Raw genomic sequence first — 105,849 nt, forward strand, 5'->3', positions numbered from 1 at the left:
CAGAAGCACATCTAGGCTGTGAGTCCTGACGGGACGGGGGTGTGGGAGAGGCATGGCACCCTGAGGCACTTCTGAGCATGAGCGGAAGCAGAACTCCAGCGCAGAAACCAAGGCTGAACCCTACAGACTTCCAGGGTTCGCGGCGGGCAGGGATTTGAGGACTGAAACTTGGGTTTGTGTGGCTAAATCCTGTCCAAGTCCTTTTGTGAATCTGGGCTTTAGCTTGCCTGTGCCTCTCTTCCCCTGGCAGTGCTGTGGGGATTGCTACATTGAAGATTATGCGGTGCTCGGGGCTGTGGGAGCTATGCAAGTAACTTAGCTAGAAGGGGAACACAACCTAGTGTGACATGACTGAAACCACAGGTGTCGCCACCACTGAATGATGCAATGGATATTTGAAAAAGACAAGGCTAGACAAAAACCATGAGGATTTAACAGTAGTGAACATGTTTTACAAATTAACCTGTTTTTTTCCTAAAAACAATATAAGAAGTTTCTGTTGGTAACAGAACAACGGCCTGTTACTAACGCCTTTTAGCACATCAAACAAAGTCATTTTTCCTGGGCGAGTGTGGAAGTGCTGTGGTATTATCAACACCTTCGTTCTTGTGATTTTAAAATTAAAGCACAAACAGTGAATGCTTCCCTGCACTAGAGAGTCCTTTGTACCAGGGCGTGAATGAAACACTGTCTGTCTGTCTCATCATAAGAATTATATTTGTTTCTAGTTAAAATGTCAGGTGTATGGAGGTTTTCTACATCCATTTTACAAAGGAGCTGGTGATATTATTCCCCCAGTTGTTTGTGGGGCACCAAACTATATATTTCCTCCAGTGCTAACGTAAATTTATTTCCAAAGCATAAATTTAAGAGTAGCTGAAAGTTCAGAGAACAGAAGTTTGCACATAAATCTCTCTATTTCCCCCCAGAGTTCCTGTGCATACGATTTATGATATGTAAAGCAGTGGCTTGGCCTGGTTCTACTTATTTGATAGGGAACACACACGTGATTTAGTTCTTGCATGATTTTACTGCTTGCTTGCAGCAGAGTTGTAAACCTTTGTCCAATCCAAGATTAAGCAACACATTGCAGCAGCTGTGTGATTCTGCCCTTGAAAAACAAGGGCTATAGCAAAGAGGGGAATGGTTGAGGTACACAAACAACCTGAGGCACAAAACAGACTCCAGCAGTGTCTATTTCCTCTGATTTCCTCTGTTTCTTTTTTAGTTTTAAACAAAATACTTCGTAGAAGCAGATTTTGCTGTGTAACTGGTTTAATTAGACGTTAAGTCTTGCTGTATGAACAAGCACAGCAGACACATCAGCAGCAAAAGGTCACCCCCTGCAGGAAATTTAAAGTTACTGTAGGTATGGAGTGAACACCGTTTCATTTGTATGAGTAGGCTTTCTTGTCTTTGTAAGTTAAAACTTGCCAAGCTGAAATCCTCCGCAGAAGTCAGTAGCAAGCCCTCTGGAAGGCTGGGCCTCCAGTCAGACAAAGCTTCGACTTATCACCACGTTTATTCCTTCCTTGGGCCAGACTGAAGAGTTGCCTGCAGAGAACTGCCAGGCTGCAGATCATGTTATAATGCCTAAACAAAGGTATGAACAAAGGAGCCTGTACCAGCCCCAGGATTGCTTTTTGCCTATGAGCCTATACAGATCACCTTCCTGCTTTACACCATGTTAGGCATATACAACCATGAAACCAGGCCCTCCAGACTGCGAGATTCTTTGTGGTAGAGATACAGCTCCAGCCAAACAGCAGGTGACCATCCAACTTCAGGCTTTAAAAGCCAAAAGGGCCTCCCAGTTTGCTTTCTCTGTCCCTCCTTCCAGCAGGTGTTAACCTGAAGGTGCAGATACTGCACTCCCGTCACCCTTCACCAGGGGAGTCCCAGGCTGGAAGTTAGGGCCTGAAACAAGGGCTGGCCACTGCATGGTGCGTCTGTCACTCTGGCTAGGGACAGAAATTACACATAAACCAGTTTAAGTGATCAGAAACTAATGGTTTAAACCTGTAACAACAGAAGTTCAGGGTCCGTAAGCCAGTTTCAAAATGGCCGAAACTGGTTTGAGATACATGTGGTTGAATGTAGTATCAGACTTAACTGATTGAAGTCAAACCAGTTTATGGAACGTCTGTCCCAGCCCTCTTCCTGGTTTAAGTTAAATCAGAGTCTCCCAGCAGGCACCGTAGCCCCAACCCTTGGACTATCCTCACTCTCAAGCCTCAGCACAAAAAATCATGCAACTATGTGAGAATCTCAGCCTCAGTTCAGCAAAACAAAAGCAGCAGGGGTGGGGGCATGGCCAGGTGCTGGCCAGCATGGCCCCCTGAGGCAAAGGGGGCAGAGAGGGGGTTTGTTCCCCCTTCTGTTCCCTCTCCCCCGATGGACTGCAACTGGAGTCTGCCAGCCCTGGCCACCGCCTGCGCCGCTCGCCCCTGGCCAGGCAGACCCCAGCTGGGGTTCCCTGGGGGGAGAGGGGATGGGGAGGGAATAAATCCCCTCCCTGCCCCTTCCCCTCGGGGCCATGCTGGCCAGCATCTGGCCACACCCCCACCACTGCCAGAAATTGGACCCAGCAAGGGGAGGAGCGATCCTGCTGGGACAGCAGCTGCTGTCATGGTGTCCTGGGGGGTGCAAGCTTCTTCCTGGTGGGGAGGGCTGTGCTGTGGGCAGGAACCGGGCGCACAGAGCAGCCACAGCCTGTGCGGGGTGAGTGCCGGCAGTGGCAGGGCTCAGAGGGTGGCTATGGGAGCTAAGCCAAATTTTGGGGTGGCCATAGCCTCCCAAGCCGACTATAGTGCCACCGCTGCTTGCCCCATGCAGTCTGCAGTAGTGCGGTCCCCCACACTGGGAAGAGGCTTGCGCTCCTCGGGACACCACAACAGGGGCTCCTGCCCCATCAGGGTTACTCCTTCCTTGCTGGTCCAGCAGGTACATGGCCAGGCGCCAGCCTGGCATAGTCCCCTGAGGTGAAGGGAGCAGGGAAGGGGTTTATTCCCCCTTCCATCCCCCCTCCCCACCCAGGGAACCCTAGCTGGGGTCTTTCTGGCTAGGGGAGAGCGGTGGAGGCAGCAGCTGGGGCTGGCAGACCCCTGCTGCAGTCCCCCAGGGGGAGAGGGGACGGAGGGGGGAATAATTCCTCTCCCTGATCCCTTCACCTCAGGAGGCCATGCCTCTGTTCCTGCTGCTGGTGAGGGAGGGACCCTGACGTGGGCTGCTCCGTCCCAGTTAGTCAGACCCCGGCTTAGGTCTGTGGTGCTGGGACAGGGGATGGAGTGGGGAATTAACCCCTGCTCCATCTCCAATCACTTCAAGCTACTGCTGGGGCTGGCCATGACCCCCCCCCGCCCCTCGCTCAAGTGGTGGTGGCAGGGGTGAGAAATGCCTGACAGGGGCTGCTTTGCCCTTCCCTCTCCAAGCAGACCCTGGCTGGGGTTTCTGCAGGCCAGGGTAGGGTTTAAACCCCTCCCCAATCATACTCAGCCTGGTGAGGCCTGGCCATGCCGCCCCCTAGCACAGCGTCCCATGCAGTGGATGGGCCCACTTGAGCACCCCCCCAGCTTCTAGCCTGAGCCACTGCAGGCATGTGGCTGCATTTCTGGAATCAAAAGTGAATGTCTGTTCACTTGCAAATGGGTTCAAACTATGCAGGTTATCTGCAAAGATTGCATCAATTTAGGCTCAAGCTTTTTGAATGTCTGTACTTAGCTTGTGACTCCTTGCTGCCCACCTCGTTGATATGTGGGGGAGCCTCTAGAGCTGTAGCTCTCAGCAAGCTGTGCTGTGTGCCAGCCTCTCTAACCAGTTAAAAGTTTAGTCTCTTCCCCCTCCAGGAGAACCTTACAGCTTGTGCACACTTTTGTAACCCTGCCATCCATGACTCCCAAAGCAGGCTCACTCAGAGTGTGTTTAAGTCACCTCCATGCTGCTTGCCAGAATGGTGCTGCAAAGCATGCCCTGCCTACCTGCACGCAACAAGCGCTGAGAAAATGCCACGTAGGTGCCATTAGCCCAGTGCTCCAATGAACACACTTGAGGCTGATAGCGGCACTGGGCATGCACCAAACAGCACCTGTGTTGAGTTTCTGGGGCAGTAACATGCAGGCAACACCATGTTTCACTGAAACAGGCTCGGAGCCAGCATGTACATGCCTGCAGAGTTGATGATGCTCCCTCCCTTTGTTGTGTGTTATGTTAATTTGGCGAAATGGCTAATTGCACTTTTAGTCATCGCTGGGTAAAACACCTGTGGCAATGACCAGGGCAGATCACACCCCAGAAACCTTGTTTCAGGTTCTCTGTCACTTCAGGCAGACATTATTGCATCAGCTGCACTTTGGTCACATTTTCAAGGTTCTCTTTGCAGCTGTAACAACCGGAGATTTGCTTTTATTTATTTACTTCTTTCCTAATGGCAGTAGAGACTCTGGAGAACAATTGAGTCCTGTCTGTCCTGAGACAGCTCTTTTTGTCTCCAGTGAGATGTGCACTGCACTGTGGGAATGCTCTTATATTCCTTCCTGATGTGGATGATCAAATGTAATCTGTGGGATTTGTATCCTTCCTGGATCCCCCTCCACCTTAAGGATAAGGATGGTTATAATTTCCCCCTCTAGATGTAGCCCCTGAGCTCCTGCAAAGCTGCCAGTGCAGCCCTCAGCAGGACAAAGCCTGGGTTTACTTGCTTAAGAGCTGGTGAACTGAAAATGTTCCAGCTCCCTGATTTATCACGGCTTTCTTGAGAGCACTATTGATTAAGGAGGTATTAGATGGGGATTAACTCTGTTTTGGGGATGTTACAAAATGAGAAGTAAAAAGCTCTGTTTCACTGCTGGCTTTTTCATTCTTTTATGTGTGTCTCTCTCTTCTAAATATTATCTTTTTTGTTTCTGTTTTCTGTAGTGTTTTTTTTTTAATTGGCTTAAATGTTCAAGAGAAGGGTTAAGATTTCTATCCTCACTGCTGCTCGTGTAAAATTATCTTACTCAGGTGGTCCTATAGCTAATAAAATGATCCTTAAGATCAGTCACTCCCAAAGTCTGTCATGCACAAAACAGAGGTGGAAATGAACATCAGACGGAATAGCTTTTTCTACAATTCTATTAAGAAAATCCGCAGAACAGTTTCTCTTCTTGGACTGCGCTTTAGAATGATTAGAACTTTATATATTAAGATACGGAAAGAAACATTTACCAGGCAGTATTTCTATGGCAAACACTAAAGAGCTGGAAGCTATTAGGAAGAAATGTGGCAGGATGTCACTAGCTAATAGATGTTTGAGTTACTGGACAGGAGGCACAGTAAGTAAAATCACCTCCCACCACATCAAAATGAGCCTCAAGTGAAATAATTTAACTTGTCATTGTGGCCTGTTGCCAAATGGGCTGCAGTCCATGATACAAAACAACCACAACACTTATCAGTCATTTCCCAGAGAACATCTTGTCCTCATTCACTGATATTTCACTGGAAAGCAGTTCCCTAACTCCAGTTCTCACATTTACAAATGTGTCTCAACCCTATTCTCTGCTCCTGTGATCTGAAAATATATTTTAAGTAAGTAAATCACAAAGTTCTGAACTAAATCTGGCTTTCAAACACTCCAAAATCCTGGGTTACTTTTCTTCAGTGACTTTGATTCAATCTATTATAAAAGCAGAGGTCAGTGTGTGGCTTAGATCTGGATTTGAATTTGGATTTGAGCATCACTTCTCCAGCAAAGCCGAAGGGCTTGTTCATATTAGTAATTCTGCCTCTCGTACAACCTCAGGAGAGGAGAAAGTTAATGAGCACAAGGGAAGAGAACGCACAATGTGCTTCGTGTGTGCTACAGTAAAGCAAGTCCAAAAGAAACGACCCTTGCTCCAGCTCCCTAACACATGTATCTGTTGCCTTATTAGTATGATTGCCGGTCAAAAGCTCTAACACATTCTTGCTAAATTCGTGGCTGGAAGGAGAGTTTTGAGAGCGAAGCCCTCACAGGAGCAGAAACGAGATGTTCTCTGCAGCAGAGCTCTGTTGTGCTGCAGTGCTCTGTTCTGCTATTTTATTAATGACCTTATGATTTATATGATTGAAGGAGAAAGCAGGACCAGTTTTTCTTAAATAAAAGAAGGAATGTTTGCCATAAATAGCACAATGGCAGCAGAGCTGGTGGGGAAGGGGATGGAGCCAGAAGAGCAGGGTAGACGGACTGTCCTCTCAGTTGGACCACAGCTCTGTGCTGTATGTGGGCACAATATTTTCAGCATGTAGGAAGCTCCATCTAGGGCAGAAAGCTGTAGTGCATCTCTTCCACGGCACAGGCTACCAGAAGCAGATCAGCTTTGCCCTTGACTCTCTGTGCCGCTCTCCTGCAGAATTCTGAATCATGTTCAAGGTCTTGCTCCTTATCTTCATGGTGCTCTGGGCCTAACATGTCTTAACACTGCTTCAGGCTACAGGATGAAGACCATAGTTGAGAGCTTTGCTTCTCTAGTGCAATATAGGTCTTAGGGTAAAGCTGATCTGTGAGGAAGGCAGGACTTTTGGGGAGTGGATTGGTGGTTATAAAGTATGATGCGTAGCCTGTGGACCATCATGTGCTTCACTGCCTTGCACTCAAAATGCAAGGCACATTTCTGTGACCTTGCCTTTTCTAACTTAATTTCATAGGAATATATAGACTTTTTATTTCTTAAAAAACAAACCAACCCCAAAACCCGCACACCCTACTAAAGGCAGGCACTCTGCTGCATGTGGTTCTTTCCTTGGGCAAAGGATGACAGAACAGATAAGTTTCATACTTTCTAGGGTGAGAAGGGACCTGACCAGATCATCAAGCCCGACCCCCTGCCATGGGCAGGAAAGAGTACTGGGGTCAAACGACCCCAGCAAGGTGATTATCCAGCCTCCTTTTGAAGACCCCCAGGGTAGGAGCCAGCACCACTTCCCTTGGAAGTTGGTTCCAGATCCTAGCCACCCTGACTGTGAAGTAGCGCCTCCTGATGTCTAATCTGAACCTAGTCTCAATCAACTTGTGGCTGTTATTCGTAGATATTCCTAATAGTGCTCGAGGGAACAGGGACTCTCCCGTTCCCCACTGGTCCCCCTTGGTAAGTTTATAGACGGCCACCAGATCCCCTCTCAGCCTTCTCTGGTGGAGGCTGAACAGGTTCAGGCCCTGTAGTGTCTCATAGGGCCTGTCCTGCTGCACCCAATCATGCGAGTGGCCCTCCTCTGGACCCTCTCCATGTTGTCCACATCCCTCTTGAAGTGCGGCGCCCAGAACTGGACACAGTACGCCAGCTGCGGCCTGACCAGTGCCGCATAGAGGGGGAGGATCACCTCCTTGGACCTACTCGAGGTGCATCTGTGGATGCATGACAAGGTGCAGTTGGCCTTCCTGACTGCATCCCCACACTGCCAACCCCTGTTCATCTTGGCATCAATGATGACTCCAAGATCCTTTTCTGCCTCTGCACTGACGAGAAGGGAGTTCCCCAGCCTGTAGGTATGGTGCTGGTTCTTCCTCCCCAGGTGTAGTACCCTGCACTTGTCAGCGCTGAATCCCATCCTGTTCTCATCCACCCACCCCTGTAACCTGTCCAGATCTAGTTGTAGCCTGTCCCTCCCCTCCAGTGTGCCAACTTCTCCCCACATGTTAGTGTCAACCGTGAATTTGCACAGGGTGCTTTTTACCTCCTCGTCCAAGTCACTGAGGAAGATGTTGAACAGTGCAGGCCCGAGGACCGAGCCCAGGGGGATCGCACTGCCCACATCTCTCCAGGTCGAATAAGACCCATCCACCACCACTCTCTGGGTGCAGCCTCTCAGCCAATTTGTGCCCCATCTTATTGTGTAGTCATCGACACCACAGTCACCTAATTTTTTAATGAGAATGGGGTGAGAGTGTTGAAGGCCTTCCTAAAGTCCAGGAAGAGTATGTCCACTGCAACACCTGCGTCTAAGGATTTTGTGACCTGGTTATAGAAGGCCACCAGGTTGGTCTGACAGGACCTGCTGCTAATGAACCCATGTTGGTTGCCCCTGAGCATAATCTCCCCTGCTGGTCCCTCGCAGATGTGCTCCTGGATAATTTTCTTAAAGAGCTTCCCCAGGACCGAGGTAAGACTAACGGGCCTATAGTTACCTGGGTCCTCCTTCCTCCCTTCTTTGAAAATGGGGACCGCATTGGTCCTCTTCCAGTCCTCTGGCACCACACCAGAGCACCACGAGTGCTCGTAAAGCTGTGCCAGGGGTCCCGCAATGACCTCAGCACCCTGGGGTGGAGATCATCAGGACCTACTGATTTGAACATGTCCAGCCACACCAGAAGTTCCCTGACTAGGTCCTCCCTGACCCAAGGCCTGGTGGAGTCTCGCCTGAGTCTGTCCAGTATCCTGGTGGGGGGGGATGTCCCAGTCCCTGCTCAGAAAAATGGAGGGAAAGAATTTGTTAAAGAGGTTAGCTTTATCATCTGATACAACCACCGGATTGCCAAGTGTGTCCTGCAGGGGCCCCATGTTACCTGATGTCTTCTTTTTACTTCCTATGAATGTAAAAAAGGACTTCTTGTTATCTTTGATCCTGGTTGCTAGTCCTAGTTCCGTCTCCACCTTGGCCTTCCTAACAGCCCCCCTACAGTCTCGAGCAATGGAGGTATAATCCTCCTTGGTGCTGGCCCCTCCCTTCCATCGGGTTTATGCCTCCTTTTCAGTTTTCAGACATTCCTGAATGCCTTTGGTGAGCCATGGGGGCTTTTGAGCACTCTTGCCCCCTTTGGTTCATGTTGGGACTGTCACCCTTTGGGCTTGGAGGATTGTCTCCTTAAGGAACCCCTCCCCTCTGGGACTTCAGTGCCTCCCTGACTAATCTCCTTAACTCTTTGAAATCGGCCCTCCTGAAGTCAGGGGCTGCTGCCTTGCTGCAGGCCTTTGACACCCTGTGCTGGATGGTGACTTCCAGCAGGTGATGGTCGCTGTCGCCCAGGTGCTCGAGAACCTGCAGTCCCCTCACCAGGTCGTCGCCTGTGGCCAGGATCAGGTCCAGCAAGGCATTTCCCCTGGTGGGACTGTGCACCTCCTGGATTAGGTGGAGGTTCTGTATCTCAGCTAGGAACCTCTGTGACAGATAATAACTGTGTTGCTTAACTCATTAGAGGAAGTTGCTGGGCTGCTACGGGGATATGCAGGGTATTGGAACAAAACAGAAGGGTGTTGTCAGGGCTGGGGGAATCCCAGAAATCCTCTTGTGATCATTGATGTAACTGGAAATGGCCTTATAGCTGAAGTCACTGGCTTGATTCCTAAAGCCTCTTCTAACCAATGGATTTCAATGATTTCTTAGATGGCCATTGGTTTCTTTGCGTAATAGAATTATACTAAGAAGGACTTTGCATCAGGACTCCTGGGTTGCGTTCCCTGCTCTGTTGCTTAGCTTTCATAGATTTCATACATTTCATAGACATTAGGGCTGGAAGGGACCTCGGGAGATCATCGAGTCCAGCCCCCTGCCCAAAGGGCAGGAAGTCAGCTGGGGTCATAGGATCCCAGCAAGATAAGCATCCAATTTACTCTTGAAGGTGTTCAATGTAGGTGCTTGAACCACCTCCGCTGGCAGACTGTTCCAGACCTTGGGGGCTCGGACAGTAAAGAAATTCTTCCTTATGTCCAGCCTGAAACGGTCTTGCAGGACCGCCCCCCGGTTGACAAGCTTGTTCACTTGCACACAGAATATTATAAACGTAAGACATGTCTACACTTGAAAGAGAATTCAGCTGAGGGAGGGTGTGAATGTAAGATTCAACAGCTATGCCTGAATAGTATCAAACTCAAGCTGCCTCGCAGGAATGTTGTGAGGCTTACTTTGTTAATGCTGTGAATCACGGTGAGCTTGGATGGGAGGCACTGCAGTTTATTAAGAGAGATGGGTTTCAGAGTATTACAATGGTTGCTGTAGTGCCTGTGATCATAACGATCCTATTTCTCTCTGTGGTGTATACTGGCTCATTCACTGAAAGTCACTAGCTGTCAGGGAGAAATCAGTGGCCTCCTCTATTGAACCACAGCCAGGACAGGATTTCAAGCCTTTCTTGGCTACTTGTTTACAAATTCTGCCTTGCCCTTGAAATGGCAAAGGAAGAAACACAAATTTTTGTGTGCCCAGTTGTTTGGAGGAAATATTTATTGCACGATCCTGGCTTCTCTTGCAGGGAAACAAAGGTGGTGTGGGAGGAAAGAGCCTCTTCTGCCCATCAAGTGCATTTGTAGAAGAGCAAGTTCCGGCAAGGTGGGTGTGTGTCTGTGTGTCACAGGTCTGAGTGGGCATGATAAGCCCTTCCCTGAGAGGGAGGTAGCCACTACAAAGCGGTAGTTGTAGAGACAGGTACTCGGCTTAGTAGCAGCTATTCACTTCAACTACAGCAGCACTTGCCTGAAAATTGCACCTTGCGAACAAATGCTGAGTACTCGAGGTCTTGCTGAGTTATTGATACAGCTAGCTCCAGGTTCAAAGTGAAGTGAAGCAAAGCAGCTTTGGGAATGCCTGAAGGAAGAAACTTTACGAATTTAATCAATTATGGGAGGAACCTTAGGCTGGATGAAGTAACTGATGGGGCAACTGAGTGGAGGATCTGGATGGGGCTTGGGTTTTAGCAGCAACTTTAAATGCGTTACTTGGAGCCGAGGAGGCATGTCTTTGATTTGGTACTCTGAATCTGCTGCAGTGTTTGGAGTGGGCTGGGGGACACCATCTGCTCACAGTGCTCCTGTCTTTTCATTCAGGGAAAACATACACACAAATGACTCTTTGTTTGAAGCCTGTTGATGGAATGGCTTTTTTAAAAATTTATTAATGAATGCAACTTATCAAATAACAAATGTTACATGCAACATTTAAATATACATCCCAGCCTCTGAAATCTGGAATGGCTTCTCTTGGTAGAGAAAACTCTCTTGGCAGGGGAGCAAGTGTGCTTGAGCAGGGGCAGGGGGAAATCACAACACCCTGGTGTCTTGGTGGTGTTCTCCTATTTTGCAAGTTTGTATAAAATAAGGGAGCAGGAGCACAATCATATGGCACAGGTGACCAATGACATGGGAACCATCAGACAGCATTTTGCTCTTGGATGCTTGGGCAGTCCTGGCTCTGGGAGGGTTGGGAGTGTGGTAGCAAAGTTCTGCATCACCTTGGACCTGCCAGACAGCTGGTGCAGCACTCGGCCTGACAAAGCTCATATTCTAGCACAGGCCTATGAAATACGGCTTTAGAGCAGGGGCGGGCAAAATACGGCCCATGGGTCAGATGCAGCACTTTCATCCGGCCCGTGGGGCCCCACAACAAACTGTGCCTCGTGCAGCCCTTCTGCCCATGAGGGTGGAATGGCACATGTACACAAAGACCCAAAAATGTACCCTATTGCCTCAGGGCTGAGGCTGGCCAGCGTGCAGCTTCTGTGTAGGGCTGCTGCTGCTGCATCCCCCAGGACCTGCTCTGCTTCCCTGGTCTCTTGCTGGCTCTGGACAGCAGGTAGGGAAGTAACGGGGGTGAGGCTGCAGCTGGGAGGGAGCCCACAGCATGGGGCTGGGGCTGGTGGCAGCACAGAGCCTGCACCTAGGGGGGCTGGGGGCAGCAGCAGCGTGGAGCTGGGGTGAGCAGCATGTGGCTGTGGAGGGTATAGGGGCCCCCCACACACCGTCATGGTGCCAGCAGGCCAGCCAGCATGGAGTGCAGGGGTCCCCACATCCCACAACCTCAGTCACACCCATACCCTGCCCCCACAACCCTCCACATATACACAATCTCCAACATACCCTATGTCCCCCCACACCCCTCACACCTCCCACATCTTACCACACGCCCACATCCTCCCACACCCCACCATACACACACCCACCCGCACACATATACCACATACCACACACATCACACATCACATGCACATACCACATGCACATACCCTCCCCCTACAATATACAAAATTAAAAATTTATTTTTGAGTTATTATGCAATCACTTCTATATACACTATGCAAACACAAATCATGACAAAAATACTTTTTGTAATAAAATTAAAATATGTTATAGTAGGTGTTTGACTTTTGGCATATGATTTGGTTTTTTTCTGGTTCCAAGATGGTAAACCCGCCCCCCCGCCCCATGAGTATTTCTGGGGGGGTGGGGAGAGGAAAAGGGGAAGGACTTCTGGTGGCAAAGGTCAGGGGTTAGGAGGTGGGACACCTGGTCCCAAGATGGTGACAAGGGGTGGGGCAACTGTCAAGGGGCAGGGCTACCCATGTGACAGCTCACCAAAACTCGTTAAGCAGCCCACCACCCAGAATAATTGCCTGCCTCTGGGATAGAACCACATGCTCACCTAACAGGGGTACTGTGAGAATGAATGAATTAATGTCAATGAACTAGCAATGCCTGGCCTGGAAAAGCCCAGGAGAAAATAAAATAAATCTGTCTTCAGAGCAGAGTTTGAATAGTGGGCAGTAAATGAGGCCACATGCTGAACAGTGAAGGGAAAATAAAATATTGAATAACTGTTCAGTCAAAAGCACAATCCATCCTCTGCTCTGAACAAGGCAGGGGGCCCTGTGCCAATATTAGGATATGGTCATGGAACTGAAGCCTGTTTGACTTTGCAACCTTAAGATACACAGCAAACATATACATAAGGTGTGGGTGGTTTAGAGAGGGGGATCTGATTGGTTTTTTTTCAGGCTGCAGCCAAAAGTATGTGATTGGTCCATTATTTTTATAACTCCTTGAAAGCTCTTGATTTCAGCCTGCTCCCCCCAGAGCAATGTAAAATAAATGGGTAGAAACATCATAACAATGAACTGAAAGAATACAATCCTAAACCACAGTCAGCAGATACTCTGAGTCTCATATACAATACCTCCCGTCAGCATGAGGATGTGAATGAAACAGTAACTAATTCTGACCCACCAAAAACAATGGAGATACCAGGCAATCTTACTCCCAGTCCAACCCCAGGAAGAGCTACACAGAACATCTAATTCCTCTGAGTCTATAATTAACTTCTGTGCTCTTAGTTAGAATAGGTCAGGGCTTTACTGTCTCACCTACCCTATGGTAAATACCCCTGTGTCTGCCCTGTGCCCACAGGGGTATCACAGTTTAGTACTCTTAGCAGGCTCAGAGCCAGTTACTGCAGAACAGCAGAGGTGTGGCAAAGCCCTGCAGGCGCACACATGGTGGCAACTGTGCATAGGGCCCCCCACAAGTATTTGACTAGAAGTGGGGTCACAAACAGGGAAGGGCAGGGAACTGCTCATATAGATATGAGGTTTATTTGTGGCATTTGAATCTAGTTCTGCAAAATTCAGCCTAGGAAAGTTTCTCTGGAAATTCTAGATAAAATTTTTGCCTGTTTACTTCATTTTATTGAGTTTGACTTAAGGAATAGAGATGCCTATGGTAGGCCTGAGGTGCCCTGATGTGACTGGCAAAATCTTCATCATGCAGGAACTCAGCCAGCCACCTTCAAGGAACTGCTTTCTTGCCCCTCTAGTGTGTTCAGAGCTTGTCCTCTGCTTTCTTCAAAAGACCCTTCCAAGAATTGTCTCTAGAAGCAACACTGAGGAAAGGTCTTTGGTACAAGTCAGCATTATGGACCTCCTGTTAGTTTTAGAGGATTTATACCAATCTAGACAAATAACTAGGGAAGACTATAAGAGCATTGCTCAGGCATGCAGGAATGAAGTCAGGGAGGCCAAAGCACAATTGGAGTTGCAGCTAACAAGGGGTATGAAGGGTTTCTGCAAGTATGTCTGTAGCAAGAGGAAGATCAGTGAAACTGGAGGTTCCTTACCGAATGGGGGAGACAACCTTGTGACACAGGATGCAGAGAAGGCTCGAGCGCTCAATGCCTTTTTCACCTCAGTCTTCACAGGCAAGGTCAACTCCCAGACTACTTCACTGGGCAGCACAGTTTGGGGAGGAGGTGAACAGTCCTCTGTGATGAAAGAACAGGTTAGGGACTATTTAAAAAAACTGGATGTGTACAAGTCCACGGGGCCAGATGGGATGCACCTGAGCCTGTGGAGGGAGTTGGCCAATGTGATTGCAGAGCCATTGGCCATCATCTCTGAAAACTCATGGCGATCAGGAGAGGTCCCAGATAATTGTGAAAAAGAGCAAACATACTGCCCATATTTGAAAAAGGGAAAAAAGAGGATCCAGGGAACTATAGACCAGTCATCCTCACCTCAGTTCCTGGAAAAAATCATGGCTCAGATCCTCAAGGAATCCATTTTTACTTGGAGGAGAAAAAGGTGGTTAGGAACAGTCAGCATGGATTCACTGGGGGCAAGTCATGCCTGACCAACCCGATTGCCTTCTATAACAAGGTGACTGGCTCTGTGGATGCGGGGAAACCAGTGGATGTGGTGTATCTTGATTTTAGCAAAGCTTTTGATATGGTTTCTCAGTAGTGTTGTGCAGGTGGTACAGCCCTTGAGAGCACTGGTGACCCCCTGACATCCAGGGTTTCCCGCTTAGGTGATGGGCAGGGGGGGCAGGCGGATCTGCTGGTGCCCCCGCCCATGAGTGTGCTGACTGGGAAATGGGGTCACCAGGCGTAGCATCTCTGGCACTTCCAGGCACACTCCTGGCACTTCCAGGTTGATGCGATCGACCGTGGGGGGACCTCCTCAGGTCACTGAGTGGCTACTGGGGGGGGGCAAGTGCCCCCTGACTCAGAAGGTGCCAGTCGCCCATGCAGTCTCCCATAGCATTCTTTTAGACAAGTTATGAAAGTCTGGGCTGGATGAATGGACTGTAAGGTGGATAGAAAACTGGCTGGAGCACCGGGCTCAGAGAGTAATAATCAATGGCTTGATGTGTAGTTAGCAGCCAGTATCAAGTGGAGTGCCAAAGGGGTCAGTCCTGGGGCTGGTTTTGCTCAATGTCTTCATCAGTGACCTGGAAGATGGCATAGAGTGCACCCTCAGCAAGTCTGCAGATGACACCAAGCTGGGGGGAGTAGTAGATATGCTGGAGAGCAGGGCTAGGATTCAGAGTGACCTGGACAAATTGGAGGATTGGGCTAAAATAAATCTCATGAATTTCAACAAGGACAAGTGCAGAGTCCTGCACTTAGGACAGAACAATCCCATGCACCAGTACAGGCTGGGGGCTGACTGGCTGGGCAACAGCTCTGCAGAAAAGGACCTGGGGGTTACAGTGGACAATAAGTTGAATGTGAGCCAGCAGTGCGTCCTTGTTGCAAAGAAGGTGTGAAAGAACTCCCTCTCAGCCTCCTTACTTAGGTTTTTTTTCCTTCCATTTTCTTTGTCCTCTCACATGTCTGTCAACCTGGCTGCCCCGGATTACTGCATACACATGACCTGGCTCAGGAAAGAGGGAGTGGATCTAGTCTGTCTATTGTCTTGAGCTCTGACCTCACAGCATAGGAGCAGGGGCTTAAGCCCATGTCACTCCATTAGGTAACTGTGATATTTTTCAAATTGATTGGCCAAGTGGTGAGGTCAGGAGGGCTATTTAAGAGGGTTCCTCCAGGAAGAAGAAGGAAGGCAAACATTTGAAAAAAACACACACACATAACCTTGGACCTCTGCAGCTCGCTCTCATTCTCTGGATGCGGAAGTGAGGAACTTACCAGAAACTTAACTAGGAACCTAGTTTAATGTACTCTAGTCACACATCAAAAGGCTGACAAGCCACTCAGATTTGCTCAAGGTTGGTTTTCTTTCTATATTTTGCTATGGGTATTCCTTCCCCACCCTACCCCTCTTTGATCAATAAATCTATCTGTTTTAGCACACCTTGCTGTGTGTGCTTAAGAGGGAAGGGACCTGCTAAGATGGGCTCGGCTATTTAACTTTCCTTCTGCAAGGAGGCTGGTGGTGAATGCTTCAGGCTAATAGAATCACCCCAAAATCCCAAGGCCTACAGGGCCTATATATTCCAGGCTGCACAGGGCCCAGACAAAGACCTGAGTCCGGGTGGTGGTAACGGTACCCCAGGTTTGTAGGTGTGCTCCAGGAAGGGGGTCAGCCAGATGTGAGGAGCTCCAGGGGAGGCACTTGAAGCTTGGTTTTCGGGTCAGGTGCAATGAGACGGTTGCTTCAGCGCAGGAGTGCCCCTAACTGACCCATCACAGAAGGCTAACAACGTACTGGACTGCACTGGTAGGTGTGTAGGTCAAGAGAAGTGTTTCTTGCCCTCTATTCAGCACTGGTGAGGCCACACCTGGAGTACTGTGTTCAGTTTTGGGTCTCCTGTTACGGAAAGGACATGGACAAATTGGAGGGGGTCCAGCAGAGGGCTTCAAAAATGGTTCAGGGGCTGGGGGACATGACTTATGAGGAGAGGCTGAGGGAACTGGGCTTATTTAATCTAGAGAAGAGGAGACTGAGAGGGGACTTAATAGCAGCCTTCAACTAGCTGAAGTGGGGTTTTAAAGTGGATGGAGCTGGACTGTTCTCAGTGGTGGCAGATGACAGAACAAGGATGCTATTGTGCCCAGTTTAAGTCTTGGCTCTGAGCATCTGCTCAAAGTTGTTAAGTGTCTTTAACTCTCACTTCAACTCCCAATTTGCTCTGCACCTGGCAGTTTGGGCCCTTATTGATATCCGGCATCTAAGGGACATTGAGAAGGCTTTTTACCCTCAAACTCAATGACGAACACTGCTGCTCTTTGTCAGAAAGCGGACACTTTGTGACAGAAAATCTGTCAATGTGGGAAGCAGGAATTCTTGAAATGCTATTAGCCTACTTCCTCCAGAAGGCCCTACCTGTGATTGGCCAGCACCTTGTTCTTAATAACAGGGTAACCTTTAAATAATGAGCTTCAGCTGAGTAGCAGGCTTTGAGGGCTCCTTGTGTTGCACAGTCTGAATCTGAGCTGCCAAGCGAACAGGTTACCAGCCTGAGCTTGTGCCACATTTGGGTTCTATGTGACCTGAGTGACAAGCAGAACCAAATGTAGGTAAGATACTTTTGTGTGTGCCTGGGAGCTGGATCAGGGGTAACATCAGAGTGAAAGCCTGAGTTAAACTGTGTATTGAAGACAACTGCTCAGCACCTCAGATTTCCCAGCCAAAAAAATTTGTTTGATGGTACTTTATCTATTGTATCATCAGGGTTCTGGTATTTAGTTAAGCACTTTCTGATGCTTAGGTGAAAGGTGATACACAAGCAAAGAAATGTTACTTCCTGCTTTTATGTAAAACTCTGATGACAGTGATATACATGATTAAGCTGCCAGCAATAAGCACAGTAAAATGTTGTTATAGAAATGAGACCTTATGCAGTCCCAGGGATGCTGTTATATTCATCTAGCCATAATTTATGTTACATTTGCATTTCCAGCAATGTAAATATGTATCCCAAAATATGCCTGTTTGTCACGGGGCTTATCAGGCCAGGAGTTAGTGAAGTGACATCTGGTTTTGAACCAATTCTACTTCCAGTTTTATGATTCAGAGACATGATCAGGTCATTTGTCTTTCCTCTTTTATAAATGCCAAGTGAATTTGCTTGTGGAAATTCCAGACTGAACACACAGATTAGAACTAGATCTGCTGGACCAGATTGAGTCCTCGAATAAAATGGCAATGCTCCAATGGATTTGGATATGAATAACACCCACTTACTCCAGGGCTGAATTTTGCTCAAGCTGCGGGTAAATTTGGTCTAGTCTTAGTGAAGAAGGCCATTAATGCCCCCAAACACCATCAGTCTAGTCCAGCAACTGAATGTAAGCAGATTGCTTTGTAGCTTTGCATGATGATTTTATGTCTGATACCTACTAGGGATTAGATTTGCACTAGCTCTTTTTACTTGTGACCTAAAATCAGATTTTTAACCAAAGGCAAAATTAGAGCTTGTCCTCTTGTACGTAGTAGTATGTGCACATGTACAAACACTAGGGCTGTGTGAAATTTTACCGGCCATTTTGTTTCAATACTGTTTTGACCAATTTCAAGGTTGGAACAGCAAAATCAGAATGAAACAAAGGCCATCCAAATAGCTTCGAAACAAAACAAGGCTAGTCGAAATGTTTGGAAAATCCAAACGTTTTGACCATAGACTGGGGATGGGAAGTCAGTCCAGCTGGTTTGACCCCCCATCCCTCATGCTAGATCGCCATCCCCAGCGCTACATCGTGCCAGAGGCAGCCCAGCTGAGCTGCTTCCCCATCCCCCATGAAACATCAAAACAGCATCAAAACATCCTTTCTGTTTCGATGGAACAAAACAGAACAGCTGTTTTGACTCAGGATGAGATTCGAAATGGAGCACTGTTCTGTCAAACCTTTGAAACTGAAGGGGAAACAGAACGGTGCCATTTCGCAGAGCTCTAAAACACATTACACTTTTTATTGACTCAATACTATAGACAGACGAGCCGAAGCTCTGCAGTTTGGCTTGTTTCTGGGTCTAAACTTCCCCAAAGTTCAGTAGCGTTTAATTTGCTGAATTCCAGGGAGATGCTGGGATCTGATGCATTTGGAAGCTGGCCATAGCATTTAGAGCCAGAAACCTTTAGGACTGAGTCTACTGTCTCAGCCATGTTCTTTTCTCACACTGTTGCAAACCAGAAACAAGTCCCTTGAAATCCTTGGGTACCTTGGCTCCAGGAAAATGAGAACTGAACTTGGGGAATGGAATTATGTCTTTGGTGCATCCCTAGGGGATGCAACTTCCCTACTCCCTGTGGGAAAGCCAAATGTGGCATCAGTCTGGAGCCCCTGCTTGTCAACAGGCTTGTTTCTGGCGCCTATTTGTGAAGACTGAAAGGTTCTTCCCATCCTTGCACACTGGGGTCTGTGCACTTGTCCAGGCTCATCATAGCCCTCATCTGCAAGGTAGCTTCTGGCAACAAACTAGTTTCAGGTGTGAAGAGGCTGCTCTTCCTGGGTGCGTCCACATGAGCGCGCACGTGCCTCTTGCCCTGCCTCAAACCCCTTTGAGGCGGGGCAACAAGCAGGTGTGGGAACGAAAAAAATGTTCCCCATGCTGCAAACTTAAAAATTAGCCCCCTGGATAGATCTAGGGGTCTAAAAAAAATCAAAGCTTAAAAAAGCAGTGCAGGGCATGGTCCTGGACCATGTCCTGAGGCAACCGGACGCTGGGTCCTCCATGGAGACACTCTGGCTGCCAGAGCGTCTCTATGGTTGGCCCTCACCCTGGTGCTGAAACACTCAGCCGGCCAGGGCTCTGGTGCTGGTGAGTAAGGGGTTGAGGGGGCTGGAGGAGGGGAGAGGGGACCATGGGGGGGACCCCCAACTGCTCCACCCATTCTCCTAGCCCCCTAACCCTTGCTGTGGCTGGCCCCTCCCCCTGCCAGCCCCACCAAAACCCCCTCCCCCTGCCACAGCTGACCCCTCCCCCCGCCAGCCCCCCCTAGGCCCCGACCCCTGCCGCAGCCGGCCCCTCCACCAAGCCCCCCCAAGGCCCCGACCTCTGCTGGGGCTGGCCCCTCCCCCTGCCAGCCCCCCCAAGGCCCCCAACCCCTGCCCAGCCCCATACCCTGCCCCCTGCCCCATTACCCCATACTTTAAAAAAACAACAAACCCTGGCACTTACCAGCAGTTGGAGCTGCCGTGTGGCTGCCTGGGGCCCCGCCCGCACAGTGCGGGGCAAGGTGATGGCTCCAGCCTGAGCCTGGGCCCTCCTGCCCCTCCGCTGTCCTGTGCTGCCCCGGGGGCTCTGCCAGGAGGCCCTGGAGCCCCTCCACCCCTGCTTCTAAGGTAAGCAGAGGCTTTTTTTCCCCATTGTTTTCTGTTCTTTTTCTGGGTTTCTTTTTAAGTGATGGTGCCTGGGGTTGTGGGGGTAGCCTTGGGGGCCGGCAGGTGCATGTTGGGGGGTGGGGCTAGGTGGGGCACCCGTTGGGGAAACGGGGACTGGGGCTGGGTGGGGCAGCCATTGTTGGGGCTGCAGCAGCTTGTGGGGGATGGGGCCAGGTGGGGCAGAAATTGGGGGGCTGGGGTGGGGCATGTGGGCTTTGCAGCGGGGGTGGTTGCCCCTGCTGGGACCATTTGGCCCCCTGTTGGGGGGCCGAACCCTCTGTGTGGGGGCCGAATCCCCTGTGTAGGGGATGAGACCCCTGTTGGGGGGGCCATTGCCCTTGTGTGGGGGATGAACCCCTTGTGTGGGGGCCATAACCTGTGGGAGGGCAGCAAAATATGTATTCATGAATTCATGAAACCTGTATTTAGAGTTCACTTTATTATTATAAGAGGCTTGCTTTAAAACTGTAGATATATCAATAAAACATTATCCAACTGATCGCTGTCTCTGTCTCTGTCTCTGTCTCTCTCTCTCTCTTTATAGTGGTCTTTTGTTTTAATTGTGGAGGAACGTGGATTTTTGCAGTATTTTACAGAGTGATTTTGGGATTTTTTTTACCAGGGATTTTTCAGTTTTCCAAGAGGAAACGCCAGGATTCCTGCTAGGCCAGTGGCAGGACCCTGCCTGCTCAAAGCTGGCACCTTGGACCCTGCTGGCTGTGGCTGACCTCCTGGACAAATGGGGCCAGGAGGACATGCTTTGACAGTTCAAAGCAGGCCACCACACCTGGAACATCTTCTAGGTGATAGCTGCCCAGATGGCCATGCAGGGAGCACACATGGCAGTAGTGCTGCACAGAGGCCAACTCTGCAGCCACAGCCCGCTGGCAGCTGGCCCAGAGGGACAGATGCCTCTACTGGTCCTGCAGTCCCTATCTGGGTCTGCAGGTGTGCAGCAGGTCACAGCCAGGCAGCAGCCCCCACTGCCAGACTGCTGCAGTGGGTAGAGGGTGCAGGGAACTCTCAGGGATGCTTCAGCAGTCCAGCTTGCACAAGAGGCAGTGTCCCTAGGTACCAATTGGCTGGGCCGCAGAAGCTCCTGAGAGCTAGTAGCCCTGAGCTACTTGCCAGGGCAGCTTTTTGTACTGCTGGGGCCAGGACAAGGCAGCTTTTTATCCTGCTGGCGTAGCACAGGTGCTGGCCCTGGGCTCTAGCTCCCCCTGGCTGAAGATCTGGGAGGAGCCAGGCAGGGTTATTTTGCCCCAAGTGGCACAATTTGCTCCACAACAAAATGCATGTCTGAGCACGTGTGCTGAAGCAAAAAGCCCTGGCTCAAATTTGCACCACTTGTATTTGAGATGCTGCAAGCGCACGTGCTGGCATGAGTAGACGTGCCCCCTGTGGCCAAAGCCAGTACTGCTCTAACTCTGCAGTGAGTGCAGTATCCATGTCAGAGATATCTGGTATTAGCCTAGTGCTGGGTTTCTGTCTTTTGTGAAATGTGTGTGATGACTCAGTGTAAGCAGTTGCCTTGCTGCCTGATCAGTGGGGTTCTACCAGTTTTCGGCATCACATTCAGAAATGAGCTGCTACAGATCCAACTTTTTCTAGGAGCATGATAGCAATTAGAATTGAAAAAGACATATTAGGTTGCATGGATTCATCTCCCCTGCAAAGGTTGGGTACATCCCCCAACAGGTGACAGAGAATATATCCAACAAAAAGCTGACAGTACACTTGACTTTCACAGTATTTTTCATTTTTAATTGCTCTTCTTCCACTTCTAAAAATCCTAAAGGATTAAAAATAATAGACACTACAGAGAAATGCTATTTTCCCCGCTTGTGTCAAAATAATGAGCTTCTGTAACTTTAACACCTCCTGGGGCTAAGCAAAAGCAGACAGCAATTTAGAAGCCCCTGGTGTCCTGGCACCTGCATAAACTGCTAGAATAATGACCAGCATCCTTCACAATCTAGTGTAAGGATCCTTGCAAAAGTCTTGTCTTGCTGCTGTTTCCAGGGACAGAACATTTTGGAAGGGTCAGTTGAGACAGCAATTGCAGGAGACAACACCCCCACCCCTCACCCCAACTGGCCAAGCAAAGGTTTTGCCTGCTGCAGATTTGTTTGAACTGTTTTTAGTCTGATGTAGCACCCAGCAGTCAGGCTGAACTGTGATGGCCAAGACAGCAGGACCACACCAACACCAAGGGGTAATCTGGGCTCCCTTGCAGTGGAGTGCCAGAGGAGGAAACTTAGCACTGTGCTCAGTGGTTTACAGTGGGCTGGTTTTCATCTGAGTGCAAGTCTCCTGAAGCCAGTAGGGATGCACCTAGGAAGATGTTGATCTCAAACATTCAAAGCTGGCAGGATTAGATTCACGTTTCATTTCCAGTGATGTAAAACAGGACATCAGTTCTGAGCTACCAAAGATTTACACAAGCAAGATGCAGCCCTATGATGCAAGTATTAAGAAATTAGTTTCTCTGAAGGTCATGAAACCAACAGCTTGATTTGCCATGTGTGTAGCCGGGGGTGAGGGGGTGCACGCACTGTGATACCGTCTAAGTCTTTCATGTGCCAAATTAACAATTAAATCACATGGTACTATTTCAATCTTTAGATCTACCTTGACTTAGCAGGTGAGTGTAGAGTGAATTCTGAACGTAGCAACAGGCTGCCTACCGCTGTGCCATTCCACAGAAGTTTACATGCCAAGCTGATCACTTGAGTATTTGAAGAGCTCCATCGCTGGGGGATGGAGACCAAAGCCCTGAGGTAAGTGGAGAAGTGGGAGACCTGGAGGAAGAGCAAGCAGGAGGGGGCAACAGGGGAGGTGTTCTCATACTTCCTGAGAAATCAGGACAATTGACTAGTTACCTCAGGTGCCTGTACATGAATGCACTGAGCCTGGGAAACAAGCAGGAAAAAATGGAAATCCTTGCACAGTCATGGAGCTAAGACGTGATTGGAATAAGAGACTTGTTGGGAGCTTGTATGACTGGAGCACTGTCATGGATGGGTACGAACTGTTCAGGAAGGACAGGCAGGGAAGAAGAGGAGGAGGAAGAGTTGCACTTTATATAAAAGCCATATGATTGCTCAGAGCTCCGAAACTGGAGATAGGCCTGTTGAAAATCTCTGGATTAAGGCTAGGGAGGAGAGCAACAAGGGTGATGTTGAACTGGGTGTCTGCTATAGACCACCAGACCAGGAGGAAGTTCATGGATGAAGCTTTCTTCAAAAAACTAGTGGAAGTTTCCTGATCACAAGCCCTGGTTTTCATGGGGGACTTCAATCTGCTGGGAGGGCAAAACAGCAGTGCATGGGCAATCCAGGAAGTTCTTGGGGAGTGTTGAGGACAACTTCCTGGTGCAAGTGCTGGAGCGGCCAACTAGGGGCCGTGCTCTTCTTGACCTGCTGCTCACAAACTGGGAAGATCTGGTGGGGAACATAGTAGTGGATGGCAACTTGGACAGCAGCAAGCTATGAGATGATTGAGTTCAGGATCCTGAGGAAAGGAAGGATGGAGAGCAGCAGAGTAAGGACCCTGGACTTGAGAAAAGCAGACATCAACTCGCTCAGGAAAGTCATGGGCAGGATCCCCTGGGAAGCCAGTCTGGCAGGGAAAGGAGTCCAGGAGAGCCGGCGGTACTTCAGAAAAGCCCTACTGAGAGTGCAGGAACAAACCATCCTGATGCACCAGAAAACTAGCAAGTATGGCAGAAGACCAGCTTGGCTTAGCAGGGAACTCTTCAGTAAACTAAATCGCAAAAAGGAAGCTTATGAGAAGTGGAAACTCGGACAAATAACTAGGGAAGAATATAAGAGCATTGCTCAGGCATGCAGGGATGAAGTTAGGAAGCTGGTAGCAAAAGGAGGATCAGGGAAAGTGGGGGTCTCTTACTGAATGGGGGGGCAACCTTGTGACGGAGGATGCAGAACAGGCTGAAGTACTCAATGCCTTCTTTGCCTCAGTCTCCCTGGGAAGGGTCAGCTCCCAGACTACTGCACCGGACAGCACAGTTTGAGGAGGGGGTGAGCAGCCCTCAGTGATGAAAGAACAGGTTAGGAAATCTCATAAGGTTCAACAAGGACAAGTACCAAGGTCTTGCATTTAGGACGGAGCACACCCATGCACCAGTACAGGCTGGGGGCTGACTGGCTGGGCAGCAGCTCTACAGAAAAGGACCTGGGGTTGGACTAAATGACCTTCTGAAGTCCCTTCCAACCCTAATTTTCTATGATTCCATGAACTACCCATAATTCACTTTCAGTCTCCAATGCTAGGTTGAACCTGATGATGCTACTATCCATAGACCTATTTTGGTGACAGTATAAACATGGAAAGAACATCTATTAAAAATGGAAAGAACAAATTTTAAAAAACAGGTTTTGGAGTTGCAATTTAGCAAGTGGCCTCTTACTCCTGTAAAGGTTTCCTTCCCTAAGCCTGATGTTCTATGGAAAATATTCTCAGTGGGTGCATCTACATGTTTGTTAATGTGCTGTATGTGCATTAAGTTTAGTACTTGGATAACCAAGTACTAAATCAATGCACAGTAACTGGTCCTACTGCATCATCGCACCAGCACAAGGGTTTTTACAGACGCTAACTGCACAGTAGCCTAATACTACTGTGCAGTAGCATATTAGCATGGGTTTTACCTGGCACACTACTGCACAGTGTTACTATGTTATGGGGAGTTTAGGGTTAGGGGCTGAAGCAGTCCCTACCTGCCCCTCGCACCCTGGAACTCCTGCGGACTAGTTCTGGCGCAGCATGTTCAGATCCTCTTCCCATCTGCTGTGAGGCCCCAAGGGCACTTTCTAGTCCATACCATAGGTACAGCCTCAAGTACTGTGTCCTTGCCTGTCTGTACAGTCAGTATTACAGAGTCAGAAAACTCCTTTACTCTCCTCAGGAGAGAGAACAGGGTGGGGAATCCAGGGTATGTTACTTCTCTCAAATACAGCATGTTGCCTTGAACTGGATAACCCATCCTGCACAGAACCAATGCAGTCCCAGCCTGGCACTGAAAGAAGCTGCATGTGTTGCTGCTTTGGTTAATTGTATCATTTTGCAGTTGCCCTCCTGAGCGGCGCCCTGTGCTTTATAGTGTAATCACCAGGGATAAAAGCCCTGACAGAATACTGATGAGGTTTTATGCATGCCTGGCACATCTCTAACAGCTGCTAATGCACATGGTAATAGTGGAAGGTAGAACACATTAAAAAAAGTTGTAGCAAGGAAATCGCGCTTAAACGGTAAGAAAAGTGTAGAATAAACCCCAAGGGCTGGATTGAAATGCTAAAGGTCTTAGTTGCAAGGGGGAGGGGGGGGATGTAGAGCCATGGTCCTGGGATTGCTCTGGGAGCCAAGTGCATCCTGGAGCCCCCTGCGCACAGAAAAAGTGTTCCCCTTACTCCACCCCTTTGGAGCACAGCCATGCTGTCTCATGCATGGCCGGTTGGCTTGGATGGCCCCTATGGAGATGAGAGAGGGCCATAGTGCCAAAGGTGCTAATTTGCATCTCTAAAGACTCCTGACCTCAGGGATAACGGAGTAGTGGGTGCAGCAGGAAACATCAGCCACCCTCTGTGGCCTCTGCTTGCAGCTGCAGGAGAGTATGGCCCCTGCTTCGTGGTTTATCTGCTGGCAGAGACAGACAGATCAGCTAGCAGATTGCAATGGACCCAAAAGGTGACGCACTGCTATCTGCATGCATCACACTGTACCCATCACACATGTTCTGCAACCCGGTGTGGCCATTCAGTATCTGTGCGTTGGATGTACAGGAGCTGGTGCACCGTTTCTGGATCCCTCTGGGGGAGAGATGTGCATTGCTCGGGTTTCTCTGTGTGTGGGGAAGTACTGCTCATGAAGATACTGACTGTTCATGAGCAAATGGTACAGTTAAGTGCTCAGCTTGAAGTTGAAATGCCCCAGTCCTTGAGAGATGGATAGCAGGACAGCCCTGCCAGAGAAACCTGGAGCAGGGAGAAAGATGGCAGCACTGGGGAGTCTGGCAATGCTGAACAGTTGATTTGGAGAGCATTGTTGATAGTGGTTTTTAGAGACTGCTGTACAAGGGCTGTAAAGGTTAAAGCATGACCCTGTGATGCCACAGACTGGATGCTGTGTGCACTGCAGTTGGCTTTTGGACACTAGAGAGGAAGCATGTTTAGCCATGTCTCCTTTCCAGGGTGCAAATAGGAAGCCAGGCTCCTTCTCTTTGGTGTGAGACATCCCTTGGGAGAACCTGGCACTCCAGGAAGAAAGGGGGCCCTGGTGAAAGGGAGACAAACCTGCAAGGGCTTCATATTGCTGACCTGAAGGGCCAGGTCACTCGGGGGGATGGCAGAGTGATTTCTCTTCTCTCCTCAGGATACTACTAACCCCTACTGACTGCAGTGGAAGCTACATTTACCTAGCAGGGAGAAAATTAGGTTCAGGGCCCCCGAGTCCCATAGTATCTGAGCACACAAAAAGAGGTTTAGGATGGAGAAAGGAAGAAGCATATTTACATCATTTCAATATTTCCTAGGGGCCTGACTAGATTCTCATATAAACTAGAGCCATCTGCGAGGCTGCTCTATCTTGCATTCATCGGCAGCATTTCAGAATAGCCAAGAGCCGTGCGCTCGGACAGTACTCCCTTGTAGTCGGCATACTACGGGACCTCTCTTTTCTCCCTTAACCCAAAAGGAACTGAGGGGAGGCAAGGGACGGCTGTTTTGCTGTCTCTACGCCTCGGGTAAATTCCAGTGACATCTACTGGGGAGATCAGCTGGATTTGCACCCTATATAGCTGACGACAGCCTGCATAGAAGGGCTGTAGGAGCTGGGGTGAGGGTGTCTGTATTCCTAACCTACTCATTCCCATTGTTTTAGAAACCCAACAGTCCCTGCTGTTAGGGCGAAAAGTATATTCAGTTTGTAATTTTTTTTTTAAGTACATCTGTTTCTCTAGAACAGATCAGCGGTTCTCAGTCATTTCCTGCACACACACCTCTTCCTGTGCGAGTTCCAGGGCTCTAACTGAATTTCACCCCCTTCTCTGTGGCCTGCCAGGACTTCATTTGGGGTTGTGACCTCTTGTTTGGGAACCATTGGGACAGATGATAAGTTATCATTAATAATCACAGCAGCAAATAATAAACACTACCTTCAACCTCCATCAATTGGAATGAATAAAGGGGGAGAGAGTCACAGGACTGCTCAGTGTACCTAGTGTATGTATGTGTATAACTGAATAGTGAAACTGGATCATTCATTTTCCAGAACACAGCCCCAAACTGTTTTTTCTCACTGTTTATATCCACTGCCAATGGTAGAAAATGACTAGAGCTCTGACTATTGTATTCATGGAGTTACCAGTGTTTCCCAAATGCTTGGCTATCAAGCATAGCAAGCTGAGGGTTAAAGCCTTCCACGGTGCTTTGGGAGTCTCCCCCTCCCATCCTTCTGTTTAGGTGTATCTTCTTTCCTATCCCTTGGGGAAACAAAGAAAAAGACTTGAAGATAGATAGATAGATTTTTTTTTTTTAAATTCAGCAACCTTCTGCTTTCAGAGAACAACTCCTTGCCTCACTGATTGCTGTGAGAAAGGCATTTCATCTCTTCAGTCAGTCTGGAGAGAGCTCTCTGCACTGCTCCAGAGCTCAGCTGTATGAATGGAGTCACAAATCAAACACTAAGAATGACGGACTCCTCCCTGGAATGGATGAATTGGCAAACACCAAGTGGTTTCAGGCACTTGCACTCCCAACAAAATGCTGCCAGCTGAGTTGTCTGAGTTGGGATATACCTGCACGGCTCCAGTGGCTGTTAGGGGGCCCCTATGGCTGAAATCAGGCACAGAGTTTTCAAAGTTTAAGAATAGCAGATCCCCAAAAACTCAGGCAGGTGAGTAGTTTCAGTGTCGCAGATTCCTGAGTCTCAGGCAGGTGACTCACTTGTGTTGCAGATTGTTGAACTTTTCATGATGAGCCTCCTAATGGTTGAGGGTTTTCATAAAGCCCCGACAATGGATTCTTGCCATTAATGAAGAATTATACTTAAAAACTGAAAGCTGAGTTTCTAGTTCTTGTGATTTGGAGACAAGCTTGACAATTGGCCCATGCACACTGTAAAGGCTAAGAGAATAAACAAGACTTCAATGTCTTTTTTTAATTTCATGATTTCTAAACTAATCGCATGATATTGTGAGGCCGGGTATGCCATTATGTTAAGGTAATTAAGATGAGTTACCTTTGAAACAGATAGCAATTGAGCAATGTCCTAGGATTAGAAATTATGGAACATATTGCTCCACCACTACTACCATCGCATTCACATGTGCCCAGACCCTGTGCCCCCTTGTCTGGTGGCACAGTGCAGATAATGAGCATGTGCCTGTGAGGATGGCAAGTTCCAAGCTGTGCCCATGGAAAACTGAGTGCTAAAATTTGCTCCAAGGCAGAAGAGTACCCAATCGTTTCTCCTGAATGGTTTAATGTTGTTATTGCCATGAGAGTCCAGAGATAGGAGATAAACCTTTGATTGGCTTGTCAGCCTTCCCTTGAGGAAATTGCTGCTAACAAAGCTAATTAGCAGAGAGAACCAGCAAGACCTAGAGCCTAGATATAAAAACCCACCAGGGAACCATTGTAAAGGGAGTCAGGGGTGTTTCTTTTTTATACCAGGCCCACAACTGGCTCTAAGCTCTAGAGCAGTGGTCTCCAAAGTGGGGTGCGCAAGATGATCCATTGGGGTGTGGGAAGAAAATATTAGAACTTCTATTTATATATATATATTTATATAAATATACATATATTGGGGGTGTGTACTCATATATTTTTTACTGATAGGGGTGCATGATCAAAAAAGTTTGGAGAGCACTGATCTAGAAAGTCTGGGCTGTAGGAAGCTCACCCACTCTGGGCTGGCTGACATACGCCTCTTGTTGATGACTGAACTGTGCCTCAAGGAAATCTTTTTATGCTGACGATGAGAGGCTAAATACCTTTGCGTGTGCAGGAGGCATCACTTGTGGCTGGTGGGAATGGAGACAGGCACTGTGCATGCGCGTGCGAGGATAGCGATTGTGGTCTGTTTACCTATGGTACTCACACTGTCTTTGTCACTGCAGTATTGGATCATTTTGCAGTGTTTAATGCAGGTCTCCTCACAGCACCCCTCTGGGGAGCAGATGTGGTGCAGAAGCACAGAAAGAATAAGTGACTTGCCCAGTGTTGTACAGGATATTGGCAGGGTTTGAATTACACTTTAAGTCTTGAGGGAGTCTGCAAAAAAAATTGGGCTGCTCATCATGGTGCCCTGATAGAATTGGAGACCCCTAGGTTATGATTTTCAAATCTTACAGGGGGGCTTTTTTCTCTTATGGGGGGGTTGCCCCCGCCCAAGCTCCTTCACAGCTCAAATCCTGGATATTAGTGGTAGAACAAGTACTTGAATTTAGTCCTAGGTTAGCATCCCAGCTACTGCACTATCTTTCCTAATGTACCTGTGCAGCTGTTCCTTCCTGGAGGGTTGGGTTTTTGATGTGGAAGTTTCTTTGCCCAGGGACTGAAAATATTGGACCCATCCAAACTTCCTTGTTGTTCTAATACATCCTCCTTGAAATGCATTATCATCATGCAGTGAGTGCTGCTGCTTATACCAGACCAGGCAAGAGGCTTTCCTCCAGCACAGAGAGGTGTCTTTGTAAATTATTCACTGAAGGAAGCTGCAGTGCTCAGGAGTCTCTTGGAAGGACATCTTGCAGTATGAAGACTGAGATCAGCACGTCTGCCTGCAGCTGACCACAAGAGGCTTCTGCAAAAAGGGCCTCTGGTTGTATTAATTAGTCAGCGTTTCTGCTGTGTCAAAAAAAAAATCAAGTAAAGAGCAGGTGATGCGTGCAAAACGCTCTAAGGAACATTGATGACCATGCAGATTTTTAGTTGCTCTGAGCCAGGAGAATTGTATTTCTCTAATGTCTGAGCTTGCCACATCAGATGTACTGTTTTTAGGATAATGTGTGGCTGGGTCTCCTTCTTCCAGCAGTGGCTGAAGGTTTAGCAGCTGAAGGCTTAGCAGTAACATGTTTAATATAAGAAAATATTTTAAGAGTTCTGGAGTTTGTAACCTTTTATCTAGCCACAATATTGATCTAGATGCAACTTCCTCCTACAGTATGCCCAGACCTGTATTTCCCCTCTTTGCTGAAGCTATAATAAATTACACTGGTAACCAGTCACATAACTAGGTGTGGGCAACTGGGACACCAGCTCTGGGTGCTGAGTTAGAGGGTATGCAAGAACCATAACTGTCACCACTGCTAGCTGGGTCCTGCCACTGCTACTCAGGGCACAGAACCTGTTTAATGTGAAGTTGTTATGTCTCTGCTGGTAACTTTTAGGATGTGGCTGTTTATCCCCTGTGAACTGGGCTGACATCACCCAATCACTTTGCTTTCTCTCCCGCACACACAGCCTAGCAAAACAGATGCTAAAGGAAAAAGGTGTGAAATAGGTGACTTTGGGAACGCTGACCTTGGTGCACTACAAGTTAAGCTAAAATATATAATGATACTCTAAACCATGCATGCAATGGATCATTATTCTTAAACATAATGTTAACGCAAATTAAATGTCCTCGATAGGGGGGAAGAAAAATCTTTTCTCTTATAGAGAAGGAAATAAATGCCTTCATTTCCAATGTAATAAAATACAGTTAAGATTATGGAGCTCCCTGGCTAAATATAAATTTCACCTTGGCAATTAAGTATATTCTGGTAAACTATTTCAATAATGTATTCAAACTTCATACCAGAAAGTTACAACAGGAAACTCATTTAGAAGAGAATTGAATTTGAATAATAAACCAGTGAGTCCCTTGGGGGGAAATGTTTTTCAGCTCATCTGGATCTCTGAGGAGGCAGTATTTCCCCAAGAACTAATCTTATGACTAATGATCAAATAGAATAAGGCTCTATCAATATTTCAGGAGTTCTAACTTGGCACCAATAGAACACATATAAAATTAGTACTAATGAAAACCAGTTTTTTTGGAGATTTTCACAGAATAAAAGCCATTTAAAAACAAAATGGCTTCTAAAATAGTCTCTTCTGTTTGTGAGCCTAGTAAATGTGCTGATTATAATTATGATTATTATTAAGTTTTTGGATGGGAATACTCTACAATTCTATAGCACCTCTCATTTGGGTCTTTCACACACATAAATAAAAGCTGTCACATCTGTCCTTCAAGGGAGGCTAGAGAGATATAGGAAACTTTCCATTCATTTCAGAAGGCCAGGCTGCTACCTCCATGGTGCAGAATGGCAAATGACTAATGGGAATGCTATTGCTTTGTTCCAAAATTAGATCCTGCAAGTGGCAACACATGTCCCATTGCTAGGTTCCTAATCTGTCCATACAGACTTAGCTTAGCAAAGCATTTCACAGAATCAGAGAAAAGTTGGTTGGAGGGGATCTCAAGAGCTCACCTTGTCCAGCTTGCTACATGTATCAGGATCATCCCTATCCAAACTGTCCTGTAGAAAGTGTGTGTTTACTCTAACCTGTTCTTAAAGCTTCATGAACAGCCTTCTTGCACAACTGGGTGGCACAGGCACAATCCCCCCAAGCCCCCTGACTTGCCTCGGGTAAAGGAGGGGAATGAGGGCATGGAGGGATCTAGGAGGTGAGGTGTGGGGGATGTGGTCACACTCCCTTTGCCTGTACAGCCCATGCGTACTGAGCTCATCAGCTTGTCGGCTTGGCTCCAGGGGGTGAGCACTGCTTCTGCTCACCCCCTCCCATGCTGACTGGCAGTTCCCGCAGGAGCCATGCAGATGAGGCAGTGATCTCAGAGCCCACTGTGCATCGCCACACAGCCCAAGAGGGGGTGCCCCCGTATCCATTCCTGGACAAGAGCACTATCCATATCCTGCTGCTGCTGTTGGTTAAAATACACGAGAGATGCAAGGAAGAGGACCATGCCCCCACTGCAGATGAAAACAACCTCCCACCCCCAAGTACAGATCTGACCCTCAGGTAAAATTCCTTCCTGACAGCAAATGTGGCTTTTCATCTCAAAGCGTATATGACAGGCATTATCCCCCTTTATAGTAGGTAAAACTGAAGCACAGAGCAGTGAGGTGACTTTATTGGTTATTACTGAGCTAGCACCTACATGCCTGTTGTGGTTCAAATACAGGACAATTTAGTCCCTGTCACAAAGAATTCGCCACGTGGTATCACCAGATTACTACCTTTTGCTATTTGTTTGGATCGTGATTTTTTTCCATGGGCTATTAGATACTTCCTTTAAATCTCCAGCCCCTCCTCTCCTGTGATACGTGTGAGAACCTCAGCTTTCATTTTTAAAACAAGTGGTTCCTAGTCTTGTTTACATAGAAAAGCTTGAAAATTTGAGCTGATTGGATCAAATCTGAATGAAATAAAAATGGACTAAAAAAAAAAATATGTTCAGTTTAATTTTTTTCAGTCATCGTTTCACAGTTGGTAGAGTCAGAAGGGACCTGAGCAGATCATGAAGTCCGACCTCCTGCCTCGGGCAGGAAAGGATGCTGGGGTCAAACAACCTCGGCTAGGTGTCTATCTAGCCCCACCAGGGTAGGAGTGAGGACCGCTTCCCTTGGAAGTTGGTCCCATGATTCTGGGGGACCTCAGCTTGTGATTTTTTTTTTCTTAACACCAGCATTTGACAACACTCTTAAGGGCATGCTGCCATTCTTTGCTGACATTGTGACTTTTGTCTAGGACCACAGACAAGTTTCTCTTGACAGATAGATCCATTGCTAACCCCAGCTCCCTGGCAGGCCGGGGTCACTGTTCCAGGACTAGTTCTTGGAGCGTTCTGGTTGCATTTCTGAAGAATGTCTGGTAAATCCCAAAATGAACCACCGAGTTTGACCTTCTGGGGGAGCTGCTTCATTGTAGTTCCCATCTGACCTCTGCCTTTCCCTGTGAAGAAGTGGGAGAGGCTAATGACAAGGGTATCTGCATCAGAGGGAAAGCTGGACAGAAGCAGAGATGAAGCTCAAATTCCAAAGGTCACAGGGTTTTGGCCCTGGTATTTTGTATCTACACACTTTTATAAAAATGGAATAGACCTAGTGGTGTAGGATCTGGTTGCAGGCTCTCTACTGTAGTGTCCCTCTACTAGGCCGCACAAGCAGAGGTGCCAGGGTTAGCACGATGGGAAGAGGACTGAGCGGAGGAGCCTGGAGGTGCATGACGAGGGGGAAGCTGAGAAGCAGAGGAAAGGAGCAGCTGCACTAAAGCTGTGTTAGTTTTTGAATGGTTCGTCAGTGCCTAAAAATCTTTGCAAGCAGCTTGCTCCTGGGGCTTTACGGCTAAGGGCAAGGCAAACTCAGGGGCATGCGAACAGGGCCTGTCAGTAGGATGCTCATCAAAGGTTTTGGAAACATTTGAAACCCCAGACAGTGGTGAAGGATGTTTGCCAGTAGTAGGGCCACTTATGGTTCTGGACTTTCAGATTTGGAATTTGTTTTGGCTAATTTGGCTTGGAATATGGAAGTTAAAAATCCTTGTAAGCGTTGCCATTGAGTGCCATGTGGCATTGATCAGTATTGTGGTTCATGCACTGGGTGGAAGTTATCCATTCCCTAGAGCTTTAGTTACCTTCACTGTCTCCTCTCTCTGGCTCATTTCCCAAATGTTAGGATGGAGGAAGGTAGAAATTGTTCTTTCCATCCCCTACATAAACTGTTTGCAGAGGAGAATATCTCTTTCACTCTCTGTCCTCTTATTTCTGAATGTTACAGTCAACCCTTCACCATGTGACAGCTGATATTAAGACAGCCTTCGAGAATCAAGAAAAGGTTGGAGCTGTTTGAGTAGACCTAACAGTAGCCTGCAACACAGTCTGGCAGCCAGGCCTTCAGTATAAGCTACTTACCACACTACCAGACAGAAGTCTAGTTAAATTTATCATGGAAATGATCTTGAATCAGTCCTTTGCTTCGAGTACATCATGCAAAAAGACAAGTCGTCACAAGAGACTCAGGAATGGAGTACCACAAGGCTCCTTCCTAGCTCCCACCCTGTTCAACATCTATGTCTCTAGTGGGTTATGGAGTAGAGAAAGATCCCACACAATTTACTGATTCATTTGATACACCTGGCTGGGGGAGTATTTGGTTGACTGCACGATTTCACAACAATTGCACACTTAATTCATACAATACAATTTCATTTTAAAATTCCTTGCTATGCATATAACACTGCTTAGCTGTAAGAAAAATCATAAACATTAAAAACACAATAACTACATATATTAGAAACAATGCTCCAAATGCACTTTCTTCCCAAACAATGCTATAAGAATTAGTATTACAAAAACAACTACAATTACAAGTAAAGGTTAAATTGGAATCACTAGTATTATTTCTCATGGTATAATTACAATCCTAGAATTCCGAGAAACCAAATCCCCAAGGATACTTTCATTCTTTAGTTATGGTTTTAGGGTTGGTCTCAGCAGTGATAGGAACAAGTCCCCTTCCTTCGGTCCCACTCGGGCGCTCCACAGCTTCAGCATGAATGGGAGCTCTTGTTCACGGAGAGGGTGGTTCAGGCGATCAGTCTGATCCGGCCTACACTCGCGATTCTTCCTTCGGTGTTCTGAAAGTAAGGTTACCTCTAAATTGGGTCTGTAGGTTACAGTTTTTATTGGGTGAGTTGCAGTCTTGGGCCCCTCCTACCCAAACCTGTCAGTACTCCCAAATTTGGGCTTGGATCTTTTGCCCAACAGATTCCTTTCCTGGGTCTTCTTTGGGAAATTTTCCACACCACTGCTGTGACTTCTTGCCAACCCTTTTCCAAAGGTCCCTAGGTTTCTATCTCTCGGAACGTTTGCCCAAGGGTCGCTTTTAGGTTAACTTTGTTAAAGGCCTCTAGAGATAAAATTCAAAAAAGCAAGACACTCAGCATGTTCGCTGCAAGGCCTCTAAAGATAAAATTCAGAATCAAGACATTCACCACGTAGGCAAAAACAAGCAATGACCCTAGATAAAAAGATGAACCTTGCCTTTTTTTCTAAACTGGCTAATGGGTATTTATTACAAGCATTCAAACTATTACATTCAATATGACAATCTACATGGCAGACAATATAAGCACCACATTGACCAAAGGTATGCAGATGCCCTGACACTTGCTGCTGCCAACAATAACATATCATCAGCAGAAGCCAGCCTGAACTGTGACACTGGAACTCATAGCTTCCTACCTAAAACAGTGGCAATTGAAGCAGAATATATGGAAGACCACCTCAAAGCTTGGCTCGGTGCGTGCCATGCACCTTCAGGCAGCCCCGGGCTGCTCCGGGCTGTCAGCCAGGGCCTGGCGCCTCTCGCAGGGACCGCACGTCGCACCAGGCCGCGTCCTGCCTCCTTGGAACTGGCCGGCCCAATGGTGCGTGGGGCCTGTGGAGGCAGGACCTGGCCTGGCGCGACGCGCGGTCCCTGCGAGTGGTGTTCGGCCCCAGCTGGCAGCCTGAGTGGCCCGGGGCTGCCTGAAGGCGCATGGCCCTGTGCCAAGCCAGGCTGGGCCTGTGCAATGTGGCACAAGCAGCGGGAGGTGCCAGGCGGCCGAGGCCGTGCTGCGCTGCACCGCACGGCCCCAAGCTGCGGGTGGGCTGGGCCAGGAGGGTCCTGAGCGCCCTGATAGCTGCTGCTGCTGCTGCTGCGGGGGGGCTGTGGGCCACGCAGAGGGCAGGCGGGGAACCCACCCCTCCCGAGCAGCCTATACACACGCAGACCCCCGCATCCACACAGCCCCCCGCTCCAGTCCTCCCTACCCCCAGCCCCTACTTACTGGGAACGGAGCCCAGGCTGGGTCGCTGCAGCCTGCACCGCTCCTTGCCCCGCAAGGGGAGGCAGCGGGCTGCAGCATGGGGGCAAGGGGCAGCCATAGACACTCTCTGCCCAGCTACCAGAACATCCCTTTGGAGGACCCCAGCCTCCAGCTGCCTCAGGGCGTGGTCCTGGACTGTGCCTTGCCCTGCTTTTTGGGGGGGGGCTGATACCTGGAAATCCAGGTGTCCAATTTTGAGTCTGAGCTGAAAATATGCAGCGCGGGGAACATTTTTTTGTTCCCAGCGTGCCTCTTGCCATATCTCAAACTGCTTTGAGACACTGCAAGGGGCACATGTGGGCTTGTTTGGATGCACTTTCTGAGGCCATTGTGTTCTGCCTTCGCGTGCCGCACGCTCCTCCTGTGTGGGGAGACAATGGGCTCACAATACAGGTTTCCCTCTCTTTATGCAGGTTCTGTATATGCAAATTCGCTCTTATGCAATGACCCTTTTTATACCAAAAATGCGTTATATGTCAGATAAATTCACTCTTATGTGATCGGTGTGACGGAAGCCCACAGTCAACTACTTTGTGCGGTGCATTGTGGGAGTGACAAGCACCAAAATATAGTCTCCTGTGTCGATCTGTGCTCCTCGCTTGTTGTCTGCAACACGTGTTTCTGTAGTTGTCATCCACATTATGATAGTGCCCTGTGCTTGTGTGTACTGTCTGCTGTTGGAGAGTACCAAAATTGTCTTGTAAAAGTGGTGAAAACGGGTCTGGGAGGTCAGTACAGTCAAGATCTTGGAACGTGTCCCTATTTGTTACATTGTAAAGTGGGTTCCCTTTATGTGGATTTGAGTTACATGCCTTTTTCCAGGAATGCAGGTATAACATAAAGCGAGGGAAACCTGTATTGGAGCTTATGATATCCAGATACAGCTCTGTCTGTGCCTAGGGCTTCACAGAAGGGTGGCATAGGTGGCATAGTTGCTATGGAATAATTTGCCCCAGATTTTACCATCTACTAAACTTATTTTGTAGTAAGCATTCCCAATGAATGAGCTGGGTGTGTTAGGTGCCATTACAGCACCTGGGCAACAGGTGGCTAGTTGGCATGGAGGGGGCACAGACTGGTGCACGAGTGTGTTGTTGGTCCTCACTTTGAGAGGCAACTTCACCTCACGGTCATGTAAGGCTTTGTCATGTTCGTGCTCCATGTATGCAATAAAGTGAAGTCATTTTCCTCTGTAGCGAATGTGTTGCGTATCTGCATTGTACCTCGCAGAGTCCACGTGAAGCTGTGGAAAGCCCAGACTGGCACTGCCACAGTCCAGCAGAGTCAAATGGGGTAGTATTTCCCAGAGTCTTTGCCCCAGGACGAAGGGCACTCTGAATGCGCTGGGCACAGCTGACTTTCCCTTCCCAAGGGGCTGCAGTGTAAAGCCGTGCCATGCCTAGGCAAACACACTCACTCCTGAGCTAGAAGTGGTGTAACTGTATTAGCAAGGTGCTGGCCATGGGCAGAGCTTATTAGCTTGCCCATGGCCCTGCACTGATGCAGCTATGTTTGCTGCCCATTCATCTCTCAGCACAGTGCTGCCTTGCACCATTACTGAGGAGCATATAAGAAAAAGGGAGTCATCTGTATAGCACAAGGCAGTGCTGTGAAGACGTCTTAGGCTCAGTCTGAATGCTTTTTCCTCCTGGGTAGGCTAACTAATTGAGGCAGATTGGGCACCTTGTACAGGGTGTTCAGGGTTACATCCCTTGAGCCACAGCTGGGTGTTGGAGAGAAGACATAGCACATACAGGTATTTCTGTGACAAACAGGCAGTCCCCAGTTACAATGTCATACCCCCACTTTTGCCCCCATACCTAGGTTTTGGGAAAGAGGGCTGCTTTCCCCCCCTTTTTTTCTTGCTGCAGATTTCACATCTGTAAAGCAGGGCAGGGCTCACACTAGCAGCCAACCTTAGTGGGATGCAGGGACTGGGTGGCTGGCGCAATATCCTGGCTGCTGAGCTTTGGTCTGTGACACCTTGTGAAAATGATGCAGGATGCTAATTTGCATAACCAGTGGATCATATGTATATAGCCACATTTGGGCTGATGGTCCACACAGCCTGCCCTGAACCCTGGTAGGGAGGAAGGGAGCTGCACTGATTGGGGAGTGGTAGGAGGGTGAGTGCTTGAAGGGAGCCTGAAGGGATCATAGGATGCATAACAATGGGGACTTGTGATATCCCGGAGAGAGAAGGGAGTGAAGGGGCTGCTTCAGGGCAGGGTTTCCTGGGGTGGGGTAGGAAGTGCTGTGGCTGCTGCTGGTGGGTGCTGTGTAGAGGTAGGGGATACCTAGACAGTTGGGTTCAGAGCTGAACTGGAGGGTTGCATGGGGCTGGTCTTGGGGCCACTTTCCTTTTGCTGTACTCCAGCTGTCTTCTCTGCCAGTCTTCACCACCTCCTGGCTGCTTGGTCTTGTCCTTGGGTCAGCAGGGGGAGCAGCCAGGACCCGCTCAAACAGAACTACAGGCAGGGCCTTCAGCTTTTCTTCAGTCTTGCTGGGTGTGTGTGAATCCTGGTGGGCCATGGGAATGGGTGACCGGACTTCCAGGCAAGGCCCTCAGCTATCCTACAGTCTGTGTGAAACTTCCCTGGGCTGGCTGCAAATCCAGTAGCAAGACTTAGGGGAGGAAGAGAGAGAAACCAGGGGTGTGTGCATGGGATGAGGGCAGCCCTGAGGGGACTGGGGGTTGCATCATGCAGCTCTTATTTGGGCAAGCGTTCAGGAGGAAGTTCACCTGAAAATGTTTGGGGGAAAGTACAATTAGGGGTTTGTGGAGCAGAATCCCTTGTCTCCACTTGTAATATCAGAGGGATTGCAGTTCATCTCTGGAGCTGGGGCTGGGTGTGGCAGGAGGAGACTGGATTTGTTTTTCCTTTATGCCACCTCCTGTCAAACTGGGAGGGCTTTTGCCTGAGAGAACAGAAAATAATTCACTGGCTAGAAGGGCTGCCCCTCCACCCTCTCGCTGAGAGAGTGGTCTTGTCTCCCTGGCACAGGCACAGAGCTATTTCCATTGCTGCAGTGAGGTGCTGTCAATCAGGGAGGGCCTCCGAGCAAAACCGCCTGCAAAGCAGGGTCTGGTTTTGGGGGATGTTGGCAGGAGATGTGGGAGGAGATGTCTGCAAGGGAATGGAAAGGACTGGAGTCTGCCTGAGAGGCCCATGCCAGAGGTGGTTATGAATGTTTTTTGAAGTATTTTAAAGCACTGTGACACATATAGATCACCTTTCATTGCTACGAGGCAGCAATTCTGCTGCATAACAGGGCACCACGAAGGCCTTATGATGAAGTATAAACTACAATCTGTAATGGCCCATACAACACATGTTCCTTGTTGGAATAAAAATATTCCAGAATGGATAGCTCAGCTGGACAAGATGTATTGCTAATAGCTTATGTATAATACACTCCAGCAGTTAAGTGTTAGTTGAGCAAGCCTTGCTTAATCTCACAAGTCCAGGCAGATGCTCACACTAGCTCTCTTCTTGCAGAAAGCTGTAGGGGTTTTGCTTACCTTCCACAGCGGGGAGACAAAGGATGAAGACAGAAGAACAAAACACAGCCGTGGACCGGTCGGTTTGCTTGGGGGAGAGGCTCCTCTCCACAACACTTGCTTCCATGGAGGGGCTGTGGGGGGTGGGAGGGAGGCTTTTCTCCGTTGGGCCAGGCCCAGTGCCTTAGAGAGAGGCTGTGGCAACAGCCCTGCTCTGTCACTTCCCTCACCTCAACAACCAGCTGCTTTGGGGCCGACACCTAAAACCAGCTCTGCATTTTCTGCAAACTCACATTTCTCAGGCTGTGTTTCAAGCTAGATTTTCTTCAGTGTCTGACTTAATTCTGGGGTGCCAGTCTCCCGCTGAATTTCAGTGGGATTCAAACACTTGCCTCTGGTTGCTTTGTAAGATAACAGTCAGTCAGCGGTGGACTTCCAAGGGCAGCTCTCTTTAACCACTAGGCAGCAAGCCCTGCATGTCCCAGTTATGTGTTTTTTGCCTCTAAAAGGCCTGACTTGCATCTAGTGCCTGGGAAAGCAGCATTTGACTACAGCTGTTGCCATAGCTGGTGCAGGGCGTGAGCCAAGGCCTAATCCACACTCAAAAAGGTTTGTGGAGGTGTAAAAACTCATAGGCTAAGTCTGCAAAGATGGGCGGCAGGTGCTTTGGCCAAGGTGGCAGTGACCGGGCCCCTGGGCGTGGACCCAGCCCTGCTGGCAGAAGGAGCCTTTCTGCTGCCAGAGCTACCCCAGCTTCCCTGAATGGCGGAGTTTGTCGGCAGATCTGTCTCTCCATGGAGCGCTTGCTGGCAGGTGTGCTGGGTAGAAGTTGTACTGGTTCCCCAAGCGACATGAGCTATGCTAGCAAAAGCTCTCTCATGCCAGTATAACTCTATCTCTGCCAGTGTGAGATGTGCTGACACACACCCCCTGAGCCAACAGTAGCATGAGGGTGGAAGTGTCCAGGGTAGACTAGCGTAATAGAGGCCGGTGAGCAGGAAAAACACCTTGTCCTCTCCTGCTTCCTGGGAGCAGCAGTGTCCTCCGCTTCCTTCACTATGACAAGGCTGGGGCTGTCTTGTCAGGTGAGTAGTGTGACTTCCATATTACTCGAAGCCTCTGGTCTTCTGGGCACAGTTGTGTGTATGACCACGCAGTCAGGAGGTGTCAGACTACAGTGAGCTACCTCTTCAGGCGTGAGTAACAATCAGCTGTTTTAGGGCCTGACCCTTCTCTTCTGCCAGTTCTCTGAGGAGTGTGAATCCAGTGGAAAGAGCTCCAATTCATGCCAGTGTAAAGGAGAGGAGATTTCTGGCTTGTCAGCGCTCTGTTCATGTGATTAGCCTGGCTTAGGGGTAAGAAACCGCATGGTGTTTCACCTTTGTTGCAAGGCACCACGTGTCAAGGGGCCAGTTCATATTTACTCTAAGGGGGCTTTAACCCAGTGTCCCCTATCTAACCAGCAGTTTGGGAGTGCTTCTGCAGGCTCCTGTTGTCACGTCCTCTCTTCAAGCTGCGCTGCGTAACTGCTTACACTGCATACAAATAGGGTTTGTCTCATGACATTTTGGCCAGGAAGGGGAGGAATAAAGCATGTGGAAAAAAATATATTTTTGCTGAAGCCACCGCTCTCCAGAGGCTCGTGTCACAAGATCCCACCTTTGAAAAGGACCACAAAGTGCATCTTGCTGCTCTGGGATGCAGAGGTGAGCCTCACTCATCTTGTACTAGTGCAGGGGTGTCACACACTGTGGCAGCCAGGGCAGGGAGCAGAAAGCAGAGCAGCAGATCAGGCAGGGGAAGAGGACTGGAGTGGCATTCAGGGAAGGTGCAAGGCTTACCTTGTGGTGGGCCTGCCAAAAAGTTTGGCCCGTGCTGTACTAGTGTATGTTCACAGTATTTCCATTATGCCCGCTGGCCTAGTAAGTAGCTTCCAAACATGCTTTGCCTTTCTTCGGAAAAGGCATGCCGACATTTTTGTCATAAGAGTCTTTGGCTCTTTTTCATAAGTCGGGATATGAATTCTGCTGTCTTGATCCAGTTCTAGCATAAGTGCGGTGTGTATATTCCATCTACAGTCCTGTGGCAGTTTCAGGTAGCTAGAAGTTGCTTCTTGTCCTGTCCTGTTCGTGTGTGTAGTGAACAGCTGCTGTGTTTCACCCAAGAAGCAGCTGCATTTCAGCAGTAAATGACTTGATCAATGTATACATGTGAAATCTAATTTCCACCCTAAAGAAGAGTGATCCTTTGAAGGCTTTTTGTTGTTGTTGCTGTTTATTCAAAGTATAGCAGCCTGTGGACAATGCAGACTTCAGTCCTAAATGCAAAGGGAAACCAGATGGTGTTTTCCTAAAAGCCTCACTCTTGCATTATGTGACTGCTGTAAATTGTGCTCATTGTATCTCTGGATTATTATGGACTAGGCAGCACTGTGGGATAAATGCTTCTCTGGTTTCTTATTATAAACCTCACTACATGGGCTTTGATGCTCTGTGTCACTTGTGCACTATTTGTGTGTCATGCTAGGTCCTTGGCAGGTGAAAGGATGAAGGAGGCTGTGATCTTCTCCCTCCCGGGAACAGTGTTAGTAAATAAAGTCTAGTTACAGACTAGCTGACTCCCTGCTGGCCTCTGTGGCATCTCTTGGGGGTGATAACCTTTTGTGACTGGCTCTTGACTTGCCAGATCAAAGGTGTCAGTGAGCTGATGTAAGGATTCTTCTTTGGGGGCATTGCGTAGCTCTGCCATGATTTGCTTCAGCTTGCTTGGTTTAGTGCTGTCAGGGCCTGTGTGCTGGGAGTTTGCTCCCTGTCAGAATTTGTCTTCGCTCCTCACGCATGCAAGGATTTGATTTTTCAGAATGGCACCGGTATTACTTGCATTTGCTTACTGCATGTGCTCTAACCATCTCCCAGGCACTTCTGCTGGGAGTCTGCGTGTTGTCTATGTTCCAGCGGTCAGCTTTCCCATTGTTACACAGTGCAATGGCATTCCTGGATTTCTTTCAGCCATTGCAGTCACCGGCTGTCGGCTTTGTAGAACTTCAGATCCACTAGAGGGCATATGATCTGCCCTGGGAGTGACAGCAGACTGCTAATTGTGGAGAGAGAAGAGTGAGCAAGTGAGTGTGTGTAGCTAGACTAGAGACATAGTTAAGTATATGCAGCAGCCTTCCCTTTTCCTGCAGCAAAGCTGCACAACTGCATTTGCAGGATGAACAGAGAATAAAGCTATAGCTTTGCCTAAAGTATGGGGTGTATTTGGCTGGATGGGGGAGGGGGAGGAGGGAGGGTGAACTGGGGTGTTTGAGCATGATCAGCCCAAAAAGGTTGCTCTAAGGCAGTGATTTTCAACCTTTTTTCATTTGTGTATACCTAAAAATTTTTGAATGGAGGTGCAGACCCTTTTGGAAATTTCAACTGGAGGTGCGGGCCCCTTTGAATTGTAAGTGTGTGTATTCACATACTTTTGATTGATCAGTCATCTTTTGCAGACCCCTTAGACATAGTCTGCAGACCCTCAGGTGTCTGCAGACCACAGGTTGAAAACCACTGCTCTATCAAGTAACTTGCCTAGTGAGATCTCCTGGTAGAATATGAGCTAGTGTCTGACAGTCAGGAAAATGACACCCCAAATTTGCTCAATAAGCATATCAAAATGGCTGGGAAATGCCAGGGAATCATGACTCCTTGCTCTCAGTAAAAGAGCTGCATTCTTCTACCACGCTCCTTGTTGTCAGATCCAAGCATCTTCCATCAGTGTAATTAATGCAAGAGAGATTAGTCACATCACTTGTGTTTGTTCTCTCACCCTCTCCCCAGGGACAGAAACATGTCCGGTGGAGTGGTCTGTTTTGGTAGTGCTTTTGTTGTGTTTTTGGTTTCTGGTTCTTTTTTGTAGCTGCACATCATGGAATAAAGTGACAGGGAGTGGGATTATCTGGCAGAAGAAGGTGTGGTCACTAATATCCAGCAGGAATTTATAACAACAAAACATGCTGAACCAACTTAATTCACTTCTTCAATAGGGTAATGAGTTTAGTGGACAAGGGGAATGCAGTGCATGTGATATATCTGGCCTTTAAAGGTGTGACGTGGACCCATGTACCATTCTCATGTGTGAGCTGGGGAAATGTGGGCTGGATAAAAACACCCTTTGGTGGATACAACATTTTTTAATAAAGCACAGGTGAAGAGTGTCTATGAAAGAATAAATGTGAGACTGGTGATAGGTCTCAAGCAGAGCTCTGCAGGCATCTGCTCCAGGCTCAGCGCTGCTGGACACTTATATTGATAATTGAGATGCAAGGACAGAGGATATGCAGATTTGTATTTACACCCTGGGGTGGGGTTGCAAGTACTTCAAAGGCTGGGATTAAAATTCATAGGGATCTGGATAAATTGGAGAACTGGGCAATAGGCAACAAAATGAAATTTTTTCCTGCCAAGTGGGCTGTGCAGGTGGTGCACAGACTCCTGGCCTTGCCCCCACTATGTGGCAGCAGGAGAAGCAGCTGCTGGGGTCCGACCATGTGCTCACCACTCGGAGTGGGCAGCCGCCAGCCTTCCAGACTGTGTGGCAGGGGCTCCCTTCACACCCGCTCCCCCACTGACAGGGCAGCAGAGCCTTGGCTCCAGCGTGTCCATCCCCTTCACAACGGCCTCTGGCCAGAGGGGAGCCTCCAGTTAAGAAACTTTGCCCCTCATTGTTTTTGTTACTATCTGCCCATTCCCCACTACTTGCCTGTCTCCTTCATCTGTTGCATGTTGTTCTTTAGCCTGTCAGCCTGGTAGGATAGGGGCTATCATTGAATCTGAGGGGATGGTGTCTGTGCTCCAGGTGACTAGCCTCATAGTATTACTGCCGTGTAAGTATTGTCTCATAATCATGTTGGATGCAGCTACGTGATGCAGCAGCGCTCAAGAGCTGGGATTATGAGAGGAACAAAGGGGAGAAAGTGCCTTGCGTTTCCTTTCTGCCCAGCCTTTCACATGCTTTCTCACGCCATCAGACCCTTTCCCAGATCCTGGCACCACAGCCCAGTGCAAGTGCTCCAGCTCGGTGGTCAGGGCCTGCTGGCCCATTTGTGGAGGTTTGCATTCATGTTGTGTCACTGAGGGGAACCTACTTAGTTCATTACTTCCTATTTTTCTTCACAGGCTGATTCTTTCTTCTTGGATCCTGTGGCTTCTTCCTCAGAAGACTGTTGAAGGAATACCTTATAGAAGGTGAATATTCATCTGTTTCTTGGGTACTGTCTCAAATGTGGATGGCAGTAAGCGTTGGAAATGCTCCCAAAGTCCAAGGCCAACATCACGAAAGAATTTCGTGCCGTATTTGACTTCCTTGTTTGTGGGAGTCTCACTCTGATATTGAGTCTCATCCCAGTGCCCTGCTGCTACTCTTCCTTGCAACATGCACCATGAGGCTCTGTTAGTGGAAGGATTTATATAAGAGGAATGAAGGTGCAATCTGGTTCCACTGGAGTCAGTGACAAAACACCTGTTGACTTCAGTGGGATGATGATTGGACCCCTAAAGTCCATGACAAGGCCTGGGACCAAGATATGACTCTGGCAGTAATTGTAGCCATACCTCATTGTTCCCCATAATGGGGGTGATGAGGTGCCATACAGGATGCCTGTTCTGTCTGAAAATCACACCAGTTAAATTTAATGTGGAACCTTCTGTTAAATACCACATAGTAGAAGATGTGAATTGCTGATTTTGATGTTCTGTCTGGCTAGAAAGCTGACTTCAGGAGATGATAAAAAGAAACTGCATTGAGTAGTTCTCCGATGGAGTTTGGCTTGACTCGGTCTCACTTTTTTTTCTTAACTTTTTGATTGATGATCATCGGTTTATAAGCAGAGTGTGTCTGTGCTGCTTCTCTCCTGTCCTCATACCTTACAATAAGTGCAGAAGATTCAGTTAACTAGGGGCATAGGATAGGTTGGAGTCCCTGGGCCTCTGAGTCCAGTCACTTGCTACTGCAGGCAGCCCTGACGTCAACTCTCTCCTCTGGGGTCAAAATTTCAAGGGGGCAAAATTTCATTGGAGGTAAATATTCTATAATATATTTTACCCCTCCCATGCCTTCTCATACACAAATTTCACCTACCCAGATATGGGAAGAAAAGAAATTCCTGCTGCAACCAATCTTTTTAATCAACACCCTGGTACATGTTAAACACCTAGAAATATGTTCTTTTTCTGAATCCATGAGCCTTTATTCAAAAGTAAAGTTGTCAAATTTCATCCCTATCCAATATTCATATCCCCAATTTGGCTTAGTGGATATGAGTGTGTTGCTGATGTTTAAAATAAAGTATCCGAAGAATTATTTCTCATCTCATTGACTTTAGTATGTGAACAGGACAATTACAAAGAAAAAAGCCCTGTGTCTGCCTCTTCACAAATGAATGCTCACAATAGCTATTCTTTGACACCTAAGGTCTTAATATGATCTGTATTACAGTAGCACTGTGAGGTCCTGATTAAGATCACTGCTATTGGGTGCTGTAGAAGCACAGTTTGAGAGGCAATTTTTGCTCTGAAAAACTTATAAATCTGAGTAGCCAAAGGGGATGAGGGGAAGCCAAGACATAGAGGGCATATCTGTATTACCTCAGTGCCACCATGAAGCACGCCGAGCCCTTCTGCTCTCACTCTGTGTGCACCAGCTCCTGACAATAAGGCATTGCAGCTGCTTTGGAGCAGTCCTGAGAGTACAGCCAGCACTGCTCGTAGGCACTCTCTTGGTATGTGCTCACTGGCATCTGCTCAGGGCTCCTCTCAGGCAGCCACACTGCCATGCGCCTGAGATTTGGTGTCTTCAGAGTAGGGATGAGTGGGGGGGCCATTCTCCATGGGGACCTTTCAAGGTCTGGCATGGACGCAATGCTGACAGGCCCAAAGTGAGGAGGTGACTGGACTGAGGTCACACAGCAGGTGTGGAATATTAGCTGGGGCTTTTTTGGCCCAGGTGGCAACACTGGTATAAGCTCTTGCTTTTTGCTCATGTGATCTTGTGAGGGAATGAGTCCATGGCTGGTTATGTACAGCACAGACCAGTGAACTATAGGTAGGAGGAACAGACCTTGGGATCTGGGAAAGCAGACACTTCTGCCATAGAGGTCAAGTATTAGGGATGGTGCCAGGGGTGGGTGACCTGTTGCTCGGGGTATTTTCACTTTACTGCTTTCCTTTCTCTCCTAAATATGAGCTCATGAAGTGTCAATAGCTTGCAACTGACTGAAGTCTGCAATGTGCTTGCCTGAATGGGGGTGCAGGAAGGGGGAGAGCCAGGATCCATGGTTTTTAGTTCCCAGGGGCTAGAGAAGGAAGCATGATGAGAAGCTGTGGTCAAGTAGAGAATGAGGATAAAAAGTGCCTGCAAATGAGGAAAAAGAGGGGCAGCAGCGTTATGACTGCATACTAGAGTGGCCAGTTGTAGGGGGCGGGGGGAGAGGGTCATAATTCAGTGTCAGATGCCTGGAGGACTGAATGGACCTATGTCATGAAATATTTAGTGTCTGCATATAACAGTGAACTGGTTCAATATAGTACTTGATTTTTCACGTACATTTCTGAACCATGCCAGGAGGATTTGAACCAGTTTAACAGGCTTGTATCTCTATTTGCTTCAGGTTTAAGCCACAATTAAACCATTCTGGGCATATCTACATGTACATTTACTGTGCAGTAAGTTACTAGACACCAGCCTAAAAGTGGTTTTTAGACTGGTGTCTACATGCGCAGACATTACAGCTCAGTATTGCTGTAAGTGGATTGACTTTGGACTAAAGTTAGTCCCAAGTCATTTCACACACACAGTATTACTACACAGTATGGCATCTATATGTGCCTCACTGCACAGTTACTAAGCAGGCATAAATTTGCTACCTGCATCATGCAGCTAGCAAATTTATGCCCAAGTTGGCATAAGTTGCTGTAGTTAACCTAAATAACTGCACAGTAAACATACACGTGTAGACATACCCTCTGTTACGTGTACCCATGCAGGCCTGTCTAAGCTTTCTAGGTTCAGGTTGTAGGGTCATGTAAACTCATACCTCCAGGACTGGTAGTGATTCAGACCGATCAACTCTCTGGTTAACCTAGCTCTCTCAAACAATTCCCAGCCCCCTGCCCTTCCTGGCTGTGTTTTCACTCCAGGTTTTGATGTTCCTAGTATTTCTCACTTGGGGTGGCTTACTCACCTGCAGTTTTAGGGTCAAGTCGTCTCCTCTAGACCTCCAAGAAATGCCCAGAGATTGCTGTCCTCTCTCCAGCAACAACTTTGGTACATGGGGCTTGGCTTGGGCCACAGCTTTTCCTGAGTAATACAAGACATGAGCAGGCCTCAGTCCATCCAGCAGAGGGCAGCAGTTCACGCTCATCAACACAGTACAACTTTGATTAGCCTCAAAAGAGCCAGCCACTGCAAGGACTATGGGAGGTTATATATAACTAACTCATTCACAAAGAATCATACAGTACAGAACAGGCATGAAAAACACCACACAGACTGCTGGCTTCATCTAAGCTAGCAGGTTATATTTACACTACCACTAGCTCAGGAGCCCACTTCCTCTCAGTGTCCCTTTTAATACAGGGCAATTTGTTGATTAAAAATTATGTTATCACTTTCAGTGCTACCTATTATTTCCACAGGAACTTGGCCTCTTGCCCTTTCTTTGGTAATTAGGACTTCTGGATGCTCTTCTGCCTCACACTATTTAAAAGACAAGGGTCTTGTAAAGCAAATCCAGAAAGAAAGGAAAAATGCCAGTGTCTTATTTTCACAGTTACATTTCAGACACCAAAAAAGGGCTCTTTTTTCAGTGATATGTGCATGATACATAAACCACCTGTATCATAATACTGCACATTACAGGTCAGTACAAGAACATTGATGTATGTGCTGTCTTTTGTGGTCCAGTTCACAAGGTGAGTTAAGACATTCTATATTTGTTCCACTAATATATGAATTGCTCTACTCTAGTTACTTCCTCACCTTTCCTGCCTGCCCTGTGCCATGACAGCCAAGAGCTGGGAGCGCATATTGGTACTTGTAATGCCTTGGTGGGGCCTGTTGCTTAAAATGAAGAATATGATGCAGTTTGGGCAGGATCTGGAAGCCGAGCTGTGCATTTGCACTTTCTCTTTGTCCTCATCTCTGAGCAGTTGGAGTTGGGCCCAGCTACATGGATTCTCATCTGCCCTTGTTGCTGTGGCAACCAAGAGAGGATGCTACATGGGGGTGCTGCATGGTGACAGAACTGAAGATTTCCTGCCCCTCCAGATAGAAGTTAGATTTGACAGAAGTTAAATTCTGTCAAAGACAGAAGTTAAATTTGTTGCACGATTGGTCCCTTGAAAAGACTTGATAGCTGTGCCGTAACAGAAGTGCACAGCTACAGAGCACTTTAAAAGTCCCCAATCACACAGCAAATTAACCCTCATTATATGAGGCTTTAAAGCAAGGTGCTCCAAAGTGGAACACCTTCATTAACTTTTGTCTGATTAGGTGGTAGGTCTGATGCTCCAATCTACTGCACCCCTCTCCAGCACAGGCTGGGCAAAGCTTAGCCTGAGCTCCCTCCCCTCCCTTCTCCCCCCTCCCCCCTCCCGTTGTGCAGACAGTATGGAGCTGCGAGGGAGGGGGCAGGGCTAGGGAGGAGAAGCTGCAGACATGAAGCTGGATCAGCTCCAAATTGGAGCTTGATCCCCCCACCCTCATGACCCAACAGTGAATGTCTGTTGGTTTGGGAGGGTTGGTCTAATTCATGGTGCTTTCTGTAAAGTGCCATGAGTTAGACCAGGGAGCTGCACGTCTGTCAGTACCTTCTGTTTCATTGTCTTTTGTTAATTTATCCTCCCATACTCCAGGACTGATTGGGACCATGGCCCGTAGCAGCCAAGAGTGTGAGAGGCTTTCTTAAACAGGTAAAAGTGATCCTTTTATTTGCCATAGAGGTAAGGCTGCAGCTGGGAATCAAGAGGTTCCCTTTCCCCAGAGCAATGCCTCTGCAGCAGTTTCAGCACCTACCAAGCTCAGAAAAGAGACCCCAAGAGCAAATTTTGTCCCCTGGTGACATCCAACAGCAACACCACTTAGCTACTACCCGTGGCATTTTATTTCTACTACTGGCCTTCACTGTAGATATTAATTACAGCTAGCAGGAAAGGTGAAGCTCATTCAGTCCTGTGCCCCCGAAAGTGTTTTCAATGCCAGGCAGAGATTCTAGGCTTATTGGGCACAGCAGGGCAGGACATGTTATGTGAAGGCAATGTCTTCGATAAAACAAAACTTTTGTGGATGTGTCTGCTTCATTGGAAGAGGTTGCTGATGTTATTTCATCTAAGAAGGAAATAAGCACCAAACAACCAAAACCACACCAAAACAAAAAAAAAAGCTGTGCGGCTTTATTTATTTTTTTTGGTCACAAATATTTTTTCAGTAGGTTGTAAAGTTTTTGTTTTTTCTGTCTAGAGCTGAAAATTTGGGAGCATTTTTTTCCCTTGCTGCTGTTTATCTACCAGCTCAGTTTGGTTCCCTTCCTGACCGTAGACTTGGTGACATTAAACTCTCAGCTCCTCTGAGCTCCTTAGATCTTACTAACTTTGAAGTGTGCAGGGGAATAATTATCTGAAATAAGCCTGGCCCCCGATAAGCCAGGCCCCATGAAACCATACTGCTTTTTTATTTTCTTGTTTTTTGGGGGGGTCACTTGAACCGTGGGCCTGACCTTGCAAGAAGCTGAAAAACTGCTTTGACTCCCAGTGAAATTAGTGAGAGCTGAAGGTACTCTGCATGAGACTGCGCCTTCTATGCCTACTGCAAACAGAGGCACAGTATTTATTTACCAAAGCACAGATTCTCTGTATTTCATCACTGCACCCAGGAGAAATTGCCTCTTTGGGAGAGCTGAGGAAAAAACAGAGAGCAATTTAAAGGAGCTTTGTGGCACTCATTCACTTGCATGTGCTGTTAGATTAATGACCAAGCCTTCTGCTAGGAATCTTGCAGCAACATTGGTGCATCGTGGCACTTACTTGATGTAACTTTTTTAATCCATGGAGGAGAAAGAAAGGAGAAGCTTGGAAATGATGCTGAGCAAGATTTTTCCCCTGAAACTTTTAAAGGAACAAATTCACAGATTTGGGAATATCAAGACATCTTGGAAATTTTGCCTCAGTTTTGCATACGTTAGCTTTTCCCCTCCAAAATTCAAAACATTCCATTTCAATATTCTCAGGGGAAATGTTTCAAGTTTTTTAATTGAAATTCTTTGTATTTTGTCCTTCGATTGAAAAAAGTCTTGGAATCCAATCCAAAGATTTAATTTTGGGTTGAACAAAGTATTTCCTGCATACACCCAAGATGCTTTTCTTCCAGTTAGGAGTAGCTGGGACACAGACACCTCACCTAGATCAGGAAAACAGACCTTATGATGAGCGGCTGAGAGCCACAGGACTCTTCAGCCTGGAAAAGTGCAGGCTCAGGGGTGATCTGGTAGCCACTTATAAGTTTATCAAGGGTGCTCATCAGGATCTGGGGGAATGTCTGCTCACCAGAGTGCCCTAAGGAATGACAAGATCGAATGGTCACAAACTCCGCCATGACCGATTCAGGCTGGACATAAGGAAGAACTTCTTTACTGTCCGAGCCCCCAAGGTTTGGAATAGACTGCCGCCGGAGGTGGTTCAAGCATCCGCTTCGAACACCTTCAAGAAACATTTGAATGCTAATCTTGCTGGGATCCTATGATCCCTGCTGACTTCCTGTCCCTGGGCAGGGGGCTGGACTCAGTGATCCTCCGGGGCCCCTTCCAGTCTGAAGGTCTATGAAATCTAAATCTATGCCTCTCTTCCCCTGTGTCAGGGCTTGGGAGTGAAGGGATGGGTCGACCACTAGGATAGCTCTGCCCCAGCCTGGTATGTGACTCACTTTAGTCATTAGATATAAAGTACCTTCTGGTGAGCACTAGGTCCCAGCACATTGACTGTCCTGGCGCCCTTTCCCCTCAGGATCTGAAAACGATGGGGTCGGGAAGGCAGTTCACGGGCTGCGTGGGAGTGCACGGTTCTCATCTTGCACGCATAGCTGGTTCTGGCTGAGAAAGACCCACAGCTGCTGTAGAGGCAAAAGCTGCAAGGTTAGGGCAGGAAGGGTGGGGACAAAGTACATGAGTCATGGTCATAAGTGACTGTGCACATACTTGCTGTGGGCACCTAATTTGGGAAGTGAAAACATTTACACCTACAGATCTGGAGGCCAGGACCAAAAGTTTGGCCAGGTATATAGTGCCTAACTACAGCCCTACAATAGACTAGAAATTGGCCTAATCCTTCATATCATACACACATCTGTATTTGCTTTTCCCTGTGCGAAGACGGTCCAGTCCTTAGATCATGGGCTCCTGAAACGTAAAGAAAAGGAAAGTGAACATCACAAAGGAAGAGGGGATGTGCTTCAGCCTCTTCATAGTGTTCACCACCCAGGACCTCCTTGCTTAGCAGCTGCTGCAATAATCCACTTCTGGGGGCACATGCCAAGTGGTTATTCTTCCTTTAGGGACCAGAGATTTCTGTGGCATATGTAGCTTCAGTGCTTCCTTTTTTGTGTTGTTCTGCACCTGAAATTTCTAAGAGTTCTGTCAGTATATGATAAGGCAACCATTTTATAATCAGAACTGCTGCTGCTTGTAACAGAGGAACAAGGAAGTGTACTCTCATGAAGAAACCTTACCTTTCTTTACCCCAGTGTGTTGCTCATGCTAAGAAATCATTTTAAACTGTAAATACAAAGCTGCTCTTTATAGGGGTGAAATGCACATTAATGTCTATCTCTGCACATCCTGTTGGGAGATGGTCTTTTCCTTCTGAAAACAGTTTGTAGAATTTAATAGAAAATAACTTTTCTGTACGTCTTTTTTTTTTGGTCTTTGGTTTTTTAGACCATCATTCAGAATGAACTAGAAGCCTCTGTCTTTGTTGGGGGAATTTTAGGTGCAGTTTTTATTTTTGGTTTTCTTGAGTATTTAGTTTAATTTCAGCAGCACCCTGTTGGCTTTGTTTCCCATAATTTCCTTCTGACTTTTTCAAACTATTGGAAGTTGGAGAAGGTTTCCCTTCCTCCATACACAAGTTGCAATGTATCTTTTGCTATTCACTCAAAAGGACTTTTGCTGTAGGCTATGGAAAACAACAGAACTAGATCAAAGAAAGCCTGTGCATGCTCAAAAGGGATGGGGGGGAGGGGAAGTGGACACAATGCAGCTTGTCTACAGCACTCCCTCTGTAGCATACTGTATCTCAGCTGAGAGCACAAAATGGCCACTTGGTTGATGCACCCATGAGAAGCATCCCTTTTGTCAGGAATCCTCTGTAAAAAGTATTTTTTCCCTGGGAAATGCTGAAAAAGAAACCGCTCACTGGACATTTTCAGTGTTAAATACATTTTCAGCTTTAAAAGATTTTGTGTTTTTGTTTTTAAAGTTTTGAACCGCTGAATTTAAACCTTCTATTTTGCATGCATCCCTGCAGCCACATTCCACTCTTGGTGCACACGCACTTCATGAGCTCAAGCTCAGGGACTTTTCTGGCCAGCTGTGCCTGTACAGTATGTATGTGCCTGCTCCACCTCAAGTGATACACCGAAAAGTTGGAGTATGCCAACACAACTTCATTTCCTCTCAAGCATCGCCCTGCTCGGGATGGAGATGCTTGTTTCCTTCAGACTGGAGCAAACTCTTAATCTCCTTCAGCTCTAGATATGTAATGACCTGTGTGGTTCTACCAGAGTTTTCCTTGCAGCCTCCTGACAACCTTAAAACGTTCCTTGAACCTTGAATGGCCCCCACAGGTGTGTCTCAAAGAGCAAGAACATACGATTTCCTGGGGACAAACAGCAGCAGCACATATTTATGCCACTGCTGCTTGTCCCTGGGGAACAGCCCTGTACCCGCACTCTGGTGCATGGGTAGTTGCCCCGAGTAGGGTAGGAGAGGCTGGAGCCAGCACCTGGGCTAGCCCCAGCAGCCCTACCTGGAGTCCTAGGTGCCTCCTGGGGCTGCAGCAGTCTGGGTGCACGGAGCCTGGCTGGCAGCCAGAGCATGTGCGCCACCCCTCTTTTTTCTGGCATGGGTTTTTTTTTTACACCAGGAGATCCTGATGTAAAAAAAACAAAACCCCACCAACCACTGTGCTGCAAATTAGCAGCGCAACAAATGCGTGCATGAGCAGTATGTGCAGTTTCCAGCACCGCAGATGGATTTGTGGTGCTGCAAACTGCACATGCATGCTTGTCTGCACACACCCCTTGAGGCTGCCAGGATTCAAGTATTGCCTGTCATGTGGCAAGGTTATGCCAGTAAATAATGGATGTTCTGAGTGTCTTGACTGCCTAGGAGCATTCAAATGCTCTGTCTGCAAGTCTTCTTCCTCCCAAATTCATGAGAGGGAGGCAAAGCTACAGGTATCTCTTGGGGAAATTGAAGGGGGTGGCTCAGATCTCGATGCCCAGGACCCCTAGGACAGAGAAGTTAATGTTGCTAGAATGGGCATCTCACCTTACAGATCTTCAGCTGCAAAACTGGTTAAAAAAACATTGTTCAATGGCGTAAAGGTCAGGGGCCCAAGGAAAGCCCCTGGGGGGAGCTTGCTACACCCTACCAGTCTTTTACCATGACTCAACAGCCACAAGAGGTTCTTGGTAAATGTCAGATGATTTCAGTGTCAGTGACCTGGTACTCAAGCATCAAGTTAGGAAACCAATGCTCACAGCACAACCCTAGGCCTCTGCTTCCTCCTGGGATGTAGCTCCTTCAGTGTCTGCTTTGATAGCCTCAGCAAATGAAGGGGCAACTTAGGCAATAATTCCCACTGCACTGAGGCATTAGGCACTGGCTACATTACTGCCCAGAATACTGGGATAAATCCAGAGGCAGATAAACCCCCACTGTGTTCACAGAAACACAAACACCTGGTGATACGATGAGGCTAATGACTCTTAGGCTGATCTCCTCCCCTCTGGTTCTGCCTGGCACCCCACAGCTAGACGAGTTCATAAGCTCCAAGACCTAAAGAGGGTGATCTCTATGATGCAGACCCCAGGGAAGAGGCAGAGGAGCCAACACACAAACCGGGAACATTCTCCACTCTGCCTCAATGGAGAAAGTGATCTTGCTTGTAAACATGGAGATGGTCTCATTGATAACAGCCATGAAAGCCCCCAGGAAATATAACCCCCACTCAGGAGTAGAGAAATATTTCTTTTATCCATCCAGTCCCACCCTTTCAAAAGCAAGGCATCAATTCACCAAACATAATCAGTCTGCAAGATAAGGAAGCTGGATTTACTAGACCATAACACAGTCTCCTTCATGAGCTTGCCTTTCAGGATCGCTAATTATCAGGCCCTGCTGCTGAGATATGATTTCCTGGTCTCTGAAGGCCTTATCTCCTTCATGCCTAAGCTGCTACTTGGTGCCCAGTATCAGTGTGTCTCAGCTAATTTTAGGTAGACTCTGATACCAGGTGGGGCTAATAGTATAATAACCTGGTGTTAGCCTCTGCAGCTGTGCCTGCCGGAGACTTGAGATTGGCTCCTGGGATGGGTTCTCAAGTATTTAAGGCCTTCTATTAATCATTGAGCTTAGGCTTTGTAGCATGTGTTCTTCCTGCTTCTAGAACTTAGCTGGTTTGTCTTGCTTTCTGGTTCTGATTTTTGGCATGTTCTCTAGCCCGATGTTTCAGACTGTCCTCATTCTAGTTTGCTGTGTAGGGCCCTGGCCTTTGATATGTTGGCCAGGAGCAGGGAAACATCAACAAAGCAGATTTACCTGGTAAAGTGGGTGATATTTATTTTGTTTTTGGTGTACAAGATTTCTAAGTCCTTATGAGACATCAGTCTTGTCATCCTAAATGCTTTCTCATAGTTAAAACAGTGTCTTCCCTAAGCTTACTGGAAGAGCACCTAGAAGCTTTTGCAGCTCCCTTTCTACCAATAGGCAGCTAGATAGTGTAAAATCTTCTCTAGAGCAACCTACAGTCCACAGACTGGGTCTGGCCTACAGATGTGGGGCTCTGGTAGTATTTGACTTGGGGATGCCTTGATATAGGAGCACTATTCTCCTGTGCTGCTATGGCACTGGAAGTGAGGTCCTAGTGTTTGCCACCTCTGACCCAGGGTGAGTCACTTTCCCTGCAGGTGGAAAGGGTTGCCTACCCCTATTCTAGTGATATTCTCACCAGTGCAATGTTGATTCAACTCTGGGATCTTAATCCAATTCAGTGTTTGCTGTGAGATAGGGATGAGCCTGTGCCTTGCTTTTCTGCCTACCTGGTCATTCCCCTGCCTCCACTGCAAGGCAATAAGTAATGTAAAGTAAATCAATTTATGTTTGAAAAGGGGGTGTTGCAGAAGAGTGTCTTGGGACAAATGTGGGGTGTCTTAAGCCTAAAAAGTTTAAGAACCACCAATATAGTCTCACTGGGCCCAAGATTCAAGACAAATGCTATAGTGTTCCTTGATTAAGGTGGCCTTGATCACTATCATCTCAGGGGGAAGGGTGGAGGAATCTAAACCCTGAAGAGATGCAAAATCCTGATGGGTCCCCCATACACAACTTTCTGTCTTTAAGAAAATGCCCCACGTTCCTGCCAACAACGGATATGGAATTTCATCAAAACTAGTAAATCCACCTCCTAGCACTTTGTGTCTCAAATCCTATTATCCTGCATAAGAGGCAGGCCTGAGAAACTCAGAAACAACAGAACCATTCAAGTGATGTTCTACCTCTTGGTAGAGCTCACTGTGCCTTTCATCCTCTCTGCTAAGACTTTTTAAATGGTTCTCTGTGTGAGGATAGTCTATGAAATAAGCATACGAAGATCCACCATGGCTATCACAGGACACTCCACTGAAGCTCAAGTGACATCCACAGCATCTCTGAAAAACAAGCCCTTATTCAAGCACTGGTAAAGTGTCTATTTGCACTGTATCCGAAACTTCTGTGTCAGGTGCTGTATGCAGCAGAGGAGAACCTCAATTGCCATTCTGCTGAGACCTGGAGATCCCACCTCTGAATGGGCAGGTAACTGCTTCATCACCCACAATGGAATGTGCATCTGGACAGTCTCTAGGACTAGGGACAGAAGTTATTCACACATTAGTATAAATGACTGTAAACCAGTTCAAATCTGTAATACAACAGAAGTTCAGTGCATATAAACTGCTTTCAAAATAGCTGAAACCAGTTTAAGATAAACCTGGATGAATATAGTATCAGACCCAACTGATTTAGGTTAAGCTGGTTTATTTAACTTCTGTCTCAGATCCCTCCAGACTCAAGTTAACTCACAGTCCTCCAGTATCCCAGGTGCTTCGCACCTCCTCCACAAATCCCCCTGCCCCTCAGAGTGGGCTGGCTAGCCTTGGTCCAAGCTGTCTGTTCTGGCCCAGCAAGAAAATGTGCTCTGGTACCCCCTGGCTACTGGCCTGAGCCACTGTAGGCATGTGCCTACATTTCCAGAATCAGAAGTGCATCGGTGATGTGTAGGGGGGGTATGGGAAGAAGCATGTGCCCCACCCCCGAGATTGGCCGCCTTTGGCCTCTGCAGGCAGTCACTGCTCACCACTTGTGACCCCCCTGCTGCTGACATGTCCGCCAGCGTCTGTGGGCAGTCCCTGCTTGCTGCCGACGCCGGCGTCTGTGGGCCATCCCTGCTCACCGCCGACTACAAATGGTGCCCCACCAGTCTTGGCAGGCACCAGTCATTCATGCAAAAGTGATGTCTGTTCACTTGCTTATTGGTCCAATCTACGCAGCTTAGACAAACCTACAAGACAGAATCAACTCAGTCTTGGGCTTTTGACTGTACTTAGCCTAGAAGGAGCAAAAGTACTTGCTTACCTCACAGTAATATTAATTTGTTGAGATGTGTTGTCTATATGCACCCACCCTCTGTTCCTTCTGCCTTAAGAGTCCTGTCATCTGACCCCAGCACTCTTTCCTGCCTAGGCAGGGGGTCAGACTCGATGATCTGTTGAGGTCCCTTCCACCCCTAGCATCTATGAATCTCTTGGTTTCCAGGACTGAGAGGAAACTAAGGGCATTGGTATATGAGTGAGCTAGTGAAAGAAAAGCTCTGGGTATGAATTTACAACATTCTAGCTACTCTGTTGTCACTTCTCATATGCATGTTCTTATCTTGCAGTAGTGTGACATACCTTACCCCAAGCTAGGGGTAGAAGCATGCACACAGACAGGTATCATGAAGGAGCTAAAGTAAGCAAGGTGTGGACTTGCAATATCTCATGGTAACTTGCTTGTGTGCCCATGTCCTGAGGTGTGCACTGTTGCATATGCCATTAGTGCAGAGCATGAGGAGCAGCAGTAGTTTCAGTACTGTTAGCCAAAAGGTCTGAACCAAAGTGCATGAGGTATATGTGGATCCGTAGTGGAATGTGCAAGTGAATAACTTACCTTAAAGGACTTCAATTCCTAGAAGTCCTCGGAGGCAGCTCCCAGCCCAATCAAACTCTTCCTTTACCCTGAGCTGGGGCAGCACCCAGCCTGCTAGTATCCCACCTGGGCAGTCTTGGGAGGCACTGTCACCAGGGACAGAAGGACTGCAGCCTCCTACAGCTCAGGAGCCACTCAGCCTGCTGGCAGCTCACCTCCTGGCTGCAGGAAAGGCAGGTAATGTCCACTGAAAAAAAATAAAAAGGATGTAGTTTAGTTTGCAATGATGCAAACTCATTTAAAACCCCCAAACTCTTGCACATGTACAGTGTGATGACATTAAGCCACACAACGTGACATTTTTGTCACATGTGCATAGTAATGGCATCACGTATACAAGCACCCTAGGGCTGCTAGTGCCTCTCCTGAACACTGAATCTTAGCAATCTCATGCCAGGATGTATAACTAGGACCCTGCTCCTAGGCAGCTTGTGCTGCCTGCAGTATGTATGATAGCAAGCTGGATACCTGCTGTAACATGGACAAGAGGGGCTGCTAAGGAAGCTGGGGATGTTCTTCAAACAGCTTGTTTCCTCCCTCAATGTAGTATCTGCCAGGGTGTCAGGGTTGAGGTATCTTCAGGTTCTCCATACTGTGGATGCCTTGGGCACAGTGATTATCAGCCTAGCTGTTCCTAGGCCTATACAGAATGTGCCAGCTGGGACCAAGAGCCCATCCAAGAAACTCATTTAAGTTGAGGAAGTAAGAACAACTGTGCCCTGAACAAAGGGGAGGAAAAGGTAGCTGGTGAGTCATGCCTGGGAGAGATTGGAGGTTTAAAGGGCTGGCCTCATGTAAATCACCTAGCTGCTTTTCTTCCAGTTCCCCTTTAAACAGCTGCCCTCTACTTCTATACTGTGTGAGACTGGAGAAGGTTTTTAGCTTTCTAAGTAAGGAGGGGTATACAATTGTAATGGTGATGGCTTCTGCCCACCCTTTTGCCTAGGGGTGTTAGTCCTGGGGTGATGTGAAGAAGGGCAGAGGGGAAGGAAGACATGGAAAATGAGACCTTTTGGGAGGTAATAAATGAGAGAGCAAAATGACAGTATAATAGAAAAGAACTGGTGGGGAGAGAAGCATATACACTGAAAGCCTGGGAGGAGGAAAGACTGTGTGGAGGGAAAGTAAGGAAAAGATTGGGAGGAAATGGAAGGTCAGAAAAGTGTTAAATGGGAGAAAAAGAAGGATATGATGGATGAAGGAGAATGAGTTGATGTGAGAAACTTTTTTTAAATTAATATATTCAGTGAAGGTACAAAGGGGCAGGTGAGAGAAATATTTGGAAAGTTTGGGCCTAAGAGAGGGTGACACCAAGTGAAGGGGAGAGACAGAAGGTTGAGGATGTGAAGAGAGCAAATGACTTGAAAGGGGACATTGTGCTTCTAGGGACAATAAGAGCCAATGCTGCAATGTTTGAAAAAAATGTATAGATGCTTCTGATGGTGAAATATGGTCAGTGAAAGTCAAGAAAGAGAGAATTGTTCTGCAAAGAAGGAAGTGAGGAGTGCAGCGACAGAGCCAGAGTCCCTGACAACTATGGAAGAGTACTAGTAGTCACTTTTTCTTCCCTTACAAATTAAAGTTAAGAAAAAGAAGCAAATCTTACTGTTGTACTGCAGCAAGCCTGAGGTACTTCAGTTGCTATAACCCTGGTGTTTCACCCATACATCGTGTGCATGTGCACAAGTACTTTGGCCCAGTTTACACAGGACTCCCTTATTGCACTGACTCAGACTGGCATTTTGTGCCACTAAGGATGAGCACTAACAGGTTCTCCTTGCCGGCAAGATTTCTATCACTAATAGCAGGGATCCTACCTTTAGTCTGGTGCCCCACACCACAAAAACAAACCTTTATATTTACAAGGGTGAAGGCAGCCTTTACCTTTCACCACTCAGCTCTGTGGGGTATAATAAATCCCCCTCAGCTTGACATCACAGACATCATGCTGGGCCCCACATACCTTAGAGGGGCCCTGATATTTTTAGCTTGGCTTTGCCTGCTTGCCTTTGATATTACAGCTCTGGTGGCATAGGCTCCCAATATGCACTAGTGCTTTTGGAGATTGCACAATTTGCAGGCTTTGCATAGTTACGTTACTTGAGCAATAAACTATGGGACATCCCCTTTGGAGCCCTTACACTTGCATGGTGCTAGCAGGCAGTCCTCAATATGCCCAGCCCTTCTACACAAATTGACATGCAGGCCAAGTAAATAGATGAGTTACAAACCTCACAGAAGAGGGATTCTCTACTGTGTAGCCAATGGCAGACCTTTTGCAGCAGCTGTGCTCCCAGCTCCACAACAGGTTAAAACTGGTTAATACTAGAATCTGATTCTTTTGGTTCTCAGCTGCCCCCTGCTTTTTCTTGTTTTGGGCTGTGGTCTCTTAGCATATTTCCCTAGCTGGCAGAGCGGGTGGAGGAGTATAAAGCCTTGAAGCGAGTCTACCAGTCTTCTGTTATCATGGGTAAGCAAATATATTGTGTATAAAGGTCTTGATCTGCTAGGTAACAGAGGCTCCTTACTTTGTACAGTGATAGTATGGGCAATGATAAACTGCAAATGGAGCCAGCAAAGATGTGATTTAAAAAAAGTATGAGGTACTGGCTGTGTAGGGCAGCCTTCACCACGATGTGGTTACCAGACAGGCCAAACAGTGCTCTGCTTCATGGAAACTTTCCTTTTATGACATCATTTTACGTATGAAATTTTGACAAAGGTAGTGACTATTTGAAAATGGGGATCTCTATTGCAAAAAGCAAAATCACTTGAAAACAGATCTTTCTTCTCCCGGACTGAGCCTGTGCTTTGTGTAACTTAGCAGAAATGTTCCCAGGAAGGTGCCGTTCATGAATTTCAAGTGGTTTTGTTGCTATATTTCCTTTCTGCTTTACTAATGAGTAGAGGTGGAATTTGATGTGAGGATCTCCCAGACCAGAATGAGACAGCCTGTTAAGCCAAAATCATTACCGAAGGTCTATATCTTTCCCCCTTGATTCCTGTTGAGTAGACCCTTGGGGCCAAATTTGTAGTGAGATTTGCAGGTCCATATTCATCTCTAAACCAAATTCAGTGGTGGATCAAACCGTGAATGACAGCATGGAAGTCAATGGTGCCTGCAGTATGCAAAAGGTGTGTACAAGCAGTCTGACTTACATGGGAAGAGGGAGCCAGAGGAGGATCCAGAAAAGCTCTGAGCTGGACATGGTAAAGTAAAGTAGGACTCCTCTCTCCTGTACACCGCCTGGCCTTTCTGCAATGTATGTTTACACCTTTCCCAGAACTCTAGGGCAAAATTCAGTCCTCACACAAAGGCATCTTCAATGAGAGCTGGCTTCTGAGCTAAACTGCTGGTGGAAGTCTGACATGGTTAAATGCCAAACTGATGCAAGTTGCATTACTTTACAGCCTCATCAGCTTCCACTGGACATGCAACTCATATCACTGCAATAACATTAGCTGGTTGGATCAATAACCCCCTGTATATTGCCCTTTATTAGCTCGTGGTCTAAAGGGAGGAATCCTGGTGTTCCTGTCACCTGCCATTGAGTAGAGAGGTGTTGGACTGAGTCATGCTCAGTCTGTGTCTGGGGTGAGAGAGTTTTGAGTTTCTGTATAGCTTCCTCCTGTTAGCTGTAGGGCTGCAGCTTGCACAGACTTTGAACACTAAGTGACTGGTTTTAACCTGTTGCTCTACACACCAGAAGGATCTGTGGCTGTTTTTTGTTTATGTACACATTTGCAGCCAGAGGAATAGCCCTCCCCAGATCCATCTCCAGTTTCAGATAGGATGTCATATTTAAATCTCCCATACTGCAAAACCCAAGTGATCAAGAAATTGAGTCAGCTCTATCCTTGCTCTCCCTCCCCGCAACCCCCACCCCGATCAGGACCCTGGCTTTAAAATCATGGGATTTGTTTTAAAGCTCTCATTGCCATTTTCATTTTTTTTTCTTTGCCTTGTGGTTTCTGAACCTTTTGATTATACTCAGGTGACATTTTCAAGCTTTTTTTTTTTCTTTCCTGCAACAATGAACACTAGAAATGTGCTATTTTTAAGCTGAAGGCTGAGTGTTCACACTGATATTGGGCAGGTGGGGGTTTCAGGAAGCTGTTTTGTAAGATGAATGATCAAACTTTGTAAGATGAATGATAAAGTCACAGGAGGTGGCAGCACTGAATCTCTAGACCCTTTTACATCATATCAGGGCCAAAATTCCATCTTAAGCAATGCAGTCTGAATATCACATCCTGCTCCACCCATGTTAATCTTGTAATATTGTGAAATATATTTCCTATCCATTTTATAGGGAAGGATGAGGTGTGTGCTTGCCCAGTCACTTTTTTTTCTCCATTTTTTTTCCCCATTCTTGTGGCTTTAATATAGATCCAACGTAAAGATATTTATTAGGGCTCCCTCTGCAGGGAGTCTATCTAATATGTATTCCATGTGTAGGATTTCACTACCAATCCCTTACTACAGCTCATCTGAGTTGAGTGTGCAGGGGGTCTATCGCCCTGAAGTTCTTCTGCTTGTGGACTTTGAATCTCACTTAGCAAATTGGGCAGCAGGGGGCAGGGTGCCCCATGATGAAAGGCAGGAGTAAAGGGGTTAATGTAGGATGTTGGGTGAGTTGGTTCTTTCCCTTTGTGGAGTACATGTGTGCACATGCATTATGGTGTAATCCTGACCTGAAGCAGATCTGGTTTCAAGGAAGAGTTGTTGAAGTTGGCAGGACTCTTTGTTTCCCTTCATCTTCCTGTTAATGGGCTTCAGCCTGCTCTTCAGTGAGCAGTCCCTCATTCCTTTAGGTCTAATATAGTTTTAACAAAAGGGGGAAAAATCTTAAAACTGATGTATAACAGGAAACTTTTTCATACTTGTACAGTTGCACCATTAGAGAAATGGATATTTTGTGTGTGTGTGCTTTTAAGAAACTACTTGCTGTCTTTGAAACAGCATGTTGTCCATCATGTGATTCAGGGTTTCTAAAGATGCTTCCATGACTAACATAATAAAGTAACTGCCTCTGACACCCTCTCACTCATGCCTGTGCTGCACTTGAATGGTATGAATTAAAGCTGCTGTTGTTTATGACTTCAGTATTCAGTATAGCACTTCTTCCTGGAGAGAATGTAAATGGTCTTCTCCCCCAGGTGCCTGCTGACTTGCAGGAAACATGTCATTTTTTCCTGCTGGCTTCCCTCCTGGGAGCAGCCCCCTTCTCCACTAGGGAACTAGCAGTCTCCATGGCACTGGAAAAAAATGACTGAGTTGTGAAAAGTGTTGGTACCATGTGTTTGCACCCATGTGTTTTGACTTGCATTGTACCTAGTGTACTGCAGGCAGGAAAAGGGATCCATCAAGTGCAGAACAGTACAATGCATTGAGCAAGTCACTTCTAGTGGCTCTCTTGATATTCTGTATTAATCTTTCCTCTCCTTCTAACTAGACAAGCACCAGAGGGGTTCCCCTGTAAGGTGCATGTGATTACAAGTGAGACCTACAGCTGCTTTCCCACCCAAAAGGTGAAATTTAGGAGGAAGAGGGAAGCCTTGGGTACATCAGTATGAGTCCTAGATCTTGAAGCCAGAAGGTGCTATCTCCTGCCTAACACTGGTCATAGAATCATAGAATCGCTGAGTCGGAAGGGACCTGGACAGATCATCGAGTCTGACCCCCTGCCATGGGCAGGAAGGAGCACTGGGGGTGGCAGGGGTCATAAGACCCCAGCCAGGCGCCTATCCAGTCTCCTCCTGAAGATCTCCAGGGAAGGTGAGAGCACCACCTCTGGGAAGCCTATTCCAGGCTCTGGCCACCCTAACCAGGAAGCAGTTCTTCCTAATATCTAATCTAAACCTATCCTCCCTCAGCTTGTGGCCATTATTCCTGGTGACTTCAAGGGGGGCCCTGGTGAACAGACTTTCCCCAAGTCCCTGCTGCTGGCCCCTGATAAGGTTGTAGGCAGCCACAAGATCCCCCCTCTGTCTCCTCTTGCGGAGACTGAAGAGATTCAGGTCCCTCAGCCTCTCCTCATAGGGCTGGCCATGGTGGCCCCCAACCATACGAGTGGTCTCCTCTGGACCCTCTCCCGGTTCTCCAAGTCCTTCTTGAAGTGCGGCGCCCAGAACTGGACACGGTACTCCAGTTGTGGCCTGACCAGCACTGCATAGAGGGGGAGCAAGACCTCTCTGGACCTGTTAGTGATGCCCCTGTTGATGCATGACTGTGTAGTTGGCTCTGCCTATTGCTTTGTCACACTGCTGACTTGTATTCATCTTGGAGTCAATCCTGACTCCAAGATCCCTCTCTGCCTCTGTGCTGCCGAGAGGGTCAGCCCCTAACCTATAACCATAATGCTGGTTCCCTCTCCCCAGATGCAGCACCCTGCACTTGTCCTTGTTGAACCGCATCCTGTTCAGATCCGCCCACTTCTCCAACCTATCCAGGTCTGCCTGGATGCGGTTCCTGCCTGCCAGTGTATTCACTTTACCCCACAGCTTGGTGTCACCAGCGAACTTGAACACGGTGCTCTTCACACCCTCATCCAGGTCGCTAATGAAGATGTTGAACAGCACCAGCCCAAGGACTGAGCCCTGGGGGACTCTGCTGCCCACACCCTCCCAGGTCAACATCGACCCAGCCACCACCACCCTCTGGGTGCACCCCTGGAGCCAGTTTGTCACCCATGTGACTGTGCATTTGTTGATGCAGCAGTCCCTCAGCCTGCCCACCAGAATTGGGTGGGACACTGTGTCGAAGCCTTCTGGAAGTCCAAGAAGATGACATCGACTTCCTCCTTCCCATCTAAGCTCTTTGTTACCTGGTCATAGAAAGAGACCAGATTAGTCAGGCAGGATCGGCCTTGCATGAACCCATGCTGGTTACCCCTCAACATTGCTTCCCCTGCAAGGCTGTCACAAATGTGGCCCTTGATAATTTTTTCAAAGACCTTCCCCAGGATAGAAGTGAGGCTGACTGGCTTGTAGTTGCCAGGCTCTTTCTTCCTCCCCTTCTTGAAAATAGGGACCACACTGGCCCTTTTCCAGTCCTCAGGGACTTGGCCTGAGCACCAGGAGTCCTCGAATAGCCGTGCCAATGGCTCCACAATGACACCAGCCAATTCCCTCAGCACCCACGGATGAAGGTCATCCGGGCCCACCGACTTGGACAAATCTAAGCCCTCCAGGTAGTACTTAACTAGGTCTGAACTAACAGTCAGGGGACTCGCATCCTTCCCGGGCCTCTCTACGCTGTCACCCAAGAGCACCCCATTGTCAGCAGACAGGAACACGGAGGCAAAGAGCTTGTTGAAGAGTTCGGCCTTCTCTCGCACGTCCATCACCAACTGCCCTGCCCTGCCCTGCCCTGCCCTGCCCTGCCTCGTAGGGGTCCAGTGTTACCCCGAGACGTCTTCTTGCTACCTATATACTTGAAGAAGGACTTTTTGTATATATAATCCCAGAAGCTAATCTAAGCTCTAGTGCTGCCTTCCTCACCAAATCCCTACAAGCTCGGGTCAGGGAGGTGTACTCCTCCTTTGTCCCTGCCCCCTGCTTCCGCCGCCAGTGCGCTTTTTTCTTTGCCCTCAGGCCAGCCTGGATATCCGCACTCAGCCATGAAGTTTTCTTAGACCCTTTTCCCGCCTTCCTACGCAGAGGAATTGCATCCTGCTGGACCCCAAGGATAGCGTCCATGGGGAAGGACCACCTTTCCTGGACCCCCATATTAGCTACCCCCTGGGGTCCGAGTGCCTCCCTGACTACTGCCCTGAGCACATCGAAGTTGACTTTCCTAAAGTCAAGCATTTGCGCTGTGCTAGTTACCCTCCCCACCTTTCTCTGAATAGCAAACTGGATCATTTTCATGATCATGTCCCCTAGCCTCCCTTGTATTAGCACCTCCCCCACCAGGTCATCCCCAGAGGCTAACACCAGATCCAGTATGGCGTTTTCCCTAGTGGGGACGAGTACCTCCTGTACGAGGGGTAGGTCCTGTACACACATCAGGAACCTTCGTGAGTGGCTAGACCTGGCCGACTGCTCCTTCCAGTTGATGTCAGGGTAGTTCATATCCCCCATGACCACAACAACCTTTGCATGCACGGCTTCCCCCAGCTGCCTGCAGAATTCCAGATCCAGCTCCTCCTCCTGATGTGGTGGCCTGTAGTAAACCCTCTCCCCCTGCGCTCCTTGGAGCTTGATCCGCAGGGTCTTAGTTAAGCCTTCCTCTGGTCCCATTTGGAAGGTAGAACTGGTATACTGTTCCGTAACATAGAGCGCAACCCCCCACCTTTTTTCCACTTCCTATCTCTTCTAAACAACCTATAGCCCTCTATGTCTACTGCCCAGTCAAAAGTTTCATTCCGCCATGTCTCCACTAGGCCAACCAGGTTCATAGATTTCATAGACATTAGGGCTGGAAGGGACCTCGGGAGATCATCGAGTCCAGCCCCCTGCCCAAAGGGCAGGAAGTCAGCTGGGGTCATAGGATCCCAGCAAGATAAGCATCCAATTTACTCTTGAAGGTGTTCAATGTAGGTGCTTGAACCACCTCCGCTGGCAGACTGTTCCAGACCTTGGGGGCTCGGACAGTAAAGAAATTCTTCCTTATGTCCAGCCTGAAACGGTCTTGCAGGAGTTTGTGACCGTTCGACCTCGTCATCCCTTGGGGCGCTCTGGTGAACAGACGTTCCCCCAGATCCTGGTGGTCACCCCTGATAAACTTATAGGTGGCCAGCAGATCACCCCTGAGCCTGCGCTTTTCCAGGCTAGAGTCCCATGGCTCTCAGCCTGTCATCGTAAGATCTGTTTTCCTGACCTCTGATCATGCGCGTGGCTCTCCTCTGGACTCTCTCAAGCTTCTCCACATCCTTTTTGAATTGTGGAGCCCAAAACTGGACGCAGTACTCCAGCTGCGGCCTCACCAAGGCCGAGTACAAGGGGAGAATGACGTCCCGGGATTTGCTCGAGAAGCATCTATGGATGCACGCCAGCATTTTGGTCGCTTTACTAGCCGCAGCATCGCATTGGAGGCTCATGTTCATCTTGTGGTCAATGATGACCCCCAAGTCTTTTTCTTCTGTAGTGCTAACCAACGTAGCACTGCCGAGCCTATAAGGGTGCTGCAGGTTTTTCCTCCCAAGGTGGAGAACCTTGCATTTTTCGGTGTTAAACACCATGAGGTTCTTGTCTGCCCATTTGCTGAGCTTGTCCAGGTCAGCCTGGATCACCCGCCTATCTTCTGGCATGGATGCTTTGCCCCAAAGTTTGGTGTCATCGGCGAACTTGGCCAGTCCACTCCTGACTCCAATATCCACATCATTAATGAAGATGTTGAACAGTATGGGTCCCAGGACAGAGCCTTGAGGGACCCCACTGGTTACAGGGCACCATGATGAGTGACTGCCATCGATTACAACCCTCTGGGTCCGACCACGAAGCCAATTTCCCAGCCAGCAGATAGTGGTGGAGCCAAGGCCACAACTGGGCAGTTTGGCCAAGAGGTGATCATGGGATACCAGATCAAAAGCTTTTTTGAAGTCAAGATATATGACATCAATCTCTTCTCCCTTGTCCAGGTGATAGGTCACCTGGTCATAGAAGGAAATGAGATTGGTTAAACAAGACCTACCTGCAACAAACCCATGCTGGCTGTCCCTTAGAATATTAGCCTGGGCAGTCCCTCAAGGATGGCCTCCTTAATAAACTTTTCTAAGATCTTCCCCAGGATAGAAGTCAGGCTAATGGGCCTGTAGTTAGCCGGATCCACTCTCCTCCCTTTCTTGAAGATCGGCACCACATTGGCCTTCTTCCAGTCTTCGGGTACTACACCAGAGCGCCAGGAGTTTTCAACGATCCGTGCCAGGGGCTGGGCTATGACGCTCGCCAGCTCCTTGAGTACCCTGGGGTGCAGGTTGTCAGGGCCAGCTGACTTGAAGGTATCCAGCTTCTCAAGGTGTTCCTTCGTGAGGTCAGCATTGATGGAGGGTAGGGGATTCCCCTCACCCAGATTTCCCTGTCCCATAGCAGGCATGGGCATCCCATGTGACTGATGAAAGACTGACGCAAAGTACCTATTTAATAGGTTGGCTTTTTCCTGGGCGTCAGTTGTCAGTTGCCCCATCTGGTTTAGCAGGGGTCCAACATTGCCCTTGCTTTTCCTCCGGCTCCCCACATAGCTGAAAAAGGACTTTTTGTTGTCCTTGATGCCTGAAGCTAGTTGGAGTTCAGTTGCAGCCTTGGCTTTCCTGGTTTGGTCCCTGCAGGACCGGACCAGCACGGAGTAATCCTCCTTGGAGGTGAATCCCGTCCTCCATCCTTTGTAGGCTTTCCTTTTTAGCCGCAGGAGGTCCGCTAGGTTCCTGGAGAGCCAGGGGGGCTGCTGTGCCTTCTTGCTGCCTTTCCTCCGTGTTGCAATAGATTTAGCTTGTGCACTGAGGATCGCTTCCTTGAGAAGCAACCACTCTTTTTGAACTCCCATCTCCCTGGGGTCATGGTCCCTGAGGGCCTGACTGACCAGCCTCTTGGGCTTATCAAAGTTGGCTTTTCTGAAGTCAAGGACTTCTGTGTTGCTGACTGACTTGCCAGCTTTACGGCGGATGGTGAAGGTGATCAGCTCGTGGTCGCTGTCACCCAACTTCCCATCAATCACTAGGTCGCTGATTAGGTCATCCCCCGTAGCCAGTACCAGGTCGAGCAGCGCTTTGCCTCTCGTTGGCCCATAGACTTCTTGGGTCAGGTGGAGGTCATCCACGCACGAGAGTGTCCCGGGGCGGGGAACCAAACCCTAGAGTCACGGTGGGCCGGGGTGGCAATTAGACACGGTAACAGGCCGGGTTCTATTGGCTATGGAGTACTGAGGCACGGGAAGCGTAGCGGTTTCTTAAACCAGTTGGAAATTTATTTGACTTATGCTTAGGTGCGTAGGAGAACGATGTCTTCAGTTACAGTTTACAACAACAACAACAACAAAGGGGTCTGTTGGCCCACGAGGTTCAGTCAAAGACCTAGTCCCAGGGCTGGTCAACAGCTCATTTAGTGGATAACATGAACAACAAACTAACTGTAACACGGTGAATGATGAAACGAGACGTGACGCCAGTCCAATATTGGTGGACGATCGAGTAGTCGTAGAGTAATGCCGAGGTCGGGCTGCCAGAATGTTGAGGTGAAATCGTAGTGGGATGGTCCAAAATCGTAGTCAGCAATCAGTCAAATTGAATCAGGAACCAGGAGATCAAAGTCACAATCGCTCTAACCAGCACAGAGTGCTAATCTGGGGAAGGAGACCAGTAGGCCCAAGAGCCTGACTGCCAGACAGTCCCTAGAAACACCAGCCTCTGTCTGCAGTGATGCGATCTTCTCCCCCCAGAGGGAGGGACCCTCAGACCTTTTATCAGGCTGCTTGGCTAAGAGAAATTTCTAGAGGTATTACCTCATTCCAGTCGTACACTGGGCATGCTCTGCACTAAGATCTGCATAGCAACTGAGTCTGCTCAGAGCTGAAAGTGGGTCAGGGGTGATTGACAGCTCCCGAGGTCATAGAAGGGGTAACTCAGGCCCTGCATGGAATTTTCCACTCTCAATCAAACTGAGTTCATGCATTGGCAGCACCTATACTTAAAATTTTGCTCCAACAGAGAGAAAGCTTTGCGCCCGCTCAGATTTAGCTGAGTGATCTTCCCACGAGATGTCCGGGTAATTGAAGTCACCCATGACAACCAAGGTCCTGGAGCAAGCGGCCTCAGTCAGTTCCCAGGCGAATTCCTGGTCAAGCTCAGGACTTTGAGTGGGAGGTCTGTAGTAGACTCCCACCGTTGTGTCCCCTGTGCCGAGTTCCCCACGAATTTTTACCCAGAGGGTCTCTAGCTGTCCATGCCGGTCGCCAACATCAGCTTGCAGGGACATGTAGCTTTCCTTCACATAGAGAGCTACACCCCCGCCCCTTTTGTCAACATGATCCCTCCTGTATAGGGTATAGCCCTCTATCCCCATGGTCCAGTCATGGGTGGAGTCCCACCAGGTCTCCATTATCCCAATGACATCATATTTCTTTGCACTGAGCACGAGGACGAGCTCGTCCTGCTTGTTGCCCAGGCTCCTGGCATTAGTGTACAGGCAGGCAAGTGTGCCCTTGGGGGCTCTTGCCTTGCCCACAGATTGTGCCAGGGCTGGGGCAGGGGTGAGCTCCCTTAAGCGCCCCCTTAAGTGCCTTGGTCCGCTGGCTTTGCAAGGGCCGTACAGCGGGCCAGCAGTGGCAGAAGTCCCCCCATCCCCCAGCGGGCTTAGTTTAAAGCCCGGTGGAGCAGGTCAGCCAGCCTGGCTGAGAAGAGCCTCCTCCCCAGGGGAGAGAGGTGGAGGCCATCTCTTCCCACCAGCTCGCTGCCTCTCTCGCCAAAGAGCAGGCTGTGGTCATGGAAGCCAAAGCCTTCCCAATAACACCAGCGCCGCAGTCTTTGGTTGACCGCGTGGATCCTCCTCTTCCTCCTCAGCCCATAGCCCGAGACTGGGAGGATCGAGGAAAACACCACCTGAGCTCCCAGACCCCTAAGCCCCACTCCCAACTCCCTGTAGCGCCTCATGACCTGGCTGGGGGTGCTCCGAGCCGTGTCATTGGTGCCCACATGAATAAGGAGCATGGGGTAGTGGTCTGTGGGCTGGAGGAGCTGCGGGATCCTCTCCGCAATGTCTCAGATGCGGGCCCCCGGGAAGCAGCAGACTTCCCGGGCTAAGGGGTCGGGGCGGCAGATTGCCCCCTCAGTGCCCCGCAGGATGGAGTCTCCCACAACAAACACCTTTCGCTTTGTCTTGGGGAGAGCGGGGCCAGTAGCTGCAGTCGAGCCTGGGTTGCCTGCGGGAGCTGGCAACTGCGTGGGCTCTGCTGGGGCTGCAAGAGGTGCAAACCTGTTGCTAAGCTCCGGCGGGGCAGGGGCCTTGGTGCGGCGGGCCTTGGGGCCCTTGACCACCTTGGTCCATGCCCCTGACTGGGCAGAGCGGGAGGTCCCAGAGTCCTCCTTAGTCGCGGAGGGAGACGGAGCTCTCCCCTGCGGCTCCCGGGGGAGAAGGGCCTGGCACTAGGAGTCTATCTCCTGCTCACAGTCCCTGATGGCACGCAGTCTCTGGACTGTGGCCTGGAGCTCCTCCAGCTGGTGCGCCAGAGACCCCAGTAGGGAGCAGACCCCGCAAGGGGAGGTGGCCATGCTCCCAGGCCCCAGAGCCTGAAAAAGGGACAGGCAGCCCCCGCAGCAAAGAGCCAGGGGCTCCGTCTGTGTGGAGCCCAGAACCATGGGCTCCGTCTGGGTGGCCGTCTCTGAGGTGCCCAGTGGAGGGGCCGCAGAGCCCGAGGGGACCCTCGGGGTGCGGCGCGTGCCCATCCGTGTCATGCCTCTGATAGGCTGGCTACGGCTGGGGCTGACTACTCTGGGGGGGTCGCAGGCAGGGTCTCGTGCCCTCCCACGCCCTCCCCTGCATGAACTCCGCGCTAACTCAAGCGCCTGTTTACGCAGCCTGTTCGCGTGGCTCCGGTGGCGGGGCTCCCTGGGGGGCTGGGCCAAGTAGGGGCCTGGGCGGGGTCTTGACCCGGCCCAGCACCAGGCAGCGGCCTCCTCCCAGCAAGTGAGGAGTTAACCCCTTCCCACCACAGGTTTTTTTTTTTGGTTTTTTTTTTTTTTACTACTTGCAAGCAGGAGAGCAAGCTCCTCCTGCTTGTTCCCCATGCTTCTTGCATTAGTGAAGAGACACCTTAATCCCCCTGAGAGAGCCCTGGGCACCCCCCCTTCCTGGAAGACAACTGGTCCCTTGGTATATACCTGAGCTCTTACCTGGGCAGGTCCTACACCTGGTTGAGTTTTCTCTTGCTCCTGTGGATCCCCATCCCCTGATCAACTTAGTTTAAAGCCTACCGGAGGAGATCAACTGGCCTGTAAGAAAACAAACTCTTACCTTTGGGGGAGAGATGGAGACCATCACGCCCCAGGGCGCCCTCTGCTCTGAAGTGCAGGTCGTGGTCCAGGAAGCCAAATCCGGCATGACGACACCAATTCCGGAGGCACCAGTTCACCTCACGGATTTCATAGATTTCATAGACATTAGGGCTGGAAGGGACCTCGGGAGATCATCGATGTAGGTGCTCTGCCACTGACGGCCTCCACTAACCGGGAGGAGGGATGAAAAGACCACCTGGGCCCCCAACTCTCTAAGCTTGGCCCCCAGAAGCATAGAATATGGTAGATGCTCATTGGAAATTGGTAAATGCAAACTGGTTTCTGTTGCAGGATCTTTCCCTGGTCGGGCTTACGACAGATCACGAATAGGCGGGAGAACAGTGAACAGGCTTGGTAGCTTTTATTAGCAACTATCAACGTAGCCGCGCAGCGGCTAGAACTCACCACGCCTCACGCGCCCTAATGGTGCGCGAGACCGATGAACCTGGCTGGTGAGTGGTTTCTGGGGTTTCAGGTCGCCGGGATCAGGCGGGCCTCCGCGTCTTCCTTTGGTTGGCCACTCCGAAGGCCGAGCCGTGTCCGTAATAATTTGCCGTGAATCGTTCCGAGTCCGTTGGACGCAGAAAGGACCCTGACGATCAGGTGCAGGCTCCTTTTATAGCTTAGGTGACGTGCGGTGGTGTGATTGCGTGAGGCACCTTTCAATAGGCCCATGGCGCTGACTGACTGGCGCTGGACTCCGCCTTGTGGAAAGTTCTAGCTACCGCTTCTCTCTTGCATTGCTGGCAGAAAAACAACTATGGTCTGCCTAGCAACTGTTATATAACTCTGTGTAACTTTTTCTGATTGGCGAACACGGCCACTTAAACATAGTGATCACAACAGTTTCTAGAGGCACCTCTCTTGGGGGTGAATGTGAATGCTGCTGGTATTAACTAGCTTTTATAACATCAGAATAAAATAGCGAAGGGACCATCTAGGCCAACCCCTGCTCAAGTCAGGATCATCCTCATTTAAACCATTCTGAGCAAGTGTTTCCCTAACCTGCCACTGAGTATTTATGTAAACTTTTCTAGGCAGTGTATTACAAAAAGGCTTTTAATGGGCTCAATTCTTTTGGGTGCTGAGTGCCCCAGCTTGGGGGTTGCTCCATTTTGGGGAGAGCATGAGGGCTTCCTTTTTCAGAGAGGGATCACAGGATGTTATATAGAAACAGGCTTTTTTTTTTTTGCAATCACGAGCCCTATGCTGGTAGTTTAAAGGCCCCCAAAAGAGCAAATTTATCTTTAGGTACTGACAAACCTGGAGGGGAGGTGAAGTCAGCACTTCAGGCCTTGGAGCTGAAGTTTATTCACCTGTATCTGTGTCTGTGTCTGTACCTGTCCCCTGGCTCCATCTGAGTGAGCCTTTTCTCCCTACACTGACAGTCCCATTCTTTCTGCCCATGAGAAGTCATTTGCCCACTCCTCATCGAGAACCAATTCACTGTGAAGGTGCTTCTGCAGCCTGGTATGTCTCTGTGTTAAACTATTTTTTTTCTGCCATTCCTTTTATTGCTGTTTGTTTTCAACTTAGCCCTGGTCCTCCTTCCCCAGCTAGCATTAGTTGCTCTTGCTGGAGATAGCTTACTAAAAAAATAGCTGCCCTAGGAAACTCCTGTCGGGAGCAAAGCAAAGGGGCACTGCATGAGGAGCGTGGGCTGTAACTGGGATGGAAGTGTAACCTTCAGTCCATGTTAAAAATGAAGTTGGCACAAAACCCAGGGATGTTTTTAAAAGCAGAGGAGTCAGTTAAGGCCTGGTCTACACTTAGTGTTTGTAAAACACCTCATAATGATAGAACTGTTCGTGCTTAGGGGAGTTAGTGATATAAGGTCCCCACAGACGTTAGGGTCCCACTCTAACTCATGGCGCTTTACATAAAGTGCCATGAGTTAGATCCCTCTCTTCCCCCAGTAGATGTTCACCATCATAAAGATACCTTATAGCCATACAGGTCCCCCTCCCCCTTTCTCTTACAGGGGCTGTCTTCACCTTGCGGTTTTACTGGTAAAATACTGCCTGGCATACTGCTGCCTGCCTGGTGGTATCACCCAGCTGAGAGTACATCTAGCTGCTTTTGCTGGTGCCAGAGGCTATGTTGGCAAAACATGTGATGGAATAAGCTCTGCCAGTAAAAATACATTTGTACTGGTATAACTGTGTTTGTTAAAGGAGGGAGGCAAGGCATATTTTATGACTGTATTGGTATACAGTTGGTAGAGAAGCTCTCATGCTCTGTCCAGTCTACACCAGCCACCATGTCAGACACTTGCGTTAAGATAATTTTTAAAAAGCAAACCAAATTCATCTTTTTTAAACTGTGCTAATAATATATGTGGGGCCTGATCCTAAAAAGACTGCCTGAGTGCAAGCCAACTCTTGTGATGCATGGTGTTTTTCTTAAAGCCCATCTCTTGGACTCATGGAATTCCTGAGACATCATGCTTTTATTTTAAAAAGGCAATGATGCAGCTTTCCAGCCCTTAGGGGAGAAAGGTGGAAAATACGGCTCCAAGGAATTAAAATCAGAAGGCCAATATGAAGACCCCCCCAACATTTATTTCTAAGCCAATACAAAGATGTCCACATTTATTTCTAAAATGACTTCTTACCTTTGGAGTCAAACATCATGACTTTTGAGTGCTGGGTGTTGGCAGTGCTGCCACTGTAAGCTGTGCTTGCCATGAAACGAGGCTCGAAAGCCTGTGCTAGTTCCCTGAACTGACATCAGTTCTGTGTCAGCTTTGGCCTACGGAGGGGAATTGTTCTGGGCGCTATTTTAACCTACACTAGTCTACTAATGGGGAATAGGTGGAATGGTGCATTTAGAGCAGGGCTATCCAACTGGAAGCTCACATGACATGTGGCCTGTGAGGGGATGACACCCAGCCCCAGTACTGTAGCAAGGGAGTGGCGAGTGGGAAGACTCTCCCAGGTGCTGAAGCGAAGGCAGATGCTGCCCAGCTGGGGTGTGGGATGGAGTGAGCGGCTTGTTTGGGGAGGCGTGCGGATGGGGGGGTGGCCCCTGCCACTGCGTGCACACCCCAGCAAGCATGGGGAGGCCTGTGCCCCCTGGATCTGTGCGTGGGGTGAGGGCGGGCTGCTGCTGCAGGCTTGCCCCAGGTGCCAAATTTCCTTGCTATGGTACTACCCAGCCCATGCTGCGCTCTTCTCACTACTCCTCAACAAGATTTTTGCACAAAACCCCCCCCTTTAATTGCAAGCTTTTGGGCACAAACACCCTTCATCTGTCAGGTGCCCCAGGGGGAAGATTCTCAAGAGTAATTCATCCTGGAGCTTATCAGGAATTTCAAATCACTGACACCTCCTGAGCAGAGAAGCACAAAATGAAATCTTTGGCTTAGAAATAAATGTTGGGGGGGTCTTCATATTGGCCTTCTGATTTTAATTCCTTGGAGCCATATTTTCCACCTTTCTCCCCTAAGGGCTGGAAAGCTGCATCATTGCCTTTTTAAAATGAAAGCATGATGTCTCAGGAATTCCATGAGTCCAAGAGATGGGCTTTAAGAAAAACACCATGCATCACAAGAGTTGGCTTGCACTCAGGCAGTCTTTTTAGGATCAGGCCCCACATATATTATTAGCACAGTTTAAAAAAGATGAATTTGGTTTGCTTTTTAAAAATTATCTTAACGCAAGCGTCTGACATGGTGGCTGGTGTAGACTGGACAGAGCATGAGAGCTTCTCTACCAACTGTATACCAATACAGCTGCAACCTGGATACCTGTCACAGATTCACATGACTTCAGCCACTTGCAATATACTGTTACATACTTTTACATACAACACGGAGCTTTTCTTGCCAAAATCAGTCAACCCCCCAACAAGTGGGGTGCATATACCATATTAAGCAAAGAAGCTGATTCCTGCTCCACACTGCAGCAGCTGTGGCACTACTATTCAGGCAGCTGAGGGAATTAATTGATTTAATGGTTCATTGTTCTTGACTTCAGAGGTGTTAACAATTGTCCCGCCTTTTTAACAGTGTTTATATTCTACTAACCAGACCAACCTTTTGGGGGGCAGTTTTGTTGTCTGTCTGTTAGCTGGTCTAGGTTTCTCTTCTCCTATTTCAGAGTCCTGGAGACTCTGTAGCTCTTTTCATAAATCCACCCAGGGAGACTAGTGTTTAGCAACAGCTGAGGTGTAAGCTTTCATTAAGCAGGAAAGAGACGGTGAGTTAGCCAAAGATTAGGCTTTGTCCCTGCTCTCTGTTGCCATAATTCTGGGGAAAAAAATTCTGCCTTCATTCTGCCTTTCAAAAACAAGGTGTGTATTATATTCTAGGCATGTTACATGTGAGAAAAGACAGTAATAGCAAGAGTTGGCAGCACTGTGCTTTCAGCACCGCTCCTCCCTGCCTAACATGGCTCCTACTCTAGTGTGATGGGTGAGAGATATGTCAGAAATAGGGTGTTTTGGCACTGCTAGCTGCTAGCTGAAAGGGGGGTTTTTTGTACAAAAATATCACTGCACTGCAAGGATTGGTGGTGCATAGGGGGTGCACACAGGTGCACTCCCTGGAGGCGGTTGGCGCTAGCCACCACCCCCGACCACTGACACCACCACGCCCGCCTGCAGGAGCTCCCACTCACCGCTGCCACGTGCCCACTGCTGCCTGCGGTGGTGGCCGTGCCCCCCACCCCCCAGCCTCTGGGGGCATGTGTCGTTCATGACTGAGAATTCTCGGGCATTCATTTCTGATTGCTTTTTGGGCTGAAAATTACCATAAAATCCAGTGTTAAAACACCTACTCACAGAGAAGCAGGAAAAGCGATTTCAATTTTGTATTCCTTTCTTTAAAAAAAATCTGACTTGAGGCAAATATTTTTGCCTTTGCTCTGGGCAGAGGGGTTAAAGATGGAAGTTGTTTGTTCAGTGAGAAGCAAAATGAGGGTGTTTGTTAGGGAGATGCTTTGGTACTGCTACCATCCATGTATTTGCCATTTTTAATTCATATCTCTAAGTGATCAGTCTTGGCCTTGGGGGCAAGCTCTGCCGCACGTATGCTTTGCTGCAGTTTGTGTGCTGCTACAGCTATAAATATAAAAGATTTCATTTTGTGTTTCTCTGCTCAGGAGGTGTCAGTGATTTGAAATTCCTGATAAGCTCCAGGATGAATTACTCTTGAGAATCTTCCCCCTGGGGCACCTGACAGCATGTGACACTTTTTTCCCCAAGGGATTTCACTGTGGTCCATAAAGTTGGGTCATGTTGTTTTATCCATTTTCCAGGCCCTGAGAGTTGAGGTGTGGGGCCTTGGGCATTCAGCCAGGCAGTGGCAAAGCGCAGGATAAAACTTGGGTGCCTATACACAGTTTGTTTTTCCTTGTGACACCAACAAATCTGCAAATTCTGCTAAAGACCTTGTCACACACAGATCCAAAAAAGGGGAAAAAGAACACTATGTCACACTCTCCCGAGCACTGTACACATTCACCCACCAGAAAAACTAGACCACTAGAGAGAAGTTGGGGGGGAGACTCTGTCCTAACTTCCTAACCGTCAACTCCTTAGAGCTGCAGAGAGGCTGCACCATGGGTCTTTCTGCAGCAGGCGTTGTGGAGCAGTGCACTTGAGCAGAGCAAGGGGCAGACATTCAAAAAGCTGAAGTCTGAATTGGTTCAATCTTTGCAGGTTAGACTAACCTGCAAAGATTGAACTGATTTGCAAGTGAATAGTCATTCAAGAAAAGCAGGCACATGCCTGCAGTGGCTTAGGCCGGAAGGTACTAGATAGCCCTCCCTTGCCTTTGGCAGCAGCCACAAGGCTGAAGGGAAGCTGATGGGCATGGCCAGGCTCCCAGCAAGGGCTAAGCATGACTGTAGAGGGATTTAAACCACCCTGGCTGTTAGGGACCCCAGCTGGGCTGTGCCTGGAGGGGGAGGGGGAAAGCAGCCCTTGCCAGGCTTGTCCCCAAGGCCAGACACTGATTGAGGCAGTGTCTCAGGCAAAGTAGGGTAAGGGGGGATTAAATTCCCCTGTCTCCAGGCGGACCTGGGACCCCAGCCAGGGTCTGCCCAGCTTTCCCCCCTACTCCTGCTTGGGCAGCAGGGGGCCTGGCCAGAGCAGCCTGCTATCCGGCTGAGCTGAGCTGGGCAGTGCTGCTGAGAGCGGCCATGGAGGGGCAGGCCTGGGCTGAGCCATGGGGCTGGGCTGTCCCAGGAGGCTACAGCTCAGGCTGGGGCCACAGGGGCTGTACGACCAGATTGCTCCTGGCTCCCTGCACCCAGGCTGGGTGGGGCTGTCATGGGGCCACGGCCACCTGAGCAGGGCCCGGCAGCGCACGCGAGGGGTGGGTGGGTAGCAGGCTGCCCAGGTGGATCAGAGGTGCCGGCAGGCCCCACACCCTGCAACTGTCTGCCAAAGCTGCTGCCACCGAGCCTCCTGCCCTGCACAGCACCCGCCAGCTGCATCAAAAGCTGTGCTGAAGCTGGGTGGGCTGTTCTGCCCCCCTCGCCTCAGCTGCCACTGCTGCTGCTCCTGCCACGCAACACTGCTCTAGGTGGGTGGGGGGAGCTTCAGCCCAGTAGCTTTTGCCCAGAGTGTGGAGCTCCAGTTCCAGCTCTCGGCTGCCTTCAACCTGCTCCACCTGCCCGATGCAAGGAGCAGCCCCTGTGGGTGGGTGCAGCAGGTAGAAAACAGCTGGAGCTCTGTGTGCTATGCTGAAGCTGCCATGCTGAACCTCCCACCCACCCTCCTTCCCCTCCCTCTCCCCCAGCTGCCCAGAGCAGTGCAGCAGGGTGAGTAGTCGCTGGAGGTGAGGGGAAGCTGGCTGAGGCCAGCAGGACTGTTCTGCTCCCCTCACCTCCAGCTGTGGCTCCTGCTCGTGCCACTCTGTGCAGCGCCAGTGGAGGCGGGGGAGCTTCAGTCCTGTGACTGCTGCCCAGCTCATGGAGCTCCAGCTCCAACTGCTTTCCGTTTGCTCTGCTTGCACAGTGTGATGAGCAGCCCCTGGCAGGTGGGTGCACTGGATCAAAGGCAACTGAGAGCTGGAGCCGGAGCTCATGGTGCCATGTTGGCTGGTGTCTGGCAGCAGCGGGCGCATGGCAGCAGTGAGTGGGGAGCTCCTGCAGGCGGGCACGGTGGTGTCAGTGGTCGGGGGTGGTGGTGAGCCCCTGCTTCAGCTAGAGAGCAAAGGGGCGGGGCCAGCTTTGCTGTCTGGAGCAGAAGGCACAGCCCAGCCCAGAGCTGAAAAGCATTCTGTGATGCTGGGGGACTCTGGTTTAACTTAAACCAGGAAAGGGTCTGGGACAGAAGTTGTATAAGCCGGTTTGACCCAAATCAGTTAAGTCTGATACTACATTCAACCAGGTATAGCAGGCTTACATTTTTGGAGCTTCGGCTGAGTCCCAGGATCGAGAGTCTGCTGTTTAATTGGTGGAGCCTGCCCACCAATCTGGAGGCAGCACAAGGGAAGCAATGACCCGCTCTTTTCCAAAGGGAGGGGGCAAGGAGCAGCTGGACCTGACTTGGAATTGCACTAGCCAGGTCCGGAGAACTTCAGGGGTGGAGCCCCTGAAGAATATAAAAGGGGAGCGTGCTCAGCAGGCTGAGCAGATGTGGCGAGGGACTTAAGAAGAGTGGAGCCAAGAAAAGCTGGGGAGCTCTCCCCCAGTGGGCAATAGGCCCAAGGCTCCTGAAGCCACCACTGGAGGAGGAGCCTTGGGAGCGCAGTGCAAAACCATTTGGGATGTTGACAGCGCACAGGGATGGTGCAAAGAGACCCAGCTCTGCGAGCAGTGTGAGACCGCTCGGGCCCATCACGGTGCATGGTTCGGTGCAGGGAGCCCAGGCTTTGGGAGCTGCAAGTGGCGGCTCGAGTATGCAATCCTGGCAGGGCCAGCGGGCCACATGGTGCATGGAGCAGTGCATGGGGCAAGGGCCTTGGGGGCTGCAGTGAGGTGGCTCAGGCCCCATCTCCCGGCAAGCAGCCAGGTCTCACAGTGCACAGGGTGGTGCATGGGCCCAAGCCTGGGAAGCCAAGAAGCAGTGGGTTAGCCACCCAGCATGGCAATGGATAGCCAGAGCCTGAAGGGCCCGGCCTGTGCTAAAAGAGCTCTCGGTGCTGAAGCCAGGGCATGGGGAAATTAGTAGTGCTGCAGAGTGAGGCCCAGCACCCAGAAGCCAGCAGCAGTGGTGCAGCAGCTGAGAGCAGCTGAGCCCTCAGTGCCCAGCGCAGGGCACAGGGTAGGGAGGAGCCCAGTGGCGTGGGAGAGGCCTGGAGAGGCACTCCAGCAGAGGAGACCCCATTGAGCTACACCCTGACCACCGCCACCTGAGAGAGCGTGAGTCATTGGGCCCTTGGGTCACACAGGGGAAAGACATTTGGGACGGGCAACCCCAGAGAAGGCGCTGGGTAAGTAGCCCCCCCGCCTAGTGAAGGCCCTAAGGGGTGGGGTGCCTGGTGCTTCCTGGACACCTCCCCCCTACCCTGCAATGGACCCCACTGGAAGGAGGACTGTTTCTTGCCATGGGTCAGGGAATATATTAAGGAATAGATGATATTAAGATTGTTCATGTTTGCACCTTATTTTGTCATTGAAATGTTGTATTGTGTTGATGCTGCTGAAATTGGTTTACTGTGATGGGTAAATAATGTTATTTAGGGCTTGACCTTGGTTACTGGTTAATGTTCACTCTGTAAATATATGTATATGATATTTAGGTTTATGTTTATGTATATTATAACTCAATAAATTGTATATAGTTAAGAACTTTGGGCTTGGGCTAACTCTAGAGAGAAAAGAGGGATCTGCTAAATTTGGCATCCCTCTCACAGCACCCCCTCCTATCTACCTGAGAGTAGGGCACACCCTTGGGTATACCCAGGTTACACAGGTTTATCCTAAACCAGTTTCGGCCATTTTGAAACTGGTTTATGTGCACTGAACTTATGTTCTGTTACAGGTTTAAACCAATTTCTGATCCCTTAAACCGGTTTATGTGTAACTTCTATCCCTAGCCAAGGGGATCAATGGTGCTTTTGCAAAAGCCTGGCTTAACCAGTTAGTCTTGAGTGGCTTTAGAGAGGGCAGAGGTCATGTGTGGGACTGTGCACTGGAATGATCTGTCCCCCTTCTGAAGCTGAGGTTGGTGAGCTGAGGTTAGAAAAGCCAACCAGCATTTCAAGGGTGGTTTGTCTTCAGCTAAGATCATTGGCTTGTATTGTTAAAGGCTTATCAAATGGATGTTTGACACAATGGTCTGACTTCAGCATGGACTTGCCCTCTGTGCAGTCCCATAGATTTCAACAGGGTTAAGTGAGGTGCGAGTCAACACTGAGGTTTGTTTAATGCATTGTCTCCAATGGAGCCATTATTACACTGTATTGTAGGCATGGAGTGTGCTGCATTAGGATGAATGTGATGAGAAATGCATACGAGCTGCTGCACACAGACAAGAGTCCGATTCCTATCACTCAGGACTTGGCTGTAAAGCTTCTGTAAAGGATCACCCAAAGGAGCTTGTCCGAGTTTTTGATAGCTGAAGGGGAGTCTGCTCTCTGCTTCTGCTTGTTGGCTTTCAGCTGCTCTTAGTCATAATTTATTCTCATCTTGCTGTACTATGCAAGCCAAGTAGAAACAAACATAACACATAGAAATAATAGACCCAAATCTGCTGCCCTAATTCACTCGGGTAGTTCCACTGATCCTTCAAGAGCAAGGACTGCAAGTTTAGCCTCCAAAGGAAGTCCCATGGGGAGAAGACCGTATGGTTTGCGTAAAGCTAAGCACTGTAGAAAATGTACGAAGAAATCATGAGTCTGAAAGACTAAATCCTCCAGCCCTGGCATAAAGTCCCTGATGTGCAGCTAGGTCACAGCTGACTACTCCTATGGAGCATGGAAGGAAGAGGTTAGAATAGCCAAGTAATGAATGATGGGAAACTGCCTTTCACTTCTGTGCAGTGAATTTTATATGCATTTCTGATCACATTTATCCTAATGCAACAAGCTCATTGCTGTATAACGCAGTGTACTGGCAGCTTAATCCTTTTGTATTTGATCTGCACAGACCTCCTCTGACCATGCCCCCAAAACACCCATGTTGTCTCCTTCCGTAATGGTTCATGGGCACTTAGAGAGCCCCATGATAGGTTCTCTGCTGCACAAATAGCAGAGCAGAATTCTGCATGGTTTCCAGCATGCTTGAGCCTCGGAAAGCTTCTCAGGATTTAGTCCTGATTAGCTACCAAATATGTAATTTTAGCTATTTTTCCCTCTTTCTGATATACAGGGGTGCAGAGCACCTCCCCCCCCCCCAATTACAGATGAGATGGTGGCCATTGCTATGGGCAGATTAAATGAAAGTGGCATCTGAGTTCCAGCAGTTCCTCACTGCACTGTGGTGCATCCATTTGTCTGCACACAGCATCTTTAAATGGTTAAGCGCACAAACAGCCTGTCTGCCAACACAACAGCCATTTTGTTCTCAGACCTGCTGCAGTCTGTGTGGAGGAAGCACAGCCTTGTTGCATGCTCTCTCCCTCATGAAGATTTTGTTTTGTTCCTGTGTGCTTTGTTTCCTGACTGTGAAATAAAAATAAGCTTAAGTTGAATGTTTGGTTTCCATTTTGCCCAAAAAATACTAACAACTTTTTTGACCTTCCCCCTTTAAAAAGAGAGGAAGTTGAATGAGTTTTCATTACACTTGGCAGAATGTGCATGCCCAAATTTTAGTTTACAGCATATATTTACAAGTAATTTATAGGTCCATAAAATGGTTTATAATAGAAGTGCCAGGCTTGCTTAATTATTGTGGCATAAATGATGTAATTGTAATAATGCTGGCTTAGATGGGAAAACCATTGCCAAAGATTCCCGGATGAATCATCACTGATAAGAACCAGAACTGACACACATGATATATTGTATAGTGCATTCGTTTGGGCTAGTACCTTTAGGGTATTCATTCGTGTCAAGTCTCTGTGGTGAAAAATAGCTTATTGCAAATTTTCATTTATTAAGAGGTTATTTGACTGTAGTTTGTTACTTTATTATACAGCAGGTGATTATTTTACACTAAATTGGCTGTAGTATCTCTGGTAGTAATGGGACGAGTAGGACTCCTTCAGATGAAGCTAAACATTAAATAATGGCTTCTATTCATCGAGGGTGCAATTCACTTTCACATGTAAGGGGCTTGTTTGAAGTCTGCTAACTTAGCTGTGTACAATGCACGTATGGTGGTGGTGCAGATTGGATTCAATAGGATGCCTGCCAGCGGATGGGAACTCTAAAAAACAGGGCTCTGTGCCAGCCCCAAATAGCCCACTACGTTGTGGTTTGGCTGGAAAAGGGGTCAGAGATTCCTGCTTCTACACTTAGGTAAAATGTCCCAAGTACATGAAGAAGATCAGTGCCCACTGTGCTGGAATGGTGTCCACAGAGCAGCTAAAAAGCTGCCTGTCCTTAAGCTGAGGTTTGAAATTAGAGTTGGTCAGAAATCAGATTTTTTTTTTTCATGAACAAATCTAAACTTTTCAGATATGTTAAAAGCCAGTTTCTTTTGAGCAGAAATAGTTTGCTTGTGATTGAAGTAGCATGCTTTTCAGCCAAAAAAAAGGAGTGGGGGGAGATATTTAAGTTTTTGTTGAAATATTTACATTTTCCACAGAAGAAAAGGTACTTTTTGAGAGGGAATTTGTTCTGTTGAAACCCAGGTTCTGTGTTGAAAAATCATTTTGATCGGAATACACTCGAGCAGCCCTAGCTCAAATTCATTATACTCCACCTGACTTACAGAGTCTTCATACGTGGATGTTGTCTATTTGAGCATTGTGTTGGGAAAGGTGGCTCATACTAAATCAACGTGTAGACTGAAGAAAACAAAGCAGTTGTGCAAAAATAAATATTTTGCCAAAGCACTAAAGATGCCATTCTCTTGTAATTCCATTGCATACATATAGCAAAATTAATGTCTGGCAATGCAGAAGCCAGTTGTAGAACTAAAAACAGATGAAAAATTGGCATTTTGGCTCATTTTGAGTGCAATTTAATATTTTAAAGAAGTAATCATTGGCAAAATAATCCTCTTCCCAACAGTGGTGTAGTATTAACTTTAGTTAGTACAAACATTCTTGTGTATGAAACACATCAAGAGAGAATTTGTCAATTAAGGTCTGGAACAGGATAAATAATTCCTAATAAATAATTTACTGGAGGAAAAAAAAACTAGCTTTTTTTCCTCCCACAAATTGCCTGCAAGCAAAGCATAATCTTCCTGAATGTATTTGTTCATAACTATTCTTCAAATATCAGCAAATAAACTTCGTGAATGATGTGCCATAAGCAGTTAGCTGTGAGCGTTCAACAGCTAAACCATCTTGACTGGGCATATGGTATGTTTCTGCCTTCTAATTGGATGAACATAGCTGCTAAAGTCAGGTACTGGTGTGATTTGTTTGCTAATTCAAAATGCTCTTTTTAGGAATAGTCTTTGGTTTTAAAATTCCCCCTGTCATCTTTCTAGCTGGAACACACATTTGGAGGCCAGGACAAAAGAGGTGTGGACATAGTTCATGAGAATTCATGTTAAAAATCAAGCAAGATGTTAAAAATCAAGCCAGTACTTCCTTTAACAAGAGCCGGGGGGGGGAGGTTGTTTTGTTGTGTTTGTTTTGGGGTGCTTTTTCTTTTTAAAATGAGAATTTGAAGCCATGTGACTGACTAGTTTATGCTGCTTTTTGAGGTTGTCATTTAACCAAAAAAAACAAAAAAAAAGGAATCGGTCCTTTGCTTCTACAAATAGGTTATAAAGACAATTACATCTCATCTGTAACCTGTTGCTTTACAGGAGAAACAAACATATGTTGATTCCTCTCTGTGAAACTCCATTCACTAGGGTCCCAATACTGTGATCATATTTTTTGTGAGCAAAAGGGTTGGTCTGTCTGTGTGCAATCCAGTTGCTGAGCAGAGCCCAGGTGTGTTTCCTTTTGAGAGAGATTCTTCACATATGAGAAGAATCATGGCATGTATTTCACCACCGGCACTACAGGAACATTTAAAATCTGCGCAGGAGGTGAGTTTGGAAAGGATTTCTTTGCTGGTTAATGTTTGAAAGCTGCTGTAGGTGAAGGCAGAATGGCAGCAGAAGGGTGACTGAATGCATTTGAGAATAGAAAGAGATTGCAAAAACGTTCTTTGTGGCCATTTTAGTGTTTAAATAAATGTATTTATTTATGATACATATATGCTGCCCTGCGGGTCCTGCCCATGCTCTTACTGCCACTCCCCACATAAAACTTAGGGCAGCTTATAATAAAAGACAAAATAACTTATAAAAACAATAAAATATTAGACTAAGATAGTATAAAATAGCTCCCCCCCACACCTCAAAATTCAAAAGCAGTTTGCTAATTGTTTTCAGGGCACTGATAAGGAGCCTGCTCTAGTTAGAATAAGGAAGGAACTAGGGAACAGGTTTGTTCTTGGCTTGGTAACAGATTAAGTAACATGCTTCTCTCTTACTTTTACAGCCACTGTATAAGTGAAGCAGGCACAGAAACACCTGCCTACTTCATAGCATAGTGCAAATTTTAATTATCACTTGTAAAATCTTTTGAGATCTCTAGGTGTGAGCTGTTCTGTAGGGGTTTGTCTACATTACAAACCGCTTTCAGACAGGACTGTAAGGAGCAGAATTAGCTGATGTGATACTGACCTCGACTGATTGGTCAGGGTCAATGGTTTGCCCTATCTGCACTGACTGACCATAGCAGTGGCAGTAACTCTATTCTTCACAACCCCTTTTTGAACACAATCCAATTGTATAGTGTAGTGAAGTAATAAAAGCAATATAGTAGTATCATCCATAAGGTTATGAAACCCCTGAAAGGGTGGGCTGGCTGTGGAAATTCCTGACACAACATTGTGCCGGCAAAGGGTTCAATAATATATGTTTTGTGGCATATATTTTATGTATTTATCAGCACTGAGGTCTTTTTGATGTTCTGTAAGTAACACTTGAACGGATGATAACTGTTTCATGTATGTATCATTTTCACTTTGAGGTAAAAGTCCTGAGAAGGAAGTGGAAGAGAAGCATTGAGCAGAGAGGATTTTATCAGCAGAGTAAATGTGGCAGAATAACAACAGTTTCTGGGAGAGTATCGGGGGCAGTGTAAACAGGCTGGTAAAGAAACAGCAGCTTAAGCTGTGATTGTGTGACTTGGGTGATAGGAGAGTCAACAACAGCATTTCCAGTATAAAATCCCTGTAAATAATATTAGTGCCTAAATAATGATTTGAATATAAATGTCATCTTCTCCATCAGGATACCAAAACTAAAAGATCTATTCTGTGAAATGCAGTATCTGCATGAAGGGAACCCAGATCTTGCTCTTTAGCAGCTGAAATCTTATGGCAGGAACCATCATGGTGCAAGGCCTGTCGGGACTCTGATTCTGGGCCCTGGCAAAGATCCACAGTCCCCCCAGTTGACTGGGGGCCTCACCGTTTGCCAGGCCTAGTATGTGGACGGCTGCCCACAGTGATTTTGATGACACAAGAGTGATTCAGCTGAGAATGCCGAGATAAAACTGAAATGAGGACATGAGGGATGGCTTGGGAACTCGCTGACACACAATGTCGATCTGAAAGGAGAATGCACGTGGTTGGGCCACGGCCGCCCTCGCTCTGGCGTGGAATGCTGTGCGCTGTGCCGGCATTGCCCAGTTGGGTGGCATGTCCTTTGCATAGCGCATGGCGGCCCAGGACGCAACACCCATCTTGCCTGTGCTTTTCTTCGTGGTCTGTGCTTCCTTCAGGTGAAGCAGCTTCTTCGGCTGAACACCTTTTAAACTCCTCATGGGCAGGGCAAGCTGAATTTGACCTGTGGCTGTTGGTTGAGAGAAATCCAAGCCCCATAACAGCTGATACCTTTAAGGCAGGCTGTCTCAGAGCCAGGGCTACCCAGGTTGTCACCCCTACGGTAGCCCAGTAGTTGTCTGCCGCAAAGTTCAAGTTCCTTGGGTCTTGTGTCGCCTGGTTGTGAGGCAGCCCAGTCGGGGAACTGCCCTGAAGCTTCAAGTCCCAGCTCTTTGGGAGGTCATCAAGCAGTCTGCCCGAGACCCTGAGTGGCACAGCATCTGCGGCTCCCAGGGTTTCCAGCTAACCTGATAGTTGGGCCCAAGGCTGGTGGCTGAGGGTAGATGACTAGGCTGGCTACTTGGGGAGTTTTTTATTCTGAGGGCACAAAACGTATTCAGCCTCTCAGAATTTTTGGCCATACATCATGCCTCATTCCAGCCAACCCTGTTCGCGGCCCAGCTAGGGCTATGCAGCTCTCTGGCTCAAGCGCAACGTCTCTTATTTGGACATGCTTGGTTCAGTCCTTAGGTTGTCAGCCAGGCTGGCTGCAGTGGCATTCACACAATAGCTTCCTCCGTCTTGTACCTGCAAGCATTAATCTAAGTGGAGAGGATACACGGTCACTGGCCATCGTTCTACTGTTCTTTATCAGGTGTCCTGCTGACAGGCATGCTTTCTTGCAAGACTGTCACGCTTTGACTGTCCTGGCCCCAGTATGAGCCTGCTAGTTAGAGCTTGTTTTTATGGACAAAAAGGAAACTTCTCCTATTTTTTGCACTAATGTTGCTTTTTTGGGGGGCGGGGGGAGGTGGGGATTAGGGAAAATCCACTACACTGATTGTGGTTCTTTTTGTCAGGGGCTGAAAGGGACAAACATCGACTCTGCTGAGAAGCCAGTACAAAGTTATGGTGACAGCCCACATTAGTGTTTTGCATGCAGCCACTCTGAGATGGTGAACCCTATGAGTTCCCTTTGGACTAGGGGATTCAGCAGATGGGGAGGATTTGTCAGTTTGGCTCTTGTGCTATCAGAGAGTTTTTAAGGGCACTGGGCTCGTGGGGTGCTTGTACATGCTGTGGGGGTTTACTTCAGTTTAATTATCCCTAAACTGAAGCGGGGGGGTTTTTAAAACACCACTTCAATTTAGGGCCAAGTAAACCCCCATGGCATGTACACAAGGGTCAGGCTCAATCCTTACCTGCCTCTCCAGCAGCGGGGGGGGGGGAAGGGGGGAGGGCAGGCCAAGCAGTCCCTGAGCGGGGGGGTGGAGGGAGAGTCAGTGCTTCCTTCTGTGGCAGCACCCCCCATGTGGCACCCAACCACATGCACCCAGCCCAGGCAGTCCCAGGAGTCACCACAGCCATGGAGGGAAGCACTGCCTCCCCCCGCCCACAGCTGTGTAGGGATGCACCGGGTCCCTGCACAGCTCAGGCAGGCACGCAGGCTCTGGGGAGGGAAAAAAAAATCAGGCTTGCCGCTTTACTTATTTATTTTTTTCCTTCAGTGGAGCCTGTCTGCACAGCCTGCCTGCACAACCCCTGAGCTGGACAGGGCCCAGTGCTTCCCTCTGCAGCTGTAAAGTAGCAAACTAAAATGCCTCAAACATGTTTTATTTTGCTGCGTCCCAAAGTCATTTAACATGTAATATGCCACCAACAGTGTAAACAGCCACGCCATTAAAGTGGTGCAAAAGGGCATTTAAGCTGCTTTAAAGGCCAATTTCGTGATATGTACAAAGGCCCCAGGTGCTCCCCTGGAATTCACGGGTTTTGCAGGCTGAAGTAGTTCTCACAGAATTAACAACATTTAGTAGAGATTTTCAGTAAATTATTTAGGTACATCTGTGGCTATGATTACCTTTGGTATCTAACCCCTCATAAATGTTGCCAGCAGCCTAATGAGGGGTGGGTGCTGCAGTAATATGTCACCACCATTTTTTTTTTTTTTTTTTGCTGCTGGAAAATTAGTATTTGTTTTGGCTGCTTGATACATGTCAGCAGCAAAACAAAGGAGGTGACATCCCATCCCCACACTAGCAAATCTCCAGCCACTGCTTTCTGCATCATGTGCCACCTCTACCCAAGGCACAGGACAGGCTGTTTATGTCTCTGAATAAACAGAGATCTGTAGGACCTTGGTGAGTGTAGAGGTTTTAGTCCCCTTTCCACTGATGGGGAGCTAAGTAACACTCTGATTAATTGACTTGCCTGTGGTCACAGTGGAGGCCTGTGGTATTCCTGAGAACTGAATAGACTGCAGGGTCTCCTGCTAGTGCCTAGACACAAGGTCATCTCCCTTTTCCTGCCTAGGTTTAGAGACTCTTCTATTGCTCGTCTCCTTTAAAGAGGCTGATCTGGACCTTAATCAAATCAGTGCTGGGTCTAGTAAGTTACCACTGCTTGCACGTACTCCAACACACCGTGAATCTTTGGCTGTTCCAGGCTCCAGGATTTTGAATGCTTCATATCAATGTGGTTTGTTGCAATACAGGAAGTCAGACAAAAAGCAGACAGATGGCTGTCATGTCTGGATCCCACCTTTGTGATAATAATACAGAACTCAGTGGAGTATTTTTTTGTTTGTTTAGTTTTTTTTTACTTGCCTTGGAAAAAGAAGTCAGGGTCCTCTTCCTTGGATCTCTTAAGTGTATTTAACAACCTGTGCAGTGATGGGCCCTTGACAGGGCCCTGCTTTACCCGTTCTACCTGTGGCAGGTTAGGGTGTTCTTGGTGTCTTTAGGCTATGTGCCTTGTAGTTGTGTGGCAGGGTTGTCTGTGTACTTTTAGGAATATGTTAGGCAAGCACTTGTATGAAATAGTCGAGACAGAGATGTTCATGCCTGGACTGGGGCGGGGTTGGATTAAATGGCCTCTTGAGGTTCCTTCCAGCCCCACATTTCTGTATGATTCGACAGCTGCCAAGAACAGGGAAGAGGCTACAATCACTCGGAAGAGGAGGTAGGGAGGGGTTTCACAAGTGATGAAAGCCACATCTGTAATATACAGGAAGTTTAATACCTAAACACAAAATAGCTTTGTGGATTTGGGCCCAAAACATCGTGGGTATGAGCAGACAGACAATTACTGTGAGGAGAATGAAGGCTAAACTTTGTGGGTCAGTTTTCATCTGCCGGGAGGAACACCATGTACATGAGCAGTTGCTATGCAGGAATTGATGCTTATTAAATTTCTGCCTCTTTATCTCAGTATTTGGTGTTCATACTCTCAGACCTCCAATCCACCAGAAAGTGTTACTAGTTTGACTATTTTAACTGGGTTCTAATAGAATTTGAACAGTGGTCTGATAGATATGGCATCAGCCTCTACAGATGGGGATTGTGAGTTTAGGGCCCCGCTGGATTGGATATGGTAGTGTTTCTGGGCCTAATTTTGGGCACCACACTTCAAGAAGGACATGGACAGATTGGAAAGAGTCCAGAGGAGAGCAACAAATGTAGCTAGAGGTCTTACAAACATCTCATGCTGGTTGACAAAATTAGGTTATTTAGTCTGGAGAAGAGAAAGTTGACTGAGTGGTGATTTGACAAGTCTTCAAATAATACATTAAAAAAATTGTTATAAACAGGTCAATGATCAGTTGTTCTCTGTGCCCACAGGAGAGAGGGCAGGATGTAATGGACTTAAATTGTGCAAAGGAAGATCTAGGTTAGCCACCCTCATAGTTATAGAGTTTTTCTTTCTAAGCAGTAGGACATAGTACCAAGACAGGTTGAGGAATCTCCATCGCTGGAAATTTAAGTGCAGATTAGACAAACATTTTTCTGGGATGGTTTCAACAAAGCTAACCTTGCTGTGAGCAGAAGCTTGGAGTAGATGACCTCTTGGGGCGTGTCCACACATGCAAGAACATGTGCTTGGAACAGCTTAAATAGAAGTGGTGTAAATTTGAGCCGGGGCTTTTTGCCTCAGCACATGTGCTCAGACATGCACTTTTCTGTGGAGTAAATTGTGCCACTTGGGGCAAAATAACCTGGCCTGGCTCCTCCCGGATCTGCAGCCAGTGGGACCTAGAGCCTGAGGCCAGCACCTGTGCTGTCCCCAGCAGTAGAAAAAGCTGCCCTGTCCTGGCCCCATCCATACAAAAAGCTACCCTGGCAAGCAGCTCGGGGCGACTCACTTTCAGGAGCTTCTGGAGCCCAGCCAATTGATACCTGGGGACACTACCCCTTGTGCCAGCTGGGCTGCTGCAGCAGCATCCCAAATCCATTTTTTAAAATACCCCAGCCTACCAGTGTCTCTACCCTCATGAAAAAATAAATTCTAAGTACCTATATGTGTTGATGTATGCTTTTGGTTTTCTTCATACATGATGGGTGTGTGATGGGGGATTTGGTGTTAGCAGAAAAGGGGGCGAGAAGGGGTGTAGGGGAAGGCAGGTGGATGGATGTGGAGGGATGTGGGTTGGTCTGTGGGCAGGAGTGGGGCAATTGCTGGGGGCACTGTAGGTGCGGGGGATTTTGTGTGGGGGCTGCTCAGGAGGGGTGGGTCCCCTGGTTCCCACAGGGTGCAGGATCCCCAGCAAATGGAATGCCCCCACCCAGGGTCCCAGTTCCTCCCTGAAGGGCCACAGCCCCTATCCCCCCACAGGGCCCCAGCCCCCCTGCCCAGGGTCCCAGCTCCACCCTGGAGGGCCCCAGCCCCTCTTCCCAGGGTCCATGACTAACCTTTAGCAGCAGCAGTGGGGGGACCATGGGCTGAGCCCAGCCTGATTCTGCCAGCCCTGGGGCTGCTTTTGCTGCCCAGCCAGGCTAGTCTTGTGGCAGCAGGACCCAGTGCGGCATTCAGGGACCATGTGCCAGGCCCAGCTGGATCCTGGGGCCCCTCTGCAGCCCAGCCAGTATGGGCCCAAATCCCTGCAGCTCGCTAGTCCGGTTTTGCACTGGAGCCTCCCAGAGCCCTGTGACCCGCTCTGGTGCAAGGCCAGACTAGCGAGCCACATGGGGCTGGGCCAGGTCCTCGCCCCCACCCCCCAGAAGGCACAGGGGGCAGCTGGGCAGCACAAGCAGCCCCAGGACCAGCAGGACCTGGCTCGGCTCCACGTGGTCCCCATGCACTGGGCCAGGTCCTGCAGCTAGAGGAAGGACCCGGCCATGGTAGGACCCAGCACGGCACACGGGAACTGCATGCTGTGCCAGTTTCTGTCGGCATGGGCTGGGCCCCAGGGCTGGCTCCTGCCTCTGCCCCCTGTGCCTGCAGGGGGGTGAGGACCTGGCCCAGCCCCATGTGGCTTGCTAGTCCGGCCTTGCACCAGAGCGGGTCACAGGGCTCTGGGAGACGCGGCTCCTGTGCATGCCTCCCGGAGCTGTGCAACCGGCTCCGGTGCAAAGCCAGATTAGCAGGCCACAGGAATTTGGGCCAGGTCCTCCCCCCACCCCCCGGCAGCCCTGGGAACATCCCCCCCGCCACTCTCCAACCCCCTCCCCCACACCCCCTGCCACCCCTCTCCCCCCCAATACCCACGAAACTCCCCCCCAACTTACCTTGGACAGTGCTGGGGCAGCAGGAACACTAAAGAGATGCTCTGGCCAAAACCAGAGCGTTTCTTTTGGAGGACTGGCTCTGGGCATGGTCTTGAACTGTGCCTTGCTCGGCTCTATTGCGGAGTGGTTTTTTTAGAGCCTTGGATATCCAGGGATCTAACTTTCTCCCTGTGCTGCAAGTTTGCAGCGCGAGGTATACTTTTTCATTCCCATACATGCCAGCTGCCCTGCCTCAAAGGGGTTTGAGGCGGGGCAACAGGTAAGTGTGCGCTTGTCTGGACGTGCCCCTGAGGACCTTCCAGTCCTGTTTTTCTGTGATTCTGTGAATATACTTATTCCATGAGGGATTACGTTTTTTTTAAATATTACATTTTCCCCAGTACGAAGCTCATCCTGGTTTTTTGGAAGGCCAAATGCAGAGGGAAAAAAAGATGTTTCCAGACTCGTAGCCTACAGTTGGCTTTTCATGGAGAGCCTGTGTTGCAAAATGGCTGCCAGTTTTTCTCTCTGCCAGCAAGCTGAAAGCAGCTGTGAACGAGTTAATACTGGGCTCTATTCCTCCTCTGTCTGCAAGCACGTACAAGCTGGCAAACATTTTGCAAGACAGCATCTTCATGCTTCTGCCCTGGCTAAAAAAAAAAAAAGCTCCCCCCAGTGAAGACATGTATCCCAGTTTTGAAGGGTGGATTTTTGGGGAAAAGTATGCAAGTCAATACAGTGGTTATTGTGGCTTGGGTACCAGTTGGAGCTAAATGGAAAAAGTAACTACTCTACTAGAGGAAGAGTATCCACACAGGGATTATATTAGTGTATTTATCCTGGTGCACTGGTGCTAGTATGACCAGCAAAACATTTCTGGGAAGACAAGCTAAGAGTCTCTTTTTGAAAGTGGGACTTGGACTCCTAAGTCATATGAATGATTTTGACGATGTTACTTTTGTTCAAATAATGAGTTGTCTTTCTTTTCTCTTCTCCCTATGGTCCTATGCTTCTCCATCCCCAGAGGCATAACCTGACACATAATCATTAGTAGGACCAGCTGATGCCTTTAATCTGGTGCAGCTGCCTGAAAAGGTAAAAAGCGCTTGGTGTAAATAACCTCCATTGTCTTCAAGGGCTACACTCTTGCTTAATGTCAGAAAAACAGAAGAAGCCAGAAGTGATTTTCAGTGTTACATCTTCTGTTGTTTTATTACCGGAAGAGTTAAGACCCCTGAGTTATAAGGAGTTTCATGCATGGACTATAGTATCAAAGATATAAAATCAGAATTGACTTACAACATTGTAAGTCTATTTCAGATGGACCCAAACACCAAGATCCTACAAGCACCTGAAGCACAATGATGACTGAAGAGCCGCTCAAGCTCAGTTGCTGAGACATTTTGCCTATATCGGGACAATAGAAATTATTTGTACCAAAGCATAGAGACATAGGGCTGGAAGAGACCCCTGGAGGGCATCTAGTCCAATCACCTGCTCAAGGCAGACTCATCATTTATATTCATTAAATTATAAATTAATAGTATAGAAATTCTTCCCTTGATGTGATAAACACAAAGAGGTATAATGTTGCACGTCTCGGGAAACTTACTGGATGAGTCGTCAGTTGTCCAGTTCTTGAATTAATCCTTCTGGTTTCAACATAAATTGGAGGCAAATAATAATTATTCCAGGCTGTTTGTGAAAAGCATGTTATGCTGCATGAAAGAGATGTAATCTACAGGTATATGAAACAAATTCTGGATTCACTGATTTGACCTTTTCTCACTCTCCATTAGTCTTTTGTAGTTATTTGAGGAAGGAGTGGTATTTAAGGAGTATTCCAGAGGGGAGTTTATTAATAGATTACTAAGGGTAGGACAAAATCTGAATGTATAATTTGAACACAAACTATAATACCCTCTGTTAATCCACCCTGCAAGGCCTGAAGTAAACAAATGCATTTCAAGGCAATGCTGAGGGGAAAATAAGCAAAGCCTGTCTGCCTGTCTCTCTCTTTTAAACATGAAACAAATGTTTAACTGCCTAAAAACTCTAAGCCCTGGGTTGTTAGAGGAAGATAAAAATTTCATTAATTAAATGAACAAGTATTACTATATTGGGATACCAGTTCTTGGGCTGGTCCAATGAAGCTTGTGTTTGTTTAGGATACATTTGATTATCCTCTTTGAGCATCTGTAATGAAATTGTTCCAATGAGTGATTTTAATGTAATTGCTGTAATTCTCTAATCCGCACATTTACATCAATGTTGTGTGTTGATTATGAGCTAGTTTGCTGTATTTTATCTATGCTGATTTACAACATATATGCTGATCATCTTTAAAAATAAATCAACAACCCTGACTTATGTGGGTTTTCTAGTATTTCATGCTTTGCTTCCAACAGCTTGAGGGGAGATTGAATGGAGTCCAATAGACTGGCACACCTGAGCTGGCTCTCAATAGCACATCACCCAGCCCAGTAGTAGGTAGAAAGGGGAGAGCCACTTTATAAAGCCATTAGGGGAGATGCAAGTGAAACTGTGGGCATTACCCAGCTCCTCTTCATATGAAGAGTTTTGCAAAGAGTTTGAGCATTAAAGGTAATTTTGCTTTTGTGCTTTTTTTTTAAACTAGACCCTTAATTGTATAATAAAATTTCTCTCTTGATTTTCCTCTGGGACTATACGTCTTTCATTGTTCTGGTACAACTTCCAGACATGTTTTAAACATGCTTATCCCAAGACAGACAGCAATTGCAATCACTCATTAATGAGCACACAGGCAACTTGCACAAGCTGGAAGGGTGCAGTAAAAAGTCTGAATAACAGGTTAGTAGCAAATGACAGTTTGTTCCTCTCTCCTTTTGCACAGAACATCTTGCCAATTCACATATTATAAATAAAATGTTCCCATGTCAGTGGCCATAAAGAGCCATCTCAGGAATGACTGCCACCCTGGTGTTCTAGAAATGATTACAAGACATTAGGGACTTAAGACTTGAAAATAGTCTGCTGTCTAGACTAGAATCAGCTGTTCTCATGAACAGTTCCACCTGCAGGCTGCTTCCAACCTAGCTCTGCTTTCTGAATTAGTAAATTGATTATGAAAGAGATTAACTTTAAATGCATATTAAAGGGCAGGTGGCATTCTTTACTAGGGAGTGATGATGACAGTGCCAGCCTGACTCATGTTCGCCACTTATAACATAGTGTCACTCGGAACTCATCTAAGTGCTTGTTTGCTCAGCCTCCCACCTGCTGATGCGTTATGTACTCCTCCTCTGTGCAGTGCACTACATCAGCTATAAAAGGCCAATTAGCATCCAGTCGTGTCTGTTCTCACCTATTATATGTCATATCACAATTTCTTCTCTGGTGAGCGTATTTGCTTGCTGTGAGGAGCTATCTAGTGAAGGCAGAAGTGAAGAAACCCTTTCCTTTGCATTTGCATATAACATCTTGGGTATAAGTGGCCAAACTCTGATTGATTGATTTAATATTTTGTATTCCTAATCATCGTTAAAGTAGCCTTACCAGACAGGACTTAAGAGCTTATTCAGCAACTTTCCCTCTTTTTAAAAGACATCAGTAAAAGCCCTTGGTTCTGATCTAGGCTTGGTGATATTCCATGGACTTCTCCAGAGTTACAGCAGGCTTGAGTTTGGCTCAGTCCCTTTATTTCCTTGCTAGAGAATTTTAATAAATAAGGTGTGGAGCCCCCAAAACACATCGTGTTGATTCCCCACCCACATACAGGGCATTATTTCTTACTTCTATTACAGCAGGCCCTGGAGATCCCCACTGGGCTACAAGCTGTACAAACTATGAAATGAAAGACAGTTTCAGCATGCAGTCTGAACAGGCATGACTGAAAGTGCGGGGTGGAGGGGGGAGGGAAAAGGACAGATCTCATTTTACCGATGAGAAATTGAGTAAACAAGATTCAGTAACTTGCTCCATGTCACCCAGGAAGTCTTGGGCAGTAGCTGACAGTTGAACTCAGTCTCCTGAATCCTCATCCAAAGGCATAAGCACTTAGGGCCATCCTTTCTCTGTCATACACACACTGGTAGCATAATGTAATCATTTGAACCATGATTGTTCATTTAGTGTTTTTTTTTTTAAAAAAAACAATGAAATTAAGCACAACAAAAAGCTGCATAACAGCTGAGAATGTCAATACACTCAAGACAGGAAATTCTAAGTTATTGCTCCCACAGCAACAATAACATAGCCATGTTGCAAATCTATATTGTTATAAATTTAACGGTTCATACTGTGCTGCAAAGTGGTACTGCATATATACTGTTAAATATTAAACAGCTGAGTCTGTCAAGAGGATGAGAACATGCTTCCTTGCACGTGAGGGCTGAGATTTTTCTCTGTATCTCCTGGAGGTCCCATTCAGACATCCCATCCCCAAAATGGGGGAGACAAAGATGGTTGGAAGCTATCTGGGCATTCTCAACAGCCTAGACTGGGAGTGGGCAAAATACAGCCCAGGGGCCAGATCCAGCCCACCAGGCCATTCTATCCAGCCTGTGGGGCCCCTAAAAAATTTAGAAAATTTAGTATTTATTTGCTCTTGGCTTCCTGTCAAAGATGACAGGAGCTAGGGGCAGTAGGACTCAGCAGCAAGGCCCCCCCAACCAGAAGCCCCTGCCTAGCAGAGGCTTCTGGCCTGGGACCGTGGGGCTGTTCCTGCTGCCCTACACTGGAGAGGAAAATGTGGCCCTCAACAGCTTGCCAAAACTTGATAAGTGGCCCTCCGCTCAAAACAATTGCCAGTCCCTGGCCTAGATTGCTCTGAAATAACATCAGCATAAATTAGAGGAGCCTCAAGGTGCCCCCTCGAGCATTCCAGTATCGCCATGAAGGCTTCCTCTCTGCCCCCTGCATGCCTCTTGTGGCGTGCATTTTCAAATGGGTAACACAGGGTTGCTGATAGAAGTCTTATGGTGTGTTTGCAGTGGGGTGGTTCCCCCTAGACTCTATGCAATGGAATTAGCTCCTGCACTCTGCTGGAGTGGCTTGCTGGGGCTGGGGCTGGGGAATGTATCTGTCCCTAGAAAGACCCTCACCATTATACGGTAAGAGACATCGTATTTTCCACACACAAAGAGCAAACAGTCTAAAAAAGCCCTATATTAGAGCTGAAGTAAAATCTCTGTAGGAGAGCACAGTATGTGAGTTTTCTTTATAACTCTTGGAACAAAATGGCTGAAGTGTTGGCACCCAGGCAGGATTCTTACGTATTTAAAGGTGCAATACAAGTATGTAAAAGGTCTGGCTTTGCAGAGCTACATTGCATATTAGTGTAGTTAAGAGAGATGACTTTAGTGTATAGAAAAACCCTTAGTCTACAAAATGCAGTCCCTGTTTCACACTGAGGATGTTACCATGGATTATTTTTGAGATACCTGTCATTCTTAATTAATTGTTCCTGTCTATTTTAGAAAGTGCAAACAAAGAGAGAGAATAAAACAAAAAATCCATATTTTTACTGGGGGAAAAATAGTTAACCGACTAGCTTCTTAATTCAGCAGAGAATGGTTAGCAGCCATAAATGAAAGTTTAAAGCAAAGAAAACGGCACAGAATGTATCTGTTATGATGGTTTCATTACAGATATTAAAAGTTTTGTTTTATATTTGCAATTTGTGTGTAGAGAAGATCAGCAGAATTCCTTCAAAATGGTTTGTTCTTTGTCTATTGGTGGTCACCATAGCTACCATTTCAATCTGTTAACATATGTGGTATTATTTTGTTCCTTTCTCTTAAACTCTTTATTCACAGATGCTGTCAAGATTTTCCTTTGTACAGATCTGATCTATTTGTGCCAGATTTGGCTCTCTGCCTTTTCAAATGAGAGACTCTGTGATGGCTACTAAATGATTAGACATGTGGATAGTACAGTACAGGAATGGAGACTGTGTAGGAAAGTAGGTAGAGATGTTTCTGATTCCAATAGTGTGTGGGTCCCAGTGAGAAATATGTTGCAAAGACATCATGGGAGCTCATTTTTTTTCTTTTATGAGCCATAGTGATAAACTTTTCTGATTGTGTCAGGGCAGATCCTTAGTAGGTGTAAATCAGGAGGGATCCATTACTTTAAATGGAACTTTACTGACTTGCACTAGCTAAGGATTTACACCTTTCCCCTCCCCAGTACCCTGATGCTGTTCATTATAGAATTATTTTGTAAGGAGCCTGAAGCTGGATAGAGGCACAGTTAATACAGTGGAATGAATAAGTAATAACATTTGTGTCTTCTAGTTTCTTTGCTACTTTTAGTTTTACAGAGAAGGTTCACAGTGCCACTGAAATATGTGTATTGGTGTGTACTGGCTATCACCATGCAGATGATACAGCTGGTACCAAATGATTCATATTTCAGATTGTAATCAGTACTCAATGCAAAAATATCAGTTTTCTTTTTTTTGGTGAATGAGAAGATGACTAAGACAACTTAATTTTATTTTCTTCTTTGTAAGAATTGGGAAAATGCACTGAGACTAGGATATGTACTCTGCAATTTGTGATGTGGAAGCCCTAAAGAAATCAATCAGTCAGAGTACATGCTGTCCTTTTTTGCAATAAAGATCTTGCTATACAGTTTTTTGTTTTTCCTGCAAGCTTTTATAATATCTTTGGTTTAGGCAAAAAGTGCTGAGTGCCTGCAGTTCCCATTCCAGTTAAGGGGATTGTAGGTGTTCAGCTGGCCCTGTATTCTAATACATGCAGAGAGTAGCTAGAAAAAGTATGAGCAGCAGTATTGTAATGAGGGGAAAATTCCCCTCTATCTGTTTCGTCTTCCTGCCAATCAGGAGAGATGAAAGAGTGACTGGCAGCCATATTATGTGCACTGAAAAGTAAATTCTGAGGTACTGGTCCTGTCTGTGATATAATATCATGATTTATAATAAGTCACATCTGCATTTCCAATTTAAAGCATCTTTTTGGAGGATTTCTGGCTTGGCTATAAAAAATTCACTTAGCATGCATGAAGAGAAACCAAACTGACAAGATAGACCTTAACTGCTCTGAAAGGGCCATTAGTTCCTGTCATATGAAAAATCAACTTCTTAAAAAGCAAGTACAGTTACATTTACACAACAGACTAACAACTTCTTCCAAGTCATGACTGCCTAGCAGGAAAAGAGTCATTTTCCACAATCAGCATCAATACCACAGCGCATAGAAGTGCCACAGGCTGGGGAAGGGTGAAGGGTTTGATGTGTGTTCTTGGGTAAACTGGTATTAATGCAGAGTAATTCTGTTGTTTTAGTGGAGTTAGATTAGTTTCAGTGCTATTAAAGGGAGGTAGTGTGGATGTACATTGCTCTAACTAGGATGGTAGTGAGCATATTATAAAGCAGTGGTGCTCAACCTACAGACTGCAGGCCAGATCTGCCCCATGGAGCTAGATCATCTGGCCTACAGGGCTCTCCATAGGTCCAGAAATTTGGCAGTTGGGGAGCGGTGGCAGTAGTCATTGATCCCAGAGCTGCAGCAATTAATGCTGCTACTTCCCTGCTGGCAGATTTTCTGGGCCTGTGGGGATGACCTTGTGCTAGATAATGTGGCTCCAGTGGCCAGATCCAGCATGTGGGGTGGCTCTGTGGCTGGATCCCATGTGTCAGATTGCACCCACAGCCTAAGCTTGCACTGGATCCAGCCAACAAACCAGCCTTTGCACATGGGATCTGATCTGCGGCCCAGCTTCATGCTATTCATCTGATCTGCAGGGCAAGATAAGTTGAGCACCTGTTAGAACAGGTTGCCTGGGTAAATCAGATTTTTCCCAAGGCACTTGATGGTGAAGGGTATGACATGTTTCCCCAAGAGAATCTAATAGATACAAACAACTTTTCTTCTTCCTATTTCTGCACTTGAGGAGAGGACAGGAAATACAATTGTATCTAGTGATGTCAGTCTTAAATGTAAGAGGATCAGGGGGTTAAAGAGAGACTGCCTAGGTGTTTCCTTGCTTTCAGAAGATTGTACAGTGGCATTTTCTAAAATAGTTTCTTCTCTTAGTTGCTAATAATCCCTCATGTACTTGACACTAAATTAAGGTGTTATTGATCTTCCGCCCCCCAGTTTGCATGTGGCAGAGGTTTTCTTAAGAAAATAGCACTAGGGCATTTTGTCTGGACATCCATCCCTTTTCCTCCCACTCCTCTTCTGGAATTGGGACCTTGGAAACATTTACAATAAGGAGGGGGAAAACAGTAACATTTGGGTCTGCCAGTCTTGAGAGCGTGCTTTTGAATCACCAGCCAGGCTGTGAGTCTGATTAATTTTTCTGTGGGTTTTCCACTGATGTGAAACTTCAGTGGCTTCAGTGAATCTGCTTTTGGTTCACATCAGTCTGAGTCAGAACCCAATGGGTTTGTGCCTATTTTTCATATAGACTCCATCCAGTCTTATAAAACCTTCTTGTCCAGTTCCTTCTCTCGCTCCTTGTCTAATTGTAGTTCAGAAAAGCCTGTGGGAAGAGAGAAACTCCGTATCGTTCCCCTGGCTGAATTTCCCTTCTAATGGAAGGAGGTTGGCTTGGTTGAGACAGAGGGAGCTGTTCTTATACAAGGCCGCCATCTTCCCAACACTCTTCACTATGGATTTGGAAGCTACCATCCAAGCTGCTGGTTTGCTGGACATATCTTTCTAGTAAACGAAGCTCCTGCTTGGGCTGCTCTGTGACTGGGCTGCTCAGCGGCAGCTGCAGAGGAGGCCCAGAGAGAAGTATTGCACTGCTCTGGGCAGTACAAACTCCTGAATATCTAAGGGCAGCGCTCCTCCCCTCACCGTGTCTCTTAAATCTGGAGCTCTTTCCACTAAGAACTTTCCAAGTGAGAGGGATGCCGTGGACCGGAGGCTGACAGATCACAGAGATGGCACTCGCTACCTTGCTGCACTGACCTTGCACCCCTCCACAACACGGTTGTGCTTCAGAGGACTGGGGCAGCTTAACCATGGAAGGCATGAAACACAAGGGCCTTGTTCCTGCATCAGCCCAGTGCTTTGCTTAATTCAGCGTCCTTGTCCCCCGCAATGGTCAATACAAAATGCTTTGGAGGGGATGCAAGAAACCCTGGGGGGCAGACAGTTCTATAATCTTGGTTCTTGGAGAAAATTTCCTCCCAGCTCTCAGAAATTAAATCTTGGCTTCAGGCTTGAAGTGGGAAGAATTCTGTCCCTTGCCTCCCAGCTTTGCTTCATATGTTTAAAGTTTACTCGTGTGACTCTAGATATTCTTGTAAGTGATATCATTGTCTAGTCTGCTGCTGAATCCAGCTTCATTGTCCCTCTGCTATGTGGCTCTGTTTTGTCTCTTTATAATCCTTTCTTGCTCTAGTTCCCCTTTGTGGAAAATAAAACCATTGAATCATTTCCTTGAAGTCTGTGGCAAAACTCCCATAGACTTCATGGGCCAGGTTTTCACCTGGAATCTGAGTATGTCATAATCCATTGATGGTAGGATGGAAATAAGAATTAAAGTTAAAAAGCTTGTAAAAAAGATATTGAAGAACATCCATCTGTTGCTGTTATAGTGGGTCCTGTAATGAAAAAGCTATAAACTCCTTCCTGTTTTGCTTAGGCCTGTAATGGCAAATCTATTCTTACCCAGTTTTATGCTGCCTGATGTATATGAAAACAAGGGAGTTTTTAATTTTAAGACACGTGAAAGATGGAGCCTGGAGCCTGAAACTCTCCATTTAGCTGCATAACAAAATAAAACAAAAATGGCAATTACAGTATCCCCCAGACTGAGTTGTTAATGTATCTCAATCTGACACTGGTGTGAACGCTGTTCCCCGGGGGGAAATATGTCTTTCCATGCACATGCTGCAGCTGGCTTCTCTGCTTTGTTATCCAGCAAGTGTATCAGCACCTGTGACAATAATATCAGATCCCCAGCACTTGTGTTGCCCCTAACTCCAGCCGTTGCTCCGTCTCCTTCCGTACCACCACTCCAGGCCATTCTCTAAAGCCCTGCCTCTTAGTTCACTACCTCCTCTTCTTCACTTTTAAGCTCCACCTGCAAAATAAGCCCTACCCACAATATAAGCTCTGCCCACGTGCTTCGGCAGAAGGGATGCATCTCACAGTGTAGCGCTCTGAAGAACGATTTTGTTGTTCCTTGACTCCTCGGGACTCCTTGAAATCCCTCCTGGGGGGGCTTGAGAGTAATGTGGGTACTGAGGGGTGCCCTGGGCTTGCCTTTTCCTTGGCAAGGTGCAAAAAAGGTGCCAGCTCCCAAATGATCTGCGTTTTCAGGATCAGATCAAAACATCAGTCAGCCAGAGGAAATAGGGCAGATCTGAGAGCCTTTTCCTCCTTTACTACAGGAGCAGTGAAAATCGTTAACAGTGTTGGTATTTCATTTGAGATAAATGGGGCAGTTCATGCCCCATCCAAACATCTCTACCAGGTTACAGAACTGGGTGCCAGTCCATTCATATTTCTCCAAATCGTAACAGCTAGGCTCTGTCTTTAAAAAAATGAGGTTTTGGTGAACAGGACAATAGCATCCATCACAGGAGTTTCAGTTTGCTATAGAAAAGAGCAGAACCTGTTGTGGAGCCCTGTCCATCAACACAGCCCCCTCAGCTCCCTGATCCGGACTTCCAGTCCACCAATCGGTAACGAACTTCTCTGCTGCTCTTGGGCTCCCTCCTCCATGGACCCAGTCAGTAGCTCACTGCCTTCTCTCCACTGTTCTGGACGTTTTTGTCTTTCACAGTCATCTTAATAAGGTCTGCTCCATCGACGCTCCCCCCGATCCTCTGTTCACGCTGCCACATCTCGGAGGAAGTCTGATCACTAGGCTGATTTCACTATGAATTCCTGCTCTCTTGCCTTAATTGAGAGTGACTGCTCCCATCTCACTCAATCACATACCTCCAATCCCCACTGCTTGCTGCAGCCCTGACTCCCTCTAAAAACCCTCCCCACACTCACTCCTCTGCTAGTTTTGTAGTCAGCACAGTACAGTACTTTCTCCTATGGACCATCAATTCACTTTGAAAATTAGAGGGAGGTAGATAGATAGATAAATAGAATTGGTATTATTGTCTCTTCTGCCAAAGGCAGCTCTCTGGCTTGAAACATTCAAGGAGAGATTTTCAGAGGAATTTAGGAAACTTAGGAACAGACTTTTAAGAGCACTTAGCTAAAGATGCAGAAGTGCTTGATGGTTGGAAGAAAATCCTACTAGGTACCTCTCTGCATCTTCAAGTACCTAAATACCTTTAGTGGTGTGACTGGTAAGACACCCAAATCTCATTGAAATCAATGAAAATCATGCACCTAATTCCTTTAAATTCCTTTGACAATGCCAGTCTAAATGTTTTGTAAAGCTGGCACCATGGAGTTCTAGCGTGAGAGATTATAAAGCAGTTTTCTGTCTGCTTTAACAGTGGCTTAATACCAAGGAAAGAACCTCATCTTGTTCAAAGGGTAACAAGATTGTTAGTCTTTTAGTATTAAAAAATCAGTCCCAAGACTGATTAATTGTCTCTTCTGTAACAAGTGAATCCAAATTGTCTCTCTCAGCAGGATGGCCATTGCCTGTTTTCAGTGAAAATAGTCACATACAATACGCACCAGTTTGCATGTGGTAAGGGCTATTTCTCAAGGCTGAGGAAAACAGGAATGCTTTTCTTTAAGTAACCCTTTTCACACAGCCATTTCCAAATTCATGGATGTGTTATCTTGATGGCATATTCCAACTGTTGACCCATAGAGGAAGAGAGAGAGCAGTCGATTTGGCATGGCTTACACTTTTCCTGGGAATGAACTCCAATCAACAGTACGTCAGACTCGCAGAAGGCCAAGTTTACATTCCTGACTAGGCTGATTAATGCAGTATATATTTTGCTGATGGGCCTGACATGATCAATGCCAATAAAAGATTTCCATTTCTTTACTGGAAAGATTATTAACTCTACTGTTTGGCAAAAGTAATCAACCAAGTTTTGAAGAAGTGGTTTCAATGGTGGTCTCACCAGTTAGTATGGACTCAACATCACACGAAGAGAAGAGTTTTGCTTTAGTGTTCTTGTTGCTTATCAGAAGATTAGCCATGATTTTAATACATATTACAGTTTTGCCCGGGAGCCCCTCCCAAGAACAGGGCCTCTTTGTTCCAGGGGAAAGCCCTTCCTGCTTCACAGGGCTTACAATCTGCCATAAAGGCACACGGACACACCCGTGAACTAACCCTGTAGACTTCAGTGGGGCTCTGCATGGGAGCAGGGGTGTGCCACCATGCAGTCAATCCAGGATTGGGATGGAAAGTGCCAGATTTACAACCTGATCCATGTGGAGAGAACTCGGTGCCAGTGCAGAATCTTTGCTGAGTCAGGCTATGGCTCTCTATTTAAATGGCTCCGCTTAGCCGCTGTGCTGCCGAAGCCTGAAGTTTGCCCTGAGTAGGTACCAGCTGCTGCATAGATTGTCACAGATGGTTGATGGGGTAGGAGTGTCCACATGTGTAGGCTTGAGGCTCCTGACAGAGGCAGAGGCCTTTCTTCATTCAGCAGCAGTGGAGTAGCCCCCCCCACCCCTTGCAGAAAGGGGCAGGGGAGGGGAGGCGAGGTTCTGCGGCTGTAGAAGGGTTTTGAATATGAACTCACTCAAAATGTTGCCAGCACAACCGGAGTTCAGCAGGAAAACTATGTAGTATAGATGAGGCCTCAGGGGGGCTCTGGAAAGCTTAGGTGCCTGCCCGTGAAGGTCAGCCTGCACGGTTAAAGCTTGATCATAAACTTCTCTTTGGATTCAGGCATCTTTTGGGCGATTGGTGTACGCTGGGGGAATGGAATCTGTTGCTTTAAAACAGATTTTAAAGCAATATTTGGCACTTGGCAGTGTTCAGAGGCAGCAAAAACTGCCTCTGAACCTCGTCTGAAACCTTTTTCAGACCCTTGCCTGAAAAAATCAAAAACTATGCTCAGTAAACCATTCCTGTGGGTCTGCTCTGGGCAGTTTTCTTTATCGCTAGAGGTAGATTCGTAAAAGGCTTTTCCTATGGAAAAAAAAAATCACAAATTGTGCAACTATTGTTAGATTCTGACAAAATGCAGAGCAATAATTTTCTCTATTTTCTTTACTAGGTTGTGGAACAAACATTTGAAGTTTTCCAAGAGTTGGAAACTAATGGCCTTAACTGTATTAGGGGTGTTTTGTCTGCAACCACTGTGGTTTACAAAGAAAAGTCAGAGGAATAAATGATCTGCATGTAACCACTGCAGTGATGTTGAAACAACAAGTCTGATAGGTGTGAACTATCTTTTTAAACTCGTAACTGCAAAAGTCTTGGGAGAGGCCACAGCCTGAGGAAAGAGGAGTGGCAGCGAGTTCCCCATCACCCCAGCAGATGGCTCCTCTGTAGGTGGCATCTGCCGCTTGTATCTGGAGGGGTGGAGCCACTTGGGGTTTGATCCTGCTCCAGTTCGAGTCCACAGGCAAACTCCTCCTAACTGCTGCTCGGTATGAATGTGTGGATCAACTGGGCCTGAAGGTTGGAAATAACAGATTTAGTGCACTTAGTGCTGTTTCAACAAGCCCTAGAAAAGTCAAATTATAATAAAAAGACGCACTATTCTATTCTTACATTTAAAAAATGGCACTTTATTTGTGAGGCCTCATTATACTGTGACATTATGACACACAACAGCTATAAACACAGGAAAAAGAAACAAAATTAAGCTCTGATCCTGAAAAGATTTATGCAAAGGACATAAGTCGCTGTGAATTCAATGAAAATGCCCAGATGCTTATTAAAGGTAAGCAAATGCATCCAGCTATGCAGGATTGG

At 47.7% G+C, this 105,849-nt stretch overlaps 1 long non-coding RNA gene across 1 annotated transcript; it reads left to right on the forward strand.

Annotated features, from left to right (window-relative positions):
• Nucleotides 1-40,658: 40,658 nt before the first annotated feature.
• On the forward strand, nt 40,659-105,280 carry LOC149872227 (uncharacterized). The gene is made up of 3 exons (XR_016440377.1): nt 40,659-40,883; nt 44,337-44,405; nt 105,146-105,280. It is a non-coding gene; the product is annotated as an uncharacterized LOC149872227 (long non-coding RNA).
• Nucleotides 105,281-105,849: the final 569 nt, after the last annotated feature.

Source organism: Crocodylus siamensis, chromosome 2 (assembly GCF_052110815.1).
Source record: "Crocodylus siamensis isolate JL-2025a chromosome 2, ASM5211081v1, whole genome shotgun sequence".
Taxonomy (NCBI): domain Eukaryota; kingdom Metazoa; phylum Chordata; order Crocodylia; family Crocodylidae; genus Crocodylus; species Crocodylus siamensis.